A 144,179-nucleotide genomic window follows, 5' to 3' on the forward strand; every position below is an offset into this window, starting at 1 on the left:
GCTTAAAGCTGGTCCAAAGTCAGACAAGATTCATGCAGTCTTTCTACTGAATGCAAATTAAAGCTCAAATTTAAATTCTGTTGTATTTTTTTTTCCATCAGTAGTGTGTAAATTTCTTCAGTGGATTCCAACGCAAAGTATCAATATTTTTTGAAAGCTGTTATTGAACAGTGGTTTGTTTTGATGCTGAAATCTCCAGCTGAGCTGAATGTTTACTATTCTTTGTTAGGATGAGGGAAAGTTTTGGAGTGGTTTCAGGAGCAAATCTTTCCTCTGTGTGCTCTAGGATCCACACTTAGACCTTGTTCTATCAGCAAACACTCCTTATATCTCAAAGAAAACAAACACAATAATGGGCATAAAATGGGGAATATATTTGTTTTAAAATGCAAGCAAACCCCCAGAATATAATAATATAAATAGATATTATCTATATTTATTGCTTAGTTTTATTTTAGTAAGTGCTGCTGTTTCTAGAATCTATGTGATAAAAAAGCTCTGTGATTTCATGAGTTTTTGCATACTGTTCCTGATGCAAATGCTTTGATTATCTATTGAATAGTTCCATTTTAACAATTATTTGTAATTAGAATAAAAAAATACTTGCAATTACAATTAAGATTCTTGTTATTAAGACATACAATGAGTACAGAATTGCACCCAGACCTTACTAAAGAAATGCTGGGTAACTCTCCACTACTGCGGCAGAGCAAAAAACTTGTGTTTTGGCAAATGTAAGGTAACATGTCTTAAAACATGGTATTTAGAGGACATTTATTCTAAGTGGATACAGATGGAAGAGACCAGAGAGAGTAAGTCAAAGGAGTTCCTAGTAACCCAGTAAGGCTGAACTGCTGACCCCTGTTGAGGAAATTAGCATTGCTGGTGATGCTGTCAGGTAGCTGAGTGCTACTAGACAGAGAAGATGATTTATAAGCACACATGAAGAAAAAGGTACAACTTGTAAGAGTGAAGAAGTTTTGCTTGACCTTTTTAAGGTTTATTTTCAGCTTGGCAATTTGAAAGCTAATGACTCAAACAGACTTTGAATCAGATCCTCAAAGATAAACTAAATTAGAATGAAAACCATGTCATTTATTTTATAATGCTGCTTGTATTGCCTCCCTCTTGCTGTTGCAGAAATCCCAGAACAGGATAGCAACAGATACTGCTCAAAGTAAAAACTTTCAGATGCTGAGAACATGTAGCTGCTTTGTTGCCTCTCCTGAAGATGAGTGTAAGAGCTGGCATTTCATCCAAGGTAATAACCCAGGATCTCCACAGACAACAGTGGAGAGACAGAGAATGGGGCCCATGGGAATCTCATGAGGTTCAACAAGACCAAGTGCTGGTGCTGCACCAGGGTCGGAGCAACCCCTGGTGTCACTCCAGGCTGGGGGAGGAACAGATCCAGAGCAGCCTGACCGAGAAGGACTTGGGGGTGCTGTGGGTGAGAGGCTGGACATGACCCAGCCATGTGCCCTTGAAGCCCAGAAAGACAAACGTGTCCTGGGCTGCATCCAAAGCAGCGTGGGCAGCAGGAGAGGAAGGGGATTCTGCCCATCTGCTCTGCTCTGGTGAGACCCCACCTGCAGTGCTGCACCCAGCCCTGGGTCCCAGCACAGGAAGGACATGGACCTGTTGGAGTGAGTCCAGAGGAGGCCACCAAGATGATTTGAGGGATGGAGTATCTCTTTTGTGAGGAAAAGCTGAGAGAGTTGGGATTGCTCAGCCTAGAAAAAAGAAGGTTCTGGGATGACTAAATGTGGTCTTCCAGCACCTGAAGGAAGCCACCAAAATAGATGGAGTTTTTACAAGAGCCTGAAGTGACAGGACAAGCAGGAATGGCTTCAGAGTAGGTTCAGTTTAGGTATTAGGAAGAAATTCTTTAATGTGAAGGTGGTGAGACACTGGAACAGGTTGTCCAAAGAAGCTGTGGATGCCCCATCCCTGGAAGTGCTCAGGGCCAGGCTGGATGAGGCTCTTGAGCAACCTGGTCTAGCAGGAGGTATCCCTGAGCACTGCAGGGTGGTCAGAACTGGATGAACTTTAATGTCCCTTCCAACTCAAAACATTCTATAATTTCTGGGGACAAATTAGTCTACCCTAACACAAAGAATAAGGGTCTCTAGAGGTCTTTCTCTCCACACCCTTTGGAGGACTGCATATGTGGCATAATTTGCTACTTCAAGCATTTAAAACCTATGGCTGTTCCAAGTGCTCTGCCTTAAAGTATCACATGAGTAAGTTTGTAACACCTGTCACCTGTATTTTCAAGATGTTTATGTCAGGCAGGATAAAAAACTGTGCTTCAAACAGCATATCAGATTAATATCTATATAAGCAAAGCTGTGGAAGAACTGATCTACTTCAAATGGAGGCAAAAATACCTTTTCTAATTTTGAAAAGAATTTTAAAAAATAAAAATTACTGCCATTAAAAAGGTGAGAGGATGACATATTACTGATACCAGTATTATGGCCATGAATTAAGTTTCATTTTGCACTTAAGATCAGGGAGGTAAACGACTGACACTGCCATGTCTAGAATGCTATCTTTCATTTTTATGCTTCTTGATCCATAAAGTCAATAGAAGACATCCCAGAATTCTTCTAGCAGAAGTTTCCAATACAATTGTGATACAATTGAATGAAAGCCCCAGGAGATTTGAACTCTTCACATACACGCAAAAACCCAGGCTGACTCTGGCGAGGCTAAATCTCTGCTGTTTCCTGGGCCTTTTGTTTCATGTGGTAATGTTTGCACTGGTACCTGGCATGAAAATAATCTGAATTAAATTGAAGCCTGTGCCTCTCAAAGCTAAAACTCACAATGTTTGCTTGTTAGACTGGCTAATTTTTATTAAGTATGGCATTTCAAATTGTACTTGGGGTCAAAGACAAATGACTTTTTTTTTTTTTTCTTCTAATTTAATCAGTATGAAATAACTGAGGTAACTTCTCAACATGAACAGTGATCAGTGTTTTGGGCACCTGTGTCAAACTCTAACAAAATTGTTGTCTTTTCTTAGTTCAGTTGCACTGCACCTTTTGATTTAAACTACTCACATACTCAGGCAATAAGTGTAACAGTAAACCCTCAGTTTCTATTTGAAAAAAAACAAAATACAAAAATACTGTTATTTGTTTGAAAAATAATCTTGTCTCAAAGTAAGCATGCATTTACTTTTGCCGATTCTATTTAACCTAAACTTGTATAATTTTAAACTCTGGTCAATTATATAGCAAATGACAAGAATAAAGAGAAAAAAAATTGGTCTTATCTGTGTATCTAAATTAATTACAGTTGTACAACATATAATCAGAACAGTGGGTCTCAATGTGAATCTGAAACCACTGAACAAAAGGAATCTTAAGCTTCAAATTTAATAAGGCAAATGCCAATCTGACAGGCTGTGTAAAACAAATGTGGCATTCACTTTGTAGTTCCAAAACACAGCTGCAAACACAGTGGCTAAGTCAGTGGTTACAAAAAATTTCTCATTGTATAAGTATTAAGAGATATTACTATGAATGTGTACCTGAATATAGGGAATTCAAAATTAATCAGAACAAATATGCTCATTTAATTTGATACACAACAAAAAATCTCCACAAGATCCTTTAATTAGATTGGCTATATACCACAACTTTTCTTTCCCCAAACGAAAAACTTCCCTAGGGACGTAATACCTGCCTCAGTCTTATATTGATATATTCAGTATCTCAGCAACTAGAATCACATTTACCTATTCAGTAAGTTCATCTAAGAAACCTAAGTCAACTCCCCTGTAAGGCATCTTATTTGGGAAGGTTTCTATTAAAGAGCCTTTAAGCTCTGATGCTGTACATTATTTAAGCCTGAATTTAATAGTCAAAGTGCCTGTAGTTAAACACAGCCTTGTATGCAATAAAAAAAAAAAAAAAAATTGCCCAAACAAAACCAAAACAAAAAAAAAAAAGAAAGCAAAAACAAAACAATATCCACCTTACATGAAATGGATCCTCACAGGATGAGAATTATCATGAGCTGTAATAGCACTTTTGATTCAAGCCACATACAAATATTCTAACCTTCAAGTTATGGGAGCAATTTTAAAATGTCAAGAGGCATGTCAAGTTCTTAATACCCAAGTCTACATATTTAATTGTCAACAGCCAAAATACCCAAGAGAAGAGAGTTATATTAATTCTATTATTATATTAATTCCAGCTCAAACCCAAATTAACATGTGTTGGAAAATAATGTTTCTTCCTCTTAAACTAGGGAACAGTGCTTGGTTGGCCTGTATTTTATACTTATCTTCTAGAACACCTACTACATTGTTCATTTTAGCTTTATTTTTGAAGCAGTCAAGCACAGGAGATTTCTGCAAGACTATCATGTTACGCCATTGATCCTCACAAGGAGAAGACTCAATTTGCTCAGTAATAAGCAACCTGGGTCAAAGGCCATGACTGAGAAAAGACAAAGGACATTGTTTACACCCACGTCAATCAGAAACAGCTCTACTGAAGTCCATTGAGTTATACTTGACTCAAATCCATATGAAAAACTTCTGTGTTTGCTGAATCTGGATTATGTGGCAGCCAGGAATTCACATTTATTAGTCTGTAGCAGGAAGCATTACAGACTGCTGCACTAAAATACTAGTTTGCTATACTGGCTTTTTAACCAAAACTGGGTTTTACTCTCTTATTGGCAATTCAAATTCATGTCACTGCTTCAGCCTGCTCACTTGCACTTCTTTACCTAGTGTGCTACCAAGTAATAGATTCTGTAATTTTGGATAAGAGAATTCATCTGAGGCAAGGAAACAATAATTAGTGTCCTACATTTTAAAGAAAAAGAACCAAAACTCCACCTCTTCCAACTATCTGTAACTACAAGCAATCTTCTGGATATGCAAGATTTTGTATTTCTTGACTTTTGATGTTCACAGAACACTTCTAACAGTCCAAAAACATTAAAAGCATGTTTCTGACTACACAGTCATAAGATGATTTACAAAAAAAGACTTGGTAATTTTATTTTAGCTTGTTCAGGGATCTGGTTGGGAGCACTGCATGAAATACAACCCCAGAGAGATTTGTCCAGGAGAGCTGGCTTACTTTCAAGGACCACCTCCTCCAAGCTCAAGAAAGGTCCTTCCTGACAAGCATGAAACCAAGCTAAGATGGCATAGCTGGACTTAGGAAAGCCAAGGCCCTTCTGAAATGAAATTGGGTGAAGGACACGAAGGTCAATAACTGATTCTACAGGTATATTAGCAGCAACAGGAAAGCTACAGAAAATGTCTGCCTGCTGCTAAATGGGCTATGGGACCCATGACAAAGAATACAGAAAAGATCAAGGAATTCAGTGTCCACTTTACCTCAGCCTTTTAATGGTAGGATTTGCTTTCAGGAATCCCAGGCCTCTGAAACCAGAAAGTCTGGAGCAAGAAAGATTTAAGCCAGATCAGGGTCGGAACACTTGAACAAGTCAGACCTACACAATCAGTGGGACCTGATGGGATGCACCATAATGTGGAGTGAGCTGGCTGATATCTTGTTTATCTTGACTGTAGCAAGGCTTCTGGCACTGCAACTTCCTCACAGGCAAACTGGTGAACTCCGGATGGGATAAACTGGAAAGTGGGGTGTACTGAGAACTGGCTGCGCTCTAAACTCAAAGGGGATGTCATCAGCAGCACAAAATGCATCTTGACAGCCACTAGTGGTGTTCCGCTGTGGTTGGTTCTGGGATCAATACTATTTAACACCTTCATAAATGACCCAGAGGGTGAGGCAGAATGACCCTCAGGAATTTTGCAGCTGATACAAGACTGGGAGGAGCTGTTGATACACCAGATGGTTGTGCTGCCATTCAGAGGGACCTTGACAGGCTGAGAAATGGACATCTGTACTGCTTTGGTTCAGATGTGGCATGAAAACGTGATGCTCCATTTCCCAAATGGGAATCTCCAGAACTGGCACTGGACTGATCATTTCATACGAAAAATTTATGTCCAACATTGTTTAATTCAGAATAAATGTAAGAATACAAGACATTTCATTCATTTATGTCTTACTTCCAGTTCAGATTTAGCTGAAATACAACAGAGAAAGCAACACAGAGAGGACTTCTTGTTGGTTTGTAAATTTTAGTAGACATGGAAAATGTAAGACAATTTATCTGAGTGATGTGGTCTACCAGAGACCAGTAAATGCAATTTCAGAAGCTACCTTTCATGACAGCCATCCAGTAGCAGCAGAAAGCTTAGAAGTCATAAATTATGTTTCAAACACATTCTATTGTTCAAAGTGACAAATCTTAGTCTTTCAAATTCATACAACCCTAAAATAGTATTTTCTTCCACCACAAAACTAGCAAAAAATTTTAGGGCTCTTCTGAATCAAACTATTCACACTCATTTATGAGCATTCTGAAGTATTGTCATCATGAGGCTTAAATATTTATCAGACCACAAACAAGTACTCTTACATAACAATGAGACAAAATAAGCAGCATTGACAAAATGGAGATCAATAACTTTGACCATTAATCTATACGGATCTTCTTCCAAAAGCTATTCATTTGAATTTATCTTACAATTAAATGCATAATCCTCTGGTAACCTTATTGATTATAAACACAACCTGAGATGCCCCCCATAGGTCAGGATGACTAATGTGAAGATATAAAAGTCAGAGAAGGGATTCCTGCCCTCAGCAGCATCAACAATTCCCCTTGGCCATGATGACAAACAAGTACTAATATATGTCAGAAAAACACAAGATTTTTTAAGTGATGTGAAGTTATACTGCTGTAGCACACAAGTGAAACAAGTGCAAAATTTTAGGACACATAGAAGTGAACCTACTATATGATCCAAAACTTTAAATGAGGTATTTCTCAACCTGTTTATGTTGTCACTAAATATAGGGAGTCCCAAAGCTTACTGTACCAAATTTTTTATTATTTCAAACAAACTTCTGTACAAAAACATCAAAGCAGGCCAAGAAATCCCGTGACTTCACAAACAGCACATGACAACTCACAGAATGCTTTAAGGTTTACATTTTTATTATACAAGTGACAAATAGCTCTTCTCTGGGGTATTTAAAGATAAGACTTCCTTGTTGGACAAAAAAATTGCAGGTAAGCATATATTAACTTCAGTTACCAAAGCTCAACAAAATGGCCTGTCATCCACCTAATTTACCTAACTGGAAGTGACTATCAACAAAGCAGGATTTTCTCTAACATACATTTTTAAATGTCCCCCCCATTAAAAATGGAGCCTGTAAACAGTGGATTTACTACTGTGAAAAAAAGTCTGGTCATTGCTTTCAGAAAAAGAAAAAGATCTAATGTGAGTGAGTTCTAACTCCCTCCCCAACAACATAGCAACCGGCTGCTGCACTTGCAGGGGTGTGACATGAATGCTGGAGATGTGGTGCTGTCCAGTATCAGGACATGCATGACATTGGCACCTGTGGGTTCTCATCAGGTCTGAGAAACCTCACAGGGGTTGCTCTACTCAGAAATAAGCTCTCAAATTAATCCCTACTCCAGAGAACTTGTGACATTAATACTGTTTAAGGACTGAGTTCAATGACACAGTTTGTCACAGTGCAGCCAAGTTCCAGCAGACCAAATGCATCTTCAAAGTCTTAAGGTAATGTTTTTAGAAGAGATGTGCATGAAAATTCCAGTGAAAGCACACAAACCCTGATTATCTATATGCGGATAAGCAAATACAAATCTGAATCTGTGCACAAGTACTGGAGTTTCCACACATACATGCAAGCAAAGTACACAAAATCAAACACATTTTCAGAATGTGACCTCTGCAAGAATATGTACAGCAACTGCAGACCACCCAGTAGACACACATAACAGAGCATGAGCACTTTGCTACTTTTGGCAAAGTATTTATATTCCATTAACTGGAAAATTTACCAGAAAGGAAGAACAAACAACTCAGCAAGGAACTTAAATTCTTGAAGTATCAATCACATCTCAAAAGCCAGTGAAGAGCAGTCAGCTGATAAATATTTCTGTGTTGACTCTAACTCATCTAATGAATAACACTACCAGAAATTTAATGGAATTCCTAAGAAGAGATCAGCTCTTCATTTTAAACCATCCCTAGTCTGATGCAGCTGGTTTGACACCAGGGAAGTTTGCTATATAAGAGTGTACTAGTTTAGATCAGCCAAAAAATTACTGTCTAGAGCTGTCTGGTAGTTAATGTTCACTGTGATATATTTACACTGACAAACCGTTTCCAGTTAAGTCAAGGCATTAGTATTTTCCCTTTCCTTTCTAAATCTAATAAAATTATACAGAATTTTCAAAATCTATCAATGATCTTTAAGCATATTTCCTATTTATTTATATTGCATCTGAAAAAGGATATTAATTTCCTCAGTTGTTGAAAGGTAGGGGTTATACTTAATTAAAAGGTAAAATTACTGTTTGAAATAAATTTTTGGATGCCAGACAGCACATAATCCATAAAATTAGGTGGATCTCCACTTATTACAGGAAAGACAATACATTTTATGAGTGATGAACATTCAGGTATTCTCCTATTCATACTAGTTTGACAAGATCCTAAAACTGACCAAAAAACTGTGCATGTGTTCTTCAAAACATACCAAATTAATTTTGCTTTCTCTTATATTAACTTTCTTCTTCTTTAAAGTTCCTTTTCTGTGGTACCTTTGACATTTCAGTTTGATTTCCGTTTTGTCTTCACTACTACTTCTCTGATAGAGAAGGTGTTTAAGGATTAAAATGCACAGATAAACTGTCTTAACTGAAGTATCTAAGTAAAAAAGTATTTTAAAAGTCAAAGATATAGGCTAGAATAAAAACTTAGGTTGCACTATATAAAGTCAGTTAGGTTATGAATAGATTCATGTATTTTAGCAATGTGAAGAAAATGGTTATGTAAATACACACAAGTATTAACATCAAACTGTATTAAATTATGTAAACATACACATCTGTGATCAATACAAACATCTACTTGTCTGTGGACACTACTGCAGCATAGCTCGAATTTGTTTTGAAGTAGATTCATCATTCAGGTGTTTTGTAGTGAACCTGGAAATTACAAGTTAAAACAATAATTTATAAAATGAACAGAGATAGGAAAAAGTCTGAACACTTGAGCATGTTTTTGAAATCAGCACAGTTCAGTTACACAAAGGAGGAATTTACATGTTCATCTACTGATCACTGGAATTTAACTGGCAAGAATCTGGTGCTCTTTATCTTCTAAATACCCTATGCAATAAATTATTCCCTGCTAAAAGGTGGAGAACTGTGGCTAAATCCTGTTTGTTATCTGCCTATGATATTGTCATAATCTTGGGTCAAAATTATCTCTCATTTTTTCTAGTTAACAGCCTCAAAAGAAGCAAAATCATGAAAAGACATAAGAAATATGGTAAATACTAAAATCACTTAGGAATCTAGACTGAATTTTGGCATAATCTATGACTTCAGGCTGTTTTCTTAAATATTCTGAGAGGACTGAAGAGCTTTAGTGTGATTTTTTTCCATTTAAACCCAAGCATTCTCCACTGTTTATGCTAATAGGGAGACTGATTATAACATGAGCTTGAAACACACTTGATACCTGTAGATTTAACTCCACACCAACTTTAATTCAAAAGACATGATAAGCAAATGTGGAAGTGCAGTTCTCGATCTATCCAAGCATTCAACAGCTAGAGAACTCAAAACAGGTCTGAAAAAACTTGTGTTTGACAACTAACAACATTCTCAGCTTCAGAGAAGCATCAGACCCCTGTGTGTCTTCCTTCCCAAGACAGCATCATAAACAGGATTGGGATTTAGGATGCTGTTTTCTTGAAGCTGTATAATTTTGCAAGATTAAAAAAGAAAAAAAAAGTCTTACTGAGATGGAAAGGGAGAAGTACTTAGAGTTTGAGAACTAGAAATCCGACACTTCATTTCTAAAATGTTCTAGATACTGGGGTATTTCATATAGCAAATATTAGCTAGTATATACTGTTTACAGTATTAACAGTTATTGTTTATTCAAGTGAAATTTAATGGGAAGAAATTAGTATTAAAAACCCCAGGTGATAAAGGCAAACTTGAGAGGATTATCTTATTAAATCAATCTTCTAAAGTGAAGAATCTTAAATATAAAGAGATTGGGAGAAAAACAAAGAGGAATTTTCTAAGGCTGAATACCACATACCTGAGAGCATTCAGAAGTCCTTCCACAGAGTCAGGTGGTTGTTCCTTTAAAACTTTTATGCATCCCTTCATCTGGGAACAGAAGCATGCCACTATTGAACAATAATATATGAATTGCACTAGCTGAAAACAAGGAAAAATTTCACCATATACAGACAGGTTTCTTTTCTTACAGAGTGTTAATGCTACTTTATGTGACACAGTAAAAGCATTACAACTTACTAAAAATTATCTCAAAATTAAAAACTTAACTTTGGAGAAAACATCTACTTTAATAAGTGTTTGTAGAGAGTAAATTATGTATTAAGTGTCCATATTTTAACTTGCACACTGTTTCTTCAATTCCAAGTAAAAAATACAAAAATTAAAATAAGCTGGAAAAAAGAGATTTTGGGAGTTCTGTATCATGGCTGTTAACAACTCTAAGAAGAGATGTTTCAACTTTGACTTTTATTTTTATGTTTGCATCCAAGGAAGTAATTTTCAATATTCAGTTTTTAGTTGTAAACCTAACCAGTGACAACTTATGATTTATTTCATAACTAGTGGCTAAAAATTTAACCTAAGTCCACGGTGTTGATTTTAACACCACATTGAACGAACATCTTTGTGGAGACTGTAAAAAACAGGCTGAAACTCTGTCCATATTTACAAAAGAGGAAATGAAGCAGGGAAAGCTGGAGTAGAACTCATTTGACTCATTCTACAGATTCCCTAGCTAGTCAACAGAGAGAAAAAAGGAATTCTTCTAACCTATTCAGAAGGTATCTTCCCCCATAGTACTTATTTTTTCCCACTGCTATGAAGACATTGAACCTAGATATTCAGCAATTAGCCTAGATTAATTCCATCTTACTCAAAATGACAGATAAAGACACAACTGAGTCAAGATTTGAATACTTTAATTTTCCAAGTCACACTGGAGTGCTAAATCTACATGTCAGAATTTTCTTTGCAGCTGAAAAGCACCTCTGCTTATATAAGGAAGCAGATGATTAAACAATTTTAAGTCAGGGTCCATTTATGTGCTAGCAAAAATTAGTCCAAAAATGTAGCTCAGCATCCTCGACAGGGAGCTGCCAAACAAACACTGCTCACAGCTCAGCTGGCTCATTTCTACCTGGAAAGTGTAACTAGCTTTGCAAATAACAGATCAGATGAGATTCTCAGGCTAGCACCATGTATTTTGAAGTGACATGGTTATTCTTCCTTAATTAGAGAAGCTCAAGTCTATGTGCACATCACTCAATACAGGTTTACATGCCCCAGCAGATCTGATCAGACCAGACCAAGTCAAAGGGAATAAAAATTCAAACAATTATTTTTCATTTCTGTTAGAATACCTAAAACAAGTAGGATAATGCTGGGGTTTAGGATTCTTCCTTTTGTTTCTTTCTCTCGGGCAATTTTTCTCCCCTATGTGTTGCTAGGAGACAATAACGACCGGCTACTCAAGAGAGACAAAAGAAGTTGCCACAGCTCAGGGGAGGAAAGCAGCTGGCTCTCTCCTTTTACCTGGGGGTTTCTCTGGGAAGGGCAGAGACACCACGAGAACTGGGCTGGGAAAAAGGGGTTGGGTGCAGCCCCCAGCTCTTATGTGCTCTCGGAATTCAGAGGGGAGAGAGGCTGCAGTCGCTGTGGGGAGAATTCCTCACCATTGCAGGGTTCCATCTCCTGCTGCCTTTCATCTACCGGGAGCAGAGCTCCGCTCCTAAGAGCGGCGGTTGCACTGGGACTTTATTGTGAGCACCTCACCTCAGTGATCAAAGGACCCTTCGCCATCTGCTGGGGTGCCTCAGGGCAAACCCCAGGAGCCCCAGCCTGCCTCCCTCCTGCCCTGCTCGGAGCCGGGCTGCGGCTGCCCAGCCCCTCCGCTCCTCTTCCACGGCTCCGGTTTTTCGGCTGCACTGTAGCCTTGCACCCCCTGCCTGTCGGGACGCCCCGCGGTTCCAGCTATAGCTGCAGAGTTTTTGATACAACTCCTCCACCACCCCGGGATTTTGGCTCCTTCCTGCCGTTCCAGCTCGCTGCTCCCGAGGATCCTGCTGGGCGTTTGTACAGAACACCTTCTTTCCATCCCCGCCCCTCTCGGCCGAGCCGCCATTACCACGTGCTCACTGAGCTCGCGCCACAGCGCCCCCTGCAGCCGCGGGGGAACCCCCGCACCTGCCCCGCCCGCTGGGAGCCAGCAGCGCCCCTGCCGGCCGTTCCCGGAACTGCACGAGAGGGGAAAGCGCTTGGGGAGCAGGCGCACACTGTTTATTGGCTTTCTGGGCTTTGTCTGCCTTGTTATACACATACATACTAGTAAAGAACTGGTATTACATTTACCATATCTTTGCCTTGCACTTAATTTCAAAGTAATAATAATTCAGAGGCAGGGGGTCATCATTTCCATTCTAAGGGAGGTTCCCTCCTTCCTTGGCTGACGCCTGTCTTTCAAACCAAGACAGATGCCTAAGCTAGGAGACTGTCATTAATAGCTTAAAATACAGCCTCCAGTCTTGAAAGAGTGAGGAAATGGTAATATATTCCACTGTCCCTGAAATTCCCTTGAAATAGCCTGAATGGCTGAAGTGAATAGTTTGGAGAAAATAATTGTTTACCACAGCAAAACAAACTCATCATCTGAAACATTAGGAGATTTTTTTGAATTACAAAAAAATCACTCAGCTAATTATGCAGATCAAGATTTGAGACCATGTACTTGTTTTTTAAAACTGAGTTGTACATCTCCTGCCTCCCATTTACACCTGTTAGATTACAGGGCTTTAGGATAAATGTGAGAAACAAAGTACACACAATGTACATTTGGTCCTATCAGAATTTCATTTGTGCTGCCTCTGTAGGCAAGAGACTGAACCAGCATTCAAGAAATCTGCATTCAAGTCCCAGGCTCTATCTGCTTCATGACCTTGAGCAAATCTATTCACCTCTGTGACAAATCCTTCTCTCTGTAGACAGTCAAAGAGGAGACATGGCAAAATTCTGCTATCCACAGATGCAAAATGCTAAGGAAGATCCAGTGTCATGGAGGGCAATAATATGTTTTTTTCCTTCTCTTTTGAAGAAGTCTCTCTTGTAAAGAGAAAGACTTTTTATCTTTTTTCATTATTAACAGCTTATTGCTGCTGAAAGAAGTTTTGTGTGAGATTTAGGTTTGTAAAAGCATGTAGGAAAGACAAGAGTACTCTTTTCATGTGTGCTTGCAATTTATCAAATGGAAAAATAAGATTGATTTCTCTGTGACTGGCCACGCCGAAGATAAAAACTAAAGGGTCATTATCAACATTACAGCAGTAACATTTCAGTTCTGTTACTTCAGATCTCAGACAAAGCAGAGATAACATTGAACATCTATCTACTTATTTACAAGAGAACTACTGCCAAAGATGAGCATTTCAGCATTGACACATTACATGGTTTTAAAAAAATTATGACCACAGAACATATTCCAGGCTAGGTGTAATATAAAATTATTTTAGCCTAACTATACAGTTGGCAAAAAAGCAGAGATAACTAAGAAAAATTATTATCTGTGTCTGGAAGAAAATAAAAAGGCTGGTCCTTATTTTATTTTCAAAAAAACCTGACGTATTAAAGAGCACAGATGAAGACAAATTCTAAATTGCCATTCAAAAGCAATTATTTATACCAAGCCATAAGCTTGTGCTGAAAAAGAGTTGCAGACTAGTACTCTCAAACCTACGGAGTATTAAAGAAAGGCTTCTCTTACATCAATCTTTGATGTCTTTGAGAAAGCTCCCACAGGATGAACATGATCGTACAGAATTATAACTCCCACCATTACTCGCATGCAGAACATAAGGGTCTCTTCACTGGTGAATCTACTTCTGTACTCTCTGGAAAACAGAACAAAAGAAATAAACATTCTAGACCTTTTACTAGACAATTTTAAAAACTAGACTGGGAGTGCATGAAATCTGAACCAAAAGTATATTTTAAGGTTGCAGATGCATATTAGTAAGTATTCGAATATCTGTGAATTCTGTAAGCCTGTGCCAATTTACAAGAATGGTTAGAGGGCACACAGATGTAAACCTCTTGTCATACCCATGCAGAGTTGAGATCCTCAAAATGTATGTGATGATGGCTTCATAGGAAACTTAATGAAATTTGATGGAGACTGATCTGAAACACTTCAGTTTAATCTCAGAAACACCACATGCTGGGACCTCCAAGGAAAGCTACTGTTTTTGCTTGAATTCCTACTTTGGAATAGTTCAGTGGGATCTAAGTTCAGCAGCTGGGAAGTTCAGGGCTTCACCAAGGTGGATTGTAACAGTCATCGTACACTCTCTCTCTCTCTGTCTCTCTCTCCCCCTCTGTGTATTGTACTACCTCTCAGTCTAAATTGACTTCAACTTTTATTCTTCCACAGTATTGTAACATGAACAGACTTAAAGGTTACAGAAATTTTGATGTGAAAATGCTTGATTATCCCACAATTAGAATTAAATATCAGATAATCTTCTAGATGACTCACAACTTTTTTCAGTGCTTTTCCAAAAAATGAGCTGACTTGTAAAGCTACTTTTCAATTACTACTTGTCTCAGGATTGTGAGATGAGTCCCACCCCTACAGACACTTCTCCAGAATTTTCATGAACAAACACAAACCTCAGTAATTCTACCCTTTACATGGCTCCATGAACAAATGACTTATAGGCAGAAAGACTACCTTGACTGTATCTTACATGTGTTTTCCAGTCAAAGAGACATCTAACCTAAAATATACTCCACTAAATGCATAGCAAAATAATAATAAAGAACCCTACTGGCTGTTATTATCTACATTAGCAGATATAAACACAATTGTACAGCTGAATACATTTATATGAATGAAAATTCATACAGATGATTTTTTTCATATCTAGAATGAGATAGCTTCATCCAAAAAAAGATCTACTTAAATGATCCTTGAAATAACCCTTGCGTATTTGCTAAAGTACCACCTGGAAGAGCCAAAATCTTGCCCTCTGTGTGCTAGTAATTGAGCAGCATGGGCAAGCAGGAGGCAGCAGTCAGCCTTTGGCCATGGTTAGACAAGACAAAGACACTGAAGCCTGCGAGTGCATAAGATTATTACACTCGTATTTTAACCTTTTGTTGAAACGCAGGCTGACCATGTAAGCTCTCCCCCACAGAACATTGACTCGTGAAAGATATCATAAGGTGGTTAGAACAGGAGGCAAGGCTTTCTAACACCAGGTCATGCTTTTTATATAAAAGAAGTAACAACTTAAGGCAAAGACACAGGAATTCACTTGGGAAAAAAGGTGTTATCCTAGGTGGCTAATTAAAATATAAGTACTGTCTACAAACCCCCCAAGATTTAAGATAAAACTTACGGTGTTTCCAACATGACTTTACATACACTGGCCATAGTACTTAGACAGTCTGTTGTATTTTCAATTGGTAACGTTTTGTTCTGAAAGGGTAAGAAAAAGGCAGTGTTCAGTAAACTATCTTGTAAAATTAAAATCAAGAATGTCTATGTTAGACCTTTCTTCCCCTTTACGTACCTCAGATACAAAATGTGTCGTTGCATTACTGAGGGTTTTCAGCATTGGTGTGGCCTCTGCATAGAACAGGGACATCCTATTGGCCATTTCATTGTTCACTTCATTCTCAATGTCTAGCTGATGAAAACAGAAGAAAAAATAGTAAAGCTCTTTAAAATCTTGCCAGCAGCAAGAAAAAGATGCAGTACATGCTCATGTCAGAAAGCAGATTGTTGCTTGAACAGTCCTCTCTAATCACTTCATCCCAACTGCTGATTAACTCTCAGTATGAGAGAACATGACAGCTACTAAATCAAAAGCAAAAACTTTACCAAAAATGGCATAAATGCATCCTGATAAATAAATACCTCACTGCATGCAGCACATCAGAGTTTATTTACTTACATGCATGTTGTTTATTCTGTTGCGACTTATTGTCCGCCTGTAGTAACTGAAGTCGTTCTGAATTGCTGGGTTTCTCATCTTCCAGGAAGAAAAACAGGAAATAATCAGTTTTAGTTCAAAATACACAGCAACAATCAACATGTATTGAAAGACTTTATTAACCTTAAGTTCATCAAAACGAAGAGTAAAATGTAAGATTTCTGCAAACTCTTTCGCTAGAGCCTGTTCCCGTTCCAGGTGCTGAGTTGGAGTGTAGGGAGGGCATGTCAAGGATTCCAGTAAACTCTGCAGGGCTTTCTCTGAATAAAAATCAAAAGCACAAATTGTTGTCAGTCCACACAAAGTTTTAACTACATATCTAAAAATACTGCATTTGAAGGAAAGAAACCCTCCAAACATGCTGAGCCCTAAACATGCTTTTTCTTACTATTCTGAAGTGAGAAACATTAATTAAAGACACCTGCCTCTTCAGGCTCTGCCATTTTCTCTCCATTTTGTATCATTGAATTCTTTTCCATTTTTGTCACCCTTTATCTGGGATCCTTATCAAAAATTCTAGAGGAGGCAGTTTTCTTGCATTCAGATATTCAACACTTTCATCTTCCTCAATTAGCCATCAGCTCAGTATAGAGATTATTCTGGCATCTCTGTTACTAAAAGTGTACTCTTAGGCACTGATAGCAATATAAATCAGCTTCTGTGCCTGTAATTACTAGTATAACTCAGAAGTGAAAGACATAGTTAGAGCATGTTGTAGAAGAAACCCCTTGCACTAGAAGCCCTCTCACTTCATACATCTATTTGCATCCAGAGTCCTAATTCAAAGAGTAATTACATCACCTTTTGTGTTTGTTGGGATGTAAAGTTAGTGTACAACACATCCAACTTTGGATTTTCACCTGTGAGAGAGTTTATTGATACACTTTCCCCATTATCACTGCGTTTAAAAAATCTCAAAATATTACTGGCTTACATTCCTTTTAAAGCTCCAGGGGATTCAAATTACAAAAAATAAATTGCATTAGTCCAACATGGACCAGAGAAGTGCAGAAACGTGGCAGGAAATAGAGAAAAACTTTGTGGTTTTATCATGTTTTTTGCCTGTATGCTATTTAGGTAATATAGACAAGCTAACAAACGATGAAATTAAGATTAAAGAGACAGCTTGATAAATGCAATTGCAGTTAAATGTCCATTGATATCAAACAGAAATAATATTAACTCTAAAGCTCTTTAAAAGTTTGTGGAAAGACAAAACTTCCTCTTTCATTATATATAAAAAAGCCTTTAAAACAGAAATACTAAAACAGGGCTCACCTAATCTGAGTGAAAACTCATAAAAGCGCTTTAGCCTTACAACCAGGGGACAGACTGAATTCCATGCTTTTTCTTGCAGCTGAATATCATTGGGATTTTGTATTGCCTGAAACGAAAATATTACTGTAAAGACCTGTGATAAATAAATAACAAGAAAGAGGTGGTTTGAAATTTTCCTGTATTATTTTAAAAAGTATTGTAAAACACAGAAGAATTCTGGGAAATTACATTGCATAGGATTCAAAAAAATACCATGTTTTCCACTTTCCCTCTACACTTGTAACATACTGTTTTAAAATCATTCATTACAGTGAACCACTGACATATGAAATATGTTCTAGCATATTCTTTTGGGAGCAAAACTATTGTAAAAGCATCAGGTAAAACTTTTTGTTTGACTACTGGTTGCAAAAGTAGCCTTTTTTCAGGTTTTAATGCTTTTGAAAACTCCAACATGTTGAGGTTTTTAAGTAAGCAACACCTCACACTAAGAGTATCTACAAATCTGATCACCTGAGAAAAATTCTAAGTTACAGTTCAGAAGTGTACTTCAGGACTGGTTTCAGAGAATAAGATGCCTCTAAAGTGGATGTGAAGTTGTAATTTACTGAGGTTCATTATTCCGCTTACAGAATAGAACAACTATCTGTATCATGTTTCTGACACTTGAGTATTACTTCTTCCATGTCCTCAAATTTGACTTCATGAGATACATGAAACAAGGTATATGAAATGGTGTTTCTTAAAGTGAAAAATAGTAACTAATTACTAACAGAAAACATGAAAGAAGTTCTAACAGCCATCATGTAATGATTTCAAGCTAGAGCTTTATACTGAATGTTATGCATAATCTGATATGTATTTCATAAATACATTTTGAGGAGATTTTCACTTGAGTTCATAGAATGTGCTTGGATAGAGACCAGAAGCAAGGAACACATTGAGTTTTGCCTGATTTTGCTTCCAAAGAACTGTCATTAACAAACATACATCTCTAATTTCTTGTCCAGCTCCTTTGTAAGCCTGAAGGTCTGCAAGCATGCTTTCTGAGTCCTGTAAAACTGCACTGATCTGGTTCCAGACCTCCCTTTCTCCATCCGTGGGCTGTGCATCTAAGAAAGAGAAAAGCAAAATGCACAAAGTCAAAAGGAAGTTGCAGTACAAATGGCAAGATTATTCAGTTCTACTTAACAATACCATATCCAGCTTGAGTATGTGTAACTCCACTCTGAAGTAGTATTTTTCCAAATATACAATTATCTGCCATTCTGCTAACATCGAAGCTTCTGCTTTTTATAGCAAGGAAGGAAAAACAGTAGTTTTTGTATGCTCTGGCTTGTAATGCCTCTTCTCATAATGCAACATTTTAAAGAGCAGCAGTATCATAAAGCAATGTTATTAGAAAATAGGATAATGCATCAGTCCCTCTCTTTCACGAGCTCCATGGCTCAATTACAAAGAATTGCTCACTTTTCTTGCAGCTTGGGGATAAAATCAGGCCTTTCAATGGATGGAGCAGTGGGATATTGCTCCACTTTAACTTTCCTCCAGGCTTCCTTAACCAGGGTAATTTATTTCTCCTTTTGTAAAACAGATACAGTACTATTAAAATAAATTGTTTCTTATGTATGTCAGGGATCATTCCTGCCACTAAAATAAATCCAGCTCTGCCAGTTAATCAGTTTTCAGGGTGTGAGTGACCTGTAGACCTTTACTGTTGAGAGAAATGACATTTGAAAGTAGATCAATTTTCCTATTCAAATCTCCTCCTATGGGATTTACACAGCAGTGTGACACCAGGGAGTGATGTTATCCCCAGAACACTGACACATTTGACAAGGTAGAGATCTTCTGTCTTCTTTTCCTTTAAAACATAAAGGTGACAGGCACTGACCAAAGACTGGATGACCTACATATGGGATTGCAGTCTATATATGAAGGAACAATGACATCTCTGCGGAGACACGACTATTTCTTCCCTTGGATTTGTATTAGCTTGTAAAGATAGAATGCTAATTTTTATGAAAGAAAAAACTACCTTGAAGTTGAATCTTAGAACTTAAAGACTATTTGTTCCAATTAAAAGCAGTGAGGTAACTTCAGTTCAAAACTCATCAATTAGGATGAGCTACTGTATTCATCTCTACATTAATAGACAAGAAATATTAAAAACACTTATTCTATTTAGTTGTCTCAATCTCTTTAAGAAAACTGATAGAATTTTCTACCCATATATCCCATATATATGGGATTAATCTACCCAGTCCCCATTAGAAACAAATAAACTGGTTCACACTGGAGTATATGGAAAACAAGCATTCTCTCCACGTTGTTTCAGGTTAGGGTAATTTGTTTAAATGTATGAAGTTACCTATGGACCTTGCACAAACAGGAGACAAATGTAAATGAGATTTACATGTCTGTAGCTTCAAAGCAACTCATACTTAAAACACTTCCCATATTCCTATGACACCATGAGTTCCATGAGACTGGACACATAATACTGATTGGACTTTCCTTTTGTTCTGGAAGTTTTCCTTTCTCTTATTTGAAAAGTGAAAATAAATACACACTGGGCTTACTTAGTTGGGTTTTATAGCCAAAATATTTCATGTAACTAAAAAATTCCACTATCCTTCAAAAAGGGAGGGAAAGGAGCACCAAAGGGAAAAACTCTCCACAGGAAAATCCCATCTGGGACATGGCTGTTGAACTGACCCATCAATCACTTTAAATTTACAGTGTTCCAGACTGGTTCTTTCCTCAAGCTGCAAGAAATCTCAGGTACACATCGTAAAGGGTTTGCCATCTTGTGATAAACAAGCAAAACAGAAAACTCTTCTGACATTAACGAGGAAAGCAGTGATCCTGAGAAACAGTTGCATACCATACAACAACAGAGCAGGGGAAGGTGGGAGTCACATAAAAATCAGTATCTCTATTTTATTAGTTAAGACAATGAAAATAACATTTCAGTGAATACTAACACAAAAGAGAATAAATAACTTGTTAGTGCAGTTCATGAATGTAAAATTTGCATGTGCAGGTCTGAAGCATCTTGTTTAACCTTGTTGGTTAACAAGGTACTTCTATGTTAATTTTTACAATTTATTTGCTTTAGAAGTACTAGTGCTAAATGCTATAGACTGCTCAGCACTTTGGGACTTCAAAAAGGCCTTTAGTAACACCCTTTATTGTAAGTCTTTTTCAAAAGTTCCCAATTCATCTTTTGGAAGCTGGAGGAAGGAGGAATATTTGAAACTCATTGAGCTTTCTGTAGTATCCCAGCACCCGGAGACAGAGTAGGAGCAAGAGGCAGGTAGGTGTGTGGAAGAGGGAAAGAAAGGGAAGGGAGAGGAAGAGGGCTGCAAAGGCTCCAGAGCAACAGGCTTAGCTTGCACTTGCAGAAGTGGTTTATATTTATGTTGGAAGCGTTTAGCTTAAAAAGAAAGATAGGGAGGATGATTCAAGCTTCTTTTTTTTTAAAAAAACATGCATTTATTTATGAAATAGAAGTTATGCAAACAGATGTTCTGATAAGACCATGGTCATCTTTCAAAAGGGATTTTACAAGAAGATCCTGCCAAAATGGTCAGCTAAAATGACTGAAATGGATCACTTTGAAAACAATTTCATCCTACTGTCAACAACAACAATAATAGCAGCAATAACTAAAAGGAATCAAGACTTCTTCATGACAAATTTTGACTTTTAGAACTGGCTTGCTATTTCAATGAAACCAAAGCTTGTTTCTCTGCTCTGAATTAAATGCCAGTCCTGAACCATGGTGTGGAATCACTGGCTGGCTGTGCTCACCTCTTATCCCCACACCACCAGAGAACCAGCACATGCTTCAGGAACCTGAGCCCATTTATAAATGAAACCACTGGCCAACCCATGGTGAATGCAAGCCCTCTCAGTAACATGTTACCATAATGGCCAGACTCATTGCATTTCAAGGCTGAGTTTTTAGAATGCTCATGATTAGCAATCAGAGTATTCTGTCCTTAATAAGACAAAATAGAGAATCCTTTCACTTCCCTTTGGACAAATGTTTCTAATGTGAACCCTAACCCAAACAACTACATGAATCCTGTATCAAATTAATGCAAGAGTCAGATGAGGCTTGGATCTCCCATATACAGATTCTACCAGGAAAATCTGAATATTTTAGCTTTGGAAAGAAATACACTTCCACTGGCTCCATCAGAAATAACTGGACCATGGTAATTCATCCATTCCATAAACACATGCTCTCTTTCACATTTACACATGACCTATGCCATGTTTTGGATAGAACTTCAGACTTCACAAAGAACAAGAGCAAACCTGGACCCACTACAGCTCATTTGTGGATGCATTAAGAATTTCAGGTGAATGGTGGGGCATGAAAATGGGGTCATCATTATTTTCTTAGCAAAATACTTGTCATTTGTTTCACAAAATCCTCCTAACAGTGTAAGGTATCTACCTCATCCTTCACCAAATGTGCATTAGAAACAAACATAGAAACTTCTAAGTAGGTAAAACATTAGTATTCATAGGATAAGATTAAATATAGAAAGGATGTGATGCCTTTACCAATACCAAATGAAGTGCAAAAACACCTCAGAAATTAATTTTAATGAAGAAGGAACAGTACTATGAAGAGTACTAAGAACAGGACTACAAGAAGCACTTCCAACTCACACACCCTTTCTGAATCTGAAATGCAGACCAAAAGCTGAGAACTTTATTCCACCCTTAGGTGCTTAAGTAGATTCCCACTGAGGCTGTTTAGTTCTTCCATTTCAGTGAATGTAGAATCATAAAAATACCATGCCCTTCTGGCCTTCACAGCATAGCAGAAGAAAGTGAATTAAACAAGAGCTTTCATGGGTTCTGCTTTCAGCTTTTCTTGTCATACCCATTGCTGAACATGGCAAATAACCTCAGCCAGCAAGGTAGAGAGCAGTACGCATATTTAACTGCATAATGCTAAAGTCCTATTTCAGATTTGTCACCATGACAATGATTTTTTTCCATGTCAATCTGGGACAAAATTAAAAGAAAAGCTCAGAAATGACCAAGGGCATTATAATTACAGTGAGTAATGCACTTTAGAGGGTACCAGAATCTGCTACACTCCATACATTAATGAATCCCCAGTACTGGATAGAAACAACACCCTATCCGGGCTACACTGGATTTTTTAATTTTGTTCTTTCTGAACTAGCTAGAATAAAGCAAAGCTCACAAAATTGTTAATACTGGCTCCAAGCAGGATGCTGTGCCAGGGAGATCAGTGCCCAGCTTCAGCTCTGTGGTGGACAGGGAATGGACACACAGCACCTCTCTGACTGAGCTGCAGTTTCTGGCTCAGGGCACTCCACAGCTTGGGAACTGAGTGCAACTCCCACAGGCTGGGTGCAAATTATATCCCCAGCCTTGCTGCCTGTGCAACAAGGGTATTAATTAATGGCCTATTATGTGAAAAGTGGGCAGTTGCTCTGCTGCCAGACACGTTCTAATAATAGACCCTTTTAATCGCGCATGAATAATAACTGAAAATTTCATGAATCTGTCTGGGGATGTGGGGGAATCCTCGAAAATAAGATTCTTGGAGGGGATGAGAGATATTTAACTAGGATCAAGTGAAATCCACCTAGCTAACATAAAAAAAAAAAAAAAAAAAAAAAAAAAAAAAGGAACCTGCTCACATTAAGGTGAGAAACGTCTTATAGAAAGTATTTAAGGAGAGGATTGGACTGTTGCCTCTTTCAAATTATTTCCAAGAATTCATGTGGAATTATTTGTTTACTTTGCCTGAAAAAGGCAGCAGTGATTTGACAATAGATTTTCTGCAAAAAAGAGCAATTTTAAGACGGTACAGATAGAGCTCAAGTACCCAGAATTAATTTATCTGCAACTAATTTAAATAAGGTCAACATTTAAAGTACCGAACAGTTCTTGAACTGACAAAACTGACACATCCATTTCAAGAGAATTTCATGTGAAATCCTGAAATCCACAGATTCTCAAGACTTGCCACTCTCAAGACTTGCCAGGCACTCACTTTTCCTAACATTAATTTCAAGCCGAGTGCTAAGAAGGAATTAGGGTAAAGTGAATGATATATAATCAAACCAAGAGGTAGCAGCTTGATTAAAAATACTCCCATCAAGATCCAAGTGTAAAACAGCAAAATGGTGGATTTTCTAGTAAGGATGAAATTAATTTTTTTTATTTAAACCTTTCAGTAGACCTTAAAAAAGAGTAATCTGGCTGAATGCATTAAGTCTGCAATACCCCTTTAAAGAAAAGGCCCTTCCACCTGCATGGAGAATGTTATTTTTCACACAGACCCAGCATAACTGCCCAACTCTAAAATGAGTACTGGGGAGCAAACAGAACTGCTTTTGCCATAGAGCATTAACTGAAATTAATGCTGGATTCAAGTTTTTTCAAGTATGACCATGGAGCTACAAAACTGAGCTTCCAGTTTGAATTGAAGAATAATGTTAGGTGTCAAAAAGAATTGCAACTGACAATGTGGACACCTGCATAAAAGTAGGGGAAAAGACATGATGTCAAACTTTTTTTTTTCTTTTTTTTTGTAGCCAGCTAATGAAAAAGCCCATAGAAACTAAAAAGCAAGATGCTGATGCAAATAATGAATACAGTAAACACATCAGCTCAGCACACCTGTCACCCTCTGAATGGCAATCTGTAGTGACCATGTTCACCCATGAGCTCGAACTGACAGCTCAGGCCACAGAAAGCCACACACCCTGACCACACCAGACTCTGACCCATGTCCACTCATTCAGAGTGTGCTTTTCCACTGTATGATGGCCAATTACAGGAGACCAAAGCACAAAACCATAGTCCTTTAAAACTTTTAGTCACATCCCTTTGAGCCAATACAGATTTGGTGCCACTAAAAACCTCTGGGACTGTATTTCGAGAGAAAAACTTTTAAACTTTCACTTACTAGCACGAAATTCTCTGAAATTTGGAGATGACAGTTTTGTTCCTCTCCAGGTAGCTGTGCCTGACTAGTGTGCCCTAACCACTGGCACCTCCTATGGGAGAGGGTACTTAATTCAGTTCCTGGCCACGTGCTTTTGGAAAGAAAAACAACCTTCACTGCCAAGGCAACAAATTCGGTATTTCCCCCTCTCACCACCACCTCTACCAAGGCTCCCCACTGCCAGAGCACCTGTTTCCTGCCAAGCCTGCAGCCTGGGTCAGGAACACTTTCTTGCCAACAAGGACACAATGGGGCTGATTAAACCTGTAAGCTCAGAGCAGCTGAAAGCTTTCACAATAGCTTGGCAAAGCCACAGAGCACTGCCAAGGCCCTCGAAAGTTTGGTAGAAAAAAATTAAGTGGTGGTTTGGATAGAGGTTTGACATCCTGGGATGACAGCACAGTTTTCAAATTATATAGACAGAGAAGAATGGATAAGATACATGGCTCCTCCTAAACCCAAACTAACCAATTAACCTTTTTTCATATTTTAAAACTGATTTTTCATAATGAGGTAATTAAGCTCTAGATGAGAAAATTAAGGTATGTGCACAGTTCCAGTCATACATTCTAGCTCTCATCTAAGAACGCATGTTTGAGCAATTTCATCAGATCTAAATATGTATTGAAATTACTTTTTGAAGCAGTGCTTCTGAATGTACACAGACATACACACTCATGTCAGTTACTTCTTTCAGAAAATAATTCAGAAATAAATGATTAAAGAACAAAATTATTTCAAGATGACAAAATATGTGTCTAATCATCTGAAATGCTCTTTGAAACCATGCTACAAAAGGAAAGTATTTTAAAACCACTAGATTTTCTCAAAACTTTTTGGTTGGCTTTTTGTTTTTTTTTAAGTATTAAGAGAGAAAACGTCACACACTGTTAGTGCTTCAAATAAAACACATTTCATGTATGTAGTGAAGACAGATTAAAACAGTATTAAAGGATTTGGTGACAGTGTCTAGAAGTAGATGCAGGGAAACTGTATTCAGCAAAAGTGAAAACAGCTTTGGATCAAATATAGATGTGACAAGAAAACTGTAATAGGAAACACTGTTCTGCAACTGATAACCATGCAATTTAGAGAGATGCAATCAAGCACATACACTTTGACCATTTCACTACTTTTTAGAAACTAGAAACCCAGCTAAATCATCACTGGACCAAGCAAAAATAGTTCCACGTCCACTACTTTTTTTTTTTTTTAGCTTTTTATTTCCAACATGTATTTCCATTCAAGGAAGAATCATTTTTTTTAAGCCTGATTTGTTAAAGAAAGATGAGGTTGAGTTAATTCATATGTAAGTTTAACAATAGCTCATAAATGTTTGAATTTAATTCAAGATAGGGTTTTACTTGCATATCTACTTCTCTGCCCTTTTCTCTGCTCAGAATGAAGTAATTTTGTATGGTTTTATAAATATCAGAAAGTAATATTTTACTGAAGTGTAATTTGATTTGTTTGCAAATCCCTTTTGAATTGCTTTATGATGCATAAGCACATGCAGTTTATTAGGAAATAATAAGCAAAGAAGGCAAGCCAGGCAAGAAGCTTTGCTCACTTTCAAAGTCAAGGAAAAAATTTGGCCCCTGATCAAGCTCTGTGCAAGTGAGAACTTTTAAAAGATTTCCCATTTGGTTCCTGAAAAATAGAAAAGGAAGAGAAAAGGAGTCCTGAGTGAACAAATTATTTTAGAGACAAGGACTTGGACAGATTGGTTGTGCTGGAAAATACACACTGTAAGCAATCAGATTTTAAAAGTTTTCCTCAGTTTGCTGCTAAGTCAAGGAAAAGATTTTCTCATTGTCTTGTAATTGTTTGAACTTACTTTCAAAATCCAGGAAAAAATGTGGATAGTTTTCAATTTCCCTGGTAAGGACCTTAAGAAGATTACCCATCCCAGCAAACCTAGTAAATGCAACAAAATCATAAACAGTTATACATGTAAACTCAGAATACTACAGCTAAGAGCTTGACACAGTCTGCATCATATATTCAACATTTTGGCAAGTTCTGGACCATGAGAAACATTTTGATGGTCAATTCTGTGACATTTATGCAGAATGAGGAAGACTTCAGATAAACACAGAAATAATACTGTTCAACAAATTGGATTTTAACATCAAGATAACATCCCAGTATATAAACAGATATTTATGAATTTATTCACATAGCAAGAGAAATAAACTCAGAGCTATATCTCTATTTGTTAATTCTCTAAATTGTTCGACTCCAGATTACTTATCATTTCCAATTAAAAACTGACATCTTAACACTTGTCTTAGACCTTCAGCAAAAATCCGTGTACTTTTAAGAAAATAACTCAGTATAAGGAAAAAAAAAAACCTGGTTGTTTCTAGTCAGTAAGATTTATAATAAGATTCTATAAAATTCTATCAAAAAGGAGAGCTAAAAGCTTTTTAGCTTTTAAAAGTGTATATATGCATTAACAAAAAAAAGAGAGCGTAAAAAGGGGAGGTTTGAACACTATTTTTTATCTGTTATTCCTATCTTTTATCATCTTGGAATTTTTTGCATTTCAAGTTATGAACAACTCCCAAAAGGAAAAGTCACCAGTTCTCAAAAAAGCAAGTCTCTACAGAAGAAAAAAAGGAAAGATATTTGAAAAAAGGTTTTTTTGCCAGTATAGTCTTTAGGAAGATAAGTTATTCTAATACTGTGTAGAAGTAGAGCTTTCTTGGTCAAACTTAAACTTTTTCTCAGAAGACAGAAAAGTTAAACCATGAAAAGCACATATCAGGATAAAGAGATCTGCCTGGAGGGATGTAGAAAAATGTAATTTTAGATTTAAAACACAGATTGAAAACTGATTTTTGCCTCAAAGAGAAAAATTCTCATTACTCTAAACCATGGCTCTTGGGGATCACATCTGATGTTCATCTGTGATTCAGTTTAACTCTTTTCCCACTTAAGAAATCAGACCACAAAAAATTATTCTAAGCATGTACATGGCTGATACTCCACATGAGGAGACAAAGCTTTTTTCAAGTTTTCCCACAAGCATTACAGTAGGAAAAGTATCATCAACCCTAATTTCTATGTGCATATAAAGGATGTATTTCTACATCAGGAAAACCTAGGAAAGTAATGTGAGGCTTGTAGATTTCAAAGTAAGCACAGCCACACCATAAAATGATATAAATTTAATCAATAGTCTGTTCAGAACATGCAGTTTCATGTAAGCAAGGCTTTTGTTAAATAAATGGCTTTGTTTTGCATTAAATACTTCTTCAAAGTTTTCTCTCCAGAACAAATCCCGTAAGCAGACAGTCAAGCCCTTCGTAATTAGCAACATCTTGCATATACAAAATTGAAACACAAAGAAACATTTTCCATTATTCATAAAGTTATATGCAGGAAAAATATTTACACTTTTACTTTCAGAACAAGATCAGCACCTTATAAACTGAGTTTGACTTTCTGATTAACCTAGAAAGGGGAAAAACATGCAAACAGAGCAAAATAGATTTTATACAGTGTTAAAACTTGTATCTTCAATAATTTAATATTTTCATCACACTGGTATAATACATTTTATCAGCATCAGCTAGGAGAAACACGATAATGCACACACACTTATTTTCCTTTTCATAACCTTGAAAAAAAAATTACATTATGTAATACTATCACAATTGACATGACTGACTCAGCTTGGAATCTTCACTTTCAACTCTTTTTAAGCCATATCTTACCTCATCACGTTCAATCTTCAGAGAGTACCCAAGCATTTCTTCTGCTGCCAAAGCTTGCACTGCATCCAGAACTGGTTTAGCTGATAGCATGCTTCGAACAGCGAGGAACCCTTTGTGCCAAGAACCTGAGGATATGCTCCCTCATTTGCATTGAGTTGCTTGAGGTCATGTGCCCAAGCTCTGCCTCTGATCCTTCTTAAAGAAGTACAGCACATCTCAGCTTGGGAGATTTCTCAGTATTTTTCCTGAACTTTTGTTACATTTCCTAACTTGTTTTTCACTTTATTCCCTCTTCTTCAATCCCTGTGTAGAACCTGATCCAGCTATTCAGGTCACAAGTATGGAACAGAAGCCTACCACAAACTTATATACACACATGTTCATGCGGGTGGCATTTTCCAATGATCCTGGAGGCTCTGGTTTGACACCACCTATTTTCAAAGCACATCAACCCCAAAAATAGTCATATTCAACATCAGCATCCCAAAAATATGGTTCAGGCAGCTGCTAAACATGTTTTAATTATTTTAATATAATTTCTTTATGGTTTCCTAAAAAACAAAACTAAAAGCAACATCTGGTTCCATGAAACTTTCAAGTGTAAGTGTTCATCATTCAACACTAAATTTTAGTTTCAAATTAAAAGGCCAAACTTAAAGAAAGTGCTAATAAATGCAAATCTTTGCCTCAAACGGAATTATTTTATTCTGCATAGCCTGCTGCTTCCCAGTACTTGGCTCTTTCAAACTGTCTTTCCTCAAAAACTCTAATAACATATTCCAAACCTCAGGAACTGAAAGTCACCTCCAGGATAATTTTAATGAGATTTTAAAGTAACTAATGGCACACATTCTGAGCAGGTCTATATATATATACTGTGATTGCAAGAGAAATGCAAATAACAGCTGATGTACAGAAGCAAGTCATAAAGGTTTAACGTAGCAGCATAAAAGTCTATTTCATTAAACCGGAAAGCATTTTATTTTACTTACTGTAAAATCAGTTTAAATGTTGAACTGAGACTCAATGCATATATAAAAAATTGCTGATGCTGCACCACTAAATGCTAGCAGCTTCTCTTTAGTGTCTAAATTCCTTAAAATTCCAACTTGTAACTATGCTTTAAAAATTATGACATGTTGAAAACAATGTCTTCATTTTTCCTTATTGTTTTCCAAACCATTAAGGCTTACCCTAAGATATTACATAATCATATAGAAAATATTTTTAAGCTATTGTTGACATTTTAAAGCTCATTGCTTAATTTTTGGTGCTCAACATTTAATTAGCACACAGACAAATAAAACATAACCCAGCAATGAACAGGAAGGTACATTTAGCATTTTGTATATTATTTAACATTATCCAGTAGCAGATGTTAAAACTTGAGCTTTGAACAAAATATCACATGCTGGTTTTCCAACAAATAATTGTGTTCCTAAAATTCCACTGATTTAGTTTCAACATTCTAGAGGTATTACCTTGATGGGAAAATAAATTCCTTCGACCCCACTAAAGTAATCAGTTTATTTCTGAATTGTGATGTATAAAATACTATCCCCCCCAAAAAAATCAGAACTCAACCCTACAAATCTGCCATGGATTTTACATACATATACTGAAAGTATACTGAAATACATTTATTATATACTTAAATTCGGTTTTGAAAATATAGTAAGTGTTCCCAAACTGGGTATTACTAACTGAACACTGAATATCACGTTATTCAGCACTTGTTTAAAATTTTGGTTTACACACTGTTTTAAGCAACTACACAACTCTGTGGAGCTTTGCACCACTTTCAAGTAACAGCAACAGTACCATACAAATTGCTAGAGAAGTACTGATTGATTTCTTCTCTTACAGGACTAATTTAATCAGTACCAATTCAACACCATCAGCAGCACTGCAGTACACTGAAGATGTAACAGACAGACAAAGCTTTAAAACTTTGTGTTAGTGAAAAAGGACACATTCACCAGCTCAAGCCTTTGCAGCTTATCAGTGCTCCTTTGCCAAATAATATTTTCTAAATCTGTCTGCTCACATAAACATAATCTGAAAGGCTTTTGTCAAAATGAGCTGGATCAGCAAATACCTACTGCTTAACCTCATTTAGATCATCCTAACGAAAGCAGGGCTTGTGCATGTTTTCATGAGCAGCTCCACTGTGAGTTTCAGGAGAAAGGCTCCCAAGCTCAGGAGTGGCAATGGATGATTCAGAACGATAACTTCTAGTGGCACACCTAAGTGGGTAGAGACAGGAGGCATCCAGTCCACAGTTTGAGGGAAATGTACTAAGCATATCAGCATCATTAAACCACTGGAACTGACCTTACTGCATGAATAATTAATCGTGCTTGCAAAAATATACCAGCATCTGAACAAACTCAAGATCTCTCAGATCAAAAGCATGATTCCAAATCACTTTGATACTCACTCATACAGTTTGTTGAAGTGCTTGTGTGGATATTCTCAGTATTGCGGATATTCTCAGTTCAGTCAGAGAGAAAATGAGAGATTTCTACCAGGCTGAGCCTTTCTCTTTTTCTCTCTGACTGAACTGAGAATATTCACATGCTTGTAAGGAAACAGCAGAAGTGCAAGATTCAAAAAATTATCTTGGGGAAACTGGCTGCTCACGTCCTGTACAGGTACACAGTGTAAAAAACTGTGTACATGTGGTGGTGAATGAAGTTAGAGCCAAATGGTAGCTGGCACCAGTGGTGTTCCCCAGGGCTCAGTACTGGGGCCAGTCCAGTTAATATATTTACCAGGGATCTGGACAAGGGGATTTGTAGTCGTGAGGCCACACCTCAAGTGCTATGTCCAGTTCTGAGCCCCTTGCCACAAGAAAGGCATTGAGGTGCTAGAGCATGTCCAGAGAAGGGCCATGGAGCTGGGGAAGGGTCTAGGGCACAAATCTGATGAGGAGCAGCTGAGGGAACTGGGGATGTTTAGCCTGGAGAAAAGGAGGCTCAGGGGAGACCTTAACATTCTGAACAACCACCTGAAAGGAGGCTGTACCCAGGTGGGGTTTGGTCTCTTCTCCCAGACAACTGGCATTAGGATGAGAGGACATGGCCTTGAGCTGCACCAGTGGAGGCTCAGGTTGGATACCAGAAAGGATTTCTTCATGGAAAGAGTGGTTAAACACAAGAACAAACTGGCCAGGGAGGTGGTGGAGTCACCACTCTAAACGTGCTCAAGAAACAAGTGGACATGGCACTTGGCTCTAGTTGGCATGACGGTGTTCAATCAGAGGTTGGACTGAGTAAACTTGGAGCTGTTTTCCAACCTCAATGATTCTGTGATTGATTGCACTCTCAGTCAGTTCACAGACGACATCAAGCTGGGCAGGAGCGTTGCCCTGTTGGAGGGCAGGAAGGTTCTGCAGGGGATTTGGACAAGCTGGACTGATGCTGATGGCAATGGTATGAGGCCAAGTCCTGAGTCCTGCCCTTGGGTCACAACAACCCCTGCAGTGCTACAGGTTGGGGAACAGTGGCTGGAAAGCGACCAAGAGGAAAGCGACCCTGAGGGTGCTGGTCAGCAGCAGCTGAACATGAGCCAGGGCCCAGAGTGGCCAGCAGGACCAGCAAAGTGGTAACGAGCAATAAGACAAGAGGAAATGGCCTCAAGTTGCACCAGGGAGGTTTAGATTGGATATTAGGAAAAATTTCTTTTCTGAGAGGGCACAAGCACTGGCACAAGTTGCCTGGGGAAGTGGGTGAGTCAGCATCTCTGGAGGTATTTAAAAGACTTGTAGATGTCGTGCTCAGGGACATGGTGGATTTGGCAGGATCGGGTCAACATCTGGACTCAATGAACTCAGAGATCTTTTTCAACCTAAATGATTCTATGTTTCTATTACTTCTTCCCATCAAATTCCACAGTAGGTTTCTTTTTAATAATCTCTTCAATTTTCTTATAGTTGAGAATATTTGCATGGATATAGTATTGTTACTATCTTCAGTTGTTTTACTGCTAAGTGTTTATTTAAATCTTATAAACAGCAGTTGCATTGATGAAAAAAATACAACACCTGATATTTATTAGTCTCTGTTGTGCAAATACTGTTAGTCTTCAAAAATGGTATTACTTCTCTATGGACTTCATTCTAAAAATAAGTTTAGAAAGGACTAGTTATACTAAGAAAAACATTAAAATAGCATACATTTGTGTTGAGGTGATAATTATACAAAACCTCCAAAGATATTTGATAATGAAGTATGTACTGTATTCTCTAGAAAGGCATAGATAAGACAAAAACATAACCAAACTCTTTTCAGAAGGCAAGCCATATTCATTTTCCAGGAAAAAGAAATTATCCCTAATGCTGGCCTCTAAACACTGGATTTATAAGGTTTTCATAATACAAACAACATACATAAAGAGCACCAAGTGGCAAACTGTACACAAGCAAAGAAAAATCAGTGCCACACATTCCTTAGGCACGTGAAGTGTAAACAGACAAAAACAAATTCCAACAAAACTCAAAGCCAGAAAATAGATATAAAGAAGAGAAATGCAGAATAAGAGAAGAAAGTTGCTCAAGGTGAAAGTAACTCAAGATAAAAGAATCATTCCCTCTTTGAACAATCATTTTATTAAAATTCCTAGTTAAAGAACACTTCCAGCCAAGAGCTTTTGCTGTTAACTGATATGCAGATTGCAGGACACAATTAAAACCTACAAAAAAGTGATGCAAGTCAAAGGGAATTAATAAATGGGTTGTAATGACAAATATGTTTTTCAGTAATCAAAAATGTTTAAAGAGTTGGCCAACATTAGTACCTGTAGCCCCAAGGATTACAGAGCTTGGCTTGCGGTTTCTCTAAAATTAAAAGGTAAAAAAGAAAAAATTACCTTAGATGAACCTAAAACTTATCCAGCAGAGGGATTTTTCTATATGCCAACCCTCACACCTGAATTTACTTTGAACAGAACTCCTGTATATTTTCAGAGTATATAATGTCAGAGCAGCCATCATGAAAGAATGAAAACCAGGCATCCAAAATATCTGGATTTTGATTCATAGGTCATAATAAAAAACAAAACAAAACATGAACCAGACAAACAAAAAAACACCAACAAAAATGTAGAATGAAATCCAATTAAGCAATTAGAATAAAATTACATTTGAATTTAAGAAAGTACTGCTGCACTTTGATCCTTTTGCCTGAGCATAGAGTAACTAGAACAACCTAGTCTGAACATGGCGTTGCCTGCACAGATGCTTTACACAAAGCAGGGACTCAATTTCTCTGTACACAACAAATGGGGCCTCTATTAATTTTCACAGCAGGGAGACACCTTTAGAAGATACAGGACAGGTTTGGCTAGTTTGAGTGTTTCTTCCTTCAAAACCACTCTATTTTGTTCCAAGTGGAGTTTGACTTAGTTCCTCCAAAATCTTGTAAGAGAGCCACACTACCATCTTCCTCTTAAGAGTTTTCTCGTCCTCATCATCTCCCACCAAATTCATAGTGGGAAAAGAAATAAGCCATCTTAGAACTCACTCAATTTTGGAAATCTAATGATTTGAACATTTGAGAAGGTATCTGGTTTCAATATTTGTGAATATAATGAGTGAAAAATCTATGCTAGATCAGGTAAGAATCAGAATCAGAAACACGACTTTTGGGTGAAAATTCAGAAATAGAAAAAAAAAAAACGTTCCTAGTCCTTTCTGCCTGTAAATGACTGCTGATCATTCAGTCTTCTGACTATGCAACCCAGAGTATTTTTATTATACACACAGAAAATCCAATGCAAGTTTCTGAAAGACAAGATGAAAATCATTGTATTCTAGTTCTCTGGGCAACCATGGTAAAAACTTTCCTCAGAGTGGATTTTATTTTCCAGTTATTTCTTGTGCCAGTTGATAACAGGAGTAAGTCTTTGCATGCTAGCTTTCTTCTCTATTTTTCTTCTCATTTTAATACATAAATGCCAAAACAGCACATCTAATCTCAGTAAGTCAAACGTAAATCCAACAGGGACTGGATTTCTTGGTGCATGCTTCCTAGTGATCTGCTCTGAATGTGTCAGTATGTAGGATATAATGCATTTTGCCATTTTGTATTTATGGTTTGGAGGGTAATAATTTATAAGATATGCATCAGAGCAGTCTTTACAAGTATGGTTTCCTGGGAAAGGGGAAAGAAGTTAAAGAACATCTTAAAATAATAAAAGGACAATTAATTCAATCAAAGATATTGACATTAGTGGAATTAAGACAGCTATGGCTGGCAATAGTTACCAATAGCTCAAGATTTGAGGAATTAAAGATGAGATGTGGATCTTTCTAGGGATTTGCTGCTTTTAGTTAAAAAATTTGTCATAGTGGTCCTATTTAATATTTCATTACAAGCATAAGAAAACTTGCTGATCTATTACAAGGCTTCTGACAGAAATAGCAAGAATTCCACTAGAAAAAAAAATCAAAACCCACTTTAAATAAACTGGAGGATAATGTATACTTTTAAAATGTATTTAAAATTTCAGAAGAAAGTAATAGAAAAGCTTCTGTGTGTGTCTGGGTGAGGGAAAAAAAAGAAACAACAGGTAACATCCCAAACCAGCAAGTTGAGAGACCACATAACCCAGGGAAGTGATTAAGAAGGTTCTGCTGAAGTATGGAGGCACACAAGTAACAGAATGGGGCAAGAAGCTTCAGGAGGATTAATTAACCATGCATCTCTACAGGTTTCTGGACTAATAAATGTCATTTTGAGAGGCTATTATTGACTTTATGGTAATTATGGGGAGAATTAACTGAATATAAGCATGGAAACAGGAGAAATTAGAAATAAAGGAGGTTACTAAACAAGGAGAAAACAGCAAATTAAACTGATTTCACAAAAGCAGTTTCAGTGCTCTCAGGTACCTAGAAAAGGTAACTTGGAAAGTTGGATTGGAAAGTCTCTTGGAAAGTTGATTTAAGGGATAAGGGAGTACAGGAAACTTAGCAGAAAAGAAAACACACAACAGGTTATTCTGATGGAGAAGAGAGACAAAATGGAGCCTCAGAAATCGATACACCTGCATAAGCATAGGGCAGAATTGAAGAAATATATAGAGGGAGCTTTGACAAAGCACTAGAGATGAGGAAAGAGAAAATGTTATTTACTACCATAAATTTGCTAGAACACTGAAAATCTGAAAAAGCAGCTGTCAGCAGTTTACTGGCAAAAAAAAAAAAGATGGTATTTTTAAAGAGTATCTGTTGTATAGATCTGGTTTTGTTCAATACTTTTATTAGTGACAGGTAGAGAAAAAGAAAATACCCTTTTAAAATATGCACTAAGCTAAAAGGGAATTAAAATATTCTGGAAAATAGTATCATAATTCAAAATATTTTAATAAACTGGAGATATTATCCAGAAGGCATTCAATGAATACAAATGTAAATTATTCCACTCAACGATAAAACCAAATCAATCCCACAGAGGTGGATAGACTGGTAAGCAGAAAGACTGAGGAAGAAATATTTAATCATTATAGTGGACTATAAATTAAACATAAGGCAGGTTAGAAAGTTGCTAAACTCTGGAATTTTTCAATGACTGCTCTTACAGTCAAGTTAAGGGATGAGGAGTCTGAATAGTAAACAATAAAGGTTTTCTCCAAAACACTAGTCTAACCTTTAAGTATGCAGGAGTTACTGAAAAGTATAAATTTCAACAAACTCCTCCTTTTTCCTTAACTAATTCCGTATAATTTTTTAATCCTTCTGATATTATTTTGTTAGTGCACATACTTTTAAATTAAAAGACTCAATTCATTAAGGCAGAATGGGTGGGCGGCATTTTTCTGCAAAAGAGCCTGCCTTGAAAATTGTGTTAATAGACAAGCACATTAGTCCTCTTAATGATGCAAACACAAAGAGATTCTTAATTTTGCATCGTGCCTAATACTTTAAGAAGCACATTCCCTAGTAAACCTATTTTCAAATAATGTGTTTTACTTACACTGATTTGCAAGCAAGCCTTGTGCCTCAACATGAGCTGCTAAAACCACTGTAACTTTTCTGGGTATATTAACAATTCTGTCATTTGCCTGAAATGACAAACAGGGAATGACTACTATGGATGGTGTAGAATTAAAACCATCCTTTTAATTAAAAATTAGATTTCTTGTAAGTGTAAATGAAAATTGAAAGCATGTACTGACCCTGGCAGGCTCTGCAGTAATTAATTCCAATCACTCCTGGAAGCCATTCCTCGTATAGTAATGAAATTTGCACAATAACTTTTTATGAAGACAGTAAAACTGATGCACGGTAGTGACTTCATACGCTACTCTCACTTTCCTGCATGCATGTGTGCATTGCTGACTGAGCAGTGCGGATGGCGGCCGGTGCCAGAGCCACTGATGCCCGCGGGTTCCGCACCCCGGGGGGCGCACGGGCCTGCAGAGGCTCCTCGCCCGTCATCCACCACCATCATCCATGGCACGCGGAGCGCGCGGACGGGACGGCGTGGGAGCGCCCCCTGCTGCCGCACGGCCGCCACCGCACCGCCCCGGGCTTTGGAACAGCTCCAGCGAGGCACATCAATCCCCAGCCCATGCGGGCCATCCACAGCCCCTCCGGGCCACCCACAGCCCCTGTGGGCCATCCACAGCCCCTCCGGGCCATCCACAGCCCCTGCGGGCCATCCACAGCCCCTCCGGGCCACCCACAGCCCCTGCGGGCCATCCACAGCCCCTCCGGGCCACCCACAGCCCCTGTGGGCCATCCACAGCCCCTCCGGGCCATCCACAGCCCCTGCGGGCAAGCCACAGCCCCTGTGGGCAACCTGCTCCCGGCACAGGGAAGTTCTTCCTCACGTTTAGGTGGAACTTCCTGTGCATCATTTTCTGCCCATTGCCTCTTGTCCTCCTGCTGGGCACCAGCAAAGAGAGCCTGGTCCATCCTCTTGACACCCTCCCTTTTGCACACATTGATGGGGTCTACTCTCACTTTTCTCCTCTTCAGGCTAAACAGCCCCAGCTCCCTCAGCCTTTCCTTATAAATGAGGTGCAGCAGTTCCCTGACTGTCTCCATAGTTCACCTTTCCATTTAAATAAAGGCCATGGAGCCCTCACATCAGTTGAGATCAGCCCAACAGTTCCAACCTCCCTCTCCACGATCAGCCAGCAGTTCTGCACGAGCTCCAGCTCCAGGGCATGACCTTCTCTTCTACTCTTGCAGCTCAAACAAAACCCAAACTAATCCACACAATATTATAATAACCACATTTCAGAACTAATACCAGTATTAGAAACCAAATCATATTGCTTTCCCTTTCTCCCTGCTGAAACTCAAAATTTAACTTAAAAGTAACTGTGACTGCATCTGAAATGATCAGAAGTATCATTTCCACTCAAAGATTGAGTGGAACACACATGGGGGCTGCTCAGGCTTAGCACAGTGAGATCCCGAGACTGGTGAGGGTTCTCAGCAGGGCATCCCTGCCTGGCATCTCCCATGTGCCACATCAGCTCTGGCACCAGTCTAATCTATACAGAAACACTGGATTTATTTACACTTTTTCAAGAGGTATGGATTAACATTATTTCTTTTGAATTCAAGAAGCAGCTTAGAAGCTGAGAATGAAGAAATGGTTTTGTAGTCTAACTAAAAAAGATACACAGGATGAGATCTCTAATTTTAAAATGCCAGTTATCTGCTACCAAAAACAGAGGGAAGCAGTCACATCCAAGACTTTCTTACTACCTTTGCTGCATCCCATTTCAAAGACATATCATGCCTTCTAGAGCTAGGAACTATACAAGATACACTATATTTAGTGTATACACTATATTTAGGTTTAGAGCAAAATTTTAAATTTTACTTTTGCATAACCCTGTCTCATTTTCACTTGTAACTAACTTGCCATCACACTTAGAGGTGACAGAAGTCACATCTAAAATAAATACATCCTTGAAAAGGCACCATCCATTAGTTTCCGAGATAATTTCAAATTCTAAATAAGTATTTAAATAGGAAATGTAAAAATATTTTAAAACTTTGTTGAAAAACTTAAATTTTGTAAAAGTTAAACATGCAGACATGCAAACACCCACCATGTGCATGTACACAGGGGCTTGCAAATGAGCTTGCTTAACCAAGAACTCAGAACTAGCTGCTTGTTACAGAAAAAAAAAAAAAAAAGATCCAGATTTCACCTGTAACAAAATCAAAAGATTAAACACATTGACTTAACCAAAGCTTTCTGTTTGGTGACTGAAAGCTGTCTATGGGCGGAAGGAATGCCTGGGTGACTTCAGCTGCATTAAGAAGAATAAGCTCAGGTTCCTCTTATCTCATGACTTAAGATGATGTGAGTTCTCTGGAGGATGGCAGAAGGCAAATAAAACCCTGCAATTATTCCTAATTTCATTGTAAACAAATGGAAGATAAATTTTCTAAAAAATATTGTTACTCACAACACCAAAAGTCTTTGTATTCTCTTTCAATCTTCATCGTTAATTTAAGCAGCCTGTAATGCAGCACTAAAACATGTCTGCAAACTGAATTTTGGTTTATTTTCCTCTGAGCCAATTACTATTTTAGTTGCAAATTATTCAACTGATTTACTAATAAAAACAGCATAAGAAAAGCTTGAAAGATTAGGTAAAAAATACATAGTGATTAAAGATCATTAGGGTTGATGGAAAATAATGAAAATTTACTGAAGTAAAAAAAAAGTTCAAAGAACAGAGTTCTATGGACTAAAAAGAAATTGAAAGACCTAAATCAATACACATTTCAAAAGTCAAAAAATCTTTTCCATAAAAAAAAGCCTTTCAATTGCAAAAAGGATGATATTCTTTTTGTATAGACTAGTTTTTTTTAAACAATAACATTAGAAAAAAATTATACAATATAGATTATATATGCATATATATATTGGTATCAGATAAAAGATGGAATTTTATACATATACATTTTGTATCAAATACACCAAATTATTAATACTACCATCCAAACTACTTAGCAAGAAAAGAATCTTTATTACAAAAATATATTCAGGAAATAATAACTTTCAATGACAGTAGTAGAACAGGCATTTGGTGTCTACCTCACCTTTCAGATTTTCCAAAGGAGAATTACAGAATCACTGAATACTGGGAGTTGGGAAGGACCCACGAGGACCAGAGTCCTGCTCTCTATTTGAAGTGTGAAAAAGTCCAATTACAGCAGGGCCTATCTCTCTCCCATTCTGGATATATCAAACAAAAGATACTCACTATTTTCTTCAAATCAGTTCTTGAACTATTAGCTTGTTCCCAGGTCAGTGTTTGCCCAGTCACCAATCAAAAGGGCTAAACCAAAGCATTGCCTAAGCCACCAAAATTATCACCTCACTATCAATTAATATTTCATTAACTTAAAGAATCAGTGCAAAGTGACCAAGACTATTGTTTAATGTTTCAAATAAAATTAAATATGCAAACAAGATCCTTATTTTCCTCTAAGTTCAAAATTCTGTAATAAATAATTCCTACATTTTAATAAATTTAATAAAAAAACTGAACTAGCTCTAATAAACTTCTTAAAATGCACCTGATAATTAAGTTTCTTGAAAACATGCTACAGTCAACATATTCTAGGCAGGAGGAAAACTCCAATATACAAATCAAGAGAGCTGTCTGGCACCTGATTTGACTTTGGAACAGGCTGCAGTTAAGGCAGATATCCACTAAGTGGCATTAGCAACCCAAACACCTAATTTTGACAAAAAATAATCATAATACAGAACACTTTACCTCCCACAAACAAATCGATGGAAAACATTTCCTTTGAATGATTCATTTTATTCAATTTTGTCATAAGCTTTGGCATAATTCCAAACAACACTAGCAATTTCCTTTTCAGATCAAGACATTTGCAAATATTTAGCAGGATGGTCAGATTAAACATAAAACCATAATGACAAACATATTAAACAAAGCAACTAAAATATGGGCGCAATATGAGTTCAAATTAAGACACATAAAACTACAGCAAGATAAATACAGCAAAATAAGCAGTTGGGGTTTCAGAAGTGCTATAAATCAACAAGCCTGTTGTGAACTGCAAAAGTACAAAAGTCATACCAAACATTTACTTTACATAAACTTTTTAAAAAAAGATAATTCTAATAATTTTGATACACTTATGCTACCTGATTCTAGAGAGTATAAAAGATTATGACAACTGGGAAAGTAAGAAAACTACTACACTAATCATTTAAGGATTTGTTTTCAAAATATTAATTAAGGGTTAATAATTGTAAATATAGAGTTCTGAAAATTGTTTACTGCAAAAATGCCTTTAAGACCAACATAAATACCACAGAAAAGTATTAGAACAGAATGCTAATTTAAACATAGTTTTCCCCTATTCCTATTGTTTGTCCCTGGTCTTTTATCACTGTCAGTTTGTTCATACATAAACAGCTCATGAAAATAAAGGAGGTGAAAAAATCAGTATTACTGTATACAAGATTACAGAAAAATTAAATGAGCAAGTACTTCTGTCTCTCAGCCTCATCAAACCATATACTTTAAGCTTGTGAAATATCCTATATATGCACTCAAAATTCTCAGCATACTTCAATGCTACAAGGAGTAAGACATTCCTTTTCCTTTTTTTTTTAAGTAGTTTTTTTCTCCTTGCTGGCCACAGAGGAATTGCATTAGGACATACTCCTTCTTCCCTACATCCGCCTACGACAAACATTTGCTGCAAGTCAGCGACTCCAAAACCAAATTGTTTACAATTAACTCAAAAAGCCATTAAAAAATTGTTTCTTTGTTCCAGTTGGAAAGAGAGACAGCCAGATGTGTGGCTTGTTGATCTTGCTCTTTGCTGACCTCTGAGTGTAGGAAGAACTGCAGCTGAGGAAGGAAGTCAGCAAGTTGTGTTAATGAAGGTGAACATTGCAAAAAAAGGGCTTGCAATTTTTTTCATTAAAGAAAAATGTATTTGGAAGACTTTTTTATTTAAAAAGAGATAATACAAGGCCTTTTTTTTTTTCCACGGGTGAAAAATTAGAGGCTTTGTTTCAGAAGAACTAGCTGAGTTTGTGTATTTTGCTACTTCTGAAAAATTTTACTCTTAATTTCAAAAAACTTCATGAAGTTTCACTGAAGTGCCTGTAAATTAGCAGATACCTCATCATTAACAGCTGCTGGAAAACCATCATTCTTTGAGGATGTAAAACTCAGGAAAAGCCTTTTAATTTTAGGCTCTGAGTCACAGTCTAGCACTACAGACCAAAATCTGGCATAAAGCTGAATTCCAGATTGAGAGTGTGCCCAGTTCTTGGGAAAACACATCTGGCAAACAATACAAGGCAACCTCTACAATCACCACAGTACTTTTCTTCACAGTTCTCCCTGAAACACATTTATGCATTGTATCTGTAAAATACCTGGCAATGAATTAACTAGAGGTCTGTGTTGAAAACTTCATTACATGGTACTCCTCATAACCATACAGAACATGCCTGTACAAGATACTCTGTGAGATAAAAACGGTCCCAAAATCTGTACAACAACAGGTGTGAAACATTATCAACTTGCTTATAAACTTTTAATTACTTTCTAAAAAGATGTTTGAAATGCATTCTGAAATTCTACGACCACAGTGTTCCTCATTTTATCAAGATACCTGAGATGTTAGTAAGTTATCATGGCCTAAGGTAAACTAAGGACACATTTGTGTGTGATGTACAAATTCGCTCCAGAGATTCGGCTTTAGATATTAATTCTGGCACTCAACATCAATCCTTAAGCAGTTAGTGAAGCCTACTTCAGACATCCAACTTAATTGTCTGGATTAGGCTAAATGTTTGATCTTGCTCTCCCTGCATTGCTAGCTTCATCTTAAACACTTCACACTACTTTTGTTGGAAAATGATGCCTAATTCTTGTCAAGCAGTTACTATTTTAAGAACATACTTACCATGTAAAGACCTGAATATAATCAGTTCATCTTCCAACTGTCTATTATGGTATTATTTAATTAAGAAATTTTCCAATGTATTCTTAGAAAACGGGAAAATGAAAATGAAAAACAGTTTACTCCCTTCCCACCCCATATTCTCCCGCTCCCAAGGTCATTTAAAAAACAACAGTAATAGATCACCATATACACAAAATGCTTCGGAAAACAGTTATACTATTATTTAATCCGATAGGGACAGTCAAACTCTGGAGAACTCAAGTAATAATTCATGTCACATTTTTTGAAAGTTGTAAGGGATACTGGCCATTTTAAAAACAGTCTACAAGATTCAGTTTTCCTCTTTGCACTGACAGAAATGAAAACCTTATCATGTAAAGTTCCCAGTACAGCTTAAACATCGCACACTTAAAAGCACAAAAAATTGCTTCTGCTGCATTAGTATTTAGAATTTAGTATTGGCTTTTCACTTTCATATTAAGATTTTATTTTCAGAAATTTTCCTTTTACACAAAAAAAAAATCTTCATAAGTTTCTGCAGCTTATATTTGGTTAGTCTGAAAAAAATTAATCTTTAAGATCAGCAAAGTCATATTTGAGGGTTTCATTTTGAAAAAGTCTTAACTGTAAAAGGTCTAGCAGCCAACAGTTAGACTTCAAAAATATATCAGGTAAAAAGAAATTAATTAATTTTCTTAACAGGTGTAATTCCTACCAGTTTATTATTTTCTACCAATGAACTTAATAAAAACAGTGAACCATGCTATAGTATTATTAACTTTATATGGAATAAATATTTAATAGTCCATAATTTAACAAATCTTTATTTCCTCATTTCACCCCCTTTTTTTTCTTCTCCATTTCCTATTTCTTCTGTCACATCAAGAATATTAATCTCCACTCCTACCATTTTTTTTTTAATTTTTCCTTTTCATTCTACTTGTCCTAAGATCTCCCTTCAACTCATCTCAGTCCCAGTCACTGGAGTGGGTAAGTCCATGCTGGACACCTGGTCTTGAGATTCTCTCCTCTCTGGCTCAGGATCATCCTGGGCCATTAGTCTTAGTTGAAATGCTACTATAAAATTTAATAGGTATGTCACGTACATAATTCCTATTTCAACTCCCATATGACTGTAACAAAACAGGAGGTTGGAAGCTCTTTTAATGGTGAAAGTAAAACCTAAAAATAAAATATGCAAAACAGCTTTGCTGGTTGTGTATACAGTCCTTATAAGTTCACATCAGTAGTTTAAAACACAGAGAATAATTTTCTACCCTGCAGAAATTGTCAAAGCTCTGATTGCAGTCTATCATCTTAAGTCTCTCCTGCCACCCCTCCCATCCACTTCCTCCCTTGGACCTGGGTTTGTTGACCCATCCAATGAAATGAAACAGGAATATTGCTGTCTTTCAGCTACGCTGGTTCCACATCCTTTGTGACATTAAAGTGATGAATCTCTACACCTTCCTCCACTGTAGGTGGCTTTATTTCTTTTGCACAAACTTCCACATGATCAGCAATCACCTTTATTTTGACAGACTGTCCTGACTCCACCTGGATACTGATAGAAACCCAGTCAGGCTGCTGCTGTGTTGGGCTTGTTTTCGCCTGCAAATGGAAGTTTTCATGGTCTTTTGCCCACAGCACCACTTGCTGGACACCTCTCACAGCAAGCGGAATTAATCACAGCATTCACTGTTACTAAAGCAGGGTTAACTTAAAGAATCCTTTCCATAGGCAATGGCTTCTATCTCTCCGAGCACCCACTGGGTCAAAGCTACCATCTCGCACAGCCTTACTACTGACAGGACAGTTAAGTTACTATTGCCTTTCAGATTTTAGGTGGTAGGTACATGCTGCAAGCGCATGTCAAATATCCTGTCTGCTTCACACTTCCCAGCAATCCAGGAAGGGCTGGCAAACAGCACAGTTTGGGTCACAGCCAGAATCGATGCCCGTGACTCTCAGCCCTGCAGCCCCAGTGCAATTCTGACCACAACTCGGTTGCATGTGAAGTGTGACAGAGATGTCCCTCTGGTCCCTATAATCTTTGTAGAAAACACAAGAAGCCAGACTGCCACAACCTCTAGTATGTCACAAAGAAGTAGCTTGTTTTCAATGACAAATTTTCTTTTAATTACATCTACAGATCAAAACCTTCTAGTTCATCTCTATCACCCTCTGCTTCCCCCTCAGCTATTGAAGTTTGCAGCTGTTCACAACCTCTTCATGGTCCTTCTCATGTATCAAACCTTTCCTTGGAGCAGAGAGAAATAAGAAGTTTAAAGCCAATAAAACTATTTGGTGCTGCAGGTACCGGCACTGATTCCCTTGTGTTGATACCAGTACTTGTGTGAATCTGCAGTGAGCTGATGCAGAGGTCTAAACTGACAGAAGAGTAATCCTCAGGGAAGCCTTTGCAATCCCACAGATTTTCAGCAGCAAATTCCCTAAACCACCACATCCTGCTGAGTGAAGGTGTTGATGCAAGAGAAGGGGCAGACAGTACTCAGCTAACCCCTCTAGATGGCAATGAGCTAATAGAACAATTATATACCTGATCACAAAATAAAGTCCATATACTGACCATACAGAGTGGCTGGTGTGGTTTCTCTCAGGGAATATAGATATTTAGGACACACGAACTATTAGCACTTAAAATCTCAAGTAACATTGGACTCATTCAACAAACAAACACTGCATACAGCGAAGTCCTGCACACTGCACTCTTTAGCCTTCTCACAATTCACATATAAAAGGAAGAGGGTACTTAATACAAACACACAGTTATGTCTTACCTAGAAATAAAGTGGTTCCAATTCACATTCAAAATTCCAAAGAGGTGATGCTAAACATTCAATGTCCGCCTGTCATGAAAAACATTCAAGATTACACTTGGGGTTGGCTTTGCTCTTCCCTATCTCAATTTTGCAATAAAACTTTCTAGTTTAAAAAAGACATTTCCATGAGAAATGGAAGTTGTTCTATTGAAAGTGAGATTTGTAACATCCAAAAATTTTTGTAGTCATACCATTAAAAAATGCAGCTGGGTTGAAATGATCAGGTATTCAAACTAAATTTTATCCCCTATAATTCTGCTGAATAGATTCAGCAGATAACTAGGACTTTATAACGAGCTGTTCCCAAGACTGGTACAGCCAAAGGAAAATAATGTGCACTGTAAATGGTATGCATTATATTAAGAATTAAAAAATATAATAATGAAATAATGGAAGTGGAATACATTTCCAAAACATTTAGCTATTTAGTATAAAGGCTATATTTATTTAAAACAGTATTTATGTTGAAAAAAGTCCAGTTAAAGCAGTTCAGAAAATTAATTTTCCAACCTTTTGAAACGACTGAAATAAATAATGTAATTTAAATGCCCAATAGTGATCATTTCATTTTCCAAGTGTTGGAGCAGGGGCCGTCACTAGGAAAACAAGGGGACCAGGTCCTTCATAAGGTTCTATACAGAGAGCTATTATAATGTTACTTTTTCAACTCTCTAAATAAAATAACTTATGAGAGATGCAAGTTTGCTCCCAGAATAAAGGTGAAAGTAACAAGGAAAATAAAGCCACTACAGAAAAGCTTGGAAGTGAACTTCAATTTCAACCATACCCTCAATAATGGTAATATAGCTCCACAAACACTTTTCCCAAATATTCAGTTTCACTATCCTCACAGACACAGAGGTCAAACCATCCAGTTCATAAAACAGCTTAATTCAGCTTCATTAGGTTTTGGTTTTGTTTGTGTTTCTGCAGCTATATTTATAAATATGTGACTAAAAACTGGGTTTAATCTAATTATGGACTTTTATTCATTTAACTTCAAAACAGTAACCTTGATTGCTGCCCAAAGAAGAATTATCTCTTGAAACTTGTGCGGTGCAGTGCAGATTGGGGCTTTTTTCCCTAAAAATACGTTCCTAACTGCATATTGTAACAATTCATTATAAACTCAGATTAAATTATATCAAAATGTAACACTAATTTCCCAAGTAGAACACCCACACAGGGACCTAATTAGCAATAGCTCCTCTATGTAAACAAATCTTTGAACCAATTAGTACCTGGTCAAGTCAGGGAACTCCCTCTCTCTAGGGGAAGAACAATTTTTTTTTTAGCATTGATTTATTTTGCTGCTGGCTGCAAATTCTCTCCAGTTCTGTAGCAATGCATGGTATTTGCAACTTATATTTCAGACACTTTGATGGGAACTCAGTCAAAATTTGGGAAAAGATATTGTAGGAGAAGACCCATAAAAATCACAGAACCAGGACTTCAAACGGGATGTGAACAAATCCTGCTCTCTGCCTAAGCCAATTCTGTCCCCAGGGTTTAGACAGACCAGAACAATAACAGTGAAATGACCCAAAACAAACAGTGGAGTAAATGAAAAAAGTACATGGGAAGAAGAATTCTCAGTTGTTGTTCTATAATAAGAAAAGCAAACAAATAAAAACCTCAAGGCGAGAATATTATGCCCAGATAGCATTCTGAAAGCATCAGTGAGGTGCAACAATAAAACTGCATAAAAGATGGTATTCAATGAGGGCTGAGTGTTCATTTCATTTATCATTGATGATGTTCAAATCTGCTCCACAGCTGTTCTGTGCAAGTCTGAAAGTACCAAAGTTGACTCTTACCTTGTTGAAGATGATCCAGAGCCTTCCCAATACTTAAACAGAGGCTGCAATCTGTGGATTTTAAAATTAATTTAAAAGGATCGTTAATAATGAAACTGTTTTAATTAATGAGTAAAAATCAGAAAAGTTACTTAAATGACTTCAATAGAGAATAACTTCCCTTCTTTCAAAAGCAAAGAGTACTCTGCAAGGTGTCTTCTACTGGGCATTACTCTCAGAGCCAAAGGTCAATTAATCTCATACTAGCACACAGCAGGGTAGTGAATGACTGCTGCACAAACACCTCAGGACAGGGAAAGGACTGGCAGCACTGCACTGAACCAGACACTCACCCTTTCCCACAGAGCAGTGATGGACTAAGAGACAACTCCTGGCCCTCCAGCGCTACAGGGCTGTAAAAATCAGCTCTAAATACCACTGTTTAGTATAGCACTTACTGCTTGAACATGTAAGAAAACATGTCTCCTTTCCTCTTGACCCAACAACAACAAAAATCATAGGTCTGAAATACTCTGGAATTCCAGCATTAATTACATTTATATAGGAAAAACTAAATTTTGGAAAGAAAACCCCAGCAACTATCAAGGAGAACCTCCTGTTCACCTGAATTATAAAACCACAAAACCTTTGCAACTTATAAAGAATAGCTGTCCCTCAACACTCAAGCTGTCCCTCACAACTCAAGTAGTAGCTAGGACTAAACTAGATTTTTAATCAAATACAACATTCTGGAAGTCTGCTTTTTAATCTTTTAAAAATTGTCTCAGATATCTAAATTTCGTTCAGTATAAAACAAAATGAAACACAAAATCAAATGGGATATAAAAACAATGTCAGTGTAATTTGCAGGGTTAATGTGATTAGCAGGTATGAAATGAGCATTAAAAAAAGACTACAAACAGATGCCAAAAAGCCTTTATTGTCTGTGAGCAATAACTGCATGGAATAGGCTGCAAGGCAAGTTCACTGAGGTATCACATTTGGATTGAGAGAGATGCCATTGAGTGAGAAAGCCAATGCCATGGGCTGGAAGGAGGATAACGCACTCTGAAAAGTTTAGTTTCCAGTTTGGTATCTTTAAAATATTCCTTTAAAAGTGGAGATAAACATCCCATGATTGGAATCAGTTTTCCATAGGAAAGCTGAGGGAAGGAAGGGGAACAACACTTTAATGAGTTCCAAAAATAACTAAGTATCAAGAGTCTTTCTTACAACATTGTGACTTAACCACAGGGTGAAGAAACTTATATATGAGCAACCGCTCTTGTTCTTGAGAGAATTTGCAAGTCAGAAAGAAAGTCATCATTTCTTAAACACCAGCCTGACAAAAATGGACTGAAATAAATAAGGCACTCTGAAACTCTAGTAAAATGCTGCTCTAATGGAAGGATATTAACAAGGAGGCAAACCATCATATATTAACACAGAAAATTCTCTTTTACTATTTTGGGAAGCTACAGCAAGTCAATTTATCTCTAGTTAAAGCGCATTTATACAATGAAACACGGGAGTCAGTTCTGTTGCCTTAGTGTAGTAGTCTGGGGGACCTGCTGGGAGTAAAGCTTATTATCCTCCCAGGGATTTGAGCAGTCGTAGTTCACAACCAATTTGACTTAAGGAAAAACACAGCTGCTATTTTGAAAGTTTCCTGCTGTGTAAGAAATAATTAAGGCTGTACGATCAGTATTCAACAAAGCATAAATAGCAGAGATGCTAAATTAATTCTATTTGGAAATAAGGAGTTAAGTGAAACTGCATTACAGAATGGACTACATAATGTTCAAAGGCAAAAGAGGAGAGTTAAATGAGAGGAAATGTGTATCAGAGGCCAAACTCTCTATTCTAATTATGCAACCACAACATTATTTCATGTTTTAGAAGTCCTTTACTCAAGAAGTAGAAAGTACAAGTTCCAAATTGAAGCAATGAGTTTTATTCTGATTTAAAATACAAAACCAAAAAAGGAGCAGCAGCTGAACACATTTTTCAATGTAAAAACAGAAAAAAGCACAAGACTCATGAAAACCTTTACTACCAACCTGGTACTATTTAAATCTTGCGCAGAAAAATGCAAGATATGGCAATGGCAATACCAGTAATTCAGGGCAGTTCATCCTTAGAGCATCCTGACCTGAGCTTTGATTCTCTCCCCACACAACCCTCAAAGCACAAACTGCACTGGGAATTCCCAGCCCAGGAATGGCACTGTCGGTGTGGGGACTGGGAAGTCAGTTTCTGATCACTGGACCTCAGCCAGGTGGAGGAACACATGGCAAGGTTACCAAGAAGCCTATGCCATCCCAACAGCTACTCCTCATGTCCTGTAGAAGCGAGGTGGTGTGAGACAGATGGCTGTGCTCCACAGACTAGAGTCAACCCCTGAGCTGTCTGTTGGACCAGACACTGTTAAGTCATTAGGATGCTAATAGCTTTAACACTGCTTAAAGAAAAAAACACCCACACACAAAACTTCACACCCTACAGTTTTTGCTAAATATAAGGTTAGACTTGCACATCCTAGACAGGAGGCAAACAGACAATTAGAAGAGGGCTGAGACATCTGCTGAAGACAGGGATTCCCCAGGGAAAAGCTAAGGATCATGACAACTCAGGTTTGCACCAGCATTGCTCCTTTAGCTAACAGAAAGCAAAGCTTAGGTCAGGGATAAGTTTTACTCTACTGCCAGGATACACATCCTCTGGACATTGTAGATGCCATCTGTTTAATACTCAGGTATTAATTTTGATTTAAAATGTCAGGCCATAATTCTTCAAATATATATTTTTTAAACAAGTGCTTTCAAAATGGCTGATTATACTTGCATATTCTCTGGGGCTTGTCTTATAAAAGAAATATGAAACTCAATTATTCCATGATTTTAAGTTGCTCTGACTCATTTTTCCAGCTTCCCAGATAGCTTCTCACTTCCAGGCTTGAAAGAATTTTTCTTCTACCTTCCTAAGCACACACTGACAATGCTGCCACTGCCTCCCCAAAGAAGCTGCTGAATCTCAGCTTCCTGGAAAGCAGGATCTGTGGCCACATATATGTCAAAAAATAAAACAGCCCAGGGCACACAGCCACATTCTGGGCTTGGAACCAGCAAACATATTACAGCTTGTAGCTGGACAACTAAAATCCTATTCCTCCATACAGCCCAGCCAGATCCAAACAGACTTTTGGAAACAGTCCATCATCTCTCCCAACCCCAGAACTATGCCTGGGCATTATCTGGGAGAGTGTTAGTTTGCATAGAACAAAACTGTGTCATGAGCAGGACTAAAAATGTAACAGTAAAGTCACATGCCATACCCACTCCTTATTTAGTTCCTACTATGAACATGCATCACAAATACAGTACCCAGTTGCTTCTGGAGAACATGATTTTTAGAAGTTAATTCCATAACCAGCCAAATGAGTTTCAGAATTAAGAGATCACCCTTGCCTAGGTGGCTGTTGCTTTCAAATCAGGGGAACAGAACCACATAATCATGTAACATCTGAGCATTTGTGTTTCCATGAGTATCATAAGCAGCATATGGGAAAATTTGCACTCTCTAGGTTTTGGACCTTTTCAATGTATTCAGATAGACTGAACATGAGCATCTGATTTCTTAATTTTGGCAAGCCTGGACAGCTGCCAGTACAACACTAGCCCTGACTGTCAGCTGGTATAAAATGGGCATAGCTCTATCAACTGCATTCCAATGCACAGCTGAGATCCTGCTTCTCCAAACTTCACCCACGTTAAGAGTGATGGGCAAGGAAGAAATTCATCTTACAAGATCAGCATTTTAGGAACAAATCTGTAGGTTAATTTCAATAATTCACGAAGTTATATATGTCTTCACAAATTGGTTTTTTTGGTCCAAGTCAGAATTCCCAAATTAATTACTTTTAAAAAAATTCATGCAAACCTGAATTGAAAACATTTACCCTTATTTTGCATGAAAAGGAACACAAGCAAGAAGTTGTTGTAAAGACAAGAGAGGCACATAAAACTTTACAAAGGAAAATACAACTACCATGGTGCAAATATGGATGTAAATATTGTACTTGGCAAGAATTACTGTGTGTAAAACCTTTATATATGTGATTATGCAGTGTCATAGGGGACTGAAAAATCTTTCTGACAATACAAAAACATACAACCCTTTCACAACTGCTGACCCACATATCATCATCTTCAGTGCCAACTCCTCACCCTGGAGTCTTAAGTGTAATGGCACTGTGTATTGGGTTTCCATGTCCAGTTTTTGGTAGTGGGGCGGGGAGTGAAGGGGAACAGGATGGGATGATACAACTTGCCACTGGCCAAGGCAGACCCCATCAGTGATGGTGCAACACCTCTGGGATAACTGAGTTGAGAAGGGGGAAAAAAACTGATGCAGAAGAGCAGCTGAAGAGAAAGTGAGAGCATGAGCACAACAGCCCTGCAGACCCAAGGCCAGTGCAGAAGGAGGGGCAGGAGGTGCTCCAGGTGCTGGAGCAGAGATTGTCCTGCAAGCCCCTGGTGCAGCCCATGGTGAGGCAGCTGTGCCCCTAGAGCCCATGAAGGACCATGGGGGAGCAGAGATCCACCTGCAGCCCATGGAGGACCCCACAGTGGAGCTGTGGGTGCCTGAAGGAGGCTGTGACCCTATGGGAAGCCCACCCTGGAACAGGCTCCTGGCAGGACCTGTGGCCCTGTGGAGAGAGGAGCCCACACTGGAGGAGCTTTGCTGGCAGCACCTGTGACCCCATGGGAGACCCAGGCTGGAACAGCCTGCTCCTGAGGGACTGCATCCCTTGGGAGGGTTCACATTGGAGCACTTCATGAAAAACTGCAGGCCATGCGAAGGACTCACATTAGAAAAGTTTATGAAGAACTGTCTCCTGTGGGAGGGGCCCCATGTTAGAAAAGAGAAAGAATGTCAGGAGGAAAGAGTGGCAGAGGTGGGCTAAACTGACTGCAACCTCCATTCTCCTCCTTTTCTCATTTCTGAGGGAAAGAAGTAGAAAAATTGACAGTGAAGTTGAGCACAGGAAGAAGAGTGGGGTGGGAAGAAGGTGTTTTAAGACTTGGGTTTATTTCTCATTATCCTATTCTGATATGATTGGTAATGAGTTAAACTAATTTCCCCAGGTGGAGTTTCTTTTGCCCATGACAGTCACTGGTGAGGGATCTCTCTCTTATCTCAAGGCACAAGCTTTTCATTGTTTTCTGCTCCCTACCAGCTGAGGAGGGCAGTGACATAGCAGCTTTGGTGGGCACCTGCCATCCAACCAGGGTCAACCCATGTCAATATTGACAAAACTGCTTATTACTCTGTAAAATCTTGAGCACCCATTTATAACTGCTGCAATACCAGCTGCCAATCTGGTCCAGTGAGTCCACCTAATAATTTACCTAATAACCATCTGCTCCAACCTAATAGTCCCAGATGAACTCCCACACTCTGATTTACCCATGAATACTTTAACTGTAGTGCCTTGAACTACTATCTCTTCCAAAGAGATGGAAAGATGACAAATATATCTCAACAATGACATCAACACTCAACTAAAGACCATCACTCCAATAAACCATAAAACTGTCAGATCTTTCAAGAAAAACAACCAGAAGTCTACAACACAATAAAAACCCACCCACATATGTGAAGTAACAAATTTATTAAATCCCAGTGATGATAACACTGCAGGCATGAGACAGACATCTGTTTTTCATAGATCTTGGCCTACATCCTAGCTCTGATATAAAAAACCAAAAAAAAAAAACCACCCAAAAACCAACAGCCAGAGAAAAAACAAATTTACTTTAGATCCAAAATTAGTATGGTCCTTTTGCTCACTCCCCGGGATACCTACAGTGATACTAGAAGAGGGTGATGCTAAGAAATGTAGGAAATGACTGTTCATTACTAAGATCATAATTTTCTCCAGCTCCCTTTTGACTCTTTGACAAAATGCTTCACTTCGTATTAAGCAAATGTTTAGGTTGAAGATCTCCATTTTTCATAGCTGTCAAAGCAAAAAGTCTGGTTTGCACACACATTTTGCTGTGATTTCTAAAACTTCTTGTGTTGGACTGGACAAGAAGAGAGACAGCTGACTTGTATGCCCCCATGTCAAATCACTTCACAGCATCAGTAAATAAAGGGAACAAGCAAGGCTGACTAAACCCAAGCTGATCAATACTGTGAATCATCGACTCAGAGATGGCTTTGAACACACACAGAGGACTTTAGCTGGCAACATGGTTGGGAGTTGACCATCCTGGTGCTTGCTGTGCACTCTGATGCAGAATCAGGAGCCCATCAAACACCATCTAGTAACCCATGCCAGAAACTGGGTGGAACTCATTTAGAGCTGCTAATTGCCTTGGCTCTGTGGAGAAACTGTGACCCTCATCAGTGTGAGGACTGTGCTTTTTGTCAGAATATGTCAAAGGAAGTCAGGCAACTCTTGCTTTATTGTAAAGGAGAGTCACCAAGAGACTGCAGAGTAAGATATCTCAATCTCAAAAAGATGTATTTGTGAAAAGGCACAGAGTTGTCCAGATTTGATCTCTGAGCAAATCTTCAGAGAATCACCCAATTAGTCTGCTTTCTGGAAAAACTGGAGATGAAGCTTTTTAACAGTGCAAAATTAGGCAATGAATTCAGGCATGCCTACCTACAGTCATTGGCACAAGGCGGGAGAATACCACATACAGTCATTCCTTAACAACCAGCAGGAAAGTGTGTGCAGGTTTGGAGGACAGCCTAATCCCTAAGAACTGAAGTTATCTCCTTCCAAACTCATTTATATCCCTTCCCTTCAGAATCTCTCATCCATACAGAAAGAAAAAAAAAAAAAACACGTTATTATAAGAATTAAACGTCTGACTGCAATGTCAGTTGAAGGAAATACTACCACATACTTTGCTAGGAACACCACATTAAACACAGAAAGCAGAATGTTTTGTATCATGTACAAGAAACAAAGCTACCTGAATAACTTCCCCCCCACCACCCCCTCCCTCTGGCCCCAACCTCTTCTTGTGATTCTCTCTAAAGAGAGTCATATGGCAGCACTTTTCTCCTTTTATGGGCAAAAAAAAAGGATAAAGGAAGTCAGCAGCTGAGCGGGACTGTAGTGCCACATGAATTAAGCAGCTCAGAGCTGTGCTGCTCCTCTCGCATCCCTACCTCAGTGCACTATGGATAGGTACTCTCAGAGAGGGACACTATGAATCAACTTCCACTTAATGCATATATAATTACATGTCACTGAATGTTTCACACTGAACTCATCACCACAGCATGTACTGAAAACCAAAGGATAGAAGGCATGTAATATATTTGCATTTGCTTATCTAGCATCTCCTTCCTTTGTGTGAATGTCCTGTCAATAGCAGGCAAACCTCTTCTTTGGGAAACAGCTGTAGTGATAGTATGACACTGAGCAGCAATTAAAATTATAGTACTTTCTGCTGCAAGAATTTCCATGTGTTCCATGCTGCCCCAGTGCCTACCACCCACACCCACATTGGTCCTTTTCACCAGCAGCTCTACAAGATGGAATTGGGTAAAGTTATTAATAGTCCAGTTTAGCAAATTTGGCGCTTTTTTTGAGAGAGAGAACTGTGTAAATTTCATTAGCTCAATGTAGGGAAAGGTAAATGACATACAAAATTCCCTATGTATCAAGAATAAAAGCCTTATTGTTATTTTATCAATGGAAAGAAAGGAATCATTGTTTCTGCCTCAATAACTTATACTAGACAATATGAGGACTTACATCCAAAAACAGCTACAGTATTGAGAAATTATATAGAAATCCACCTCCTCTCCATGAACAGGTGATGGGATCAAGAACTTGTATGTACTCCCATCTCCCACCCAAGCACAGGCAGCAGGATCCATCAGCCAGAGAACCACAGTGTGCACATGGCCACAGAGAACACCTGCTGTGGGTCTTGGAACATACCTGTGAGCCTTACAGGTACCACCACTAAGTCAGAGCCACCCTGCTTTCCTCCAGCTTTTTATGCATGCTCATTCTGAGTTATATTTGACAATTACAACTTAATTTGACTACTAGAACTTGACTACTTTGTTTGGAAGTGATGTTGAAAACAACTGAGTTCAATTATATGAGTTAGGCTTGCTGAGTCACAGCCCACACACTTCAAAGCTAAAATGTAGATAAGCATTTCCAGGGTCAGAGGCCCTGGCCCTGTCCTTAAAACTTTTTTGGATTTGGTTTTTTTTGTGGGTTTTTTTTTTTTGGTTTTTTTTTTTTGGTTTGTTTTTTTGTTTTTTTTTTAAGGAAGGAAGCAGTCTCTCTGGTTATCAGATCATTATCAGGTCAGATCAGATGATCAGATGGCCAAAACAACAGAGTTCAGTAAGGAATTTAAAATACTCCCATCATTTTTTGAAATCTAGCACTGCTCTTGCACAAAACATAGAATTTGTTAAATATATGTATTAAAGTATATTTCTTATTGTTAAAGATTAACTACTTACTCCTTAGAAGCTTTCAAGTGTTATTACAGTGTATTTAATTCTCTATTGACAAATGTTATTTCTTTATAAACATGAACTATTTCTTTAAGAAGTAGTATTTAAAATCTGTAGGTGTCCCTTTGCCTTATGAATAAATTAGAAGACACTGAATAACAGCAACCGACAAAGTACAAATACTTTATTACAATTGTGGTGACTCAGACTGTCAGGATTTGGCAGCCCACAGTGTTCCTCAGCAGCAGAACAAAAGGGGATTTTTTTGGGCAGTTTTACTTCTAGTTCAGTAAAGGACAACATGATACTGTCTGTGCCTTAATGAATCAAAACCTCTGTAAAACAAAGGCATAAGTAGTCAGACCCCAATCATTTTCTGTCTCACAGTATAAAACCGGACAAACATTTTACCTATACATCTAGGTCCTCTAATATGTGTGCTCTCTCCTTGTCTTTCAGGGAAAAAATAAAATAAATAAAAGCAGGAAGATTATCTAGCTATAGAAATACAAATCAATTCTACAGGCAACACAGTCCCAAAATACTTCAAGATCAGGAAATATTTTCTGGTTTCCTGTTGAATACAAGAAACATTGATAAAAAAATTCTAAGGGGATTTTTTAACACCTTCACTAACAAAAAAAAATACCCCCCAAAGACCTAAGTACTGCACTATAATAACACAATCTCTAATGTATTCAGAGCATAAAACACATTTTTAGGGAGACTCGTTTTCCAGCACCCCCATCATGATCTCATCTGGAACAGCAAAGCCATCCCTGCAGGAATTGGTATTACAGAGCCCTGCTGCAGCACAGCCTTGGGAGAGGGTGAAGGAAGCATTCCAGTCAGTCCTACAGGGCTTTTATGCTTTAATAATAAAACAAAATATTGTAAAGAGTTACAAAATATCAGAACCCATTTCCTCTGCCACCATCAAGTCTTAGGGAGAGGATTACAGACTTATTTCCAGAAGCTTCTAAAGATGCCAAGATCCATCATGAAATCTGTATTTGAAGAAGTCACCAACTGCCTACAGATGATCCTTGAAGCAAAATACTGCAATTACAGAGCAATACAGTACAGGCAGTCAGACTGTGTATGTGTGGGTGGGACAAAGTACAACTGAGACAAAATTAGACTATTCCTGGAAATAAAACATAACAAATGTAATAATCTAGCCTTCTCAAATCTAAACAGATCTTAACAGCTCTGAGAAATGTTATCAAATTTTCCCCTTGCCATTGCTTCCCTCCCCAGTTTCCACAGTATTATAGCAATCCCCTCTGAAAAATTAGGACCAACAGATCAACCATACCAAATAAATTTTACTATATGTCTCCCATAGAGGCTATTTAAATACAATTTTGCAATCAATTTACTGGAGAGAGAATCATACGGATCAGTTAGTTACCAGAGAGAATTTTCCTTCTCCTCCAAAACCAATTCTGGTCTGTAAGTGGCACCATCACTCAGCATTTTGATAACAGCTGAAAAAACAGTAATGAATTTTTGCCCCACAGCTCCACACCATTATTAACATGCACAAGAGAAACCAGAAGATGAGCTTTGTACCCTCTTCCCAGAAAGCCATTAATTCAAGCTAACCTTCCAGATTTTATCTGGATCTATAATGATCAAGCTAGGTATTAAATACACTCACAATAAAGAAAATAAAACAGAAAGCAGGTTTGCTCTGAAATATCTTTGAAAAACATGAAAACAACCCTTTCCTCCTACTTCTCAGAATAACCACATACAACTTAGGCAACAATAGTCTTAGGACACTACTGGGCTCAGTTCAGTTGCAGAGGCAAATAACACTGAGCTGTTTTGAAATATCCCAATAAGTGCTCCCTGCCGTGGGTCTATGCAGGACATGGGTCTTCTGCCCTCTTTGCACCTGCTAACCACGTATAGATGCAATAGCTGTTGCAAAGCATCTCATCCAGGACAAAACATTTACACTGGACAACTGAATCAAACGAGACTCAAACTGGTCCTAAAACCAAAGGAAAGACTTTTTTCCAGAAGCCCTCAGTCTTGCCAAAGTCTGGCCTTCATCCCTTCAAAATCTACGCTCTTCTTAGATTTACTTATCCATATAAGTCTAGAAACCCAAACTGGACTCACAGGAGAATTTTGAGCATGGCTGCAACAAATTTGGGTATAGAAGGGAAAGTAAGATAACTGGGATAGCAAGCAGGAAGCCACCTAATCTAATAGGTAAAAAAGCTGTGAAGGCTCTACCTTAAACTGATGTCACCTATTCCTGGAAGCTCAAGAGGTACCTATGTTATTAAAAAGCATTGTAAAACCCTCAGGCCTCTCTAGAAGCAAGACACATTCCTTTCACAAGCTCCTGAGGAAAGGAGTCATGCAATTTTGAAGTTTCGGATGAGAGGGCAGGAGCATGTCCTCAAGCACCACCGAGCTATTTAAAAGCATCAGGAAAGCAACCACAGAGGAAGTAGAAGTGGGTGGTAGACTCCTTTCAGGTTGAGAGACTGCCTCCCAACCACATCTTGGCACACCAGGGTAGAGCCATAAACCACAGACTATTGTCTGTCCTAAGACTATTCCTGCAGAAGTTATGAAATGAAAAATATTTACTGGATGAAAGAATGAAACACTTATAGAAACCAGATTTCCCTCACCTGAATGCCTTAATCACAGGGCAGAAGTTTAGGCCTCTGGCCTAATTACTGTTTTTTTTTTGTTGTTTTGTTGGCTTTTTTTTTTTTTTTTCCAAAGGTTGCAGGTGAAATAAAGGACAGCTTATGACACTCTGCTTGTTTCAGTCTCTTGGGAAGAGGGTGATGTGAACTCAAGGTACTTACAGCTGAAAAGGACAGAGAATAAAGTGTCACACTTAATGAATGTGGGATGCAACTAATGCACCATAAAACATGAAGAGAGATTAACATAACTGCAAATGCTTTTACTCAAGTTTGAGTAAATAGCTTACACTTATTTCTTATCAGATCAAGATTTTTTAATCCTGAGGGAACATTCCCATCTCTGGATGCCGAAGGCAGTGAGGTAGGAGAGAGATTCTGCTCTCCAGAACAGTGTCGATGATTAACAGCTATGGATGGATGCAGAACAGAAGCCCGGTGCCTCTCATTTTCTTCACAGTAAAAAATGTAGAAAAGTGTGCTTTCAGTCGTGTGTTTTAGGACCATCAACCTCAGCTTTAAGGCATCTAGTTGTAAAATAGGCCACTCAAATAATTTATGAACTCAGGCAGTAATATACAGCAGAGAGAAGAATTCCCCCCCCCCACCAAATCCCATAACTTATATATAAGAAAGCTTCTAACAACTATTTAAACTTTAAGTTAAATCTGTGTGTATCAGAGAGATACAGGAGAGTACAGAATGACTTTTATCTAAAATGTCAGTTTAAGTCTATACATTCCCTTAAAAACACCAAAGCATCTCCACAGTGTTTTTATATTGTGCAAACTTGCACTCTGTCATCTTGAGCTCATCACAGACAAACAAAATCAAACTCAAGATTTCAGTATGCTCTGTGCCATATTCTAGACATGACAACTCACATGCTGAATGGATGCTATGGATGCTCTTCGCCAGGCCTGAGGAGCACAGGTTCATGAATCACATTTATTAACCCAAGACTTGAACCAAACCAGACTAGCACTTTTGATAGGCACACTTAACACCACAAACTGCACTGCTACTGGGACCTTCAAAGTGAACGTTTCACACATTATAAACATCACAAATTTCTTACACAGATTTACTCAAAGGTAGGACTAGGACTTATGCATTAGCTTCACCATTTCCACTGCTAGTCATCCAAACCATGTCGTTAAAATCTGTCAACCCGTCCATGATGAAAAGCACTACAGAAGTACTGTCATGGACAGGATAAAAAAAAAAGGTAAAATGCACAAAGAAGTCCATCAGAGCACTGGTTTTCTAGTCTATTGACAAGTCCATAAATTAGATAAGAGTATTTCAGTTGTTAGCATGCCAAAGTAACCATTCCTGAATTAAGGTAAGGCTGAGTGATGTTTAACTAAATCTCATGGTTGCTATCTTCCTGTTGGCATCACTTCTAAACATTTTAAACCCACAATACTAAATAAAAATCTTTCGAGCACTTGTGTGTCAGTGCTGCACTGTTACACTAGTCCTGAAAGGTTCTTGTCCTATACCTATTACTGTTATTTTTTCTATAGGATCAACTACTGCTACCAGTTTAAATCAAGAACTTATATTGAGCAGCATGTAAAGATAGAAAATAAGACACGTTTTTCATTTTATCTGGAATCAGGAATTGGAATTTTGGCTAAGTAGAAGAATGGTAAATTCCTAGTACTTCATATAATTAGGACCTGTACAGCTCAAATCTTCAGATTGCGCTCATCATCATTCACATGAGTGCAGAGCAACTTCTATTACAATTTTAATTTAAACAACAAAATTCAAATTTATGACTACATTTTTTGCAGCTCTCAAACAGCCCCATATATTAAATATTTTAATTCGTGCCTCTCAAACTGTTTTCTCTGATTTAGTGTTACTGTTTTGCATTCCTAGATAACATGAGTAGAAAGCACTGCTAAAAGAATGATTGATAATATTGAAATGGATCCAAATACATACTGAATTCAGTACAGAGAAAACACTAAGATGTTTGGCTGCTTCAAATTAGCACACATTGTTAGCATCCATACCACCCGTATCCACTGACTTTATAGGTCCCAACAAAATACCCTGTTTGTCTCCAGGGATTTTAACAGGAGACCTAATGATGTCTGGATCACATACAGGGTTTGGATATAGAATAGCATTTTTCTGGTTTGTATAAAATGTGAACTGAATGATTAAGTTCATGTGCTACTGCATGTAATATACATCTAGTGCTCAAGAATGTCAGTAATTCCACAAAAAAATATTTCACAGTTTTTCCAAAAACTCTAAATAGAATGGCATTTGGAAGTAGATAAAAATATGACAAAGAGATCTTACTTACAGTATCTCTACACCTACAAAATATTATTTCTGTTAAAGTACAGGAATGGTTATTTATCTAAATAACATATAGTAGCATTTAAGCACATTTTGTATATCACACAATGTGGAAATCTGCAACATACTGCACATGCAAATCCTCAATGCCTTTGTAAGGCTGCCATACTGCTGAGGACAAGATATTTCAGCCTGACAAAACAGCATCAAAAATGATGTCATGAGGACAAGCTAAGCACAGTAACAATGAATTATCTTCTTAGCACTGTAAAATTCACTAATAGACTCACTGTCATGGCAAAATGACATCTGACAACAGTAATTATGCAGTAGTATCCAAGATGATCACCATTTTTCCTTTCTGACTTAATCAAGGGGGTTTTATTCTAATTAGTGGCATACACTGTCTTTTCAATCACTTGTTTTTTGTTTATTTTGAGTTTTTAATAACGAGCAGAAGTTCTTGAGAGAAAAAACAAAGCATCACTGCAAAAGCAGCACAGGAGGGTACTGAAGAAGGACAGAGCAGAATACAGTAAAATATTGCACAGTCTTTGAGAAACCATATAAGCAACTCAGAAAGCCTTGCTTATACTTGCAATAATTTACATCAAGTGAAACTTTAAAGACCAGCGGTTAAACTATACTACATCAGTTTAAGTTGAAGAATAAAAATCTTAGAATTTTATTCTTGGTTGCTACTCTACGCTCTTTATAAATTTAAGTCAAACCTTTCATGATGTTCCTGTAATCTGTAATTTAGTTTCATTAACACATTTTTTTTTAAGTCTACCATAAGAAACAGTAGGACTTTATCATTAGTTTTTAATTTGGGCCTGGTGAGATGGGTGATTTGGGGTATTACAGGAGAGTAGAAAAGAGACTTAAATGTGAGCAATTACACAGTTTATTTTTAAAATTACTTTTAAAAAGTACATTGCTGATGTAACAGTCTTCCTTACATGTTACAGAAATACAAAAGTTACCATAACAGAGAAAAAGGAAGTATCAGCTCAGTTCTTCCCTGTGTAATAGGAGTTGGGGTATTTTTGTAGAGCTGTGCTGAGCATGTGAAAATCTTTGCCCACAAGGCAACCTCATGTCACGACAGCATTTTGTTCCAAATCTCCTCCCTAAGAGTTCACTGTCAAAGTAATTTTAATTTTTTATGGTCTTGCAGATGGTCAAAACAGAAGAAGTAAAGCAAAGATATATGTCCCCCTTAACCTACCCTTTCCCCAAACACATATAAACTGACTTTAGAACTGATAACAAAAACAAGAGTGTAAAGATGGTCTGTACGGCAATTAGAGACCAGGAACAGGCTGGAAATCAACTCACATCACCACCCTCGGCAAGTTATTAGCAGCACCACTGAAAGCCTGTGCAGCTAAGAGCCTCGCTCTGCTGCCAGTGAATTACGGAGCATTCGATTTTACACAGTAGCACAATGTATTACTGAGACCTTAGCAAAACAAACCCCAGATAAAGATAAGTAAAACTAAACGGTCTTGGAATCAAATGAGGAGAAAAATAATAATAGGAATAACAGAATACAAGCGTGCTATCTGTTTGCTGTTAACACCTCCCAACATGGACAGCGATTTAAACGAGATGAATGCAGCATTACAGAGCCTGTCTTTCATCTCCTGTCTAGGTACATCCCTCTGGAAACACCACGCTTATGGCACCCTGCATCCAGCAATCACCAGCAGCTGGAATAGAAAGTTTTCGGAATAATCAAAGTTTGAAGCATAATCTCCCTTTACCCCCCCACGCCGTACTCAGTCCAGCCAGGCACAGCGACTGGCTGCCTGACCGACACCCCGGGCCAGCGCGGAGCTCCGCCGGGCTCCACGGGCCCTGCCGCGGGCACAGCCGGCTCCGCACCGGCGCTGCTCGTCCCTGCGGCCGCAGCGGCTCCGGCACCCACCGGCCGGCAGCGAAAACCCGGACACTTCCACCCGGGAGAGCCCAGTGGCCGGGGAAGCATCTCCCCGGCTCGGCGAGGCCAATCGGGAACCTCCGCTCGGGCACGCACCGCACCCGATGCCTCTCCAAGCGGGGCTGGGGGCGAAGCCAGCCCCCGGCGCTCACCGCCCCGGGGCCGCTGGCAGCGCTCCGGGGCCGGCGCTTCCCAGGCAACAGTTGGCCGTGTCCCTCCGGGTTCCCCCCGCCACTGCCCGCAGCCCACGCGGTGCGAGGGGCAGGGGCACCGCGAGGAGGGCGCCTGGGGCCGGGGAGCGGGCACAAAGGCGGCTGCGGAGGCTCAGAGGGCGAGGGGAGCGGGGAGACTCCGGGGCTGCAGCGCGCCGTCCCCGCCCCGCCGCGATGCGGGGGCGCCGAGAGAAGGAGCAGCAGAGGCGGCTCAGCCCCCACCCCGCGCAGCCCCGGGCCCCGCCGTGCCTCCCCGCTCTTACCTGGGCCGCCCGTCGCCGCTGGCCGCCGCAGGTACCCTCGTCCATCCCCCGCCGCTGCCTCCGAATCAGCGGCCGGCGCTGCGGCGCGGCCCAGCCCGCCCGGCCCAGCGCGACGCTGGCAGACCCGCCCCGCCCCGCGGTGGCTGCGTGCGGCTCCCGCCGGCGGCCGCCCCGGGCGCGGCTCCCCCGGACCCGCCTCCCGCCGCCGCGGGGCGAGGCGCCCTCCGATGGGGATGGGATGGGGATAGGGATAGGGATAGGGATGGGTCTCCAACCCCGTGCAGACCGTACGCGGGGACCCCCTGGCTCCCCAGCGGACAGGCCGGGGCGCTGGGCTGTCCGCTTAGCGGAATCAGGGCAGGGGTGCGTGTGACTGTCACTCGCGCTGAGCCCCGCCCGGGGACATCGGCGCTGACCCAAACCCTCCCCGTTTCGCAGGGATCCCATCCCCCTCTCTCCAGTGGCCTCCGTGTGGGATGAGGGGGAAGTGGGACGGGACGGTGTCTGTGTGACTCTTGTGACTCTCAACCCTGGAGTTCGGAACTTCACACACATTTTTTTGTGTTTCTGGCTTTGTAGAAGGCAGCGCTTCCTCAAGACGTCAAAACCAGATCTGAGCCCATTCACAGCTCATGAAAATACTTTGTACTTCCTCTTGCTGTGCTGAGGGTTAAATGAGGTTAAAGTCGCCAGAATGGCTGCGCAGCATTTGGTTTCCCCCTTCCCCAAAAGCCAGTCTGTGCGTCATTTAGAGCGAGAAAGCGAGAAAAGAAAAGCAAAACAAAACAAAAAGTGACAATATTAGAAGTACAGCACAGAAATACCTGCTCAATTGTTCAAAGGGCTTTGCTTGCTGAGCTCTTTAAATGTGAGAAGCTGTGATGGTGACCTCAAAGCCATCACAGCTCTGTGCCAGTGAACCTGAGAGTTCACAGCTGCGTTCTGCCCCGGGCAAATGTGTTGAGGAGAGCTGTGTGCTCAGAGAGGTGTGATTCTCATGAATAAGGCAGGTTTTGGAGCACTGCGAAGTGAAGTGGTTTGGTGGAGCTGTGAAAATGTAGGGCCTGCTGCTGCCTTGACCCTCTGGCCTGTCCCTCCCTCTGAGCAAGCACTCTAGAGCAGAATCACTTTCATGATTCTTCCCTTTACCAGATGTCCTTGAATTGTTCTTTTTTTGGGCTGAAAATTACAAATTGTCTAGTTAGAAAATAATTCAAGTGACATACTTAGTCTATTAAAAGGCTGTGCCTCTGTTGCTGTAGCACATTTAGTATAGCTACCCTTACAGCACCCAGCTTAGTAGAACACTCAGCTGCTGGCTTGCATTTTTTACCCACAAGTCTCAAAGTACCTTTTAAAAGAAGTAAATAGCATTGCTCCACTTTCAAGCGGGAAGAACAGTCACATGGAAAACTTGAACCAGAAGAAAGAACTGAACCTCAGGTTCCCAGCTAGCAACGTAATGACCCCTTTTAATTATTTTTCTGGGGCATGCATTCTGACTGCTTTATAATGGTTTTGTATTGAACTGGATGCTTTTACAAAAGAAGACGCAGCTGCCACCCATCTTTTGGAAATATCCTGACTCTATGACTGCATGCTATCTATGTATGCTCTCAAGTTGTCTGCACTGACTACATCAGGGATTTAGCCAGAAGAATATTTTTATTCTGCATACCGGTAATATTTAGGAGTTAGAAAAATCCAACTTTTAAATCCTGCCAAAATAACGGGACTGCTAGATATTGATGAAATGAACTGTAGAACATGTGTACATGTTCACATACTACCATCTACATTGCATACTACCATAAGACTGAAGTTGATCAGCCTGTTGGGAAAATGGCAGGCGAGTGATAGATTTCAGATTCTCAGCTTTGGACAATGACGTTAGAGGAAACAATTATTTAACTGCCTACTGGCATAGTAGCCAAGCCACAACAGTCTTTGTGAAACTGTTATCTTAGTGCTTGTGTGAGACAAGTTCAGTTTGCAGCACATTGGGTAGGGATCAGATTCCTCAGTAAAGTAATTTCTTATCACTTAGATTCTGTGAGTTATCTCACATATCACCCAGTTTTTCTTTGAAAAGATTCAGAATACCCATGATTTTCTGTCTTATCTCTACCAGCCCCATCCCAATACCTCAGGAACCCTAAACTTTCTCAGGTGAAAGGATGTGCTTGCATTTACACTGCCGAATTGTGCCTCTAAATTTGGGTATACAGACACCTCTATTTCTTAGACATTATTTAGGTGTCTAATCTCCCATTACAGGCAGTACTAAAGTCCAGGTCTACTGCTTTCATGAAGCAGTTTCACACATCACAAGAAGCAGGTAGGCTTCTAAAATCAGTTCTCTGGTGAGCAATGCAATGGGCCAGCCAGTAATAGTCTGGTTATTACAGGTTAAACTACCCCAGTCCTGATTCAGGGTGGGATAAGCACAAACATCCAGAGATTTTGAAGTTACCCTTGGGTATCTTGCCTTATTTTCTACTCATCTTCCAGAAGCACCTCTAGGTCCTGTGACCTGTAGATGTAGGTCAGAATGCCCATTGCTACCTAAGTGAATCTGTCATCACTGCAGTGGAAATTTAAGTCACTTAGCTAAAGACACCTGCTGATAGACATCCAAAATGTAGGAGTCTGAATCTCACACTGAATCCCATCCAAATTGATTTGCAGTCTGAAATCTGAGGGGATTTTAACACATTTTGTTTCACTGTTATAACAATGTATGCACAACCAGTTGCCATGGCTCAAGTGGGATATAGGAGCATAGCATCAATCTCTGGATTATTTTAGGTGTTGGCCTTATAACATCTGCTGAAATTTAAATGGTGAAATAGATTCTTTTTTAAAAAAAGAATTATTAATAAAAGTCATCTGCAATACTGGTAAATACTTGTATTTTTGTCTACCTGGAACAGCGTTGTTTAGTCTTGTGTAGAGTATGGTGCCTTGCAAGTCCTGAAATTCACTGTTTTATTCATTGCTTCAAATTGTATTTGAAATCATCTGGATGCAACCAGCAGTCAAACAAATGGGCACATGAGTTTTCAGCTGTTGATGTTTAACTTGCTAAGCAGAACTAATGTATTTATCTAGTACTTTTCTCCAGTATTACATGTGGGAGTTTATTTGTAGAATAAAGGGAAGTCTTCCTTAATGCTCATTTTAGCTCTGTGCAGACCTAAAGGAAACAGGTTATTACAAAGAGCATTTTGAGGAAAAGAAAGGTTCAGAGTTCTGTTCAGAAATTACCAAATTCAAAGGAGAGGGTCTTTAATTTCAGTGCCCATTCCATCAGCCCCTTAATAATTTCCTCAGTCTGGAAGCCCTTTATTTTTGTGGTTAACACAGAAAAAAAAAAAAGGATAATTATATATTCTATGAAGTAAATTATATGAATATTCAGTATGGTCCTGTCATCACTTGTGTAATTCACAGTACCACTGATATTGTTTGCAACAGCAACTTGTGAAGAGGAACCTCAGAGCTATTTTATAATTTAGGGACATAATCTTCTTTTTCAATTATGTGACTGAAAACTAGCAGTGAAACCAGTAGCTTCCAAGGCACAACAAATCAAGAGGAGAGGAGAGGAGAGGAGAGGAGAGGAGAGGAGAGGAGAGGAGAGGAGAGGAGAGGAGAGGAGAGGAGAGGAGAGGAGAGGAGAGGAGAGGAGAGGAGAGGAGAGGAGAGGAGAGGAGAGGAGAGGAGAGGAGAGGAGAGGAGAGGAGAGGAGAGGAGAGGAGAGGAGAGGAGAGGAGAGGAGAGGAGAGGAGAGGAGAGGAGAGGAGAGGAGAGGAGAGGAGAGGAGAGGAGAGGAGAGGAGAGGAGTTAATCTATAATTTTACAACTCCAAATTGTGTCTGAAATTGTTTCCTATGAAAGAACAGTGCTGCTGTGGCTTTGTCAGTATTTTTTTCTCCTATCAAAGAACCAACCATTAGTAAGGGGGTAAACTTCCTCATCTCAATTGTCTCAGGTATCTTCAGCATGAAGAGGGTTTTTTCTTCAGAGTACACTGAGGCTCGACTGTATTAACCCCCAGTTTCTCTCTTGTATCAACCAGCACGTGACATTGGCAGAGGCATGGGCAGCCAGGCCTTTGCTGACAAAGGACCAGCCATGGCAGGTTGGAGCAGCTACACCACTCACCAAAAATCACTGGAGTCTCATCTGAATACCGCTGGAAGGCTGATCCCTGTTTACCTGTTTGGAAGTCAATATATAGGATACATAATCCCCTTTTAAAGACATATACACAACTTGAATGGCAAACAATAAGTATGTAATTATTTTATGCATTAAGTATCTTCATTAGGCATTCAATGCAAATTAAACAAATTTACTCCAAAAAGTGATATAGTTTAACTTCTGGTACTGGCTTTTAAAAATATTGATATGCATGTGTACAGCTTAAAAAATTGAGATTTATAAAATATAATGCTTAAAATAAAATAAATTATATTTTTGTCATTTTTAGGAAGTCAGAATACTATACATTAAATAAGGGTTTGTCAGTGTCATTGTATAGAAATGTGGTTAGATCCTAGCACTTTTTTTTGGATATGGTTGTCAACTATAAATACTTCACCCACAAATTATTTATGGGCAAAGCATAATAATAATGTTTCTATACACTGATAGATGCTTGTTGTTAAGGCTGTAGCATTGCAAATCATACAAACAATTAACAAGAAACTTACCATTTAAATTCAAAAGTTTATAGAGAAGCAAGCATGGAATATTCACTTTGAATGTTGCTTTTACAGTAAAACATCAGGGTATTTTCGTAGAATTACATTGTACAGTCAGTAGTTCAGACTTGCTTGAAGTAAAATTCCTTTTGCCAAACAAATATTAATAATTTCAATAGCTCACTGGATATGTAATGTTTCATTTATCACTATTAATGTTAATAAGAAAATGTCTAAGTTCCAAACTACTTTAAGCTGGCCGGCACAAACCCATTTTCATTTGCATCGAGCAAGATGTATCCTGGCAACCGTATATTTTTGGATTCGTAACAATTTATTCTATTCATTTTATGCAAATGAGGTAACCAATATTGCAGGAATCACGAGAATACAAGATGGATAACTTCCATCGTTCAGAGCTATAGATAGATGATTATGAATTTATGTGAGTTAGATTTAAAAAAAAAATAATCTGTTAGACATTTTCTTCAGTGTATTTATCCAGCTTAAATGTGTATCTGGCATGATTCACATATTTTTTTACTCAAACATGGAAAGCAAGCTGCAACCCCACCTGAGTCACGTGCCATCATGATCATCCCAAACCACAGCTCTGATTCTTCTCTGTTATTTTCTGTGCTGAAAATCCTGTATTTTTCACCAAACTCTCATATAACGTATGGAGACAAGCTGAGGAGCAAAGGCTCCCCACATTCCCACACCTAGGAATGCTGACTTGAAAGCTTGAGGAGCTAACACAGCATCTACAGTAACATGAAGTTGAAGCACTATATATATGTGTTATATCATGTGTGAATGTCATTGAAAGGACATTTTTCAGAGTGCTGTCTTCTGGTTTTGGTGGTTATGTGTCAGTAATTTTTTTTACATTTGGTATAGAAGGCGGTTTACAGAAACGTGTATCTTTGGTATGTTACAGTATTACAAAACAATTTTTTTAAATTTTTGGTAAGAACTATGGAGTTCATCAGGGACAAAGCTTGTTTATAGAAATGTACCATGTATAATACCCTATAAATGCAGAACTATTTATAAAAGTTGATCATTCTTTCCTGCTTTCTTTAATTAGTGTTCCTCAAGAGCTCTCAGCCTGGATCAAAATCACGGAGTCTGAGTACTCTGAACAGCCGGACCTATGTGGTTTCTTTCAAAGCAACAACAATAAATGAAGCTTTTTCTGGCACCATGGCTGGTAAGCTGAACCACAACAGCTACAGATACTCCTCAGTGAACATGATAGCTATTGTTGTTCTACTCCTAAAATTATTTTCCTCAGCTGACCAGTAGGACTAAATTATACCCAGAATAAATTCAAATTAGACTACTGAAATGGTCCTCAGTCACTTTTCCTGTGCTTATGTCAGAGTTAAATGTACATATAGCAAGAGAACTGTTTCTGAAGCAACTCCTGAGCCACTGAACTCTTCAAGTGGCCTAGGACCCTTCTCTCAATTTACATTCATATAGCTACTGACCAACACAATATTCAGAATATGCTTCAGGAAATAAGCAGTAGAGCTTTCCTTGAGTACAGCAGGCTCTTTCAAAGGAGAGGAGAACAGAGCTGATGGAAATGGAAATTTCAGCTATCTAATTTTGCTCCATTGCTACATGGCAGTCACCAGACTTCAACTGAGCTGAAATTTTTGTAGCTAATTTAAAAGGCCATGACTTGAATTTGAAGATGTATGAAGTGATGAGCAGTTGTTATAGGAAATTACACAAGTGTTTTGAAGTAACAGTTGGGTTGCTAAATTAGATTCCTGTCTTTTGTAATAGGAAAATCCAGGCTTTGAATTTCCCATATTATATCAGCGTGGATCCAACTTTTGCAAAATCCATATACATGAATGCCCATTGTTTATAAACCAATTCCCCAAGCCTCTGCTTTTCAGCCAGAAAGAAGGGTAGGTGCTCAACTGGACTATGGGATATGTACATGAAAGTCTTGATTCTGATATTTCCTAATTCCTAAAATCTTAATTTTGCAGCTTTAAATACTGTTTTTAGCAAATGCTATATGTATGCAGCACCATTGTTTAAAGAATACATCAAATCCAATATGATCTAATACCCTGTCTTGCATAAACTATTTGGAAAGGATTTGCAGGATCCAGGCCCTCCTTTGCAGGAGCATTAAGCTGTGAATGGATATCATCTTCTCAGTTCCATTGTGTTGGTACCACCACATCACCACTCACAGCTTGCCTCTGTCTATTGTCCCCAGAGATTTGTGAGGGTGATTTGCTATCGTAGTCAAAATGAGACAGGTTAGATTAAACAGTTTAAGTAGTAGTTGTCTCCTGGGTCACTCCATTTTGAATGAACCATATTAAGATGTGTTCACCCTGTCAGCTCTAGAAGAAGATACGAGTAGATGTGACAGCGTCCAGCACAGTGTGGAGAGAGATGGGCTGATTGTTCCTGGAGTGGGCATCTGCTTAGTGCCCAGCAAACTCAAGGAACTTAAAAAACTGAGTTCTCCTACAATTATTTGGCTCTTCTCCTATAGCAAATAAAGCACATACTATAGCTTTTATCAAAGCCACTTGGATTTGTCTGTTCTTTGCTATATCAGGATGTATAAAAATCACTTGGTGTAAATCTAGTGAGTTCTTTTCTGCAGGGCCCTTTTTTCTCTTTGTCCATGTTTCACAAAATGCAGAACATCTATACTACATGCAAGCCAGTAGGAGACTGGCCTCTCTCTTTTTTCTTTTTTAAAAATTTATCCGAGAACAAGGAAGATAAGTTTAAAACTGTCTTACATGTCATTTGACCAAAAAATCTTCACATTCTTTTAATTTTTTTTTCACCTAAAATCTGAAGTATTAGGAATGCCACCTCTTTAAAAAGGAGTGCAAAAATTCAAAGAAAATATAAGTGTGTCAGTACTGTTAGATTCCATTTGAGATGGTGCCAACATGAAAACAATTTAAGCCCTCTACAATTTAGACATTCCAAGCCTAGACTATCATTTGTCTAGCATGTAATACAATCAGCACAGCAATAGAAGTGTTAGGAACATTGAGATAATGCTTTCCTCACTTCCCAAAAGGGCATTATTCTTTTTTCTGTCTTATTAGAATTAGCCTGATTATAGCTCATATACTATTCTTTGGCTAGATGATGTTAAAACTACTTAAAAAAAAAGTAAATATCCTTATTCTTAGTAAAGTATTTTGGCCTTTTCTGGCATCTGAACTAGAAAAGCTGAACATGCACTTCTGTGTTCTCTAAATAACCTTACATCTCTTCTTACAAGCATTGAGTCTATGTGTAAATGAAATAAAATATTACTAAACTGAAAGGTAAATACAGTGGTACTTATGGAAAGTCAATAGTCAGCAGTAAAAAAGATGTTTATAATGAACACTAGTTAATTCTGAGTCAAAGGATACATGGAAGGTTCATTTATATATGTTGAAAAAGACCTGTGTCCACAAAAAAATTGAAAAATCATAGGCTCAAGGGATCCTGTTGGAAGGGACCTCAGGGAGTTTCTAGCCCAACATCCTGTTCCAAGTAGGGTTAACTCAGACCATGTTGCTCTGGTGTTTATCCCGTTGGATGCTGAAAACCCTCAAGGAAGTAAAGTGCACAGCCTCTGTGTGAAAGCTGTTCTGCTTGTGACTGTCCTTGTGTTGAGGACACTGCCTTACAACCAGTCTGAACTTCTGTTTTCAGCATACATGTGTTGAAACTCCTCCACCTGCCATCATGAGATGGCACCACTCAGGAGAGCCTGTCCTTCTCTTAGAATCAATCACAGAGTGGTTTGGGTTGGAAGGGACCTTAAAAATCATCTAATTCCATAAGGCCATGTTGCTCAGGGCTCCATATAACTTGGCCTTCCAGGGATGCAGAAGGGATGGGTCTTCTTGATAACCTTCTCAAGGGCCTTAGAGAGCTACTATTAGTTCCCACCTAGTAGAGAGAAGCAACAGATAGTAAATCTTTGCCTCATTTTTCTCATCAAATGCTATGATTAAGAAATATATATCTTATGCCATCTCTCTTTCTTCTGTTTACCCAATAACATCACCTTTCCTAATCTAATCCCCCTCCCTGTTTTATCTTTGGACATCCATTCATCCCAAAGCCCACAAAGCCATCTTCCATGATGATGTTGCCTTGAGCTTTCATTCTAGGGAGAGGGGCTTCTCATCACTGGTGACAAGAACTCAGAGGGTCTCATTGCATTGGCATTGCTTCTTGCAATGGTCCTAATTAGACATCCTGCAGTTCTACTTGTAGAGTGATTTCGGTTCATCACTTCATTGCAAAATGAAGTATTTTTCAGACAACAGGTTATGCAAAATCTTTTCTAGCTCATTAATAGATGACAATAGAAAACTATTTCTCTTATGACAAAAGTTCTCTTCATACAGTTGTTAGAAGAGCAACTAGGCCCTGAGTTATAGAACAATTGATTTTGCATAAAACAAATGAAACACAAAAATGGAATGAAGCATACTTTTTAAGTCTTTCAGTCTATTTTCTGCATGTCTTTGCTTACAATAAGTGGTTACTGCTGCTGGTATCCCTTTTAGAAGGATCTGTTAGAACCAAGAGCTGTGTTTCAGTGCAGCCTGAACAAGAAAATGCTTAACTGCACCACAGCTTCCATCACGATGAAAATTGAAAAAGGATTAAAAAATTTCCTAGAGAAGACAGCCTCTGTGTCTCAAGGATGGCACAGAAGAAGTCAAGTAAAATAGCTTTCCTTGTCATCATTACTAGATCAAATCACAAGCAGATCTATCTGCATCACAGAGTTTGAAATTCAGTTAAAATCTGGGGGAAATAGTGTGATTTAGTTGCATGCTAGTCTTCCTAGTAACACATGCAGAGCAGAAAAGAGCCTTGCCTTTTTCTGAGGTTCAAGATGAGGGAATGAATTTCCTTTCTGTGTGTGTTCTATTTGTGCAGCCATGATTACAGATGGTATTTTCTTTATCCTAAAAGCTCAGCAATAATAGAGAAAGCCATGCAATTGACAACACTTAATGTGCCATTAGAGTTTTTTTCCTTCCCAAGCATTAATTTGTATCACATTTTGTGCTGAATTGTACCAACTCCTTCCCACCAAGTAAAGCACAGCATAAAGAGAAGGCTTAATGCAAAAGAGTCAGTGAGGTAATTAGTATTTTATTCAAACAAGCAGGTTCAATTCATGCAGTACCAAATAAGCATTTCCAGCTCTGCTTCCCTGACAGTCTTCACTATTAATTGAGCACATCTAGCTTGCAGTTTGCTGAATAGCATAAAGATGACGCCATGGGCCACGCACATGGCTTGCAGTCCATTGATTACCCTACAGCAAACAGAGGGAAAAAAAAGGAGAAGGTTAAAAGTTGTATTTTAACCCCTTAATGACCATGAAACCTACAGAGTTTAGGGTCTGTTCCAGGGTTTCAGCATCTGGCAATAGCAGCTTTCAGATCTCTAAAGGGTTCCTCTCCCTTGGAGGGGAATTGCCCTGTGAAGCTTAGGAGAAGCACAGATATGCATATTCAGTCCTGGGCACAATAGCTTCATTCTCACTGTCAGGTCAGCAGTCAAGTTCAGTGTAACTCCTCCTTCTGTTTCTGAATCAGGACTTTATGGAAATGCTGAGGATTTTTAATAAAGCAATTCTGCTGTGAAACAAATCTGCCCTTCGTGACAGCTCTTTGCTAAGCAGCACCACTGCAAAGCTTATTAAGTCAAAATTTTAAAGTTCAAAGGCAGCATCAGGTTTCAGTAGGCGTCTCTCCTCATCTGCTCTTCACAGCAATATAATTTGCTACCACCCATATTTTTATTACACAAGTAACATCTACAAGCTCTTGCTGTTGTAACACTCGATCTATTTTAGTAACTAGTGAACCATTCACACTTTTTTTTTTTCCATAGCTAGAACTTCACATCTTTATACTGATTCGCAGCCTTTTCATTCCTAAATTCAGGTGCATTTAGTTGGTTTTAATTGTTGGCAAGCTCTTCCATAATCCTGGAAATGGTCATTTTCAGTGATCCGTACCACTGTGCAAAATTAAATTCATGCATCACAGAGCAGAGAAGAATATTATTCCATGATTCTAAATTCAGTCATTCATATGAGCTGACTTATGGTCAAATCTTGCTTCACAGGATATAATTTACCATGTGGGTAAATGACATTCATTTAAATTTTAGTATTATAGCCTTTGTAAAAAAATAGTTGCAGGTGATTCTGGGGTGAAATCAGCATCCAAAACTTTCATTCTTAAAACAAAGATGCAAAGCTTGCCATTTCTTGCAGCACTAAATTAATAGTTATTTTCTTATTATTTTCTAGAAACCCTAAAATATTTTTTAAAAAGTAGTCTTTGCACCAATTCATGGAAATTTCTCCTAGTTTTATATCAATTTCAGAGCTTTGAGTTGCAACCACATTGAGCCCAGTTTTTTAGTGCAGAGGACATGTAGGAGAGTTAAGTGTATGGAAAATTATTTCCCTTAAATTTCCAGTTCTTGTGGTGGCCATCTGTAGGAAGAGTAACTGTGAGCCCTCCAGTTCCCCCACTGTTACAAATCCAGCCACTGGCTTGAATGTGCTGTGTCCAACACAGTGATTGTGTCTCTGGGTACATTTTATGATGATTTATTAATGCAAACTTACTGCTGTTCTTCTTTATCCCACAGTAATCCTATAGATAGCTGCTGAGAATCATGGTCCACTGCCACTGGATGTTACTCCTCTGTCCAGGAATCCTTCCTCAGCCACTGCCAGAAAAATCCATCTTTAGTCATAATGAAAAGGTTTTGTAAAATGTATTTTGAAGATAGCCAGTCCTCTCAGTGAGTAGAATGCAGTGGATTTAAAAGAAACAGTGGTCTTTTTTTAATTACACCCAATAATTCTTCATAATCCTCTGTGATCAAGTTCATATGTGATCAGTGGGCTCAGTAGAAGCTGGGTGGGTAGATCTGAGGAAAGATCTCGTAGATAAATTTTTTTCACAGGGTAAACTTAGCTTGTGGGGTTTTTTGTTTTTTGTTTTTTGTTTTTTTGTTTTTTGTTTTTTGTTTTTTTTTTGTGGTTTTTTTTGGGTTTTGTTTGTTTGTTTTTTGGGATTTTTGTTTGGTTTTGTTTGTTTGTTTGTTTGTTTTTTTTTTTTTGTCAAAGTTTCCATTTTCTGTGCAGGAAGTTTTCACTAAAAGAACTCTGTTGTCTGAAATGGCATGTGGCATATCATGGGAGGTGACAGTAGAGTAAATAGGATGCCTGCTAACGAAAGTGAGTTTCCTTCTACACAGTCATTACTTTTGTCATGCTAACTTTCCATATCCTGTAAATATGAATCTCACCTCGAGCAGGAAACACATGTGCACACGTTCTTGTCATAGAAAAAAATTGATAGAAGGCAAAGTTAGCTGGCACTGAACTTTTAGTCTGCAGTGTTTAGAAAAGTCACAAATATACCAAGAGGAGATTTTTATGTAGAAAACATGAAGCATGAAGTTGTAAAGTAAGAACTGAAAATGAGCAGCAATATTAATTAGATTTTCTTAAATAAACCTGAGCATTCTGATTCCCTTTGCTTCTGGTTGTAACCATTTCTTGTGCATATAACAGAACCCCAAAAACCCTCTAATAGTGAGAATTCATCTTTGAAGTCTTAAAATATTATGATACTGTATCTACATAGTCACATAACTGTCAAGGGTATGTTTATGTTAGCGCAGGCTGATAAAACCCAAACTGCAAACAAAGTACTTGCATGTGTACAATGACGTGTGTTCCTGTATATGCAGAAATATTAAAACTACTTTAAAGCACAACAAAAGCCCATCACTTCACAAATAATTGTTCTCAAGGGGACCTTATACCTTGCACAGAAAAACATTGCACAGATTGTATTTTAATAAAGTTTGGGAGTGGAACTTTTAATAAAGTTTGGGAGCCATGGGAGAATCCAATGAAGAAGATCTCTGGTTGCTTTAATTACTACCTGCATGCAGTAAGGAAAAATGTGACTCCACCCCTGATTTCCCATTCACAGCTGGAGCATTAGTACCCTGCTGTGCTATGTGCATCTCAGCAAGCCATAATGGCTATCATGGCCTGGATAAGTTGCTAAGAACAGCAATAAAGGGCTAGGATAATTTACATAGCTATAGCAGTGATATGTGCTATGAAGGAAAGAAAAAGAAGAAATTTTACAATGTGTTTCACAAAATAATATTGTGATTATAGAATTTTTTTTTTTCTGTAGCAGTTGTCACCTCAAAACATATAGGTGATGCTCGTAGTGATAAGTGCAAGTTATATTTGTGGCTGAGGCTGAAATTAGACATCTTAATCTGGAAAGTAGTTCTCAAAATCCCCACTTTATTTCACAGTTACCACAATATTTCATCAGTTGTGCTTCCTATGGCCTTGGTTTAAACCTTTCCTTAAAATTACTATAATTTTAGAGCAAGCATCTACAAATCAAGCCCATTCTAGGAACCAGGAAGAGGGTCTCTGCTTCAGCCTGGTGAAGAGTACAAACTGTCAACACCTTCCTGGTGCCCATGGAGGGTGGGAGCAGAGCTCTGCCTGCCAGCCCAGCTTCTCCTTAGGATCAAAGCTGCCCTTGGAGGGCCCCTGCAAAGGACACAGCATATTCAGCTTCTTCCATTCATTTTCTGCAGAAGGCACCTTAGGAAGGGCTGGGGGTCTCTGTGTTTCAAACAGAGTGTCATGGAGCAGCAGGGTGTGGGGCAGGGGTTGGTTTGGGGAGCACCGAGGGTGGCCTCACTCTGCCAGCACTGCTCCCCAGTGCCAGAGCCCAGGATGAGGGAGCAGGGTCAGTCATGGCCCCTGCCATGGTGCCACGTGGCCAAGGCCAGCAAAATGCAATCCTGTTATAATTATTTAACAGTATATTTCTGTTAGAAACATGAGGTTTAATGGAATTTAGTGTCTCTTAGGCTCAAGCAAAAAGTTTTCTGAGAAAAGCAAAGCTCCTAAATTCTGTCTTCCCACTGGTTATGTCAGAAAGTAGTAATTATTTTCCTAACAATTACTTAAATAATTTCATTATTTTTTGCCTCAGAGATCCATATGTGGCACTCCAGATATTTGAATGTGGTGTGAGGTCTGTCACAACTCAAATGTTTGTAGGCAGTTGTAAAGGCACAGATTGGTTCTTGATCAAACCTTGTATGGTTTTTCTTTGTAGGTACACACTTGCAGTTACTCTTGTTTATAAGCATGCTAAAAGAAAAGGAACAGAGTGTAGGGCTGGTGGCCCAACTGCGACCAGAGAGGTCACTTGAGAGAAGGCTCAACTGTTCAAAGAACTGGCAAATATGGGTCTTGGCAGCTTCTGTGCAACCAGTTCTAAAGAGTCCTTACAAAAGATCTAGTGAAATAGGATCTCCTTAAAAAAAAAAAATACTGCACATACTAAACTGCTGATTGTAGAAAGTTACACTAGGAACATTAGATGTTTGTGTCATAGTCAATGAGGACAGCCCTTAAGAGTCATCGCATGTCATTAAAATGTCACTACTTTTTATTCCTTTTTTTTTTCCCTTTTGGGATGCCTTGTAATAGAGTAAGACCAGTTATGGTAGCAGGCTTAGGCTGCAGGAGGTATTCATTCCAACTGTGACAATATTTGTAATAGAACATTCCTGAGAGGTCTACTGGCTTATTTCAAGATGATCTTTTTTATAGATACTATCTTTCATTTGAATACATGTTCAAAGCTATTTTCCCTTTGTTCCTTTTTTTTTTTTGTGAAAAAAGCTAGGTTGCAAAATTTAAGACAGTAAAATAAATTCAATATTTACCACTTTCCCAGACACACAATAGTTATAGATAATATAGAAAGCATGGAGGTGCAACAAAAAATACCATGTTACAATATTCATTAATGTGCTTTAAAAGTAGAGCCAGAAAGAATTCCTAAGGCACATAACACCCCTTTTAATAAAGACTCACATCTCTCTGACTACTGCAAACCACAGGTTATTTTAGCTATCTCTTTTTCCTGTCTATGAAGCTTTTTTTTTTTTTTTTTTCCTGGGTCTCTTGGTTTTCCATTCATGTAAAAGAAATAGCATATAACTTAACTTTAATCCATTACTGTGGTGTCCAACTCTTGCAAGTTCCAGGCTTTGGGGATGTAGAAACAGGTCATCCAACTGGGAGTTGCTAAAGTGAGCAGCCTTCTTATTAAGAAGGCACACAAGCAAAGGTAAACAATACTGCTATAAAGGCTTAGAAAGCACAGTTTTCATGTAAATACTAGTAACATTTATGTAATATTTAGATTCTAAAGGTTTCTCTCATCCTTTGACTGACTAACTAATAGATACTTCACAGTCCTCTGACTAAGGATATGTGTATACCTCCATGCTGCACAAGAACTGGCACGAATCTGAACTCATGAAGTTCTTCTGAACTACCTTTGAAGGATATTCAGGTTTAGTCCTCTATGGCTTTTCCTTCTTTAAGGATTTCTTGGTATTCAATTCCATCAGGAAGGTATTTTCAACTTTCCTGTCATTTTGTGGTTGTTCAGTTCCTTGAGCTTTAGCAACTTGCATATGCATATGTCATGGCCATATGCAGTAATTTATTGCCTAGCAGTAAATATGTGGCATTTTCTTGACACCAAAGCCAGTTTGACAGTGAAGCTCCCTCATCCCCTTCATCCCTGCTTTCTACTCTTTCTTCTGCTCCTGTTTGCTGAACATTTAGATGCTGCCAGTTATTTTTGACTTCCATAATTTTACTGATCTGTGTACAATCCAGTTTCACTAGGAATTGTATTTGCATAAAGGAAGATTTGATGAATTGGATAAAAAGTGAAGAGAATTATTCTATGCTGAACAAAGCACTTGCTAAAATATTCATCCCAGCAAGGCCTCATTCAACTCTCAGTCTTTGTTTAGAGGACAGAGTAAATTTAGGTCTAGGACTCCTAGTACCAGAACAAAATAATCACATGATAATCATAATTATTCTGGTATAAACCAGCTGTGTAAATTCAAGCCTTTTTAAATGATTAATTTTTTGAGGCATGGACCTTGCACTGCTAGGTTTTATGCATAGTAAGTCATTGTCTATTCGGTCCCCCTTGTGATGCATAAAATGCTTACTGTTCTTCTATGTTCAGAATGGCAGAAAGACAAAAAGCCAACAAATTTGGTGCCATATATTTGAGATTAATGCTGTGAAAGCATGATTATCTGCATCTTTTAAACCAAATAATTTTAAAATGCTCAGTTGACTATTGATGATTATATTCCTATTTTCCCACGGTAAAACTTTTCACTTATTGAGACTTACAAACAACAACATGCAAAATGACGATCATATTTCATACAAACATGCAAGTGGAATTAATCTTTCTGACTTCTGACAACATTGTGGTAACAAGTCACTTTGGAAGGAATGCAGCTCCTCCCTCCAATTCTGTCCTTGAAGGATACCACACTGCATGATTCATCTGACCTGACTTTAGATGTGTACACCTGAGTTAGCCATACTGTATAAACAATCAGGAGAAATGGGCATGTGATTCATCTGACCTATTTTGACCATGCACTTTGGGATGCATTTAATTGTGTCTAAAAATGTGTCGTAGCCTCCTTGACTAGAAAATTATTCTACAAGATCAGATAATATAAAAATGTGTAAAATATGACAGATGAATGCCATTTGAACTACCTGAAAGCAGAGACCAGACTATGTAAGACATTCCACAAAAGAAAGGGGGAAAAGGAAGGACACTAAAGCTACTTGGTTCCAGGAAAATTATAGATGTTGGGTGTTTGCTGAGCCATTTTTTTGCTGTAAAGGGATACTGAAACTCAAAATATTCTCTGTTCACTTGCTCAGACATAAATATCCACTGCTTTTTTTGATATTTAGAAGTCTTGAAGACATGTGTCAAATACAAAGGTGATCCAGGCTATTCTGCAGTGGCAGGTAGGGACATGTATCTAACAATCCTAGAAGTCAAGGTGTGGACAATCACATCAGCTCTCTAATGGTCTTCTAGAAATACATCTGGAATGGAATTCAGCTCAAGATGGAAGCACCTGTGCTTCCGTAGGAGTCTGTATGTGTGCTTGGTGTTTATCATTGTTTGACAAGACTATCCAGTCCAGAGGATGTTATCAATGAAAGAAACTTGATCAAGTGAGGTACAGACACTGAGCCCTCCCCAGGTTCCTGTCTAGTTGAGCTAATTTGTATTGTTCTATATAGAATTATATAGCAAATTTTATTGACTACACATTGACCTCCAGTGTTCCCAGTCAGGATGTTGTTGCTATACACCTACCCTGGCATATTTAATGAATAAATAAAACTCCCATATCTTCAATAGCACCAACTTTATCATGGTGGCAAAATTCACACCTTTTAATATGTCATTTACATATTAAAATGCTGTACTGTCTTCTCTTCTACTACTTTTTCATATGCTGTTACTACATTCTCTCTATTCTATGCTATAGAATGCTGTTTCTGTGCTGTAATATTCAATCAATTATAGTAGACGTATTTGGTTATATTGAAATGTTACCAGTTGCCTTAAAGCAGGTATGAAAAAAGAAAAGAATTCAAATTTTCAAGTCCAATGAATACTGGTTCATTCCTAATCTTCAAAACATAGGTTTTCCATTTTAAAATATTATTTTGTTTCTTGTACAGTTTTTAATTAATGTTGTGAATTACCAGAAGTATTTAAATCAAATTTGTGATATTTTTAATAAAAAATAAATATAATTATCTACATATTAAATATACATGGAATAGGCCTAATATGCTTCATATTTGCATGTGGCAATTTAGAAGTGTACTTCTAACAGAATTATGAAATATTTTTTTTCATAATTCAACTTAATTTATTTCTGGATTTAGAGTATGCATTTATTACTATTTATGTAAATGTTTCATGTCATTTAGATCACAAGCACTGGAAAAAATATGTATTTTACATAAAAGTATAACACAAATGAATATTCCAAAATCCAGAGATTTCTACATTCTGCCAGTACTATCCTCTGCAAAATATCAAGAGGTGAATTTTTCAGGTAAAGGGCATTGCCCACAATTTTGAGCATTACTCAGAACTCTGAATATAAATATTTCTAGATATTATATGAATATTGAAAAATAATAAGCTTTATGAAGGTCTTAAAGCCGTGAGAGTATTTATTCCCCTACTTACTGTGACAAGAAAGAAATCATTAAATAAAGATTCAGATCTGGCTTAAAATTTATGCACATTTGAGGCAATTTAGTCTCTATTACTGCAAGTGCATTTTATAGATCTTGTTGCTTAGAGACATGACAAGGCTGGACTGTCTGCAGAATAGGAACTCTCTACAAACACATATTTCAGGGTCCTGAGCCAATCTTCCAAACACTATGTCTGTTTTTCCCCCCTCCTGTCTCTCCTCTCTTCCCAGCAAACGCATAAAGATCTGAGCTGAGAAACCCTTTGCCAAGATTCACATTTATTATTCGCTTCCTATCTTTAATAGATTAAAGTATTCCAAATCCCTGATGCTACTCCCCCTTTTTTGTTTTTTTTTTTTGCTGCTTTCCTTCTTCGTGAAGGCTGCTAAAATAATGCCTGAAAATATTTTCCCCAATAGTAGAGGTGAATAGACTTTGATCAATGAAGTCATAGCTTTTCAAGACAGACTGTGCCAGTGCACTTCACCACGGTGGGTGGTGGTGTGTGTCAATCTCTTTTCCCAAGTGACAAGCAATAGGACAACAGAAAATGGCCTCAGGTTGCACCAGGGTAGGTTTAGATTGGATATGAGGAAAAATCTATTCACTGGAAGAGTTGTCAAACGTTGGGACGGGGAAGTGAGTCACCATCCCTACAGGCATGTAGATGTGGTGCTTAGGGACATGGTTTAGTGCTGGACTTGGCAGTTCTGGGTTGATGGTTGAACTCAATCTTAAGGTCTCTTCCAACCTAAATGATTCTACTATTAAGAAAGGGCTGGGAAATATTTTATAATAGCAAATTAATACTTTTTAGAAAGGCTTCTAGCAATGCTTATCAAATTTGATGTTTCATACTTGAGGTAATATTATTGTACTTAGACATGCACATTTCGTAGCTAAATATTTTCTTTTCCTCCATGTTCCAAATACAGAGGTAGAAAAAAAATATGGGTAATATTTAAATAATCCAAAAAGGAAAGAATTTCAGATATTGCTTTAAATTCGGCATAGATTTTCCTTTTATTTTTGGCTTTATTTGAAGTCACAGCTCTACTTGTGATGAATTGCAATTCAGAACTCAGTCAAATGTCCTAGGCATGTTTTTCTAAGACATGCCTGAAAAATATTATAAATTGACACTTTCCCACAAGAGAGAAAGCTGTCCTCCCCCAATAAAGACAGGCTGTACTGCAAGACTGCTAACCAGGCAAAGATTTAATGGCCCACATTTTCCCAGTGAAGTCAATGGGAATGAATGCCTTCTTCCATAGGCCTTTGGGAACACAATGTTCCCTGAAAAATGCAAAGAAGGTCTAGGACAAGACCTTCCAGGTAAAATTGATCTTGACATTCATGAAGGAATGTGAGTAATAAAGCTACTTGAGCTTTATGGAGCAACCCACTAATAGAAGCAGCACAACTTTTTAGGTCTGAATAAGCATCAGCTGTCTTAAGTTTCAACCAACAATACCAAACTGAATGGGTGTGTCCAAGAAGTTCTTTTGATCCACCTTTCTCCCAACTTGAAACAAATTCCTGTTCTCTGGGATGGAAACACAGTGCTCTGTGTCACGCTGTTGTTTTGGGAAGCTTGGGTACAATTCTTCTTAGGCCTGTCAATAATGTTAATACACACACTCTGCAAAATGTCTAAGTGCCCATACTACAGAATTCCTTTCTTCTGCAAAATACTTTTTCTGACCAGAGAAACCAGTGTAGATTAATTTTATCTTTCAAAGGAAAGAAAAAGCTTGTGGGATGCTGTGGGGACAAATATTTCCTCAATCTTAAATCTTACAATGAAAGCTTTAATACTAGACAGTCTTAATGAGTTCTGTACTTCCAGGCTTTCTCCACCTCTGGATAATATTGAGGGAAATATGTAATTACTGAATGAGTTCTAGCCTCTTTCTATGGAATCTGCTATTTAGCAGAAAAAAAACTTTTTTTTTTTTTCATTTATAAATATGATTTTATATTTATAAGCCTATACATGTATCTTTTGCTGGTTTTATTTTATCATCTCTGTTAATCTATTAGTAGTTTTAGGACACTAAAAATCGAGCCGATGGTATGAAGCAGTGCCATCTTGTGGCACTCATCACTTGTAAGGTTATTTCCTGATTTTTCGGTTATATTACTTTATAAAGTTGACATTTTCAAGAGTGATAATTTTTGTTGTGATACAATAAGCACCCCTAATTTTAAGGTCTTTAAGATTGTTCTTGAAGTGTTGTCTAAGAAAACAATAAAAGAAAATGTTCCTGTTTACACAGGAACATTTTTGAGATCTTTTCTTTCACTTTAAAAAAATCATATCATTAAACAGAAAGAAAAAGTCCTCACAGCATCTAAAAGATATTTGGAGGATTTGAAGATAAGCAAACTGTCTTATCATGCTGTGAAAATATGTGGTCAAGAAGGTAGCTTGAGAGGTTGCCCTGATAAAAATGGTGTTCTTGGGATATAATTTATTTGCAACATGTCAAAAGTGTTCTGGATACCAAAGTATTGTACATACACACTAAATATCTGAATTACAAAATGGTTAAAAAAAACCCTATATGCTATTACATCCATCCACTCTCTAGCAGACTACTTTTATTCCCCAGAACTGTGGAACTAACCAATTTCCCCCCTTTTTTACTCTGTGTTTTCCCAATGGTAATGTTAGAACCTGGGTAGGAGGAATCTGCTTCACTGTTTATGAGTATGATATGCATGAATAAATTAAAGGATTAGGAGTGGAGCCTTCTTTTGACTTCTGTTCTCTGCTTGACCTTGAGTTAGAAAAGGTAGCTTGAGAATTTCAAAAGCATTTAGCCTTGACCCAGTTCTCTTCTAATTAAATCATTCCTAAAACTCCCACTCAGTAAGAGGTCATTTAGGCCATAACTGTGGACTTCAAAATTAGTTCAGTTGCTTATTTATGCTTCAGTTCCTCCCCTCTGCATAATGTAATAATTATCTGCTCTGTAGGAGTTCTACAAACTTCATTAGTGTTGGATAAAACTGACTGCAGCAGTGCAAAGGTGTGTGTGCTTCTACTGCAGTTGCATTTGCTGTGTCTTCCCACATGGCATTTTGTTGTATAGCTCTTCGGAGGGATTCTCCAGCTTACAGAACTTTGTTAAGATATCATCTTTAAAATAGATAACATGGCTTACATTTTATGTTTATTAATTAAATAACAACTGCAGTTAATGACACATTTTCTCTGGAAATTCAGTTACAGTCTGACACAACAATATTGCAATTATATTCGAGCAACACAATACCCAGCAGTGTTTGGTTTATATGCAACTGGTTTTACATATTGCAGTGAAGCCTAAGAACATCAAGGACTGTATTAGTAAGACCACAGGCACAGGAAGAGGGATGTGATTGCTGCTAGCTATTCAGTGTAGCAGTCCCAAGACTGCCTTGAAAGTACTACATCCAATTTTGTTCTTCTCAGCACAAAGAAGACACTGATTAATTGAGCTGAGTGTGGCAGAGGGCCATCAAGATGATTGGGGGACTGGCATATGAGACACGGAGACAGTTGTAGAGACATGGGTTTGTCCAGCCCACAGAAGAGCAAGCAAACTGCTTTTTCTCCAGCAGTTTAGTGAATGTTTACAGTGATGATGGAGCCAGATTCCTCTTAGACATGCACAGCCTCCAGTGCTGGGGGAAAAGGGCACAAGCTGCAGACAGCTAAAATCCCAATTAAGAAGTAAGACAAAGCCAATTACTATAATGAGGGTGATAAATTGCTGGAATGGGTTGCCCAGAGGGACTGTGGGATCTTGATCCTTAAATACAAAGTTTGGCTTGACAAAGCCCTGACCACCTTATGGTTTCAAAGTTGGATTCAGCTTTGCAACCAGCTCTACTTGAGTGGGGAGTTGGATACATGACTTCCAAAGATCCATTTCAACCTATATTATGGCACAACTCCCTGATTTTACCTCAGTAAATGTGTTTTAATGTTATCAGACATTGCAAGAACATTTTCAGGCAATAAGAACATCAGCTTCCTCAATCTTTCTGTAAATCTTAAATATTTTTGTTTCTACTTCAACTGGATCACAGTGGTGATAGTGCTGCGCCATCTGGAATCAATTATTACTGTTGATTTCATCTTTTGAGGATGGCGTAAAATGATTTCTCACTTTTTTATTTTGACCCCCAGCAATCGATTTCTTTGCTTATAAACCCCTGAATATTATCTTTTGGAATGCTAGAGCAACCACAATGGGACTAAGGAAGGAAAAAAAAGCAACATTTTCATAATCTTTTTCATTTCAGGAAAGAAAGTCTCTAAGGAAATTATGAGGTTGTATTAACATTCACAGTGATGGTTCTTGATGTACCCTTTGCACACACATACTATTATCTAGACTCCCATATTCTTCATATAGTCACAATAAAATCCAAAGTAGAAGGAATTTATTTATTGTAAACACTGTAGACGGTGTATTTAATTGGCCTATATATCCTGTGCTACCAAAGGAAAAATAACAAGTGGAAATTGTCCTGAAGTGGTTTCTGTTTGGCATTTGCTCTTTATGGAGTAAATGGCTTGCATTTTAGGGCACATGGATAGAATCCCTCTCAAATATGGTTCAAGACATGTTCTATTTTGCTCCTTCCCTCTGCACTAGTTAGTTCTGCCTTTGCCCTTAGCAGCATCTCCACTTGTCTCAGTGACCTACTCTCATATGTATAAAAATAAATATGTCAGTTCCCTATGTTTTATGAGGATTAGGAGGATATTTATATAAAAGGTAGTGTCTGTATATGGCAGTAGGGTCTGCCTTACTCAGCTTGTGTGTGTGAATAACCTGTTCTCACTCCAGGGAGGGATATTAGTGCAAGCTGGCAACAACCAGCAGATGGTGCTCAGAACAAACAAAATAAAATATATTAAGAAATATTAAGAAAAGAAAGAAGAAGAAAAAGAAGAAGCAGCAGGGAAAGCTTGTTGTTTATATTTCCCTGTGACAAACAACTACTTTGGTGGGTTTTATGGGGGTTTTTTGTGTGTTTTTTTAAATGTGTTTGTTTTGGAGCTTTTTATGTTTGTTTTGATTTGGTTTTTATACGTGTTTTTTTTTTTTGGTTTTTTTTCTTTTTTTTTTTTTTTTTTTTTTTTTTTTTGTTGTTGTTGTTGTTGTTGTTGTTGTTGTTGTTTCTTTTGTGATTTATTATCCTGCAGCACATATTATAATTTCACTGACATTTGTTCATAATTAGTTTTACATGGTGGATGGGTGAGAGGGACCATTGACTAGTTGTTGACAGGTTTTCTGCAGGCTCCTTAATGGCATCCTCTGGGGTCCAGACTGCTTCAAAATTCCTATAAATTCCTAACTGCTTTATCATAACATGAGTGGAAAGGATTGTTAACTGCTCTGGAAAAGCACCAGATTTTTAAGGAGAATTTTTGCACATCCTTTAGAGGTCTAGTCCGAGTACAGATTGTTCACTATACTACCTTAATTAACGTTTGGCAGAAGAATCACACCTGTTAATTGCTTAAAGTCAGTATTAACAAAAATCCTTGGGAATATTCCTTGAGATATTGATTAAAATAAAAATTAAGTCAAATATTGTCCATATTTACAAGTGACATGTTTCCAGTCATATTAGATATTATAAAAGAAAATCAAGGATATATCAGATATTTGTTTTGTTTCCATACAAGAAAGAAGAGCCTTGAGGTCTGTTGTCAATGGGATCTGACAATGGCTTGGAAACTGCCTAGCAGATTTTCAAGAGGCTGGAGCTGTAACATCTCCATGCCTAAGGGACAGTGCAGAGCCACTGGCAGCTGGGCAGAGTTGTGGAGTCCACACAGAGGACAGAGACTGGCTTTTAACTGTCCCTGATGCCACTGTGGAGGGAGCTGTGCCCTTGCTGGCAAACCCCGTGAAAACTCCTGGCTGTTGCCCTGGTGCAGAACTGCCAGGACACTTCCTCAGGGATGGTCATTCCCTTTTTAGTGCATTGCTGTCCTGTCCCATGGCAGATCTAACTTCATGTTTAATTCTGACCCTCTAAACACATCACTGTGTTGACATTTGTTCCTCTTTTTATTTTCCTCCTCCATCGATGCAGAAAATAACTTATAATCCCAGGCCTAGGGAAAGATCAGGGGCAGATGTCCAAAGTTACTGATAATAAAACTCCTGAACCCTCTCTCTTCAGTGGGACCTCAGATCTCAAGATTTTAAATGCAAAAAATCTTTACTTCAGTCTGTATCCTAACTATGTAAATAGCAGAAGCAGAATAAAAAGTGTGGAACGAAAAATGTTATTTCTTTTGCTAAAATCTTTGGAAGCATGAAGCAGCTGTATCCTCCTCTTGAACTGAATTGGGGCAAAGAGTGCAGAATCTTCATGACAGCTCCTTGCTTTAAATAATGTTGCTAGTGCCTAGGACCCAAGCACTGGGTGCAGTAGATATATTGCTGTGTTCCAAAGCAATCATACAATGTCATAAGGCAATTTAACCTGTGTAAATCCCTAGAATCTGTCTACTCTCAGCAAGTGCACTGGCGACATAAAAAAGCTGCTAGAAAAATGTGCGATTGTAAGAGCCTGTAGAAAATTGGGATTGTGACAAATTTGCCATTGACAATATGCTTTTATTTCATAAGCAGTAGCTTTTCTCAGTTGCAATATATGTATACAAGCACATATGTATTTTTCAAACAAAAAGAAATTATAAGATTTCCAGGACTGGCATCAACAATATATATAATTGCTCAAAGGTGTCTTTAAGGCCAATTCTAAGAGTTTCACTGGTAGAAATGGATAATAATAATTTTTTCTTTGTTTTGGGGGGTGATGGCAAAGGAGTGAGAATAATGAGTAAATTAAACTCATTATTTAAAACAACCCCCAGTCCTGATCTATCTCCTCTGTGACAGACTGCCTGTGACTATATCGCACAGCACTAAGCCACATGTTCATATCTGATGACCTTATGGCCCAAAAAATCCCCATTTTTGCAGTTTTTCTGCAGGTATGGTGCAACCTGCCTGCTGCCTCGCATGAGAGTTAGGGACACATGCGTTTGGGAAATGGGTAGATTTAATTATATTGCCTCCTAGCAGGCAGACTGTGCCCCAAGATTGCCCTAGGATTTGTCTTGGAAACATATTGTTGGAAATTTCCAGAAACAGGCAGGGAAAATAACAGTGCTGAGTGTAAGAAAAGGGTCTCAGTACTGCGTGTCCCTCCTGGGACATTTCTCGTTCTGCAGTGCAGATATGTAAAGACAACATGGTGAAGGAGGAGGAAGAGGAGGACAAGAATGAAGAGGAGGCAGTTGTGGACTCAATATCCCAATTATGAGGTCAATCCAGCAGAGCTGAGAAGATGTCCAGATGAGGCAGCCTGCATGATAAAAGAAGTCAGAAATTGAGAGACAAATTTTCCTTATTCAAATCCTCCAGATTCCGTCCATAGCCAATGGAATGATGTGGGGACCCCCATGTTAGTGGCTCAAAGTGATGAGAGGTGCAACAAATAGATGAAACAAAATCAGTTAAGCAGACCATATTAATCAAATTGAAAGTATTCACTGTGAAGATCTTTGGACACTTCTGTATTGCAATGGTCATGCAGAAAGTAGAATTCTATCAGATAAGAAGTCTTCTATTCCCAGAATCATTCACAGCTTCCAGGAACTATATCAAATATGATTAAATTAAAAAAGACTGCTATGGTAGAACTATGTTGCAATTACAAATTACATTATATTATATTCTTCATTTAATTATATTTTCAACATCAATCATGGTCTCACTTCACTAGGGAAAGTCTCAGTAGCAATAGACTTTATTTTAAGACCAGAAATAAAATGTTATTTTGGATTAAGGTAGAGAATGATTGTGATCTGCAGTATTTTTTCCTGAATACCAATGTATTTAGAAATCTTCTTTAGAAATAACCTTCATTAGGGTATTTTATTACCTATTTAAATTACTTCCGAAATTAAATCAACCTAAAAGTAAGATTTAAAACCAGGAATATTCAAAAGGAGTCGCTAAATTAATTTAATGTGCAGACAAGGTCCCAAGAAGCCAGTAAAAAGGCAAAAAGCATCAAAGAGTGTGCTGAAAGGAGGGGAAGAAAATATTAAATAGAAATACAAATGGAATCTGACAAGAGGCTGAGTCTGAGTATTTATAGGTGACAGAGTGTTAATGTATTATGCAAAAGGAAATAAAAAGCTGGTTTCTTTTTCCAGATATTACACACAGAAAGCAGTTTATTACACACAGAAGCATATTCTATTGACAATGCCATGTTCCCTCTGCAGCTAAAACAGAGCAGTCTGAAGAAATGAAGTTTAAATGAACTTTATTATCCTGCATAATTCCTCAGGTGAGTGGGGAAAGGCTGGTTAGTGCATTTCCAGAGAAGATGCCTGAAACAGCATGACCATTATAATGCTTTGTGCCATTCTAGTGTTGACTTTTGCTAATCCATCTTCAAAAATCGCTGGATCTATTTGCTAACAAAGCTGAGTCTTTCAGATAGTGTTAAGGGGTTAATTCTTTATGACACACAACTACAGGTTTAACTTTAGAGCTGCTTAGTGGAAGAGAAGCAGATGTTAATGTCTGAAATTGTGCGGCCAATTACTAATGTACCAAATAAAGCATCCCATAAGCAAATCTTCAACATAAAACTAGGGTTCACATGTTGTGATAAACCACTTAAAAATTAAAAGGTCCCAGCGTGAATCTACCTGATTTATCATGCTCTTTATGTCATATGAAACATGCTGTAGTCTCATGCTCAGCTGTTGCTATGGTTCTCACCATGGTTTTAGGTGTGGGACAGAAAGTAATCCCATTCTTTCTTCAGTGCTCCCTTTCCCTGGTGGCAATTTATGGAAAAAACTACGTCAGTGCTGGTATGAGACTTGCTCAAGAAAGGATTGCCACAGCTTTGATGTGGATTCATATTACAAATAATCTGAAATCAATTTGACCCAGAAGTATACTTTGGAAAAACTATCACATTTGCCCTGCTTATAACATGCAATTATTTTTTTCAAGTTATCCTGTAGAGCTTTTCACTTTCTTTAACTCTAAGGTGAGCATCCTTTTAATGGGAAATACAGATGCTATAGCTTTTCAGCATGTTTTCATCCCGTTTGATTAGCAATGTGAAAGCATACTGCATTTCTATATGAAAACTCTTATTTATACAGAAACAGTTTATCAAACTTCTAGATCAGACACTGGTCATTGCTCTGCTTGAACTTCAATCTGGGTCCAAGCATAGTATCCAGTAAATGCATTTATTTTGCTTCCAAGGCAAGCAGCAAAGCCTAAGACAACTGCCTGTCAGTAACAGACCTGTTAGCACAGCAGTAAGCTGTATTCCTGGAAGCTGGAGTTCTCAAGGTTACAGGGGAAAGACAAATAGCTCTATTCCATGTCAACTGCTATCCAGAAAGATTTCTTAATTTTGCCTGAACACAAGCTTTGCAAGAGATGTGCTAACTCCTGCAGATCCTCTTGTGGGTGTAACTGCTAGCAATAAAATACAGAAAATTCATTCTACAATGCCATAACACACTTGGAGTCAGAAGTACAGAAGGAAAGAAAAACAGCTTGTATTTTTCAGACTGAAAGAATCATATTTTCTAATCATATTTTCTAATAAAGTACTTAGCCTTAAACCCAAACTTCTTTCAATGAACAACATTTCATGTCTCATATATTCACTTTTTTTTAATCATCATTTTTTTATTATCATTCATTTTTTTGATATCGTCATTCTCAGAAACACCTAATTTTCTGGAAAGGAACATTATTACCGTCTTCTCCTCAAATTTCTAATTAAATTGTATATTTGTTACAGTTTAAGCATTGATGTGTATATAAATTGCAGTTCACTAAAAACACCATGGCATGACAGTTTCTTAGACTCTTACCATAATCAAAGTATGCTGACCAATATATAAAATAAATATGTAGTTGCTTTCTTCCAAGCACTGCAGCTTTAAGAAATCATGTGATTACAGGAAATATCTGGCTTTTATAAAAGATATTAAAGAGGTCTGAGCCCTCTTGATATTGGAGAAAAATATGATGAGGTGCAACCAAAGGGTGCAAAAACCAGACTAAATAGAATGAGGAATACTGACACTGCATTGTAGGAGCACTACTACCACATACAAACTGTCATATTGAACTGCTCATTTATGTTGGGGTCACTATTTTTACTTAAGGTTGAATGTTTGAGAATATCCTCTACACAAGTATAATTCTAGGGCCAAGATAGAAAGACAAGTATTTTAAATCCTTTTTGTGGCATGAAGCTTGCAGCCAGACTCACATGTCAGAATGTGAAGCCTGGAGCTGTAGAAGGTTAGCAGCCTCTATGCTCTTTGAGTCTTTGATGTTTATTAAATAGAGTGAGTTTCATAGCATTAGTCTTCTAAAATTGCTGTCTTCTTTAGCTGGTCTCTTTCTCCAGCTTAGTTTTCTGCTCCTGTGCTTTGATAATTCTGTTCACAGAGCAGCCTCATGAAGCATGCAAGAAATGTGCATATAATAAAGCTATCTTGAGCAGTTGCTTGGTAACTCTATGTGTTAAAATGCTTCTAATATTCAAGAGATACATGGATTACAATAACAAAAATACAGGACTACAGCAGGGAGTCACTAACAGCTGTTTGGGATTTAACACCCACATCCAGATGCTTGAAAAAAACATGTTGTACTAATAAGCAATGCATTATTAGATGTTTGAGTAATTGCTTTGGATTCAGCATAACGATGATTTTTCAAAAGTCTTTTGCCTTTTTTCATACTACATAAAATAATAATTATAGGATTTACCTTCAGTTACTGTACTGGATCCTTGCCTGGCTCTGGAGCTTCTGTGGAAGAAGCCACAGTCTGTGATGGGGCACCAGACCAACTCTGCAGGGTGGGGGTTAGGACAGGCCCTGGAGAAGTCAAACACCTGCTTTCTAATCCATGCTCCAAAGACTCTTAAGGTATGTTTGTACAAACCTGAACAGATCAGTCAGGAAAGATTAGAAGGATATTGTACACTAGTGGCCAATATATTATTGCAAATTAAAAAAAGAAAAAGGCCTAAACTGGAGGAAGAAATTAAACTCTGTCTAACTTTCTAACTTTTGAACTACTTATTTGCTGGGACTTCAGTGCCAGCTTCAGTTTTTTTTATGGAAGATACCATTTTGTGTGGTTTATTAACATATTTGCAAAAATATCCAATAGAGGTTTCTTCCCCAAAAGTTCATTATCTTCTCTGTTGACATATCTGACAATAGCAACAGCAACACAAAAAGTATTCCAGTCCTCTTTTTAAAGACTTTCCCATAGGTCATTGCTCCTAATTAATCTCCAATGGCTTTTTCCTAGTAGAAGATTAAGTTTCACAATGGAAGGATAACCTTAACATCTACTGACACTTTTGGGGAGACTGGATGGTGGTGGTACTTCTAATTTGGGTTCAATTTTAAAATTTACTATTATGAAATTTTACTCTTTGAATAATTTTTTCCATTTTTGTCACGATGAACACATATTTAGTGGCAAGCATAGCCACAGAAGTCAACTGAATGAAATCCCTGAACTCTCTCTGCTAAATGGAGAGAAAGGATAGGTATCTTCTCCTAATGCACTTCATCATTGTGAGCTACATGAATCAAACAAAGAGGACGAGTTATATTCTGAAAATGTGCATATGTGTGGTCTCAATTCAGACCCCTAAACATGTGGTTTGGGATGTCCCACTCTGCCCAAACACCTGCATGCTGTTGACAATTGCAGCACAAGTCTTGGCACATCTCGCACTGTTCTGTAGCAGCAGCTGGAGGCATCTCTAGGCTAACTCAAATGGACAGGAATGCTCATGCTCAGACAGCTGAATTGTCTGTTGTCTCTCTGTTTTGGATAGAGAGCAAATATTTTGGATTTGCGTGGCAGTGTTCTCATAGCAGAGGATCCAGTAGGGAGGGCTTCTCTGAGAAGCTGCCAGAAGCTTCCTCACATCCGACAGAGCCAAGGTCAGCTGGCTCCAAGATGGACCCACTTCTAGCCAAGACCAGGCCAATTAGCAGTGGTGGTAACAGCTCTGTGATAACATATTTAAGAAGGAAAAATAAACTTAGTGGGCAGAAGCAATTGTGGACATAGAAGAGTAGAGTAGGGTGAGAACATATGAGAGCAATGAGCATGAAGATCCCAAGGTTGGTGCAGAAGGATGGGCAGGAGATACTTCAGCCAGGGATTTTCCTGCAGCCCCTGGTGCAGCCCTTGGTGAGGCAGCTGTGCTCCTGCAGCCCAGGGAGATCTATGGGGGAGCAGAGATCCACCTGCAGCCCTTGGTGGACAGCCATGCCAGAGCAGGTGGGTGCCTGAAGGAGGCTGTGACCCTGTGGGAAGCCCACCCTGGAACAGGCTGTTCCTGAGGGACTGCATCCCTTGGGAGGGATCCACTCTAGGGACCCACTCACAAGGAGCTGCAGCCCATGGGAAGATCTCATGTTGCAGAAATTCTTGGAAGCCTGTCTCCTGTGGGAGGGACCCTATGCTGGAGCAGAGGAAGGACTCCTCTCCCTGAGGAGGAAGCAATAGGAGAAACAACACGTGATGAGCTGACCATAACGCCCTTTCCACACCTCCCTGAGCCTCTGGGAGGGGAGGAATAAAGAACTGTGAATAAAGGTAGGCTAGAGGGAGGGAGGGGTAAGGGAAAGGTGTCTTAAAAGTTGTTTTTCTTCTTGTTATCCTGGTCTGCTTTTGATTGGTAATAAGTTTAACTAATTTCCCAGGCTCAGTCTGTTCTGCACATGACAGTCACTGGGGAGTGATCTCTGCCTGCCCTTATCTCAACCATAAGCCTTTAGTTACATTTTCTCTCCCTTGCCCAGGTGAGGATGGCAGTGATAAAGTGGCTTTTGTGGGCATCCAAAACACCACAGCAAGAGATAGAAGTCAGGAAAAATAAATCAATTAAATGCATAGAGAATCAAGTGAAATTGGTCTGATGGCAATGTTGTGTAGATGTGATAAAAGTTTTGTACCATAGACAAAGCTCTCCATTCTATCCCATGTACTTTTTCCAGAATTAATTATCTGATTACTTTAAGGTGTTTAATAATCTTTTATTACAAAAGCAGTTGTGATAGCACTGGAACCAGTGAATATTGTGAAGAAAAATAATTTCAGTTTTCTTCATTTTTTTCACAGAAATCTAATGTCAGTAACATCAGAACTATAGAATTCTTTCACCTGTCCCCTTTTCTGACATTTAGTAATTATCCTTTCCCATTTCACTATTATTCTCTGTTTATAAATAGTACAATATCAATGCCATCAGCATTAGGCCTTCCATAATGCTGAATAGGGTGTAACATAGTAGACAATAAGAAATAGAGGCCAAGATGATGTGGCTGAAGCGTAAAGGAAAGACAGAAATATAAGCAATATTTACCTGTCACATGTAGTCATCCTTTCAGAGGAGAGGTGCTATGCAAATATAGAATACTACAGCAAAAAGAAATCGTCTTAGCTGTCTGAACTCTCATAACAATTGCAATTTATTTGCTCAAGCAAATAAGAAAATCAATTAGTTAGCATTTACAGAGGCACAAAAATCTAACTTTTTATAATATTCTTCTGCATGTTAACTGTTAAAATATTCTACTGCTCTATTTTAATGCTTCTTGTAATGGAGTCCAATTATGTTGTGTATACTAGAAGTTATGGACCGGATAATGAGACTATATAGAGAAAAACCCAACTTTGTTCTAAGAGTACTGAATTTTTATCTGGAGCTGCTAGAGCTCAAAGCTATTTAATGAAAGTATTTCCCTTTTATGGATCAAGTGATGAGAAATGCATCCTTGCACAACTCATTTTATGAAAGACACTGCTTACATTATAATATATAGATTGACTGCCACAGCTATAGCTTTTATTTGCTGGGCAAAGCTAATTCCCATATAATTGTCATTAAATCAATCATAATATAGTAACAATAATTAGATATATTTTAGTTTTAAAGTTATTCTCAAATAAAAACCCCTATCTTTGGTAACTTTATCAGCCAGATAGAATCAAGGAATTCATATTATTATAGCCACTACCATAGGTGGTTCTACCTTAATAAAATACTTTTAATGTAGAATCACAAAACTCCAGAATAGATTTGCTTTAAAGGGACCATGAAGACCATCTAGTTCCATCCCCTGCCATGGGCAGGGACACTTTCCACTAGGCCAGGTTGCTCAAAGCCCCATCCAACTGGCCTTGAAAACTGAGAGGAATGGGGAGTTCAAAACTTCTCTGGGCAACCTGTGCCAATGTCTGATCAACCCCATAATGAAGAATTTCTTCCTTATATCTGATGTAAACCTACCCTCTTCCAGTTTGAAGCCATTTACCCTTATCCTATTGCCACATGTCCTTTTAAAAAGTCTCTCTCCAGCTCATTAGAATCCCCTTTAAGTGCTGAAAGGTGCCATAAGGTCTTCCAGAAGCCTTTTATTCTCCAGTCTGAACAACCCCAACTCTCTCAGCCTGTCTTCATAGGAGACATGCTCAAGCCTTCTGAGCATCTTTGTGACCTCATCTGGACTTGCTCCAACAGATCCATGTCCTTGTTATGCTGAAGTCCAGAGCAGGACACAGTACTCCAGGTGAGGGCTCATGAGAGCCTTGACCCACTGGTTACAGTGCTCATCGCAGACTCATTGAGGCTGGAAGAGATATTCAAGATAATGTAGTCCCAGTGCCAACCCAGCACCAACATAATCACCCCTAAACCATATCCCCAGATGTCACATCCAGACACCTCCTGAACACTTCCAGAGATGGTGACTCTCCCATCTTCCTGGGCAGTTTATTCCAGTGTCTAACCCCTCTCTTATCCCCATTATCTAATCTGAACCATATAATCTTTTGATACAACCCAGGAAGTGGTTGGCTTTCTAGGATGCAAGTGCACATGTCCAGGTTTTCATCCACAAACACTCCGAAGTCCTTTTTCCCAGGGCTGCTTTCAATCCCTTCTCCACCCAGGCTATACTTGTGCTTGGGATTGCCCTGGGCCAGATGCAGGACCTTGCACTTGGCCTTGTTGATTGAACTTCATGAGGATTGCACAGGTGGTTGATCACATCACACAGCCTTGTGTCAGTGTCATTAGCAAACTGGCAGAGGTTGCACACAATATATTTATAAAAGTATTTTCATTACATGATTACAGAAAATGCAAGGACTATTTATTGATTGTATGTTCAATTTTATTTGTGAATAGTTGTATTCACAAGTATTCTGCTTGTGGTTGTTTTTTATTGTCATATTTGCCAAGTTTTGAGTTGTTTGAGTCTACTTTTCCATCAGTATGCCGTGTACAGACATCAGATAATTATGGCTTGGTTGTCTGGATAAAGATATTTGTAATGACACAGAGAAGGGAGATTTAATTAACAGTCCATAAACCATATCATTTTGCCAATGTGATATAGTTACATCGGAAGGCTTTGGACTAATCTTAATTTCTATATACACCAAGTCAAGTTTCCTTCTCTTTCCCCAGTCACCAATTGTTTTGGCACTATGACAGATAATAATCAATCATGTACTTATAGTAAAAGACTCTGAACAATTTCATTGCTGTTTTCACCTTCACAATTTCACACCTTGATTTTCAACTTAAATTGTTAAGAAATGTCACAAAAGTGTTTCCTTGCAAGTTTTTAGTTGGATGACTCCTGCCTGCAACAAATCTGCATACATAGCAACATGGGAAATTCTTCTGGTTTGTGCATGTTTGTTTATTTGGTACACTTCAGATGGCTGCAGATGGAGAAAGAAGAAAGCCGGAAAATATAACCCCAAAGAATGGAAAATTCAGTATTATCTTTAAAAGTCATGCAGGATGTAATTTTTACTTCTGCAGTAGAAGCCAAAGAGTTCATTTGGCATTAACTGATTATTTCTAATCACCTTCTCTCTTTCACTAAAAATCCATGTTCATGTTTTCTCCGATACTTAGCCTGGCTAGGGTCTAACTAAGCTTAGGAAATCTTGAACATTGTTTTAAACAGGGTAGAGAATTCTGTAGCCAACCTACAGTATTAACTTTGGTCTTTCTAGTCCTGATTATGTGCATTAATCATAACATTATCACTATTCTTATCGGCACTTTCTCAGAATTAGGTCTGTCTGAAAGGTGTCAAAACTGTTAATTAAAACCAAAGATAATCATGACAGTCTGGGATCTTTGACAGAACCACCACCTCCTCCCATAACTCTTTTCAGAGGGAGCTGCTGGGAAATGTACTATAGTTCTGCAAGAAATATTTCATCTACGGAGGAAAGAGAAATCATAAATCTTTCTTCATATTTGTCAAGGACCATAATCGCTTTTTTCTTTTTATTTCTTCTACTATGGTCTGTATATCCATGATATCTGACATTGAAGCTATGTCATTTATCAAAGACAGAAAGAAATTATGGGAAAGGAAGTAGGACAACATTCGAGTTTTAGAATGCTAATGGATGGATGTTTTCTGTAGTTTGTGTCAAATTTACTGAATAATAAGGGAAATAATTCACATTTCCTTGGTTACAAATTTCTCTACTTAAGGTATTAGAATTTGAATGCCAAGTACAGACTAAAAGAATACAGGTTAATATAGTCCAGACTGAATTTCTGGATCTCCTTCCAGAACAGGGTAAAAATCTATTTATGTGTTGAATCGCAATCAGATTCTTCATAAATCAGAGGTCTAATATTTGAGATTGAAAACATGATCATTCCCCTGTCTCAGGCAGCAGGATCGTTTTGCTATAACCAAGGAAGTAGCCAAACTGGCAAAACAACTTGAAAATCTTCAAGAAGTCCCACTCATAGTGTTCCGAACAAGCATGAGTACCAGCAATAGTGAAGCAAGTCAGAAAACAACAAATCAAAACTGAAACGATCTGATCTTCAGCAAGGTTTTCTTTAGCCAGTACTAAAGATAAGGACACTCAAGTTTGTTGGGGTACTGAGAATACCAAAAGTGATTGAAAAATAGCTCTAGGGAGGAAGGCCCCCCAGCCATGCTCCAGGATTGGGGATCATCTCTCCATCAGGGGGCTCATGGAGCAGGGAAGAGCCCATGAAAGCCTCCCAGCAGGAACCTGTGCTCACTACCAAGGCTCCCAGCAGGACAAAGATGTTGTGGACCCATTCTGGGTACCCATGTTAACCCAACTGGCTTCTCTTCCCCACTGCACCATCTCCACCACAGCCCAGGGAAGTCATCCCATTAACAAAACTGCAAATATCTGTGATTTAAGTGCTATAATATCCAAATATATTTATTGTCCACACAGTTATTTGTGTTCATGTTTGACACTTGCAGGGTCTTTTCCTACGAAAAGGGGAGTCAGTGGAAGCAAATCTAATACAACTGCAAGATCTAGGAGCTCAGAGACAGGAAATGGATGGTTATTCATCACTTTGATCCTTTTGGAGATGAATACTATTGAAAAACTCTCAGATCTGAGTGAGGAATCTGCAAGTGAAATGTGCTGACACTGCGACTGCTTGCACTTTGAGAGAAAGAAAAGACAATTTAGAGACATCTTTTCATGTAGCTGCTTGCATTAGCATGATCTGTTCAATACAAACTCAAAATTTTCCACTCTTTTGCATAGAAATGATTTTAATTATTTTTTATTTAAATGCAAAAATCCTAATGAAAAGTTTCTCAGATTCTACTTGACTTAGATAAAGTATATAATTAAGCAGGGACAAAATGCCAAATGAAATAGAAATTATCAGTGTGATGGAATGTACAATGGAAAGCCATCTGCCTTTTACTTATCTAGCTGACCCCTACGTGTTGGCTGAGCACTATCTCTGAGTCTCCAGTATCTTATTGGCATTTGTAACCTTGCACAGAGAGCAGTAATTTGCAGTAAATCTCCTCACACAGGGTTATATTCAGAGTGAATTCTTATCTGAATAGTGCAGTGAATACTGATGATAAAATACCAAGCTTTCATGCTTGCCAATAAGAAACCAACAATTTCACAACTTCCCTCCAAAAGATAAAGGCAAAATCAACAGGCAGGAGGAAAAAAAGAAAAAAAAGAAGTAGAGAAAGATTAGTATCTAGGAAGAACCAATGAAAACCAACCAAGCAAGCAAAACAAAACAAAAGCGATAAATAGATAATTACTTAAAACACGACAATGTCCTTTTGTTCTTGATTCCCTTTTTTCCTTACCTATTTCACATGACAAATCAATCCTCCAGCAGCACACATACCCATACTACCATTCTTTTTTGGCTTCAAACACAAACAGAAGGACAAGTGTCTTTTTCTGATCCCACTTCCAAGTAGCTCAAATATTCCTCAATTCTTTCAGGCTGCAGTGAGAGAATGTGGCACAAAAGCAGAAGCTGATCTAGGGATATTAATTTTAATCTTATACAAAACCTGATCGCTGTTAATGAAGTATTTGCAAGTCTTCTCACAGAAGTATAATTTTCACCTAGTGAATATTATTTTTCTACAAAAACATTTCCAGGAGTAGGTTTTCCCTCTCTTCTCATTTGCAACATCTGTGCAAATGAAATAGATTAGGTATGTTTGTGATCATGATGCAGTCTATGGCCTTACATCTGGTCTTCCTTATTTCCACAAAACAGAGAGTTCCAACCCAAACTTTCTGGTCCTGGCAGATGTTGACCTTGCAGCGCATTCAGGGATTGTCTGAGGAAGCAGTGAGCTGGAGTGAGACCCATGCCATGGATCCTACTGGTTAAAGAGCTGGAATAATCACACGACAGAGTGACAGAGCTCAGGTTTATTCCCTGCTCAGTTTACCAGCACAGAAGCAACAAGCCAACTATGTTTTTTGTCAGAAAAATACCCTAGAATTATCTGTATTGCCTATTCTCTGTAGAAGAATAGAAATAGAAGCATTTAAGCAAAACTCCCTAGTTTTCATTAGAAAATTATTTGGTAAGTTTTTACTAACTCTTTTAAGATCTCTGTTAAAGTGTTTCCTCCATGGTTCCATTATATCTTCTCCAAAGGGAAGGAGGGGTCATCCAGCAAATGGGAGTGACATTTAAACTGTTGAACACTTCTGACTGAAAGTGTCATTACTGCTTCATTTCATATTACTTCTGGTTTGGGAAGAAAGAATGACCATTCTAGGATATTATAGTATACAAATCCTATTTTTGTGTGTGTATGTAGGATATGCATCACATTTCAAGTGTATTCAAAATTTCTGACACCAACTTGTGTAATATGTTGATATAGTCTTGAATCCATTTTACAGACCATGACGTCTGGTACTAACGATTCCTTCAATAACACAACTTTACCAGTGTAAGCTGTGCCTTCAAGTTGTGACATGTTTTTAAAGGAAGTCTGGTGTAAGGGAAATCACTTCCTGCAGATGAACATTCCTGATGTCTTTATTCTGCAAACATCTAAAAATGCAGTGTGTAATCTTGGCTTCTCTATAAATAACAAGCATTTTACCCTTCATCTTCATACAGGCAAAAATCCACCTGTTGCATTGTAAGTGTTGAAGTGAGCTGCTACCATGTGATGGACCAGTTTTATAGTAAACAAAATTGTAGACAAATTTAATGGACCTATATTTAGGATTGCCGAGATTATCTATTCCTCTCCACTCAGGGTATGACAAAACTCAGCTGATCTGTGTTGCAAATATTTCCTAACTCTCTCTCTATTTAACTTGTAAATAAAATATCAGAAATTTTGAAAGTAGCTCTATTTATTGGAGCAGAGACAAGAAAGAATCTTTATTCAGTGTACTATATCCACTATTACTTTCATCCTGTCAAAATTATTGAATTGAATTTACTAAGAAATACAAGACAAAGACAAGCTATACAAGCAAATTTGCTTAAAATATAACTTTATGTGTGATAGACGGATACTTTGCAGTTATATTAAACAATAAGATAATTATTCTGTAGTTTAAATTAATTGTTTTCCTCTCCTACTGTAGTGGTTCTGCAATGCTATAATTCTAAGATTTTATAGATAATTTAAATTTCCACATTTGAAGCACCGACTACTGTCTATGGACAGAAAGTGACAAATGAGAGGCAGGTTTGTGTCATAAGTGGATTGCACACTGAAAAGCCTGAGGCAGAAATGTCATTTGCATTCACTGCTATACTGGGAAAATGATGGAGAAAAATACAGCTGGAAACTCCTTTTAATTCAAGGCAGAAGCTTCTGATGCTATATGCTGTAACAGCAAGGGATTTCCAGAATTATGCACTCTTGACAGAAAAATGCTTTAAAATTGTCCGTCTTAAAAAGCAGTATGCAATAAAAGCACAGAGTAACAACTGGTGATGATGTATTGTGATTATATTATATCATATCATATCATATCCAGGAAAGTTTTGCATTAAAAGACATATTAGAAATTCCAGTGGCTCCTGTGAATGGCTGAAATGAATTTATTAAACTCTTCTGTAGGAAAGAACCTAATTGAGTTGGAAATGCTTGGGAATTTAGGTGTTTGAGGGTTTTGGTATTTATAGCTGCTAGTATTCTGAACGATAGCATCTCCTCCTCCAGATTATCACACCTATTATGACTGAAGTGCACTTGCAAAACCATTTAGAAATGATACTATAGGAAAATCACTGACTCTTTCTAGAGAACGTTGCTGACGGTAAGTGGCCTTCCCTATCATGTGTGATTTCCACAACTACCTTTTTAAACATTCATTCTGCTTGAAAACATCCTTAAGAAATGGTATTGGACAATTGTGTAAAAATTTTTAGAGTTCATAATTAAGGGGTCACACACAGAATTAAACACAAAATCACTAAGTTGGAAAAAACTTTCAAGATCATTAAGTCTAACCCATGCCATTACACCTCAACTAAACCATGGCACTGAGTGCCACATCCAATCTTTTTTTAAACACATTCAGGGATGGTGACTCCACCACCTCCCTGGACAGACCATTCCAGAACTTTATCACCCTTTCTGTAAAACACTTTTTCCTACTATCCAACCTAATATGTAACCCTTGGATGCAGTTTAACACTGTGTCCTCTGGTTCTGTCAGTTGCTGCCTGGAGAAAGAGACCAGCCCCCACCTGACCACAACCACCTTTCAGGAAATTGTAGAGAGTGATAAAGTCACTTCTGAGTCTCTTTTTCTCCAGGCTGAACACCACCAGCTGCCTCAGCCCTTCCTCATAGGGCTTGTGTTCCAAGCCCCTCACCAGCCTCGTTGCCTCGTCTGGACGTGCTCAAGCATCTCAACGTCCTTCTCAAACTGAGGGGCCAGAACTGGACATGGCACTCAACTGGCCTCACCAGTGCTGAGTACAGGGGAAGGATGACCTCCCTGCTCCTGCTGGCCACACCATTCCTGATACAGGCCAGGATGCCATTGGCCTTCTTGGCCACCAGGGCACACTGCTGGCTCATGTTCAGCCAGCTATCTACCAGTACCCCCAGGTCCCTCTCTGCCTGGGCACTGTCCAGCCATGCTGTCCCCAGCCTATAACATTGCAGGGGGTTATTGTGACCAAAATGCAGGACTCGGCACTTGGACTTATTAAACTACATCTTGTTAGACTCTGCCCATCCATCCAACCATTCCAAGTCTCTCTGCAGAGCCATCCTAACTTCCAACAGAATGACATGCACTCCCAGTTTAGTGTAATCCGCAAACTTGCTAATGAAAGACTCAATCCCCTCATCTATGTTGTCAATAAAAATATTGAACAGAGCAGGCCCCAGCACAGACCCCTGACGGACACCATTAGTGCCTGGCTGCCAGCTGGATGCAGCACTGTTCACCACCACTCTCTGGGCCCGGCCATCCAGCCAGTTCCTAACCCAGTGAAGAGTGCTCCTGTCCAAGCCGTGGGCTGCAGCTTTTCCAGGAATGTGTTGTGGGAGACTGTGTCAAAGGCCTTGCTGAAGTCCAAATAAACAACATCCACAGCCTTTCCTGCATCCACCAGGCGGGTCACTTGGTCATAAAAGGAGATCAGGTTGGTCAAACATGACCTACCCCTCCTAAACCCATGCTGGCCAGGTCTGATACCCTGGCCATCCTGTAAGTACTGTATGATGACACTCAGTATAAACTGTTCCATTACCTTGCTGGGTACTGAGGTCAGGCTAACTGGCCTATAATTGTCAGGATCCTCCTTCCTACCCTTTTTGTGAATGAGTGTCATATTTGGCCAGTTTCCAGTATTCTGTAACCTCACCAGTGAGTCAGGACTGCCGGTAAATGATGGAGAGTGGCTTCACAAGCTCATCTGCCAGCTCCTTCATCACCCTGGGATGGATCCCATCTGGTCGTTCAGCTTTGAAAGACCTTCAGCACACATTCACCCATTATGTCCCATCATTTTTCTTTTTCTATCCAACCCACATCAAGAATATTCCTGTCACTGAGATGCTGTAGGATAAATTGTAGTTGAAAGATATTTCAATTATATCTCTTTCTGATGCACATAGGAGGATACTCAAATTACCATCTGGCAGAGAGAATTACTTCTAAGAATACCACATGCCTTAAACACAGACTGAGGAAGATGAAGATGGAGAATATTTTGAGGAACTTGAACAAAAGAATGTCCATCTCTCACTGAAGAGATATTTTTCAAGAACACCCACTATAAATCTAGGCAAAGGAGAACAGAAGTGAATTTTCTCACCTTTTACTTGCCAGAAGAGTCTAGATACCTTTTCCCCCACAGATAAAAATTTCCTTAATTTTGCCTATGCTATTCTAAACTTTAACAGGTAAAAATTTTTGCCAAGCCAAGCGATGAATGCTGCCATTTCATTCCAGTAAGTTTAGGACTCAGTTGTTGTTTTTGAAGTGGGAAAACATGGTGAAAGCATACTGAAAATCTTATTCTGTGCCCTAAAAGAACTGCTTCATTTACAAATGAAGCCCAAACTGCAGACTATTAAAAATAGATTGTAAACCTTACATTATTATTGGGCAGAAATGCTTTGGCTGCTTCTCCCATGCAGAGAAAAACCACCTGTGAGTCAGAAGAAGGGAGTCTCAGCAGAAGCCTCTTACATGGATACAGCTGCACTGAGCATATTATAACTGAGTGGTGATAAACAACTAAACAAGGACGTTTCATTCCTCATAAGCTCCCAGATGCTCTGCAGGGCTAGGGACACCTGCAAATTTAATATGTTTCTTCTTTTTATAAAAGCATTGTCCTTTATAAATAAAAATGAAATGTAGTGAATACATTCCTAATTTCAGGACTAGACAGATTCTTTAATTGATTTCTCTATGTAAAAATTATTTGCCTTTCCATAACAACATTCATCACGTTCTTATAAGGTTTTGTATTTCAGAAAAAAAAAGAATTTCACAAAGGTTTAGAAATTAAAAACCTCAAAGGTAATGTGCTGGTAAATCCCAGAATAGCAAAATATTTAGTTATTGACAGCAATTCTTGTCCTTCAAATGTCAGTATTTTAGGCTTATTCACTGCAGAAACCAGAAGAAATTGGCGAGTAGTTATTGTTCTTTGTTCCGTTTCCATAGCAGCAACAGTAATAAGTTGGGGTGGTTTTATTAATTTTTTTATTTCATCTTTACAGAACTCCTTTTTCCCTTTACAATACTGGAAGTTTCTGGAAATTATAACATATCTATCCCCAAACATACAGTTGCTCTACTTCTGCCTAGGAGGAGCTGTGTTACAACAAATATTGTTTTAGTATTTACAGAAATAGAGAATTTGTCACTTTTTTGTAATGATCTTACGTAGTGACATGGTAAAATTTGCTGCTTATGAATCTACTACTATGCAAACATACTCCCAGGTGCTAATTAATGTTCCAGTTTCCTTTTCCTCCTGTGGCAAGGAAGGAGCATTGTTGTCCCATATTGTATCACAGGAAGAAGTTGAATGAGATTGTGCAGCTTTACAGCCATCTCCAAAATCCTACCTGATGAAACTCAAAATGTGACAGCAGTGCCCTCAGCCTGGCTCCTGCAGAGCATGGCTAGTGCTACTCAGCAGCAATCCTGTTTCACATGGAGGTCCAAGGTGAGCCACATCCTATGCCCAGACTTATGGAAAAGAATTTGGGCCACAATGTTGTGTGTGGCAGTCAGATCCATTGGCACAGGGTACAGTACAAGAGAGGATTAGTATTTGCAACAGCTACTGACATTAAAGACCCACTCAGGGATAATCTGCAAGTTAATATGTAAATAAATTTATCAAAACTGAGAAGGGAATAGGATGGGTATCAATGTTCTTTTGTTTCCAAGTAAAGCAAGAGATTTTGTGCTCCTCTCCAAAACCAGCCAACTCAAATCTATGAGTTTTTCTTATATTGACTAGCACCTAATTATGTTAAAGAAATTAAAAAACCCTATGTCTGGAATAAAGGCAAGAACATCACTGCATAGTTGTGGGAGCACAGTCTGTAATTAGAAAAAAAATATTTTGTATGATTTCATATCTCTGGTACATATTTCAAAACTAAAACCACATTATTAGCAGTCGTATAACTTATTGAACCCCAGCATGTGCTTTCCTCAAAGCAGCCCTGCATCTTTGAAGTGCTTCAAAACACAAGCTTAATATGAGTAGCTTAGGGAGTGGTATCAGGAGGGCTGTTTCAGTGAAAAACAAGCGGCTCATATCTTCCCTTCCTCTGTGGAATCCAAAACACATCCTGCTTCAGTGAGTAATTTCCCTGAAGCTAATGGCTTTATTGACAGATGCAACTCCATCAATTCTTCTGGTTTATTGAAATGGCTTATATAAGCCAAATGTATTATATACACTTAAATTGAAAATGTCCTAGTTGTGTTTGTGTAATAGCTTATACAAATGCTCACACACTCAGTAGCCATGATTTAAAAGGGGAACAGGAGAAGGCATTTGGCATCACTACCTTCAAAGGATCATGCTCTGAATGAAATCTGGGTAAGAGCTGATTGCTTGTAGTAAGAAGGAAAATCAAAGCTCAGGTCAAATCTCAAGTGCTATTATTAAATACTGGTAATAGGTAACTTCAGATGTGTCCTGTTCATTTGGATGGGAACATACAAGTAAGTCACCATGTGAGTATGAGTTCAACAGACTGTTCTCTAATTTCGCATCACTGTTGCAGCTGTGCACTGGGGAAAACCAATGCTCCTCTATTCTTTTGAAAGTCAGACATATGCAACACATTTAACTCAGAGGTCTTCTTAACTTGATATTATTTCTTTAAATTATTCTTTTTTTTTTTTGCTTTTGTTGTGACATCTTTTTCTATCTGCTATAAGAAACTTTATTATCATGGGTTGTAAAGTCAACACAAAAAAACTACAATAAAAACCTTCTTTTAACTGACAGAGTTCAGTCCACATGGAAGCAATCGAATTCTGACAATGACTGGTCAGATTTTCCCAGCTACCTCCTGCCTCATGTAATCATCAGTCTAAAGAGAAAATCCTGGTTTAGAACTTCTGACATTCCAGCTCAGGGATGGGAATTGAGAATTCATTTGCAATTCCTGATTGTGAAGCCAGGCTTTTGCAGAGTGCTGCAGATGTGGAAGAAATATGACTGGGTTAAAGGCTTTTGTGAATATCTTGCAGGTAAAAAGGAGAAAAGCCATATGTAAGCTACTCAATGAGCAGTTCTCTTTTCAAGGCAAAAGGTATGTATAATTAAAAAATAAATAGCCAGTGCCCAGTTAGCTGTTCTTAGATAAAATTCTAATCTATAAAATCAGGAAAAAAGCACAAGTTGGCACAGCAACCAGACTATTCCAAAATTTCCTGACAAACTGTATTTCCTAATGTCTAAAATTTTGGTTTTGCATCTTTTTTCCTCTTTCATTAGCTCACAGGAGTGTTTAATCTATTTATATTTCATAAATACTTAGGAAAAAATTGTGGGAAAATTAAGGTATTTCCATGTATAAATGAATGATAATTTCAAAAATGATAACAAATATGCAGCTCCCCAAAATTAAAAATTACATAATTCTGCAGATATTTTAAAATAAAATTAACAATAAACTCATCACATGCAGTCAATAGAAAGGCAAGGACAAAGAAGAGATGTGCTTTTCAGGTAAGACCAAGTGCATGGGAAGAGAGTTCAACCCTCTGGCAACTCAACCCAGTCTCCACTTAAAATGTGCTTCTTGCTTTCTACTTGTATGCCTGGCTTGGGTTTTGCTGCTGTGCCCACTTTGGCCTGCAGCAAAAGAACAGCCCACATTTTGTCCTCCTGTGCTAAACCAGCCTTCCAGGGCTCTGCCTGAATCTCTGTGGTCTTGCTGCTCTGCACCAAGAGCAGCTTACTGCTTATTTTTGCTTATTTCATGCTCAGATCTGAACAAAGTGACAAAAATGGCAATTTCCTTGTTATAACAGGGCCCTACTCCTATTTATATTTGCCAGAAATACCACTGGAGAAGATAAGATTAAATTTTCAAATTTCTTTCAGCAATTTCATCACAAATTAAACCCTTAGTAATGCAGCAAAACAAAGAAATAAAACCCAAACCCCTTTATGTGACAGGTGCTTTGGAGGTCAGACATATGGCAGACGTATTTTCATGGCCTCATTTAGCCTTTAGCAATGAATTTCATTATCAAGTATTACTAAAAATGCTGCCCTTACACATATCAACAAGAAGTAGGAGAAACATCCAAAAGGCTGAAGAACTCTTCTAGAGAAGGAAGTGCTGGGGTGAGACCAGACTAACAGAAGCTGTGAAACAGAAAATGTAAAAGGATGAAGGAGGAAAAAAACCAAACCCACCCCATGAAAGAAAATAAAACAAAAGGCAATATTCCTCATTATAAATCTGACAGCAGATATACACTCCCTCTTCCTAGGAACCCTTCTGGTAAGAAATGTAAAGACATTTAATAATATTAATCTCAATATAACAAAAGAACTTGTCTAACAGCACTGTCAGTTACACAAGGTCAGGGACTGTCCATCACAACCTTTCCTGAATACCCTGTTGGCATCCTCTGACTTTAGCACAATTTTAACTGTATGTTTGTGCTTCAAGCCACCCTGTCTTGCACCAAATTTCTGGATTATTTCACATCCAGTCACCCAAAGTAACCAAGAATGCAAAATTTACGAGTAGCTCTGGTAACTGGAATCCACTTTGGTAATTCTTACACATCCAAATGGACACATTAAAAGCAGCAATTGAGCCACTCACATAAACAAAGATTACACATGATTTCAGGAGATGCAGCCAAAAAATCCTCTGAGAGGCATGTCTCTTTTTCTTTCTATTTTTCAAAGTAAAAGAACACAATGATAATGCCAAGTAGGAAAATTAAGGCATTAGGAATGTTGTGAGACAGTACTCCAGAAGGACCTTTGTCTTTAATTAGATCACAAAGAAGAGGGACTTTTTCCTACAAGCTACATAAGGTTCTATCGGAATCACTTTTTCCTCAAGCAAAATTCCTTTTTGGTATATTGAATGGGTGAAATGAAATGACAAGCTCATCTAGTCTTCCATATGTAGCCTCATGTTAGAGCAATGTGAGGCAAATGCTGAGGGTTTACTGACAGCAGTATAATCTCCCCAATACTGAGATTGATCTAGTCTGCCGAGAAAGAGGTGGCTATGGTGCATACAAATGAAGAAGCAATGCTTTTGGAAAGGTTACAGAGAGTCTGATCTCTCTGTCAGCAAAGCAGTGAGGCTGTTCACTAAATATCACAGCCTTCAGCTTGAGAAACCATGTATAGAAGGCAGAAAGAAGATAACAGGAAAGATGAGTGAAGAAAAGGAGCAGCTGTGATTAAAACACAATAGAGAATACCATTCAAAGGCCAAAACTGTGATAGAAACTGGGTGCAAATTAAGCAACGTGGACAATTGTGTTTGTGTTCAAGTGTGCCCTTGCTTCATGCAGTGTAGCTCTACACTTGAATTCAATTTACTGCAATACAGTTAAAAATTCACAGAGCTGCTTTGCCTGAAGTTCCTCCTGAAATTGCTCCATCTTTTCCAGAAAGAGAACTGGAAGAGATGGAGCAACATTTCTAGTTCTGCCAAATTGTCACCATTTTTTGGGCTACTACATTTCAATACATAAAACTTATTTGCTTTTTAAAAGACATATCTTGTGGCTATTTCAACCCCTGTGGGCAGATAGCTTCCTTAGTTTCCCATTTGTTTTATGTGTAAAAGTTCACAGGGAGCTGATTTGCAGAAATATCTTGTATCAACCATTCCATGTATCAGGAATAGTGTGTTCAGCAGGACCAGGGCTGACCAGTGATTGCCAGTGCCCCTGTACTTAGCACTGGTGAGGCTGCACCTTGAATCTTGTGTTCAGTTTTGGCCCTGAAACATAAACTTTAAGGGATTTAGAGATTTTAGAGGAGCTAAGATTTTAGTTAGAGATAAGCCTTACTAGAGTTAATTAAAATAAATGAGCAGGCCTTGATGAAGTTAAGAGTTAGTAGTTAACTAATAATTGATTGCTTGTCAAAACAATGTTTAGTTAGCTGGGTTTATAATGAAGAATATAGGAACTGACAAATAGCTTTTAGGAACATAAAACAATTGTGGGCATCCTCTGTTCTGAAACCAATTGAAGACAGGGAATGAGAATTCTACCAAGAGTTCATTTGTCATATTTGCATTGAAAAGGTAGAAAGGTCAGAATGAAGAAGACTTCATTTACTTCCTCATTTTGGGACCCCTCCCCATGAAAGGGACCACCGACCCATTTCAAGGAACAAACTACGCATGCTTAATAGCTTTTGAAATGATTAGCATACGAAGCGAGGAATGGGATGTACCAAAATGATGAATATGTATTTGTATTTTGGGTATTCAATTCTTGTGTGGATAAAAGGACTCTGTAATCATTTAAAAGGTGCGGTGTGTTTTTGGGAGCTATCCTGCACGGTGCCTGGCGTTGCAATAAACATACACTTTCTAACTTTAAACTGTTAGAGAGTTTTTGTCCATCACAGTTGGATATCGGTACTAGATCAATATCCATATTTCTTTAATAAATCAGCCCCTTAAGACAAAAATTATATTGAGGGGATGGAGCAAATCCAGAGAAGGACAATGGAGCTGGTGAAGTGCCTGGAGCAGAAGTGTGAAAGGAACAGCTGTGGGAGCTGCAGGTGAGACTTCACCACTCTGCAACTCCCTGAAGGTTGTAGTGAGGTGGAAGTCAGCCTGATGACAGGATGGAAGCAAATGGCCTCCAGTTGTGCCAGCATGAGCTAGACTGGATATTAGGTAAAAATTCTTAATGGAAAGGGACATCAAGCCCTGGAACTGGCTGCCCAGGGAAATGATAGATTCACCATCTCTGGAGGTATTTAAAAGGTGTCCAAATGTGGCACTTAGTGACGTGGTGGCGTGGAGGACTTGGCACTGCTGGGATAAAGCTTGGACTTGATGACCTTAAAGGTATTTTCCAACTTAAATTATTTATTATTCTATGCACTTCACTGCAGCTGTACTTTGAAGTACCTAATTTTGTCCAGACCAAGTTCATGTATGGAATCATCAACCTTTGGTTTACTCTCCATGTGACTAATAGAGGGGAGTAGAATGATACATACCAATTCTAAATTTTTTTCTTTATCTGGACCTCACAAATCTACAAGATTTTACACAAATCTCCAGTGATGAACAATACAATCCTCTATTTTCTAGCCTTTGGCATATAAATGTTTTATTCTCTTTCAATGAAAGATCACATGGTCTATCATTTCTAAAAGGAGTTTTTTTTAATAGGAAATAAAACTTGCTTTACAGTAATGTGAAGAACAGCTGGAAGCAAATTGAAAGTTTCTCAGCCAGGAAAAGCTGTATCTGAAAAAATGAGCATCACATCACCCCATCACAAAAATGCCTTATTACCTGTATTTCTCAAGTGCAATCAAAATAACAATAAAATCTCCCTGTTTGCCAAACTGGGATGTGCTGCATGACATCTTTTGACATCAGAACTACAGCAATTATTTATTTCAACTGTAATGTCTGTATTATCCCTTTATAAGTGAGCTGTAGGATCAGTGTAGTATCAGTGGTGAGCTACAAACACTTGTTTCACTGAACTATCAGTAGCCCTTGGAAGACCTCTTTGACTTTTAGAAGACGTCTTTGACTCTTTAAAGATATAAAGAAAATTCTTATGCATGGTGACTAGCAATTAAGGTGAACAATGTTGCTCTAAATATTTGAAATTATAGAATTTTTTACACAGTTTAAAGGTTTTTTTTTTTTTATTTTATTTAAACTGCAGAAATCAAAAGAACTGATGTTAAGGAAGTGGTAAAATTTTGGTTGTCATAGCAACTGAGCTCAGTGTGTAGAGAAGCCAGAAAAAGCTAATTATCTTTTTTTCTCAATGTGCAAAACCTTTAGGGTAATTTTGTTCAGCAGTCAAGTAACAGTGAATCCAAAACTAAAAAAGAAGGAAAGTAATATAATACAGGGAAGAAACATATATGCTAAAGCTTAAACTCAAACTCAGACAAAAATCCTTTTGATTTGTGATATCACTGAATCATGGTTAAGATTGTAAAGATTTCATCCTGAAAGCTTGTACAAAATTATTTTGAAACCAAAGAACAGAAAAGCCCAATACTGTTGGCCTGTTTCATTAAAGAATCAGGTTACTTTATCCAGACAAAGGGTCTTGAATTTAGTATTGACAGGAAGTCTTGTCCCTAAGCCACGTAAATTATCTTGACTATACAGTCAGAATTCAAATTTGCCCTCAAAGAAGTTGAGGCAACACCTACATGTCTACTTAATCTTCTGCAAAATCTTTGCTCAAAGGAAAATAATAAAAACATTTTAATTCAGCAGGAATCATTGATTTCCTAGGATAAAAAGCTGCAGGTGTGCCTACAATTTTCATATAATTTGTTTTCCTCTGTGCTTCCATTCCCACTGAAAATTAGTCCAGATTTAGTGACTGGCCTTCATGCTATCATCTCAGTTACTCATAATCCACATTTAATAATAAAGAGAAGAAAAACCGGGCTTATATTTTTCAGTAGACAATGTAGTAGTGCATTAAACTGGGTTACAACACATACCATAAATCATCCTGCTGCTGTATTTTGTTCACTCGCAAGTGAACATCGCTGCTGCTTCTGGCTCTGCTGTGCTCTGTGTGGAGAGGAGGGGATTTCCAGGAGGGCAGCTTTCACTGGTCCAGCCACCCCACACTTGAGGCTGTGTGACACAGAGCAGCTGAGCTCCCTACAATGGTGTTATCCCCAACAGGGGAGCCCTGAGGCACCCAAATATTGCATTACATGCCAAGGCTGTCAGTCACTCCAGGCTCTTCCAAACAGTGAGTACACAAGCTGAATTTACTCTGTCTCAGGCAGAATTCTAATGGGGGTTTAGTTGCTTTTCTTCCATAACCTACTTCTGCTCAGTAAGTCTTTCTGTGCTTGCAGTGCCACCTAACAATACATTATGACTCAACACGGTACCACACAGATGACTCAACAGATCTGCTAAGGCAACTGTCAGTTCATCAAAGTAATGCACATCATCCCTTTCATCATCCCCCCTAAATAAATATAAATTACTGACTTCCTTATTTTTCCATCCCTGAATCTATTTCTGTAAGTCCCTCACTCACAACAACACAGGATAAAGTAAATATTTTTAAATTTTGGATTATTTTTGTTGCCAAATACACCCTTGCTACTTCACATCTCAGTATCTCCCTCTGTGTGATCATTCATGCATCCTCTCCCCTCACTTCATAAAGGGGAAATAATTTTTTTAGAAAATAAATGTCAACAATTATCTTTAGGTAAAATCCCATTCAGGAACAGGCATATACCTACAGGAACTGCAGATGCATTTGAAGTATAAATTTGAAGTATAAATTCTCCTCACTAGCTTAACATGAATGAAGAAGGAATAACATATTCTTTGATGTTTTCTGAGGGAATATCAAAAAAGTGAAGCAGTCACTTTTGACCAGGGCCCAGGAATGATCGTGGATGATAGTTTTTATTTTCAGCTGATGTTGAAGGACAGCGCATACTTTGAGGTTTTATCACCTTCTGAATAACTGTTTGAGGTGGGTGGATTTTCAGACTTTTGAGTTTTATGACATAAAAATACATTGACAGAATAAAATTAAACTTCAAACATAAGATTTAAGGAAAAAAATATTAATTTAGTAGCTACTAAAAATATGCTAGTAGAAGAAAGAAAAAATAATCATACTTCATTTTCAGTGCTTCTAAGAATATCAGTAGATATGGTATTGAATGCTGACCAAGAAATCAAAGCAAACCCCCAGTTATTCCCATTCCTCCCTAAGACACCTCAAGTTTATCTGACATGCAACATGGAGAAAAACCAGTGTGGAGGGAAGGAGATGTAATTGTCTCACTCTGTTGTTTAGTGTGGTATTGCAAGCCCTGAGACTGCCTGTCATCGCCAAATTTCCAGCAGGTTATCCATGGCAAACACCTTCTGTGCAGATCAGGCTGGGCTGAGTGCAGCTGCAGAGCAGTGACCCTGAGCAGGAGTTTGCCACATTGCTCAAGACACCTTAAACTCAGGAACTTATGGTAGTGATGAGGAGCTCACACTGTACATGAGAGTGGTTCCAAGATCCTGTCTCATCAGTAGAAATTACTCCTGGTGTTGAGGAAATGAAGCAGCCATCTCAAAGTCAGGGATTCAGTTTGTTAGACTCAGAATTCTAAGTCAACACAGGGAGAGACTTTTCTCTTCTCCTATTTAGGTAGGTGCTTGTTCTTTGTAAATGCCAAATTCCATACATTGATTAGAGAGAAATAATAAATGACTAAATCAAATCTTAAATTTGTTTTTGGCTAAATTTCAATGTAGTAATTCCCGATCAAAACTTACTGAAAAAATTGCACCTTACTCCTTTATTTTTCTGTACTTTGCTGATTGATTTGAATTCTAATTTTTAGTTCACTTGCTGACAGATATTTGATACAAACAAAGCTAATTACTTTTCCCTTTAGGATATGACAGGTTTACCTTTCAGTGAGGACAGGACTTTATGGATATTTTGGACTCACCTTCAGTAAGGGAAATAATACTTTTGAGGTACCAAGGTTGACATGCCTCTCACCTTTTCCTTTATCATCTAATCAGTGAATGGCTTCAATCATAGCAAAATTTTCTGTTCACAAAGCATTTAAAATATTTCCTAAATTAACATTTGTAGTGTTCCACCTGTTATTCTGTTCATGAATAGTTGAGGATACTAATAGGTGAATTGGCATTATAAAGTGGCTGCCAATGGGGAATTTAGATGACAATTAGTTTCTAATTAGTGCTATAAAATGTTTGGAGGACAACTTCCACAAATGCACATTTTTATTTGCAGCTGCTAGTAAAATAATGAATGACTTCATTAATTATTTTTCCAATCTACTTAGAGAACTAGAAAATATTTATTTTATCAGCAAAATTGCAGGATAACTCAAAGCAACACAGATAGATTGAAAACACTGTTAATTACTTTGACTGTAGAAAGGCATCTGGCTCAATATGCTATCAGCAAACCAACAATCCACCGTGAATCTGATGTTGGTCATTATTGTTGAACTTACTGTAAAATAGGCTCAGTGCTGTTTCACCACTTTAGTTCACAGAGAAGTATGCACATAAAATCGAAAGCTGTTTATATAAGAAAACACTGATCTCTGTCAGAGGACTTGCTGTTGGGTCTGAGAGGACAGATGAGGACTGGTTGGTGGTGCAGTCCTGGCTCTGCCACCCACCACTGTCGTTTCACTACAGAAGGAACAGCTGCATTGCAAACACTCAGGTACATAAGCAATTGCATGAATTAGAATTTATTCACATAAAAATATGTTGTAGGACTGGGTTGTGACCTGCCAAATAGTTCTTATGAATAGCTTGTTAAGAAGCATCATAAACTGTTGGAATTTCACATATCACTTTTGAAATTTAAAAGCTGAAAGTTCAATTTAGGCTTATCACTGATGCTGTTTTTACAGTCAACAAGGGGGAACCTCTTCTAGAAGCTGTATATTTGTCCCCCTGATCTCTAGACATTGACAGGACAAATCAATCACTGAAGACATTTACATCTTATCTAACCTGCTGAGGATACATGACTTGCTTGAACTAGACTGTTTGAGAGAGGATGGTGGGTAAGACCAATCCCTCTCAAAATGAGCAAACATGGTGGGCTAAAATACACAGCCTCATTTCAGTATGAATCAAGACAAATTTCTGTAGTTGTTAAATAGCAAAACCTTGCAGCTAAGTTTATATAAGGATAAGACTGATTAAGATTTTCCTCTGTAAAAAAAGCATTTTCACCTGCTTCTTAGTCCACCATAATGATGTAAGTTGAAATTTCCCAGGAATATTTTTGAAGCATATATATATATACATATATATATATGTGTGTGTGTGTGTGTGTGTGCATGTGTGTATGTGTGAGTCAAGGTGTTTTCAATAAATCCCTATTGCCTTCTTTAGGAAAAGCTATATAATATTGCACTGTGTTCATTAGCTTCAGGGATGTCATTGACTGCTGGCACAAAAATTTCACTGGATTTGCCCAATTTATAAATCTCTATGTTGGCAAACTGGGTTTTGACATTTTGTAACCTTAAGCAGTGGAACGTGTAACAATGCTACTTCATTAATGGAGTTTTTAAATCCTCATCAATCAAAATATCAATAGCAATTTTAATTACTTAAATGGTAAAACACTGTAAGAACTAGTGGTTGTTTCTTAGATTTCTCAAGACAGAAGAACTGATGAATATCTGTCTCAGGCACATAATTGCAATATTGTATCTACATCATAGGCTTTTGAAAGATGTTCAGCTTTGATTTAAAACTACAACAAATGGTTTAGGGCTAGTTTGTGCAATTAATTGTCTTTGATTAAAATTTTATGTTTCAATATTAATCTGAATCCCTGCAGCTTCATTTTTCAAACACTGGATTCCATTACGACTTTTTCCACTGGAGTGTTAACCATTATTAAAAACCTCCCTTTCTTGAGATGCTATGTCACCCGGATCATTCAATAGCATTAATTTTCAATTCCATATATAAAGGTCCCCTTCATGTTTTCAAACTCTGGAACTTGAAAATGCAATGCAGCAAAAGCTGCCTATTTTTTTGAAGGGGCTGAAAATCCTTAATTACTCAATTACATTGTATTTTCAAAAGCATCTTATAAATAATGAATGATTCTTGAAAAAAGAATATAAAAAGTAGCAAAATAGCAAGACTTTACTTGCCAAGACATCAGTGCAGATCACCCACTAAACACAGAAGAAGAGTTAAATTACAAATTGGAAAATGCCCAGATAAAGGAGTTGGTGATTCTTTTTTCTAATGTGAGGGTCAGACCAGGAACAGCTTCCAGCAGGGGATGGAGTGGCTGTCCAATTATCAGAGATTCAAGTCATCTATCTCTATATTTAACTTGCCTTGTGTATTTTATTATGATATATATTTGCTTACAGAGGGTATTTTCACTTGTTTTGTCTATAATATTTTATGTTTTGTATCTCTCATTTTCAGAGAAAAATAAAGTAAATGACAACAAAACTGGATTTTATTGCTCCTGATCCCTTGACATACAGATGATATAATCCATTTTGCTAGTCTATCCTGGATTAGTGGCTGAGCCTAGGTAATAAGTAGATGTCTAAATATAATATTATACAGAGATGTTTCATGAAACACAATGTTTATTTCATTCTGAAGCAATGAGACACTAAGTCTTAACAGTACACTGAATTTATAGATGTAAGTCAGGTTGAATTACAGATAAAAAAAAGAACAATTCTTGTTCAATTGTCAGCAGTGATCCTCTACACAGTGGCCAACTCTGATCTGATGGTTTCCTTTCATATGTGAATTTACCTGGCAGTTATAAACGCTGACCCCTGCAGCCATGAGGTCTCCTCTTTAATTGGGTAGAGGTTTATTGTCACCAAAACTTACAACAGTGGGGTTTGCCATTTTTCTTTCTTACTTTTAGATTTGAGAAAACAACTGTATCATTACTAGCATTTCACTTGCTGAGGAAGAAAAATTTGATATTTTAGCTTCAGGTTGAAAACCAGCAGATACAGCTCTTTTAAGTGTACCTTCCAGTCCTTTCCGACTTTGAGGCAAATATAACTTCACAGCAAGGCGCAGGGAAAGCAGGAAGAAGCAAATGGCTAAAAGCCCAGAAAGCCAGAAAAAAAGCCCCAAAATTGTCTTTGCCTGTCTGTTTTATAAATATCCTGTGGGCAATTGATACATTTTCCAGACATTATCTTCTATTTGGTTTTATATGTATCTCTAAATGAGACAAATCTGTTCAGATTATGGCATTTTTAAAAGCAACCTGTGTCAGAGTGCCATCTCTGTTGCTGAAAAGGTTACTATTTTTTTACCTCTTTTCCTTGACTGAAAAAACCTGAACGACTGGTTGTAACTGCTGGATAGCAAAGCAGTACTATTTTTATTCATAATAGGTGGGCTGCTAAAGTCTATAATGCTGAGAAGCTAAAAATATCTACATTTTATCTGTGTTCTTGTAATTTCCTCTAATTTAAGGTAAAAATTGGTCAGTCTTCTATTCTAGAATGAAATATGTCTGCAGTGCACAATGTTGCTCCAACAAGATCAAACCAACCACACTCTGACATCCACAGGGTGCCATGGTGCTGGAAATGAGTTTTACAAATTTTCCTTGGATGTACCACCATGCTATTACCAGTCTTTGTTTCCTTTTCCCAGAACCAGCTGTCCTGTAACTCTCTTGAAGTCTCTGGACTGCACACATTTCCCCCATGTCTGCAGCTGAGACTCCATAAGTAGAGACTGCTGAAGTTTGAAGATAACAGTAAAAGCCCAACACACAGGTTTCAGACTGGTTGGTTGGCTCCCCCTTTGAAAACTGGAACATCTGAAATATTAAATGTAAGTGTTTTCCAAGATATTTCCAGGTAAATGTGAAAACGGATTTAAATTTGATGCAAAAGCCCAGAAAAAAACTGAAAGGCAAAATGTTAAATATTTCTGCTTTTGTCCCTATTTTTTGGCAAGCTAGATACATATATTATTCATCACACTTTGGTATCCTAGTAAAAGAATCTCAAACTGAAACAAATTGCTGCGTGTTCTCCTCCTACAGGTCAGTGCTGTTAGAGATGGGTTTAGAGCTGCCAGATATGAGTTTTATACAGCTAGCCATTGCCCTTGCAGGCTGATTTTGCTCAGCCTGTCTACGGACCCCATTCTTTCTTTTGAAGGCCATTCAATGAAGGAACTTGTACGGCTTTCTTTGCTTGGTTTTGGTGATATATCATTGTAAAGGACACATTTTTCCAGAAGTATGTGAGCCAACTACTTCCCAAACATCTGGAAGCCCTGAGATGTTTCGTGTAAACTGTGAGGTAAAGCACAAGACAAACCTTATCAGCTCCAGGGAAGTGGTGATGGCATTGAGTCCCTGTGACTTGTAGCAAAGGTAGGTTTGGAATTCTGCAGAGATGACAGCAGTATGGACTCCCATCTGAAGTTTCCTTTGAATTTTACTTAAAAGCTGATTTTCTATGTGCTTTATACTAAATGAGGCCTCACATTATCATAACTCATTTAAAGCAGACATGATCTGAATTTTTGGTTTTCATTTTTTGTTTGAAAGTGCAATGAGAAATAGCAATATGAGATTAGACAGAGGTGAACAAGAATGTGGAAAAACTGTATGAACTGAAGGGTGGCGAATAATGTATCTTTTTATTGTCTAGGAATTGTCTACCAATAACCTTTACTCTTTGAATTCCAGTAGTGACACAGACATTGGCCAGTATTTGTGGCACAGAAATATTCTACTGCACTCCTCTATATCAAATTAATTAATGGAGAAACAAATTCCTCTTCATGTTATACAGAAGGATAAACAGGAGTGAAGTGACTTGGTCAAGGCCATGATACATAAGTCCAGACTTAGGATTATTACCTAAGTTTTCAGGTACAAGAGTTACACAGATGCCAGGGGAATTGTGTTCTTACATGCACAAAAAAAAAGGTGTAATACTAAAGAGGATAAGAGGGATCACAGTAACACTTTTGCCTCTGTCATTTGAGCACTTGGTATTGAAAATTCAACAATAGTAAAAAAAGTGGATTAATAAAAATAATTGAATATTTTCTGAAAGAAATCATAAAAAATAACCCCGCACTTCATCTATTGATGGCAGCCTTGCCTCGAGCCCTGTGCGCAGTGTCGGGCACCACAATACCAGAAAAATGTTAAACTATTAGAAAGCATCCAAAGGAGGGCAATGAGGATGAACAGAGTCTGGAGAGAAAACTGTGTGAGGCTGTTTAGCCTGGAGAAGATGGAGGGGAGACCTCATTGCAGTTACGACTTTCTCATGAAGGGAAGAGGAGGGTCAGGGACTGATCTCTGCTCTGTGGTGACCAGTGACAGGACCAAAAGAAACAGCATGAAGTGAGACAGGGAGGTTTAGGTTGGATATCAGGAAGAAGTTTTTCACCCAGAGGGTGGTTGGGTACTTCATCTCAGGGAAGTGATCACAGCACCAGCCTGACAGAGATCAAGAATTGTTTGGACAATGCTCTCAGGCACATGGTATGACTCTTGGGGTGTCCTGTGCAGGGCCAGGAATTGGACTTCAATGATCTTTCTGTGGCCTTTCCAACTCAGGATATTTTATGTCCCTATGTAGTTTAATTGAGTGTGTCGATATTCTCCAGAGTTGGTATAAATCTGTAAAGAAAGGCAAAGGCAAGCAGGTGTGCAAGAATAAAAAGTTCCTTTCCTCAACAAGAGTATGAGAATCCTTCCAGTGCTGATGAATCTGCACAAAATTCAGGTGATGAGTGATAAGAGTAAAGCTGTCTGAGTGGACAGAGGAAGAGGAGATAGCAGTGGGCTGGCATGACAAGAAGTCCAACAAACACATGGGCATATTGAAAGAAAATGCCAAGGAATGCACTAAGAGCAATTCTACAGCCCCATTAGCATTTAGATAAGGAAAACTCCTTCATTCATCAGGGTCAAAGCACAGCTGTGCCAATCATCTGTACAGGGTCCTCGATATTTTGGTGTTATCAATGACCTAAATTGTGCTGCATTGAATTATACTTCATACACTTGATCATTTGGATCCATTTGTTCAAATACTGTCCTGGCTTATATGATAGACTTGCTTTTTGATAGGAAGACTTTCTTTTTTATGGCATTGGGGCTATGTTGTTGTGCAAAATAATGGTAATACAAATAAACCATTTATGTCCTTTCCTTTTGAAATTTATTCTTCTATGTAAAGTACAGTGCTGAAGGATGAAACATGATGTAAATGTATACAAAAGATGTGAGGTCTGTTTCTGTCTCCGCCACAATGTTTCTGCACCATGCAGGGAGGTTACATATTATAACTCTAAACATATCATGCAAGTTATGCCCTTTGCTGTTTGCAGAACTGGAACAGGGCATCCCAAGATCTGAAGCCGAATTTTGTACTTTCTAGACACTCAGAGATTCAGTTCTGCATGTCTGACCTGCCCCATTTGAAAATGGAAGATGTTACTTTTCCAAAGACAGTAAGAGATTAAATGCTTCACCACTAAGGAGCAGAAAGGGAAACAATTTTTTTTTCTAATATAAGTACTTCTATAAAATTAGCATCTCTAGTGCTTTGTATACCAAATGCAGACTATTAGATTTCTTCCATGAACTGATTATGAAATATTATTATCTGGGAAAAAAAGGGCATTGATGTAAAAGTAATTCAAAGATCCCTGCTGTGAAAAAGTCTAGTACTTGGCTTGTTAACCTTCTCCAGAATTAATATCTCTAAAGTACATGACTCTATGAGGTAGTATAGACAGTATAAATTGTCCTATTTAGGATCAGAATCTTGCATGAAAAAATGTGAGGTAGAAATTTCTGAATCTGATTCAATGACTACTCTCTTTCAGAGTCTCTTTTGACCTTTTTTTCTAGAAAGGAATTTAAACAGGAGCATTTTTTAAACAACACAGAAAATCTAGACAGCTGTAATTAATGTAAACGTACCTGTTTGTACTTTGAAATGAAACATCTCAACCTTAAAATGGAAATTCATGTTTAAACACTCTAAATATAATAATGATACCTTCAGCAGCATCTCCATAGCTAACATTTCTGTCAGGATGGCCCAGGTTTGCTAATCTTTTTACCTTCAGGTTGTGAGTTTGTCAGAAATAAGACATAACTATCACCTTGAAAGACTGTGAATGACTTTTGTTATGGCTTTCACTTGATTTCTTAATGGTGTTATGATCTTGGAGCCTTGTAACTCTGAATAAGAACAGAGAAAGTCTAGAAAGTAAATCTGGCATCAATACCAGTTACAGAATTTTACGTATAGTAAAAGTACCAAAGTACTGGCCAGTTTTTCATGGATTTTTCAAAGGGCAAAGTAGCCATGCACTCTAAATAATAACAACAGCAACAACAACATCATTCCAGTCTGATCAACTTGAAATCAACACTTGATTTTTGATTTTCACTGCTTTTTTGATTCCATATTCTGCTTCATATGAATTTTTCAGGTGAATATACTTCTCTTGGCTACCATTTGTGCTCGTCATTCAATTAGCAAAAACTCTTTCACATGCAGTTTTTGTCAATGTCAGTATGTGTTTTCAACTCCAATTTTGTGTTTCAGAGTTTTTGAAAGTGTTGCCAGAGCTCTGTATAAAACATTTAATCATTGAGAGTATCAAAATAAAATTGATTCTCTGTTGGGGTGTTATTAGCATTAATGCTCCTGAGCTAAAAGGAAATGCTATGGGACATATTTTCACAGTGAGCTAGATGGCATTTTAATCTTGCAGTCACACTGAGTATAATTGGAGGCAGGTGGCTAAAGCTCCACATTCTATTTCGAAAACATTATGTTCTCTCCATTCAGATATGCCTAACAAAGCCCCAGATTCATCCTGTTATATTTTGCCAGCTGAACTTTGCAAAATGGAAGATGACATAGGCTGTAAACCCTGTGCATTAATTTAGCTAAGCCCACGTGGATTTCAGGTAGTTTAAGATCACACAGTGCATGGTTACAGTATTATGTAGCATATACTTTTCACCAGAAAACATCTCAATGGCCATCTATTCTGACCTATCTTTTTCCTGACCATAGCATTTCAGACATATTTGCAGTGGAGAGGTGATTACTTCATTTTGCAGAAGAAAAGCTGTTTCTGGGGAAGATGGTATTTTGCCCAGAAACTAGATTTATATTTTACAAAGTGGATAATTAAAAATGAAGCATGTATAAGATGGTACATAAGAGGAATACGATATTAGACAGATTACTGTATAGCCAAAATCTGCATGATTTTGTACTGGAAATGATTATGCATTGATGTCTCAGATACAGCATTATGACATTAAGACTCTAACACTGCTCCCTGGCAGACAGCATGGAATACTGATCTGTTCCAAGAAGGTGATTCTTATGTTCTTAACATTAAAAAAGGCCTTAAAATCATGTCTGGATGAAGAATACATCCTGTCCTGTGGAACAGCATCTAAAAACTGTTGGTGCACTAGAAAATTTTGGTGCAATATTTGCCAATCTTTGAATTCTGTGATAGAAATGTTTAAAATTACTTAACAAGGGAGACCATGTCACGTACATTATAGTTAGACTTAAGTCATCTGTTTCTCATAGAAGCCCTCTGAGAGATATAAAGCCAGACTTAAAAATTTTAAATCTCAAACATGTGAAAAATAACTTGCATTTTAAAATCGAACATATTTGCTTTCAAAAATCTGATTTTAATAACCCAACTTCATTGACTAGTCATGTCTAATTACTAGGCATTCATTTACCAAGTCTGCTGAGACCTATTCTACCTGTGCTAGAAAACTTATGTTTGATTTAGTTGGCTGAAAAACTCACTACAGGGATCTACCTTTAAAACAGCATAATCATACTGCTCACAACTTTTATATTATACACTATGATTTAAAGCACTTATCCTGAAGAAAAGAGACCAGATGAATTCTCTTTTCAGCCTTGAAGGGATTCAAACCTGGAATACTTCCATGGCTGGTAAGAATCCTAACCAAAAGCCTATTGTTTGGGTCAGGTGCCCAACAGGAGAATCATTTAGACAATTATAGCCCAAATCTTACCAGCAAGGTCTGCAATAAGGTACAAGGTGTGCTTGGAGCCTCCCATTCTGGCTTTCAATATGTGAGAGGCTGCATCCCAGAACAGCTGGTTAGCTCACAGCTGTCCTATTGCAATCTGATGTCCCACTGTGCCGTAACACATTTTTTTCTCCTCTGTCACATATGAATAAATCTTTTTGCTGTACAACTGACCATCTTTAGTGAGAGCAAGGCAAGATAATCTTTTTTTTTTTTTTTTTTTTTTTTCAGAATGACCTGAGGGAAACATAGTCTTTAATAGACAGATTTGGGCCTTTGAGTTTTTTCAGGGCTAACAAATGTATTGAACTCACCAATATTCTTTTCAAGAAAATTATCTTTGAAATAATTAGTGTATCTTCAAACATGATAGCCAACACTTCTTTAAAAAATCCATAGACTTTGTCATCCTTATGCCTACATCCTTATGCCATTACTATATGATAGAAAAGAACAGATTCCAGTTTTTCCCCAGTTCCCATTTTTTTGAGTGGCTGGAGTATTGGACAGTATTTGTCAGGCAATTCAGTCTTGGTGAAAGGGGACCACATCTGTAATAGAACAAAAATGTGGTGCTGAACTGTTGGCAGAGTCCATGGAAAAACTGTGGCCAGTGTAAACTTATGCACTTTCCAAACACTTCTTGGTCACTGCTTAAGGGTGAGGAGGGACTGAGGAGAGTCCAAAAGAAAGCAGACTGGATGCAATTATCCTGCTTTGGTAAGGAGGGACTAAGCATACTTGCTTGAACGCAAGCCACTTGGTGCTACCTGCCCTGTCTTTCTGTTAGGAAAATGCAGGTGGGTGCCTATACTGGACAACAGATTTCTTGCAAGGTGGCCAAGATTCATAATTGCAGGCGTGTGACTGCTATTAGTCTGTGGCCTTTGGTACATCTAGCACAAGTTCAGCACAGTGAACAGCTCTGTTCCAGGAGTGAGGGTGAGCTTGCAAGGTGACTGAAAGGCCTTGGGCCTTCGTGCATCATTCAACTTTGCTGTTGACAAAAATCTTTGCTCAAGTCCTTTTATGTTGAGAAATGATGATTAGCACCAGTTATCTGAAATTGGTGGATTTATGTACTGATCAAAGCATTGCTCAGTATATTGCTAATGAAAGCCTTCTTCAGCAAATTGACTAAAGCAATGTTTTCAAGCTTCCTAAGGATTTACAATGAAAAACCAACCAAACAAAAGTCAATTAGCTTTAACCCTCACTGGAATTTCTTTTATCTTAAAACTTGCTTACTGCCAGCAAGTAATCTATGCAGCAATAAACAGATAGTTCCTTACTAAATTTATTTCAAAGCTGTTTGTGTATACTCAATTTATCAGTCACATAAGGACAAAATGCTTTCATAAAACATACACAGAAATACATTCTAAGGAATACATATTTTTTTTACTTCATAGGTCAAAATTGAGACTATCAGATAATGGTTTACCTTTAATGAAAAACATGCAATATAAAAATATGTATCATACATATACTTTGTTTGGAAATTAAGGAGAACAAATAACACTTGCTTTGATGTGAAAAACAACATATGCATCTTATCTCCTAGACAATCTACATATGATCTTGACAGTCTTCAAAGCTCTCAAATAGTCAGAGCACAATTTGTAGCTGCTCTGCCAGTCATCAAGTATTTTCCCACAGAGGTGCTGACTACATATTCCTGTGCTACATATGGAGTGGGCAATGGTGTCCTGCACTTGGCAAACCCAACAGATGAGGTGGGTCACGCAGTAAAGGAAGACTAAGATCTCCTTTTGAAAAGGAATTCTGCTCCCATTGATTTAAAATGTTTGATTTGGGTTATGTATTTTTAATTTATTTTATATATATAGATATATATAATTTTTCTATAAACTATATTTTATAGAAAAATAATATCTAATATTTCATCTAGTTCACCCCTGCCCCCAAATGAGTTTCAAAACTAAACAAGAGATGGAAAATTTTTACTTTTCTTGTCAAATGTTGAAATAAACATATTCCATTGAAACACATTCCCATTTGAAATCTGGTAGGACTCTACTTTGATTAAAGAAATGGTGCACCGAATGAATGATCGTTTAGATCCCAGCTTCTAGCTCATTCAAATCAGTTCTTTTCCAAATTGTAGTGGTATAAACTGTCCATCTTCCTTCAATCGTAAAATACAAATAATTCACTATGTCCCATTAAGAATTGAAAATTTATAGAAAGAGGGTTTTTTATTAATCTTTCCTATTTTATACCTCTTAAAGATCAGGAAGTATGTATTGTTTCATTGTGGAAAAATAAAATAACAGGAGAGTTGCCAGCTCAAAGCTTATGTTTAAGAGGAACAATTTCACAGTGCAGATGCACAGCAGCAAATACAGTGACAACATTCTCCTCCCTCTGAACTTTATTGAATTACATTTCAAAATTCTAATAAACAGAAATTGTCTTCATTCTAACCTTTCATTTGAGAATATAAAACAAAAATAAAATCTTTTTGTGAGCCTGGGTCCTAACTTGCTATTTTCCTCTAAGAATATATGTTAAGTTCCTACTCATAAAACAAAAATAATCTTGACCACTGTCCTTTTTATGACCTTAGTTTCTTCCCTTAAGGTTCTTAAGAAATTCAATTAACAGTCATCCACATATTCTAATTTTCTAGTGCTATAGGATGCATAGGATACAAATATTAATAAAATTATTATAATCAGACTGGTTAGCAGAATTTAGAGTTTGTGATTTCCAGCTTTGCATTACACATGAGTTCTCTTTAAGTTCCTGTTCAGTTTTGATAAATATACCATTACCTATCCTAACTATATTTTGCGATCCTAACAGACTTTGAAACAGGCTATGTGAACAATCTTGTCTGCACAAATGTTCCTTATATCCACGCTATTCACATGAGACAGTGGCTAACGCTGTTAGAAATGACACTATCTAAAGGAGCTTTATTATGTTTATACATATTAGAAATTTGCAGCCAGTGATGCTATCTTAAGAAGTTTAATTATTTTTACATTCATTAGAGTTCCACAAAGCCAGCTCTTCTCTAATTACTAGCAATTTACAACTTTTATTTTTTTTTTTTTCATCTAGAGGTCTGTCTCATCAAGGTCAAAGCCCTTGCAGAGTCATATTGTTCAGCCAGTTCCCCAGAGGTGTCTGTAGATGAATATTTGGATAAGTTCCGTAGCTCAGAAGAAACCAGGCCCAATTTTTGAACCCCTGAGATCTTCTCATATGTGCAAACAACAATGTTTTAATGCTGCTTAGATGTGAATAGTTTCTACAGAAAATATTTTCATCTTTAATGCTGCTACACAACAAATAAACGTACCATGATACTGCACACAGTGTTGCTACATATCCTTTCAAATTTCTTCATGACTGCCAATTATTTTTATGGTGTTATATAACTGTATTTCAGGACCTAACTAGCATTACAAGTCTGGAACCCTATGATTCTGTAACAGCTTCAGTGTGTGCCATCTTTCCAGTAATCCCCTTCTCCCTCCCACTTGTGATGTGAGAACATCTGGACCAGGCAGAAAAATTGTTCAGACGAACAGCAATATCACAGTTATGCAATCCAGTAACTTCCCTCAGGACACCAGTGATTATTCTGTCCTCATTTTGGGGACTGCTGTACTGACTAGAACAGTAACAGTAATAATAATTAATCATGTCCTTTAATTTGCAGGAGATGAGAAAGAATTGTAGAAAGAAGAAAAATGAAAAGACGAAAGTTTAAAAAAATTTGTCAAAATATTGATTTTCTATGTTCTGAGTATGTTTGGTCAGAACTAGCAATGTCTCAGTTTAACATGAGGAAGGAACTCTGGAATCACATATTCATATTAGGAGGAGACACTAGAAAAAGTAGTTGTCATAACCAAAAACCTAGGGGTTCAGAATAAAGATTATGGGGTTTTTTTTCAGTTCTTTGATTTATACTTAAGCATCTTTCTTTTTCAAGTACCAAAATCTTTGATATCAGAGTCTTTAACTAATGGCCATTAGTAACACTTTACACAATATTACTAAAAACATATAAAATCTGAGGCCTTTCAGGGGAAAAAAATGCCTCAGCTGTTTCCTATGGAACTGGAGTTTCTTTACAAATACCTAAGAAAATCTGGAGTAAAAGTAAGAAAAATTGAGTTTAATACCAAATTAAGAGCTGAGGAACTGAGAACCATTAGTCATGATTCCTGGAGAAGGTATTTTAAGCTTAAGATGCAATAAAAGACAACACATATTATCACCAGCTTTTTCTATATTCAGAGTTTCTAAGGAAGTATTTCTGCCCCATGTCTTATTTTGATATAGAGTAAATGTACTGACAATGATAAAGCCCTCAGTGAGTGTAATCAAATTATCCGGAAAAAGATGCAGTTGTAGCTAATCCTTCAGTCATGGCATACATTGGAACTTGTGGCAATCTCCTGTCATAGAAGGAACATCCCTGCCCCTACTCTGGCCAAAGAACTGAATGAAAATTAAAAATCAAAGCTCTAGATTAATCACTAAAATTTCCAGTAGTAGAATTAATTGGGGTATGTCTATTGCAATAAAATGTCAAAATTCACACTGAGTACTACTTATGATGAATTATTCAACAGGTTTTTCTCAAGTGCATGGTCAGCAGGTTAATTCACGTCAAAAGGTTCACAGACTGTTTAGACTGAGTTCTCAAAAGCTGGGATATTTACACAAAACTCAGGAAAAAAATATAGCCTGTGTATTTAGTTTATAAGCTATAAATTTAGTGTCACAGTCTAGGATATGAGCAATTAGGATATGAGCAATTGTCTTCAAGATGCAACATGCAGAAACTGTCGCTAAAAAGAGAAATGTATTTTAAACATCAGAGAAAGTTAGAGCTCTAGTCAAGAAAAAACAGAGAAAGAAAATTGATCAGAAGTAGTTCTACAGTCACTGAACAAAGTACAATTTCCCCTAAATTACCCCAAAAGAATTTTATAATGGTGAGAAGCAATTCTGTTGTGATTTCAATACAATCTGCACTCTCTGAGCATTAAGTTATTTTTTTCTCTAATTAAAGCAATGCATTTTCTTAACTATATTTCAAATAGCAACTTTTAAAAGGGTAGCTCTTACACGGTGATTCAGACTAAGTATTTTGTGCAAACATACATAACCTGTGCTAACAAAAAGTTCAAGTGCTAAAAACCCCAAGATTTAATTAGCAAAATCTAAAGCAAGTGAAAAAAAGATATTGCCTCATTACTGAAAATGCTAATAATATACATTCAATATTATAATTTACTTCCAAAAAACATAATTTGGCAGATGCACAGCTATGTTTGAGTTCCTTTTCTTTTACATGTAAGGGAGTGCAGTGTTGTGTTGTTTTCCCCGGTCCCGGGCAGCCCTGGAGAGCCCGGCTAAGGTGCTGCTTCTTGGTGGGACCGGGGCTGCTGCGCGACCCGGGCGCTGCGGCGTTCAGCACACCGGGGTGGGGCTGGCCACGCTCTGGTTGGCGCTAGGGCGAGACAAAGAGGCGAAGGAATGTCCAGTCTGTCTGTGCAGTTGGCTGGAGAGCTTTTATTGTCACGTGGAGCTGCGATGGAGAACCGTGGCTCGCTCCCTAGGGCCGCGTGGACAAAATGGCGCTGGGACTGGGGGCGTGCGGGATTTTATAGGGGGCGGGCCGAGGAGGGCAGAAGCCCTCCCGCCCAATGGGGACAGGCACCGTGGCGGTGATGTGGACCATGGCAACCAACGGGGACGCGACAGGGGCAGACATGGGGCTCTGGGATGAACAGGGATGTGGAGATGGGGTAACTGACAGGGAAGTTTCAGGAAAGAACAGGGGGTGGTTACTGGAGTGGCGTGGGGAAGCTCCAATGGCAGGCAGCCTGGAGCAAACCATCGTGGGGGGGAACACGGGGGTACACAGAACCGGCTAACTAACATTATAAAACTCTTATCTGAACACAACTCAGGATGCAACAAGGGAGTATTGTTAAAGCAATATATAAAGCAGTGAAGGTAAAGCAAGATAGTCACTGCCTGCATTTACATGGAGTTCAGGGTCCACATGACAGGAAAATGCTACCCCAAACTAAAGAATGGTCAGAAGTTTAAACTCAAAACTGGAAAAATACCAGGTCATGCATGTGATAGATGAGTAACGTGATAGTTTACTCTCACAATTAAAAGGCTGATAATATGTATATGTCAAGAGAAGTTTTATAGTTATGTTTTACCCCCTCTTGCATTCTTATCATGGGATGCCCTGATTTTGGGACATTTGGGAGGGCCAGCTTGTTATTATGGCAGCACCTGACCTCCAATTAAGATGTAAGGAAGTGAATTCCACCACTGGACAGCAAAGAAGGAGTCGATGGGTCGAACTTTGGCTGGGGCTAAAGGGTTAAAAGGCTAAACATCCATTGTGTGGATGAGCACATGGTGGGAAAAATCCTTTGCTCCCAGCACTGTATATTTTCTCTATTCAGTCTTCTCTCATATTTCTGATAAGGTTTTAACAAAACTTTAAAAATTTTTAGAAGTGAGTATCATTTCTCATATGCAGGAATTGTCACTGAAACAGCAATTTCTTTAATCAGCTGCCCTGGACCCCCACCTCATGGCAGACCCCATCTGGGTTTACAAGAGTCAGAGGTTGGTGTAAAATCTGGAGAAAGTAGCTGAAATCCAATCCCTTCTAAAAATAAGATACAGTTTTAGAAAAAACCTCTTAACAACTTGAGGTGTCATCCAGCAGGCTGTATTGCTTCTTCATGAACCTATACCCAATTTTAAGATAAAATAGATATCTTCAGGCATTTTCCAAGTGTAAAACAGAAAATCTGAAAAGCACAGTAAGAATATAATGAAACATTAGAAAACAAGGATTAGGGAAATTTTGAATCTGCCAATAGAGTGAAATGAAGCCTGACTAAACCCAGAAATAATAAGATTTTCAATTTTTATAATAAACCAGATCAAATAAACTCCTTGTGTTTATTTGGGAAAACAAAATTGTTTCCACAGAGCCATCTGATACCAGGAAAAATCAGTGAGTGAAAACCCTCGTGGCAGTTTTATTCTCTCATTTGAGCAGAACACAGCAGCTATGTTATCAAATTTATCATCTGGTAACCTATAATGTATTCAGATCTCTGAAGTAAGCATGCACCTCTTCATTAAATTAAATTAAATGTTTGCTTGATCATAAATTCATGGAGATAGCAATTAGAGGTCAGTGGGTGAAATAATTAAAGTTATTTTTAGTTGCCACATTTATTTTGGAGAGAAGAAAGTAGTGTTATACGTCTAGCAGCAGAGAACATAGTTTTGGGCTTTAATGAGAAGAGAAACTAGCTTTACACATCACTTGAGTAGAAAATAGATGGAAACTTATTAATTCACACAGTTTTAGTCAGCTGCAGGAAACTGCATGGTGCCAGACTACTGATTATACCTGTAATCACACAGGGAGTAGGGGTTTAGAGGTGGCTACTCCTCTAAAGAGGAAGCTCCTTGGGTTGCAAATATGTCACCACCAGCATCTGCAGCCTATAGCCTTCCCTTGCTAATTGCTGTTCCCTCTCCTCCTGCTCAGTGCCCTTTGTGCCTTCTGCTGCCACCTCTGCTGACCTGAGCAAGTGCTGCCATTTGGAGACTCTGGACAAAGAAACAGGTCTTTGCTAGTTCAGCTTATTTTGACTGCAGCAGGGGAGGAACCATTCATAGGATAGGGAGGTGGTTTCCACAGGGTCTGGGTCAAGGCAGTAACTTGTCAAGCTTCTGGGACTAATTGAGGTCTTCCCCTAGCAGTCAATCTTTTCAGCTCACTCCTCAAAGGTTGAAGTCTCTTGTCTGAAGCAAGGTTCAGACATGAAAGCACAAGACAGCTTTTATTTCCTTTTTTTTTTTTTTTCTTTTTTTTTTTTTTTTTTTTTTCTTTTTTTTTTCTGACAGGTGTAAGAAATTTAAAAGAATAGCTTGTTTTTTTTCCTGGAAATTTCCAGAAAAAAATTGTTTATTGCAAATTAGTTGTGTGAAAACATTCAACATTCAGCAGCTCTGCTGTTGTAAATCAAGAAAATTTTCTATAGATAATGTGGATGGTTTCATAACTATAATCCTGGAAAATACTATAAAGTTGATACTAAACATGGTCTCAGAGGTTTTTTACATGGAATTTTCTGTTAAAAATATACTACCCAAGATTTTATTTTTCTTCTACATCACTATAGTAGATGAGACTAAATGATCAGGAAGGAATAAATACAACAAAATCCAGCTGCTTGTTTACTGAAAACTAGTAACCTAAATGATGTGACTCTTCAGGGGTTCATAGAGCTGCAAAAGGAAAATTACAGTTATGGAAGTACTTTTTTTATTTCTTCCACATAAATAAACTAGGATTCAATCCCTACCACCTTGTAACTTCTCTGGCTTGGGGGAAACTACAAATGATGAAAACATAGGAAAAAGAGGAGAAACATAAATCAGATTAATGTACTTTATATACTGTAGGCAAAGGGAGAAGCATGAAAAAACCCAGATAGACTAAATGCTATTAATTTTATTTTTAATTTAGTAATATGTGTTATGACATATAGGAGTGACAAGAAAAATATAGATGAAAGCAGTGGGGAGAGGAGGATTCCTCACACAGCTGATTGACTGAGGTGTCTTTCAGCATAATCCTCTCACTCTGATCATGCTGGAGACCAGAGATATCTTAAATGCATTTTGTTCTGTAAATGATTTCCTGATCCATACCACTTTCATATTTTCCATAAAGAACCTCAATCTAGGAAAAAAAAAAAAATCGATCTGAAACATGCTGGTCTTAATTTGATGAACTTCAATATGTAATCATGCCTATGACTCAAATCACATCCTCCAACAGTTTTCTGATTGGGGATATTACCTGAATGAGTCCTGGTGAGCCTTTTTCTTTCTCAATCAAGCATCCATGGCAGTTGCATGCAGCCTTTTTCCCCACATTTCACACACACCCCGACCATTTTCCCCCCTTTTTTTCCGATCAGTACGATCCTTTGGGTGTTCACCTGTTGGAAATCTCTTGTGTCTGCCTAAGGACCCTCTGCATTAACGAGGAATGGGAGGGGAGCACACAGGAACTCACAGGGACATTTATGCAAGAGGATTTCCAGGGAGTCATAGAGGAGGGTAAATATCTAATGAATACTGCGGCTATCTCCAGGCAAGTAAGAGAGGAAAGATGATTACCTCAAGGTCAGGAACCACCTTTTAAAGAGGACTTTCTCTGTGTATTCATCAATACTGTGGTGTCTGAATTATTCCAGGAATGTTTTTTCTCATTTGAGACATCTGGTAGACTAGATGAATCATCAACAGAAATGTTGGTTTCTCTCTACTAAATTTAAAGGTAAATCTGTTTGGACTTCAATATTTAATAGCAGATTTTTTTTTTTTATGAGTTAGCTGGTGATTTGAAGAATGAAAAGTGTAACTAAAACTGAGTTAAACATGGCAATCAGTTTTAAAATATTGTAAAGTCAAGTCTGTTTTGCCCATGACAGTCACTGCTGAGTGATCTCTCCCTGCCGTAATCTCTACCCATGAGCCTTTTCTTGTATTTTCTCTCCCCTGCCCAGGTGAGGAGGGCAGTGACAGAGCAGCTTTGGTGGGCCACTGCCATCCAACCAGGGTCAGTCCAACACACTCTAAAAAGTAACCCAGTAATGCTGGACTTCTTATTTGAGTGATTCATCAATCAGGATTCTCTCCTTTACTCTGTTCTCAAATATGTACAGGCACTTTACCTTAGAAATAAAATGGAGTTCTGTTTTCATATGTAGTTCCCGGCAGGGGGATTAGGGAGGGAGAAGGAAAAGAGAGAGATGGACATTTTATGCTGTTTCATTTTTTTCCATATTTACAGCACCCTCAGTTGCAAAGATTAATCTTGAAATTGTCAAAGTTTTTGTTTTTCCAAAGGCAAAATGGACCATTAAAATGCACATTTGGAATAAATGAACCAAGTCGCCTGCGGACCTGCTGTGGACTTTAAAAATGATTAGTTTTGCTGGTGTTCTAAGCACTGACTTTCAGTTTATTGAAATGCTAATGAAATTTTGATTATAATATAAAATATAATTTTTTCCTCTATAACATTATTAATGCCATTCCAGAGACTAATGTTGCAACCAGAATGCTTCATTTTTTCATTAATCCTCCAGTTCAGGGCTGAATTTACTTATAAATCTCCCCCTTTATCTAGTTTATGTCTCACAGCTCCACTGAGTTTAAATTGTATCTAAAATTTTATGACAGCAGAAGTATATTACTGCAATTAAAATACCAATGAAGTAACCTATAGCAGCATTTTCATTATTTTTTGTACCATGCTGCAAGACATGGGACTGAAGTGAGCATGGGCCTTTCTATGATTTAACTGTGCACAGGGAGAATCTAGCCACAGTGTTTGAAGAGAAAGATCTCATAGCATTAATCAATGCAAATAGAACAAAAGCAGAACGGATCCTGCATCCCATTAATAATGAAATTAATTTTCACAGTACCCTTTTTCCCCTTTCCTGTCACAGTTAGGCTATGTAATGAGGATTAGTTTTGTTACCACATCTGTATTGCATCTAGTTCTGCTTTCACTATCAGCACCTAAGTTCCTGCCAGTTGTTCTTTAAGAAGCCAAACTACTGTTTGCCATCTATTTTTCTCTCTTACTCTCACTAGGCCAAGGAAATATGGATGAAAGTGTGCTTTATTCTAGAAAATTGAACTTTTTCTCAGAGGAGGATGACATTCTTCCCTGTGCTTAATTTGGATGCACATTGTGGCTTTCAGAATTGTTACCTGCTATAAATACTGCTGTGGAGTTGGCAATGTCAATGCAGGTTCAGAAAGGTTTTAGCTGTCTTACATATCCTCAGAGTAAGCTTGGGGGAAAAAGATTGCATTTTTCTTGATCTGTTTCAGGGTTTTCTTCCCTCTAGAGAGATCTGACTTACTTTTCTCTGAATTTTTTTACTTTTTCTTTGACTGTCTCTTATTGTAGTGAAAATTGCTTGAAAACCCAAATCTGTGTTGGATGAGAAGGACTGTGTGAGTCATGATTTGGTTACCAAGACTCTTGCATATCAACACAATGATTCACCAAACTCCTTGACTTCTTGTTCTGTGGGTGGAGTCTTTTATCAGGTATTGATACTTGATTGTTCCCCACTCCACGTTTTTGGTCAAAAACTAACTTGAGATGTACATGCAGACAGCTAAATAGCCTGATGAGTTTAGTCTGTTCTAGTGTTTGTCAAGCTCACTGTCATGTCAGTAAAACTTGGGTAGTGAAATACAAAGAATATTTTTACAGAATGAGACGTAGGTTTTCAACATCCAGTGTATCCACAATGTATCTCAAATTCTGAATTTAAGTTTTTTCCTTTGTGTATTAATGACAGATAAATATTACCCTGATATCACTCATTTGCATGTGGGAGGCATTAGGAAGGTAAAGGATATTTGATGGAGTGATATTTGTTGTCTGTCTTCAAAGTCAGACACTTGAAAAGTTTTTGTAATAGAAAAGAATTAAGAGCATATGTTTTTCAATTACATTAAGTCTAATATTCTACCTTTTATTTATCTAATATTTATCTAATATTCTACCTTTTATTTTACCACACACCCTGGATCACTGGATGTGTTTAAAAAGACACAAGACAAGTTATGCTCTTGGATAGGGCTTTTCACCTAAACCTGGCAAGTTGCAATTCATGATAATGCAAATGCTACCAGGATTCATATTTTTAGTAACAGAAAGAGTAATTTTTGGTTAACTTTAGTTTGATTTCTTTTTTTTTATTTTTCCTTGTTTTTCACAGATTTTTCTTTATAAAAACTAATAAATGGTCCCATTGATGCACCAAATTTGTCCTAGAACACTCAAGATTCTGATTTAGGTTTATATGAAAGTATTGAGACTCCCACTGACCTGAGAGAATAAAAAGTCACTTTGCTGCTACGAACTGTAGGATATTATTTACATTGTAGTTATCTGTTAGAACGAGTATATTTCCAAGATTAAATGCTGAGGCATGGAGTTATTGCAGAGAGCGTCACCAACTTTATTTTTAAATGTAAATCATTCTGTGTGTGGTGAATTACTGCACAGCTTTTAATCTTAATTTATTTTAAATTGTTTTGAATGTAAGTGAGCATTCTTTGGTATTTTTCCTTTCTATTCTTCATTTTTCTGTTCTGCTGCTGTGCTGTATTCTCAATACTGACTTCTGTCTTGCTTACAGAAGCTTTTGTTCAGCAACTGCATTTCATAGGACTTCATGAATATCTGCAACTGGGCTCACTGATGTTTGTCTTGGTGACCCGAATAGCCAAGGGATGCATGCGAATGAAAGAAAATAAATCCTGTCTTTATTTGTACTGTAGTGATGGACCTGCTTCATACTTCCAGCACAGCCTTTGTGCTCCATGAGCAGGGTTTAGGATCCTGAAGGAACTGTGCCTCTACTTGCTCCTTCAGCTTTTATGGCCTCTCTATTCTGTGACTGTATTCAGAAAACAAACCTGCTGCTGGTATTTCCTGCACAAAATGCCTGATTATCTATAACACATATATGATTTTCCTCTCACCTTGCTCAGTCCTAAAGCATTATCCTTAGGACCATGTGAACTGCTGAGGTTTCCCCAGCTAATGTGATTCTAGAGAATATATAACTGTGTCCTTAGAATTATTCTCCATAATTTTGCTACAGCAATACCTGCACTAGTATTGAAACCAGAGAAGAAACCTGCAAATCAGGAAAAATTAGGAAAGAAAGCAGATAAAAAGACTAATCAGGGTGGGCTATTAGAGGCCTGATAACATAATTTTGAAGAGTCTCAAAAACATAATTTCATGAAGTGGGAAATAGAGGTGAAAGAATCTGATGGAATGGAAGTCTGAGGAAAAAAACCCCAAACTAGATATTTAACAACCCATCTAAAATGTACTAACTCAGAAGGATCAATAGTTTATTTCCAGGTTTGCAGGAGTTATATTAAAATCCAGGTAGAGAAGATGAATTCTAAGGACGGAAAATAAATAACATGTGGCCTTTACTTTTGAGGGATGAAGTAGAAGAAATTCACACTAAACTCAGCAACTCCTCCCAGACAACAGAAAGCACATGAGTAGATAAATAGATCAAAGGAATAGGATTCCTTTCTGTGGCTCCTTCTAACATGCTAAGTATGTACACTACAGAACTTTATGGAGTTCTTCTCTCAATTAAAGCTCAAACAGTAGACTGTCAGCACCACATCATTTTATGACATATTGCTGTTGCTGTTTTTAATGGATAGATTTCTGTCAGTAAGTTAATTCCAAGAGCACTTTCTGCTATGTCACTAGCAAGAGCGTCAGTGTTGTGTTAACAGTGTAACTGCAGGAGTGACATGCACTTGTTAATTCTGGCAGCGCTGCACGTGCTGGGAATATCTTGCTTGTCTGCCTGGGAAGGTGGAGTCACCATCCCTGGATGTGTTTAAAAAAAGATTGGATGCGGCACCATGTTTTAGTTGAGGTGTTAGGGCATGAGTTGGACTCGATAATCTTAAAGGTCTCTTCCAACTTAGTGATTCTCTGATATGAAACATATATCATCCCATCTGGTCCCCTGAGTTAAGCAGGGATGGTATAAGACAGTGCTTTAATGACAGACATTTTATAAGAATTTAGGGCCTTCAACTCAGTGATGTGAGCTGCTTAGATATTCTCTTTTTAAGAGGCAGTAGCAGATGTGCAGTGAAATAGCTGGTTTCTTTCTGTCTGGTCAATCTGTGCACAAAATATCCCTCTGCAATCTTGTTTCAGAGATGCAATGATGGAAACACCCTCATCATTTTAATCCCCAACCTCATAATGAAAAAGGATGATTTAAAAAATAAAGTGGAGAGCCATCATAAGAAATATCTGCAGGGGAGCTCATTCTCTTAAACAAGCTGCTTCTCAGGTCCTTTGCTGTGCAACAGATTGTGCTACTCATCTGAGAAATCAACACACAGTGGCACCCTGGGTGATTTTGAGATCCACGTGACCAACTTCTCATTGCTTCAATGCCTATTCATTGCCAACACTTTTGACAATGAAATGTTGATTCACCAAGTTCCTTATCACACTCTTAGAAATGGAAAGGAATAATATCTTCAGTTTGAGGCAAACTGGCTTTAAGTTAATGCTTTCATTTCCTTACTAGGAGGATTTAAATGTTGTACTTAAGAATGAGTTTGTGGAGCTGCATCTGCACAGCACCTTGTTGAAGCAGACTAGCAATATATGATATTTAGTTGTATTTTGTAATTATAGGGTTGTATGAATTGTTCCAGGGTCCCTCTCATCCCAGTGAAAGAGAAAGGAAGCTGCTCTAGGTCCATGTTCTCTCTGCCCCAGTGGGGCTGAGCATGTATTCCCTGCTGGTGCATTTGCACACACTCACACATGAATGCATGGCCAAGCTCACAGAGCAGCACAGAGAACAGATTTCAGCAGCCACAAAAACACCCACAGTACTCACACTGACATGAAGATCAGAGATGGCCTTGCCTGTTCATTCTTCCAGGACAGCTGGGATTGGAGTCACGGTATATACACACCCTCACTCTGGATTCACAAACAAAGATCTTGAATCCTAACACACATTTGAAATCCATCCATTATCCCTGGCCCATTCCCACACATGGACTGCAGCCTTAGGTATTTTCCTGTTTGGATCTCTTCCTGTCTAACACTTGTCTAACCTGAAGTTCAAGAGCAATTTTCACCCAGAGGCTCAGGGAGTTACCCAAACAGAAAAGAATTAGAATGTGTTTAATACAAAGTTACAACAGGCTGTGGTAATCAATCATCTGATTTACCAGGCTTATGCCTACTTTTCCTTTTTATTCCACCTTTTTCTTGCTGACCCAGTTTGATCCATCTCTTCCCCTACTTTTGTTTCTCTAAATGTTTCACATGTTCTTGCAGTCCCCTTGTAGACAACCCATAGTTTTACACCATCTTCAAATTCTCTCTGTTCTCCCTCAAAATCTTCTTCTGCCTGCATTTCTAATAAGTACTGTACCCCTTTGGAAAATCATCCCCCTTGGTTTGTATGGTATTCCAGGAAGAGAATCTTTCCTTGATTTGTCTTGGCTGGTGGGACAAGGGATAATGATCTAATCATTCTTCTTTGACAATCTTAAGATATCCGATTTAGTGTGTTCCAGGTTACTTGCTGGGTGCCTTGGCCTTCTATTGTTCCTTGGATGCTTTCTGAGTCTTTGTTTCTACTGTGTTTAGCTTTTTAAAAATAACCTAATAAGAGCAGGTGGTCTCATCTGTCATCACAAAAATACATTTAAATATAAAATATATAAGTTTTATTAGAGGGAACAAAACCAAGCTGTTATTCACCTAACGAACATTCTTTTTACCACATTTCATGCACAATTTTCCCAGAACTCTATGTCTTAAAATGTTGAAGATATTTTGAAAATCTTGTCCATATGAAAGCGTTTGTCAACGTTAGAAAGGTATTCTGATAATCCCAGTTTTCTGGTCAGACTGCATTCATTTCTTCTTGGTATCTTGAACTTTATAAAAATAATGGAATTCAGAATTTGCAGTCTCTTCAAAACCTTCAGAAATTGTAAAACTCATGCATTTTAAATTTTGAGTTTAATTCATGTTACTTTTATTTATCAATACAATCTGCTATATGAATAACTTCTTTTATAATTAAAATGAACATTAAATGCATCTATGTTGTAAAATACTTATATATCCTTTGTATCAAGGAAGATAGAATGATAGAATAAAAATTAATTGCTTCAAAAAGTTAAAAAAATAAAATAGTTCATGCCCCTTCAAAATTTTTCATAAGTCTGATGAAATACAATAAAAATGCAAGACTGTGACTGCATAATTTCAACATGAAAGGGTGGAATAATATATGAATTTAGACAGTCAAGCAGAAGATAGCAGCACAAATGACTGCCATATATCAAAACACTCTTCTCAGGACTGCTGTACATCCTCTTGAAGCTCTCTTTTCCTTACACACTAATTATGCAATAACAGCAAACTTTGGTTACTATGGAAAGGCAGTCTTATTTTATCTTGCAAGACTGACAAATCAATCAACTTGTTTTTAAGAATCTTAATTCAAAAATCCTTCAGCATGTCTCTTTTTTTAATTTATGCAGTGCTTCAGGATTCAGAGACAGAAAAAAAGACTGCAGTGCAATCCCCAGTGAATAACTGATATGCTCACATGCATTTAGGTCAATGAATGCTTTTTAGAATTTATGCTGGTGTAAAAATATTGAATAAATTTAGCTGAATCATCACTTCATTCACTATTCCTTTTTATTCTTACATCAGACATAAATGAACACAGGCATTTTAAATGTGGTTTTCTTCTTTTCATAAACGTATCTTTTGAATTTCATGCTTAATATTTTTGTCTGATACATCTGTTCTAGCTTCCATTGGATAAGTACAGTCTTCAGAGGCCAAGGGGAAAAAGCCCCAAAGGGTTATAGCAACATTGCTCTTAAAAAGAAAATATATCATCTGCAAAATAGTGGCCTTTACACTTATGTTCAGTGTCAGACTTCACTGGTAGAATTCAGTTCAAAATTAAAATGTCTAAATTTAGTTTAATGCAGTTAGTTCTTCTAACAAGACATTATAGAAAGTTTTCTGGTCAGACTGCCTTCATTTGTTCTTGGTATCTTGAACTTTACAAAAATAATGGAATTCAAAATATTTGGGGCTCACCATCAAATTAGTGTTTGGGAAACTAGATTCACAACATTATCTTGAATTTTTCAGCTGTCATTTTATACCCCTACCCCCATATCCATAATTTAGATTCACAAAATAATTTTCAGGTACCATTCAATTCTAGAAGCAGCAGAAGCTCTCCAGTTTCCAGAATTTTACATAGAAGTCATATAAGCTATTTTCTCTTGATGGTGGGCATCAGTTTCATGCCCACCTCTTCAAAGTTACAAACATCAGTATATTTTCTGCCTAAATCTGCTGACAGACTCAGTGAAGAAAGGTTATTAGAGCTTCCACACCTAACAGTCTCTACACACATTACTGGAATGAAGGTGATATATTTTGTCCAATATACTCAGTGATTAAAAGAATGTCAGAGGTACTGCTCTATTCCTGTCTTGAGCCTACTGGGACTCCCATCTCACATTTCTCACATTTCTGAAAGAAGATGAACCCCTGTTCTCTCTTGCAACAATAGAGAAGGTGTTTAAATCCTAGTACTGTAGTTGCTAAATCTCTTTTGAATCCCGTTGAAATTGTTCCCTATTTCCAGTGCTGGAAATTGTCTCGTTTCCTAGATGACTCTCCTCTTCGTTTCTGTGAATCAGTGAGGTTTTGCAGTAGTCACTACTGCACAGCATAACTATATCTTCTTGTATCTGCCCACAGTTTTGTTTTGTAGGTAGATAAATTAAAGAGCTCAGTTTATTTCAGCATTGTTATGTCCAAGAAATGAAACACTGAAAAAGCCATTTGGCACCATATTGCCTCTTCAGAGCAGTGCAACATTATTCCCTATTGAGCTCCTCACAGTATATTTACAGCAATAAACTATATGTTCTTTTGTTATACTTGTAAAATTAGTTCATTCCAATATGCCTGACTATCCTTTAATGAAAAATATTCTGAATAATATTTACATATCTAGAACTGAAGGATTAAAACCAAATAAATTTACTAATTTAAATGCTCATGGTAGTTAAGAAAAAAAAACCACTGTTAATGAACTACATATATTTTTATGCATATCTTAGAAGTATGCTTGTGGTTTTATACAAAGGATGCAAAGGAACATTTTTCCAAATGAAACTAGTTTAAATTCTTTGTAGATCAATTATTTATATAGCTTGAGTTTGGCCTGTAATCCTTTTCAGCATTTTTCCCCTCTTGCAACACAAAGCATGGTAAAATTAAAATGAAAAAAAAAAAAAGAATGAGCAACTGCTGTATTCAGAAGCAGTTTCTCAAGCCAAAAGTAAGTTTTCATCTATGTCATAATGTAAAAGAGAAATGTTTAAATCACTCAGTGCATGAAATGACAGATTGGTGACCTTTGCAATATACCAATGGTCCCACATTTATTGAACTAAGACTAAATTACTCAAATACATCTCAAACAAATCTGAAGGGGATTAGTGTTGCTTGTAAAATATTTATAAATTTCTTTAATCAGCATGCAAGAAATAGACAAATTGCTCCATTTGAGAAAATATATTCAATGACTGGTAAAACTCATTCTGGAAAAGAGCATGTTGACTGATGGGATGGAGGGGAAATATTGGTTATCTATTTTTTACAGTCATCACTCCCATAATAGTTCTTAAAATTCAGAAGGGAAGTGAATAATGTTTTTGACCCTTCCTTGTCACAAATGTACATAGAAAGAGAATTAAATGTTCCACATGGCTTGTGACTTGTCTTGAATATATATTGCAAATACAGATGTATTTGTAAAGGCATGTGGAGATTGAAAAGATTCCTCTTATAAGCTTAGTACTTGAGTTATGAGAGTTGAAACATTCCAAAAAAAGATAGCTCCTTTAGAACCATACAAATTCAGTCTGAAGGGCTGGACTGATATCACAGAGAATCTCAATAGAGAGCTTCATTCAGCTTCCACTGAAATATGTCTGAATGCCTCACATACATTGGGTCTTAATTACAGCTGGGTTTGGCTTTGCTAATGAAAAGCATATATAGAAAAGCTATAGATGAAATTAAAACAAAACCTGTTAACTTTATGAAATAAAGATATAGAATAATTTTGATTGGAAAAAGGCCTATAAGATCAGTGAGTCCAAGAGTGTGCTTATCACTGCCACATCTACCACTAAACCATGTTCCCAAGTGCCACATGGAACCATGGAATTGTTAAGGTTGGAAATCATCTTTAAGGTCATCAAGTCCAACTGTCAATCCAGCATCAACACTATGTTCACCATTTTACCATGTCCCTAAGTGCGAAATCAACACATTTTTTAACGGTTCCAGGGACCAAGACTCAATCATTTCTCTGGGTAGGATGTTCTCTGGGTAGGTGTGCTTCACCATCTTTGGAATGAAGAATTATTTCCTAAAACCTAATTGAAACTTCCCCTGGTGCAATTTGTGGCCATTTCCTCTCATCCTGTCACTTGTTACATGGGAGAAGAGGCTGACCCCTATCTCACTACAACCTCCTTCTCTTTCTGGTCAAGCAGGACATACTTTGTTGGCCTTGCTTCTTATCCACAAACACTCAACTCTATTCTTCAACACCATTAACCTCTAGGTGATGAAAACTTTCCCTAATTCTCTCCCACAATTCCTCTCACCTTGCTACCCCTTTTGAAGAGTTTATAGCCATCCATAGCAGCACTCCAGTTGTGCAAGCTAAGACCTAATTTTACATTATTATGGAATTTAGTTGCCTAAAGATAGGTATTCAGTAGGATTTAACCTCCCAGAATTCTGAAGGATTTCCCCAGGCACCTCTGGTACACCCTTGTCTGACAGGAGTGCAGCATACACTCATTAGATACCTATCTTAAAACTAATTAAATCAACCCAAAGGGTAAGAATAATTTAATATACTTTTGGACATTTAAATATAAGACAACTAGTCTAACCAGGTCACCTAGGCAGTAATTGGTAGAGAAACAGATAAATCAGGTCAATTACTCATATCATATGAAGGTATGTATTTTAGAAGTGTGATAAGAATTCCCTTTCTCCAAGGACTATTAAGGGAACTAAAATCCCTAAATTAGACAAAATTTAGATAGTTACTTTTAGGTGAGATCAATCTCTCCCTGACTGACAAATGACTAGTCTATTCTAATCTACCAATGTAATTTGTTTTAATTAAATCTCTGTACTCCCCAGTGGTCTAGTTGTTAGGAACTGGCACTCTCATTGCTGTGGTCCAGTTTGGTTCCTGGTCAGGGAAGCAGTCCTTTGTGGAGACCAGTGTGTGTGGGGCATGAGGAACATGCAATGAGATACTTCATATTCTACATCTGTCTCAGAAATGTAGTCCCTTCTTATCAACACTTACACAATACTGTCTCTGTAGACATTAATAAATTCTCATCAACAACTATCCTCTGTCCCTCAACAGACAGATATTCTTCCCCTTTCCATGAGCTTCCACCACTCCCCTAGATGTTCATAAGGCTTGGATCCCATCTGTCAAGGCAGGTGATCAGCACAGAAGATGCAGCATGTTCAAGTGTTGGGTGCAAACCCCAGATTGGCTTGAGGCCACTTGCCCAGTTCCTTGAAAGCTCACTCTGCATCTATTCAAGTTCTTCCGGCTACAGTATTTTCTACAACATGGCACCCACATCACAGACTATTTTTTCCCCGCAGCTTAAATTTCTTAGAGGCATAAACTGGACCTCCCAGTCCTTCTGCATTAGTCAGCAAGTACACATGGGTCCTTGAGAAAAGATATGCTGTCTAATGATAAACCAGTATTTAACAAACAGTTAGGCGTACTGTTATTTTTCCTATTTTCCTATTTTCCTTTGTCTGTTTCTTTGGCTTGTAAAATTACCATTTGGAAAACAAACTGATCATTCCCTCTTTTCATGTCTGTGCTTCATGCCTCCTTTGTAGATGACTTGCAGGCAAGAACAATTTACAATAAAGGAATTAAATTATCAGTTTTCATGCTTCAGCAGTTTCTATTCCACATTCTAAAGCAAACTATGTCAAGATGAATCACAGAATTATAAATTCACTAAACATACTGAGTTAGAAGGGAACCATCAGGACCACCAACTCCAACCTCTGGCCCAGTGCAGGTCACCCCAAAGTCACACCATGTGCCTGAGAGCCTTGTCCAAACACTTCTTGAACTCTGCCAGGTTTGATGCTGTAAGCAGCATCAAAAATACTGCCTTGGGAGCCTGTGCCCAATTCCCCAACCTAAACCTCTCCTGGCTCAGCTTCCTGCCATTTTCTTGAGTCCTGTCCCTGGTCAGGCAGTGTTTGCCCCTCCCTTCTGCTTGTGAGGATGTTGAAGGCTGCAGTGAGGTCACCCCCTAGTCTTCTCCAGGCTGAACACACCAAGTGCCCTCAGCTACTCCTCATATGGCTTCCCCCCAAGGTCCTTCACCATCGTTGTGAAGTTCATTTGGACACTCTATATTGACTTAAAAAACTGCA

At 38.0% G+C, this 144,179-nt stretch overlaps 1 protein-coding gene across 6 annotated transcripts; it reads right to left on the minus strand.

The window, feature by feature from the left end:
- Positions 1-6,940: 6,940 nt before the first annotated feature.
- Positions 6,941-62,825, minus strand: CYRIA (CYFIP related Rac1 interactor A). Of its 6 annotated transcripts, none has more exons than XM_053973946.1 (13): positions 62,718-62,825; positions 46,811-46,861; positions 44,952-45,020; positions 26,057-26,136; positions 18,465-18,586; positions 17,475-17,580; positions 16,320-16,456; positions 16,158-16,235; positions 15,774-15,890; positions 15,600-15,679; positions 13,964-14,090; positions 10,229-10,299; positions 6,941-9,099 (listed from the first exon to the last, which is right to left on the minus strand). In XM_053973946.1, the coding sequence occupies exons 4-13, from the start codon at positions 26,127-26,129 to the stop codon at positions 9,036-9,038; spliced, it is 975 nt and encodes a 324-aa protein (XP_053829921.1). In that variant the 5' UTR covers positions 26,130-26,136; positions 44,952-45,020; positions 46,811-46,861; positions 62,718-62,825; the 3' UTR covers positions 6,941-9,035. The 6 variants fall into 6 exon arrangements, with proteins under 6 accessions (XP_053829921.1, XP_053829923.1, XP_053829925.1 ...); XM_053973948.1 differs by lacking the exon at positions 26,057-26,136 and adding an exon at positions 26,324-26,403; XM_053973950.1 differs by lacking the exon at positions 26,057-26,136.
- Between the last annotated feature and the right edge of the window lie 81,354 nt (positions 62,826-144,179).

Source organism: Vidua macroura, chromosome 3 (genome assembly GCF_024509145.1).
Source record: "Vidua macroura isolate BioBank_ID:100142 chromosome 3, ASM2450914v1, whole genome shotgun sequence".
Taxonomy (NCBI): domain Eukaryota; kingdom Metazoa; phylum Chordata; class Aves; order Passeriformes; family Viduidae; genus Vidua; species Vidua macroura.

Bases quoted from the DNA above. Each gene is read 5' to 3' on its own strand.
- CYRIA (XM_053973945.1), bottom strand. The intron at 18,587-26,323 runs GTAAGTTCAAAC...TCTCTTTCTTAG, and splicing joins TTTTTTCCTGGATTTTGAAA to ATGCACAGCCCACGGATGGA. The intron at 16,236-16,319 runs GTTAATAAAGTC...TCTTCCTGGAAG, and splicing joins TTCGTTTTGATGAACTTAAG to ATGAGAAACCCAGCAATTCA.